Source organism: Sciurus vulgaris (assembly GCF_902686455.1).
Source record: "Sciurus vulgaris genome assembly, chromosome: 8".
In the NCBI taxonomy this organism is placed as follows: domain Eukaryota; kingdom Metazoa; phylum Chordata; class Mammalia; order Rodentia; family Sciuridae; genus Sciurus; species Sciurus vulgaris.
In genome coordinates, this window is record NC_136468.1 from 36,676,326 (window position 1) to 36,820,504 (window position 144,179).

At 38.4% G+C, this 144,179-nt stretch overlaps 1 protein-coding gene across 1 annotated transcript; it reads right to left on the reverse strand.

The window, feature by feature from the left end:
- Window positions 1-621: 621 nt before the first annotated feature.
- Window positions 622-111,448, reverse strand: MET (MET proto-oncogene, receptor tyrosine kinase). The gene is made up of 21 exons (XM_079150518.1): window positions 110,938-111,448; window positions 81,981-83,197; window positions 58,292-58,483; window positions 48,012-48,146; window positions 47,089-47,256; window positions 42,203-42,363; window positions 39,962-40,064; window positions 39,715-39,851; window positions 38,860-39,021; window positions 37,857-37,956; window positions 33,843-34,061; window positions 26,204-26,350; window positions 24,155-24,311; window positions 23,835-23,975; window positions 20,276-20,506; window positions 18,276-18,356; window positions 15,349-15,530; window positions 12,337-12,446; window positions 10,983-11,148; window positions 2,945-3,081; window positions 622-2,835 (listed from the first exon to the last, which is right to left on the reverse strand). The coding sequence occupies exons 2-21, from the start codon at window positions 83,181-83,183 to the stop codon at window positions 2,625-2,627; spliced, it is 4,143 nt and encodes a 1,380-aa protein (XP_079006644.1). The 5' UTR covers window positions 83,184-83,197; window positions 110,938-111,448; the 3' UTR covers window positions 622-2,624.
- Window positions 111,449-144,179: the final 32,731 nt, after the last annotated feature.

Consider the following 144,179-nt stretch of genomic DNA (forward strand, 5'->3'; position numbering starts at 1 on the left):
AATCATTTCTCCTCTGAACCTTCTTGTGTTGTCTCACATGTGAGTTTTTGGGGGACACCTCACATTCAAACCATAATTGATCTTTTAAAAATCACATTTACCCAAGTGCTACACAATTCTTAGATAGCAGAAACATTGCCTTTGAGTCCCTTTACCGTATCAAGAATATCTGTGGAGATGACCTGAAGGTAGTTTCTTTGGTAACTAAAGGCTCAGAAGGGTGGGCTCACATGTAGATGAAAAGAATAGTTTTCAGTGGGCAAGAAGACATCTCTCTCCAATCCCCACCTGGGTATTTATCTCTGTGCCAACCATGCAGTTGCAACTCCATCATCTTATCTTTTGGCCCAAGGAATACATCTGGCTGGAGAAGAGCACCTGGCTAAAATAGAAACCAGTGCTCTAGCAGTTGAAAGATTGTCAAAAATATGAACTTAATTTGGGAACTCAGGGCAAACCACCCTTAGAAAGAGAGATTTCCAGAGATTTAGGTGTGTATATTTTTTTAGCTACTGCCCATGAGCTGACCTGACTCGATGTAGCCATGTGAAATCAATCTTAGGCTTCCTCTGTCATTATGTAAATGGAGAAGGTAATTAAGCAGGACTAGCAATAACCAACTCTCAGTACACAAGATGTTACATCACTTTATTTTAACTGTATGATTGATCAGAACAACAACTATTAACATATAAAGTACCATTCAGTTCAACTGCAACTATAGGCAGGAACAAGTATCTAATTCTTAGCAGAGTCACTTACGCCCGCAATCTGTCCAGACACATTAACCTAAGGACAAGTTCATAAATAGAAAATACAATTTTCACATTTCAGCTTTCTCAAGCACCTATATACATACAGGTGTGCAGTCCTGTTGAGGGGTGGTTTCCACAAGTTCTCTGTTCTCAGTGCACTCATTCTCTTAACCTTGTAGAGACAGCTTTTTCTTTCTGCAGAGCAGATGTTTTTCCGGCATTCACCATTTACAATAGTCTGTGAATTAATCTTACTCTTCACATTTCGGAAGTAGTAGAACTGATATATTTCTGCAGCACAGCTCCTGCCTTCTGGTGAGTCCCACCATTGTCGAAGATCATTTGGTTGCAATCACCTCCCCGCAAGGACAGCCGAACTCAATTATGGGGTTTCAGTGTAACACACCCTCATTGCAGCTTGCTCTGTTCACCCGTGGCTTCAAGTCCTGGTGATGTAATGAGGGTGGAGTGTACTGGCAATCGGTACATTTCCTTATCACTATTTACAGTCATTTAAAATCACGCTGTTATTGATCCAAGTCTGACATACCTTTTCTGAAATGTTCACAGTGCAGTGTTTTTGTGGCCTAACAAAATTTTTCTTATATCATTAAAAATAAACATTTCTATAAAAATATAATACTTTCAGTGTTTACATCAACAAAACCAGTTAGAATAAACTACGGCACATGCACTATACAGTAGTAAGCACAAAATTCAACTGATCGAAACATCACAAAATTCCTGACCAGAGTAATTATTTATCCAGGCAAAATAGCCAGGATTTTTAATTACCTTTGTTTGTTTCTAAAATATGTTTTGCTTAACACAAAACATGTTCTAATGGAAAACAGACTCCCCAAACGTTTTGTGCCCAATTGTCTGTGAGGTGGGAAGTGCCACCTGAGAAGGTTAACATTTTGATCCACTGATCCTGTCTCTGTTCTGCATAGGAACAGTGGTTGAAACCAATGAACCTTCCAGTCAGTCGTATTCTACTTTAAAAACATGCTGGGTTACCTTTAAAAATATTTACCATCACAAATTACTTGTTTATCTCCCATGTTGACATTAAAAAAATACAGACAAAATGTCCAAATGTCCACATTCATTTGATCAGAATGGTAATTTTCTCAGTTGATTTTTAGATGACAACTAAATATTTCATTGTGACTAAGCTATTTTATTCAAACCTTCCTAATGTTGTCTATGTACAATATGTAAATATCCCTGTTAATTTACAAACATACCTGTGTCATGCTACTTTGAAACTTGGCATTGTCTACGGACATTCCTCCAACCAAAGGAATGTGCATACAAAAATTTAAAAGGGAATGTCTGCCTAATGGGTAAATGACATCATCAGTAATAAGAAGTGTTCGTGACCAATGACACACAAAATTTCTTTCAAATGCCAGAATTCTAAATGTGTGGTCTGGTCCTGCCACATCTGTTGTAGGCAGCACTCTTTTCTGAATTTTCTGTGATTAAGAAGCCCTCAAAATTTGTTGTATCAAAGTCTCATATGAAATCAAGTGAGATTCTGACTTTTTTAGAAATTTCAACTTAGAATTCAGGTTTTGGACTCCAATGCAACAGGAGTGTTGTTATAGTTGCAGGGTGGCCACTGGTCACCGGCCCATGGGACCAAGCTTCTCTTTCTGATGCTTTGTCAGATGAGAAATTCCTTAGAATCCAGCAGTTCAAATAACAATACAAAGCCTTATACTGGTGCAGTTTTGGCAAAAGTAAAAAATACCAAATTGCCTTTCTGAAGCCAGGTCATGAAAACTGTTGGAGAAAGTGTGGACTGTTCTTTGGGCAAGTACGATGACGTTGCTCAGAAGCAGGCTGTGGTGTTCCCATCCTTCATGTGTCCACCACACCATCGACGTTATCTTGTGATGACAAGAGAGAAGGATATGGAGCAACACACTTTACATTCACATAGGTAGCGTTCACATGGACATAGTGCTCTCCGATGAAAGTGGAAAAGATGGCAGATATCCTGGAGACCAGCTCAGAGAAGGATGGGCGCATTTCCGCTTTGGGGTGCCAACATTTAAGCATCACTTCATACCTGTTTCAGAAAGAAATGCTGTTGAAAGATACCTTGGAGGCAAGCACTTTTGCAGAAGTAATGCATATAAGAACTAACTACAGAAGATCCTGTTGGGATTCCTACTTACAAGGGATCTGGGCAGTACTCAGGTTGTAAGAGCCTTCTACCCTGCAACAGGTACACGGTGATATCAAAGGTGTTCACGTCGGGATAAGGTGGGGCTCCCCTTGTCATCAGCTCCCAGAGAAGCACACCAAAGGACCACTGTTAAAACAAGAAAAAGGAGAATTCAGGCCAGAGGGTGTGACAATAAATACAGGAAAGGGGATCAGTAGGTCTTGGTAACTAAGCTTGCCTGAACGTTCCCCACCATTGCTACGGTGGGGAAACGGTTTCCCTAAAGGCAATTATTAAGCCATACATTTCATGACCTGTTTAAATGATCAGGTTTAGTTACACGTAAATGTAGTTTTCAAAAAGAATATCTAAGCTGGGTGTGGTGGGTCACGCCTGCAATCCCAGGAGGTTGGGAGGTGGAGGCAGGAAGATTACAAGTTCAAAGCCAGCCCCAGCAACTTGGCAAGGTCCTAAGTAACTTAGAGAGATCCATCTCAAAATTAAAAAAAAAAAAAAAAAAAAAAAAAAAAAAAATCTGAAGTCCACATAATGATCAAGAGTTCATCTGTAGTTGGCAGAGTCTATTTCAAGTTTTCTCTTGTGGGGGTCAAAGCACCAGCACATTTCTATCCTCCTTTCAATAACTTTGCCACGATTTCAGATTATTCATAAAAAAGGAAGATAAAAGAAGCTTTAGAGAAGTTAAATTTGTGGGATTTCAAAATGAATGTCAATAGTCTTTAAGAAAAGTAATCATATCTAAAGGTTAATGTTAAAAGAGAAGATTTAAATCAGTTAAGTAAAAATCCATATTAAGAATCATATGTAATAAAACCATTGGGCAACAAGGATCACTGTTGAAAATTAATTTCAAAAATATGTAATTAAAAATTGTTAAAGTACTAGATGAGTATAAAATAGCTGCTTCAGTACTTCATAGGAAGATCACAGACATGAAGAGGTTAAATGACTTGCTGAAATTCCCTAATATATCTGAATTTACACTAGGATACACATTTCAGAGTTCTTGACCCTTGGGTCTTACTGGGTCTCCTGAACTTCACTAAATATGCAATTTCTTGATTTAAAGCACTCTACTCAGAATAGACCAGGTCATGTACATTATCTCTCCCTGGACATGTGCCAAGGTGAGCATGACACAAGAGTAAGTCAGCGAGTGCAGGTCACCCTGTGCAGAGGACCCAGGACATCAGCTCTTGCTAGACAATGCTTCCAGACCAAGACACATACGGGGGAGGACAGGAAGCCCTGGATTAAAGACACTTTGAGAGGAAAGACAGGGGGAGTAGGAAAATGTAAAACTGAGAAGCAAATAGAGCTTATAATACTCAGCAAGAAGGAGAATAATGCATGTTTTTGATTTCTGTGACTGAAAGAAATGAGGTAGATATGGTACCTGCTGATACAAATCTCCATGAATAGCTCTTTCCCTTTGCCCAAGTGCAAGAGCTTTTTAAGGCAATGAATGCCTTGATCCATATAGAGAATTTAAGCCCCTGCTGAGATGGGAGCCAGGTAACTTTGCTCTCTAACTCAGCCTTTCAAAATTGAAATTTTCTTAGCCTGAAAATCTTATGAGTCATTCTGACAACTTTATTGTGTTAACCTTCAAGTTCCAGAATTTGCATTAAAAGTTGAATCAACTGAATAAGTATCTATTGACCTTTGATCATGTACAAGTAGGTTACTGTCCAAGTTCTGGGATAAGTCCCAGGGCTGATTAAAAGGGTTGAGCATTGTGCAGATAACTGTCACACAGAACAATAAGGTAATGCTTGTAACATACAGCAATAATACAAAAGAGGTCAAAGTGCTGTGAGAAGTCAAAGAGATAAGAGTGTCTACTGAGAAAGCCTTCAGGAAGAGTGTCAGGAAAGTGGGTCCTAGGAACAGGGGGAATTTGTTTCATAGGTTCATGTAATTCGAGGGCAGAAAGTGTCCAGATGGAAGGGGTGGGCCCAGAGGCAAGAGTACATGCGTTTTTATTGAGCCCCAAGTACCAACACTCACACTGCTAGGTGTGTGGAGTAGGGAAGGAGACTGGGGATAGATGAGGTTGAAATGGTGCTTGTGCAGCAGAGGTTTTTAAATGTTGAAAGTGGGCTATCCTGAAATTGGTGGCACGTGACTGAGTTGTGTTCCTGGAGACTGCCTCTGTAAACACCAAGTTAAAGACAAAAAGGAGAAGTGGGTCCACAACACAGAGACCACTTAAGAGACTTCTGAATAAGAACAGGTGAGGACGCTACAGCACACTGACATGCAAAGCCTGAGGGGCTTTACTGCCAACTCAGGGTGGTGGAAGAGGGCATCCATCACATGGCGAGGCATGCATCATGCCTTTTATAAAACATCATTTTATTTAATCCTCATGATTGACTGTAATTGGTCATAGTCCTTTAATGTAACTCATCCTGTGCATGTTTTAAGGATGAGAAAACCAAAGTTCTCAGAGGCTGTCCAGTTCTGTGATCCGGGCTTCTCAATGGAGAGCCTAGGCTACCTGCAGGTCTGTCTGAGACAAATTCACTTAAAAAGGGGCAGAGTTGTATAAATTCCTGAGGAATATAGGAATTAGGCAATAATTTCTCATAAAATGGGACATACACTTACCTTACAACCCAGTGGTCTTACTCCTAAGCATTTACCCCAAAGAAATAAAAAAACCTGTTCACACAAAAACTTTTAAGCCAATGTCTCAACACTTGTAATTATATAGAACTACCTGCCTAAAAATAGAACCCAAATGTCCTTCGACTGGTAAATGGATAAATTAAATATGGTGCATCTGGGCAATGATATACTACACAAAAATAAGAAGGAATGAACTACTCTCTTATAGAAAAAAGGACCAAAGTTCTTCAAAAAATTGAACATAGAGCCACTATATGACCTAGCAATCCCACTTCAGGTTATCTCTCCAAAACAATTGAAAATGGGATCTCAAAGGGAAATTTGCACAACCATGGTCACTGCAGCGCTATTCACAATAGCCAAGAAGTGCAAGAGCCTAAAGGTCCATCAACAGAATGACTAGACAAAGGAAATGTTGTTTATACATACATAGAATATTATTCAGCCTTAAAAAAGAAGGAAACCTTGTCAAATGCTGTTATGGACAAGACTTGAGAACATTATGCTAAGGGAAACAAGACAGTCACAAAAAGACAAACACTGAATAATTCCATTTTTATGATGTACCTAAGATAGTCAAACTCTTAGAGACAGAAATTATAGAATGGTGATTGCCAGGGACTGAGAGGGAAGGGAGAAAGAGAGTCTTTGTTCAGTGGATCCTGAGTTTCAGTTTTGTGAGAAGAATAAATTCTAGGGATCTTGTCCTTGCATGACAAGGTGCAACAGAACTAACATTACTGCACTGTACACTCACAAGTGGAAAAGACAGTAAATTTTATGCATTTTTAAATTGATAAGAAGATTGAACTACTAATACATTGATATTACTGACATAGCAACATGGATATCTCTCGAATGCATTTTATTAAATGAAAGGCAACAGACTCAAAAGGCTACTGGCTGTATGATTCAACTTATATGACATTCCAGGGGGGGAAATACAAACTATAGATATAGAAAACGAATCAATGATTTCCAGGTCCTAGGGATAAGGTAGAGGGTGACTACGAAAGGGCACAAGAAAATTTTCTGGATGATGGAAATTCTACATCCTGATTGTGATGCGTTGGCCAAAAATTGAAGAACTACACTACAAGCAGTGAGCACTAAGTACGTGGCAAAATATGATGGACATTGATAGAAAATAGGAAGGGAGGAATTGCCAGTTCGGTGGGAAAATACTTGATTATTTATTTATTTATTTATTTATTTATTTTTTATTATAAACAAATGGGATACAAAGTATTTGATTTTGAACAAGACAAATTTGTGATCAAATGATATCAGCTGACCAGAGCCTCCAGAAAGAGCAGGCCAAAGGAGACTGTTGATGGAAACGGTCTATCCCTGAAGACAAAAATCCTGGGGGATAGCTACCTCTAGTGGGTAAGAGAAAGAAGAGAAGGGGGAAAACCATATGCTTTAGAAACCACCTAAATCCAAAGGAAGGGAAATTTAAGACGGAAGGAATGGTCAACAATGTTAAATGCTTCAGAAAGATGAGGCAAGAAGAGAGTTGAGAAGAAGCTGCCAGACTGAACAGAGAAGACCATACAGACTTTAATGAAAGAACTGCTGCCGAGGGTGGAACATTGCACAATGCTAGGTGTGAGTAATTTCAAGAGGAGTAACACACTAATTTGTTTGAATGGACTCAAGAGTATTGAGTTAGCCAAACTCCACCTGGGCATTTGCTAGAAAGAGAATCTGCCTACTAGCAGGCAAGTTTTTGCCTGTAGGTCTCAACATGCATACATGCTTTTGGAAATGTTTCATGTCAACATTCCAAAGACTGTGCTGTCTTTGTGCAAATTTATACAGGCAATCAGCAACCACTTGCCAAAGGAGCATTGTGTGTGTGGGTTACTCAGGTTTCGCCTTTATGTCATACAGTACAGTGTCTTTCAAGGAGATGGAGAGAACACTGTCTTATTTACATAAGAGAAATTTCCAGTCAAGTACCTCAGGCTGACTCCCAGTCTGCTATTAAGAACTGCAGCCAACTCTTAGAACTCAATAAAAAGATAAAATAGCACAATTTTAAAAAAGAGGGTAATTAAAAAAATTGCCTCTTGCTATGTGAGAAGAATTGGCTTGCATGCTGTGTGTGTTTGGTGAGGAGTCAGTGGTAGTGGTGTTTGTGTGTTGTCAAAAAGCTCAGAATCCCAACTTCTGCCTTGAACATAGAAAATTTCATTAGAACCTCTTTTTTAAAAAATCAGCTTTGCCGATGTATACTTTATAGATTGTAAGATACATAAATTGTAAATGCATAATTAGTGATGTCCAGTAAATTTACATAGTTTATACCTATCATTGCAATTTAGTTTTAGATCACTGTCAACATTCCAGAAAGTTCCCTCGTGCTCATTTGTTGTCAATTCTCATGCCCATTCACTGCCCAGGCAACCGCTGATCTGATTTCTTTCTCTAAAGTTCTACCTCATTCCAGAAATTTCATGTAAATGGGATCATTCAACATGTAATCTTTTAAAAAAAATGTTTTTTAGTTGTAGATGGACACAATGTCTTTATTTTATTCATTTATGTGGTGCTGAGTACAACATGTAATCTTGTGAGTGTACCTTCTTTCACTTAACATGATGTTTGTGAGGTTTATCCATGTCAGTAGTTCTGTTACATCGTTGAATGGCATCATTCCATTCTATGGATGTACCACATTTTGTTTGTCCATTCACGAGTTGATGAACATTAAGACTGCCCCTGCTTTTTGACCATTGTGAATAAACTACTGTGATCATTCGCCTAAAAGTCTTCATGTGGCATAAGTTTTCATGTGGGTGTTAGCTAGCTATACATCTTTTTGGCAAAATGTCTATTCAAATCTGTTACCTATTTTAAAACACTAGATTTTATTGACTTATCGAGTTGTAAGAGCTGGCTCCAGCCCTTAAGGGCAGACTGGGAGTCAAGTCTGAATGAACAGTATGTTCTCTGAGGGTGGATCACGTCTCCCTACCTTATGCCTTCACCTGCTACCATCACTAACAAGCCCCAGCTTCCCTCTCTAGGACTCACTTCTATCATCTTTTTTTAGAATCTTTCAGGGTCAAAACCCCAGGCATTAAGCTTCACTATGGTTTATCACTTTCTCTTCTCAGTCTTACATACTTAGAAGTCCCAATTCTTCTGCCATAACTGATGACACAGTTTATTGGAAAAAAAAAAAAAAAAGCCAGTCACCTCAGTTTACTTTCTAGCATTTCCTCTACCTCTTTACAGGAACTGAAGCTTGGTTTTCACTTGATAACCACAATTTCTTTGACCTACCAATAGAGGCCACACCTCTCCCTCTTGCTGACTCAAGGATGGGAGTAAGATGACGTCTGCATTTCCTATACTACACTCAGATCCTGTTCCCTGTCATCTCTCAATAGCTGACAATTCTTTCTCATTTGATGAACACAGACTCCATGAACATTATTTTCAGCCCAAGTTGTTTGCAGATATCCTGAGTTTGCACTTTCTTCTTTCTCAGTTGTTACCGTTAAGGGTGGAAATGTCAACTGTTTCTCTCCTTCCAGATATCACAGTTGTCTTGACCTGTTACATGCGACAGAGTAAGTATACACTCGCCATTCCATTCAATGCCCAGGCTCTTCGGCACACCTTGGACATTCTAATCACTCAAGTGGCTCAGTTTCCAAGACCCATCTTGTACAGTAAGCAGCAATGGACCTGCTAACCATTCCAGATTCTTGAAACTTTCTCTTCATCTGGCTTTCATGGTAGTCTCTTCTCCAGGGTCTTCCGCCTTTCTCTTTCTTCCCTCACTTCATATATGTAGGTTTTCTGAATAATTACTTTGGGACTCTCAAGAGCATATTTCTAGGCCTGACCTCTGGCATGTGACAATGTTTGGAAATGGGCCAATAAGAGGTAATTAGGTTTAGATGAGGTCATGAGGGTGGGGTCCTTACCGTGGGATAAGTGCCCTTATTCAAAGAGACACTAGAGAGTTTGCCCTCATTTTCTCTCAACCAAGTGAGGGCACAGCAAAAAGGTGGTTATCTACAAGGCAGGAAGAGGGCCCTTACCAGAACTTGACCATGCTGGCACCCTGGTCTTGGACTCCTGAACTGTTATAAATAAACTTCTACTGTTTAAGTCACTCAGTCTATGTTTTTTTAAAATTATACCAGCATGAGAGCTAATATAATCTTTTTTATATGCCTCGGATTCTTGTTTCCAAGTGCCTGATGGATGTATCTGCCTGGATTGTGTAATCCCAAGTCAAACTGAATGTGGTCAAGGCTCAACTGTTATTTTTCCTCCAATTCTAGCTTCTGCTCTTATGCTTCATATTTGTGAATAAACTAGTCTGTCGATTTGCTCATCTTTGACTTTTATCAATTCTTACTAAAAACTGTTGATTCTACCTAAAGGATGCCTTTCCTTCCACCGCTTCCTTTCCATTCTCACGGTCTCTCTATTATCCAAGGTCTCCCTCTCTCACTTGATCTTCCTGCCTCCATTCCTTTCCAGTCATTTTACAGAATAAAGACAGATTATAGCAGTCTAACCTGATAACTTTTGTTTGTTTCCACATGACCAGAAAATAAATTTCAAACTAGTTTGGTAAGACCTTTGTGATCTAGCATGAATCTATTTTTTTAGAGTTGTAGCTTCCCTCTATGCCTTCTATTGTTGCCAAATAGCCACATAAATCCTCTGTCCTCGGAACTTTAAAGATTCTCATACTTTCCTGCCCCTTGGCTTCACCTGGATTGATATTTCCATTTGCCCACCTGCTCAATTCCAAACCTGCTGTCCGTTAAGGCCCATTTCATGTGCTGCCTCCTCCACAGGAGGCAATGTGGCAGAGCCAGCTGCCCAGGTGTCTTGCCCATCCTCAGCTGCTCAGCTGCATGCCTTTTTGGAAGGGCATTGTCTGAGAGAAGCATGGCTTTTACAGATAAAGGAGGACACTTTTCTAGTCAGGCAGATCATGCATTCACTGCTAGATCTGCCTCAGTTACAGTTTCCAGATGTCTGCAAGTGGAATTCTTGCTGCCCTAGGATTATGAAAGGTAGTGCAATCCCAGATCACTATGTTATGGTCGTCGATGGCCATGTCTTTTCTTTCCTGTGGAGTCAAAGCTACGGCAGGACAAAGCTTATGTCTAGTACAACTTGGCGCTTCCTAAGGAGCCAGCATGATATTCCATTTGACAAATGTTGTATAAACAAGTAAATTTATGGAAATACACTATAGGCATCAATTGGACAATGAACTCTAGTTTTACATATAAAGATAGATGAATTAGTAAGTGTAGATTATTTTTTAAAAAATTAAGTTGGCATAAAACTACAAAGAAATGGGGTATGAAAGTAAAAGAGGAAAAAGCCAGGAATGATCAGTGCATTACCACATCTGATTTGGTGGTGAACTTCTGAGTTTGCAGACTTTCTAAAGCCATCCACTTCACTGGCAGTTTTGCGCCTGTTTTGTTGTGTACACTGTAGTATTCTTTGTCATACATATCCCTGGCAAGACCAAAATCAGCGACCTTGACAGTGAATTTTTCATCCAGCCTACAGAAAGAAAAAAAAATTACCAGTAGCTGAAATAAAATAATTTACAAGGATGTCAAATATCCATAGATCAGAACAAGTGGCTTCAGTATTTGAAATCCATAACTTATGAAGCAGGGTTTCCTCTGGTCTATTGACTAACACTAAATTACAGTGGAATTCTTGAATATAAATGTTTGACATTTACTTGACAAATTCAACAGGCTGAGGAGAGGGATCATGAATGATAGGGAAAGTCTTTCTCACTTTAATGTACATCTGGAGAAAAAGTAAAGTTGTCTTCCTCCCTGCTCTCCTTAGCTGCTAAATACAGCATGTCAACTGACTACCCAACACAATTCCCAATCTTCACTTGTCAGTTTATCAGCAATACTCAGTTTCACAGGAGAGATGTGACATGGCATTGTTATTTGACTTCTTCATTCTCAAATATGTCAGGTCAGTGTACAAAACTCATATATTCCATCACAGATAATAGAGAAATAGGATACATAATAAAGCATCTAAAACAGTAAGATTAAACCCCACATTCTGCTAACCGGGGCTATGTGTCCTTGGTTTAAACTGGCTTTTATGGTGTTACATTGACCAAAACCAAGGTAGAAAATTAATAGCACAGCTCCTTCATTCACACATACCACAAGTCCTGAATCAGAGCTCTGCAAGGGAAGCACAGAATCAATTACAAACTGTTGACTGTTGTGTTATACAGCCAGGCAGCCAGACACAAATAAAAGTTCTTTGTATATTCATTCCCAGATACCATTTTTGGTAGGATGTCTGCAGGGGGACTTCAGATCTACTCTGGGGAAGTTACACTGTATTGGTATTTGTGTTACCAGCCCTCTCCTTTCCATTGTAAGACGCTGAAGATCAAATTCTCCCTCCTAAGTACTAATGTAGTGTGAAACCACAACACTGGGGGCTGCTTGTGGGAAGGACCCAGAAAAGTGAAAGTATACAACAGCTGCTGGAGACCCCCTGTGGGGCAACCTTTTAAGTCCTCTGCTTGATAAAGCCTGAAAGCCCATCCCCCGCCTTCCCAAGGCTTACACATCCATTTAAAACAGTCAAGGAAATAAAGGATTTTTGCATAAGGAGAGAAAACATCCTCATTAGCTTTGAACAGTGGGAAACAAACTCTCGTCACTCAATTTGGACTGTGGGTGCAGAGCTTCTCATACTTACATACAGTTTCTTGCAGCCAAGTCTCTGTGGACAAACTTTTTGCTTGCAAGATATTTCATGCCTTTGGCTACTTGAAGACCAAAGCCTATAAGATCTTTTACAGTTGGATTCTGCAATCAAAGAGAGATGGAAAAGCATAAACTAAACACCCACTGTTCTAACTCTGATCTCCAAATCCTGACGTGTTTATAAGAATTATCTTGTCTCAAATAATAACTTCCTCCCTGTTGACAGCAACAACTATTTGTTTAAGGATATGCAAAGCACCAGGTAGATGTTTTTATGAATTGTGGCTAATTCTCACACTCTTCTGAAGGCAGGTGTTATCCAGACTCTTGTTTTTCAGATGGGGAAATGGAGGTGTTTTAAAATGCAGGTTTTAATATCTTCAGGTATGATGAAGCCAACAGCTCTGGAGGCAATTTCCAATGAAAAGATGGTTCGTTATTTACAGTTTCCAAGAGAAAGGAGCCTCTGATGCCATTCAGGGCCACCCAGGGAAGCACTGGGACAGTCAGGAAGCAGAGGGAGTGAGGGGACAACAAGAGCAAGAACCTTTACTGTAATTTCCTTGGGGAGGAACGGTGAGGCAGGGTACCGGGTTTAGGACAGGCTAGTTTGGGGAAAGTGGCTGGGTTGTGGGCTCTGGATTGGTTGGTCTGCATATGAAAGGTGCGTTATGAAGGCAAGCTGTTCATTATCTCCAGGAATTAGCTCACCCTGGGAGGGACAGTGTCTTCAGTGTCAGCAAGGCTCAAATGTCAAAGCATCAGAAACACAGAGTAAATTCAGGAGGCTCAGAGAGAAATGGATCACCCTGAAGCACTTGAAGGGTCAGTGGTGGAGTTCGGATCAACCTAAGTCTCTTTGGCTCCAATCAGAAGCCCTCCTACTGGGACTGATGCATCCTTAGCACACAACTCCCAAGCTTCTGGACCAGCTCAGAGGAATAGGATATTCCATTCTCCACAAACTCCATCCACAACATTGGATGGACAGAGCAATGCCTTATTAATAGGAAGAACTGAATCTGAAATCACATAGATGTCAGTGTGACTGACAGCCCTTACAAGGGACTGGACTTCAGGAGAGGGTCTCGTTTTCAGCAACCACTGTGGAGTTTGTGAGCACAAGAGGCAGTTAGTGGGGTCCGAGCTGCTGCCTCCTCTGAGGAACAAAGCCTGTGAAAGGCCAGTGACCTGTGTTTCTGGTTCTCTTTAAGACACATTGTGTTAGGAGCCGTCATTAGTATCATCAACCCCCTGGGCTGTAAGAGTCTGGGTGGGTACTATTCTGTACTGGATAACAGGACACCTCTTTCATATTTTAACCGTGGGAGAACACTCCAGAGAAAGTAGCACATCCAAGCAGACTGACCCATCAGGGTAAAGACAAGAGTTAAAGGGAGATTTGTCAGGGTAGCTTTGTACTTTGCAAAGTAAATTCTCCTTATCTGCAAAATTTCACTGCCAGGGAGTTGTTTTAGTCTTTCAGCTAAACACAAAATATTTCTTAACTGTCCGAGAGTTTTTTTTTTTTCCTCTGAGAACTTGACCCCGTGTTTATAAAGTTGTTTTTGAGCAAGAGTAAAGCTCCTCTGTTGACTCCCACAGAAACCTGGACAGCAGGAGCCAAGAAGGAGGCTGAGGCCATAGGTGAATTCAATTCTGGAAACTCCTCGCTCCCTTTCCCTGGCACTGGCCCGGCCCAGGACTTGCTCACCCTGTAGGTCTGGGCATAAATTTCACTAAGAAAACTTCTACTTGCAAGAGCCTATGATCCTTTTAACTTTGAGCTCATTTATTCACAATATTTACTGAGAGCCTGTGTTGAATGCTATTTTACTGACTGGAGCCTTAGAAGTAACCAAAATACATAAAAGTACCTAACCACATGAGCTTGCATTCTAATGGTATGTATGTACATACACACACGCACACATAGCTATTTGTTTACTGTCCAGTACAGCACGATTCAACAGAAATGTAACATAAGCCACATACACAATTTAACATTTTCTAGTGGTCATATTCAAAAAGTAAAAGGAAACAGGTGAAGTTAATTCTCAGAATACATTTGTCAACCCAACATATCCAAAATATTATTGTAACATGTAAACCAAATAATGATTATTAATGAGATATTTTGCCTTCTTTGTTATGTTAAATATTCAGATTCTGGGATGTACTCTATACTTACTGTACATTTTGATTTGAATTGGCCACATTTCACATGTGATTATGACTACACAGTGTTCTGGATAGCCTAAATCCACAGGATCATATAATGATAAGTGTGATAGAGAATAAAACAAGGAAGGGGATGCTGACTGAGGGCATGAGGATGGGGCAGGTAAGCTGCCATTTAAAACAGGGAAGCCTCATTTTTTAAGATGACATTAGGGCAAAGGGCTGAAGGAGATTCGGGAGTGAGATGTACGGATAGCTGTGGGGAGAGTGTTCCAGGCAGAGGGAGCAGCAAGTACAAAGGCCTTGAGGTAGCAAAGTAGATGGCAAGTCTGAGGAACAGTGAGGATTCATTGGTTACTAATTCTTCCTTATCTCCCAGAATTAAAACACCACATGGGCTGTGGCTCCTTTAGCCTATTCTATGCTGTGCTCAGTTTCTGGCACATAGTAGGCATTCAAAGATGACTTCAATGCACTATCAGGGAATAGTACAGCAAGGTTGCTTGCTGGGCAAGTAAGAATGATTGTCCTAGGATAACATTCCAAGTATCACTATCTTCCCACCAGGACAGAAGATTCTGAGGTACATTTGAATGCTGCCAACATTTTACACGTGAATCTTTGGTTGATAGCTTTTTTTTTTTTTTTGGCAGTACTGGGGATCGAACTCAGGGCCTTATGCTTGCGAGGCAAGTACCCTACCAGCTGAGCTCTCTCCCCAGCCCCTGGTTGATAGCTTTTTAAGAGCAAAAACAGCTACGTATAAAGGGAGGACTGATTTCTAAGTAGTTTTACCAGTTGGCAAACTTGGTAATATACTTACATGAGTCTCATTTCGAATGAAATTTCGCAGATCTCCATGCTTCATATATGGTAGGACCACCAGGGGAGACCCTTCACTCCGAAGGCAGATTCCCAAGAGTGAGAGAACATTGGGATGGCTAAAATCTTTCATGATTATCCCCTCAGTCAAAAACTGGGAAACTTCTCCTATGTCAGTGATTCCTGAGAAATCCAAAGATGGAGACTTGACTTCATTGTGGGCAAATGCATACTTTGTCAAATTAGATACCAAGAGCAAGGAGATGTAAAACCCCAGGGTTACACCTTGTCCTGAGGCCTAACCTCACTGTTTTTTGTACAGTATATCTGAGTGAATGGAGTCATAGTGGTGGAGAGGTATGATTGCTTTCTTCACCCATCATAAGGGTTACAGCTGAGACTCCTATAAATAAAGACAAGTTAACAACAGAGAAGCAAAACAGATTCATTTAATTGAAGTCTTGTAAGACATGGGAACCTTCAGAAACCAAGTTCTAAGTACCCAGTGAAAGTTCTCCTTTTAAAATTTTTTAATTTTAATGCTTGGACTGATGAAAGATGGATAGATGGGTAGAAAAGTGACTGGACAAAAAGCATATGACCTAATGGTAACAGACTGAGAGGGAAACCCAGCAAGGGCTTGTCTGCTAGAATTCTTTTAGGCCTTTCTCTGGGGCATCCTTTCTTCCTGTGTGTATGACAGGACCCTTCTGGAATGAGGGCTTTATGAGCTACATTCAGACAAGGCAGGCCAGAGAATTTCTTCTTTTTTTCATTTTTAATTTTTTTGTAGTTATAGGTGGACAGAATGCTTTAATTTTATTTGTTTACTTTTATGTGGTGCTAAGGATCAATCCCAGTGCCTCATATATGCTAGGTAAGCACTCTGCCACTGAGCTACAACCCCAGCCCCAGCCTGAGAATGTCTTTATGGTTAGCTCCAAGACAGAAAGCCAGAAGAAGGTCAGAGTAATCTTTTCAGGTGTTGTCAATGGTTTTCATCGGGGAGAGAGGGTCTAGGTTCTATGACCTGCCTTGGTGGGACTAGGGGTGGGAGGTATGGGGAGGAGAACAGAAGGAGAAAGAAAGGCAGGAGAAACTTTGTTTCTGAAGCCCCACCAATATTCTTCAGTTCAAGGTACTCAATGTTCTCAGCATGCCATACTATGGGGAATCATCTGAGGCCCAACGACGTCGCTTTACGCTTTGCCTGCAAGTTACCATGTATACCCACTTTTCTATGATCAAGTCCAGCAATCAGTTTGTCTCATAGAGAACCACAGATGGTCTCTTAAAGAAAAATGGTAGGGAATCAGACCAGTCCATTCCTATAGTAATTATCTATGGGGCACAGGCTGGCAAATTTCTGTAATGGATCAGATAGTAAATATGTGGTTTTTTTTTTTTTTTTTTTTCTTTGTGGGCCATGTGGTTGCTGTTACTCTGCTATTGATCATCATGAAAGACACTATAGACAACAAGTGGCTGTGTGTCAATAAACTCTATTAATGAAAATAAGTAGTGGGCCATTGATCACTAATTTCTGGGCTAGGAGAACTTGAAGACCAAGCACCATTTGGCATCTACATAGGTCCTTTTTAGTCTAGTAGTTTCTAAGCATTTTCAGAGAGAGAGAGATATTGAGGGATTGATACAAGTTTGTATTAAGGAAGTTAACAACAGTAATATATTAATTTGACTAGTATCTCTATGGTGTTTGTGGCATATTGGCATTCTCTTACAAATGCAGTGTATTCCAAGTCCTGGAACAGATACTGGAAGTCAAGGTGGTCTGAAGAGGGGTTGGCATGCACCAATGACAGAGATGTCTTGATGTTAGGAATGTTATATACAGTTCTGCTCTCTTGGGAGACCAATTTATTGTCGACTATACTTAACCCACCACAATTAGGTTTCTTTAATTGCTGTTAGGTTTCTTTAATTACTTTGTGGTCAGACTTCCAACAAAATTAACCACACAATGGTGCTCGGCATGGAGACTTATATTTAAAAATGGCTGAAATAGTTGTAGCAATGGTGTATCTTGCAGGCAAACCTTCTATTTGTGCATTTAAAACTTGTTAATGCTAATGTCAACCTGGAATAGAGGTGGCTAATGTTTTTCAGGCTCCTTCAAAGTATAGGTAGAAAATTAGAAATGGGAGTAGAAAATTCAAGCATGAGAGATGTGTCAACAAAGGTGGAGTCAGGAACACGCTAGTCTGTGGCATGCACTGGGTTGTACCATATAGTAATTTATGGCCATAATTATGTCTCTTGGTCATCAAAAACAACTTAGGGTATGTTTGGAAACATTCCCTGTTTCCTAAACAGAGTATGTATTTAATCTTAAGAAAAATTTCCCAATAGCAGCTAAATTTTTAGGAAATGTTCCAGCAGTAAAAGGGGGCAGGTTTCACTTCTTTAGGAAGTTCATTTATATGGAACAACTCACTCCCCAAACAGGCAGATAAAGTATTACCATAGTTATAATTTTCTAATTTTCCGCCAGCATATTTCTCTCCTGTTTGTCTTATTTCATTTTTTTAATCTTTTCAATGGAAGTTGTGGTTAAAAGATAATTGCAGTAATGCCTCTGGGTAAAATGAGTCATTACTACCGTAAGTGCCAACATGCTTCCAATAGTTTCCATAAATGTCATTTGCAAAACAAATATTATAAGCCCAACACAGTTAAACGATACTCAACTCATCCAAAAATCTCATTTTTCCTATACCCTTACTTATGAGGGCTCTGAAGGATAATTTTAGACGAAATATTTCAAAGAGTTTAGACTAAACACATTTTCAGAATTGGATTCATAATTTTTTTTCCACGAGGAAAAGTGTAAAACAACATTTTATTAGTTGATTTATTAGTCTGCAAGTCACAAAAGTATCCTCCACTGTTAAGTAAAATGTAACTTACTATTCAAAGATTTTACAGCACAGTGAATTTTCTTGCCATCATTGTCCAACAAAGTCCCATGATATACACAGCCAAAATGCCCTGTGTGAAAGAGGGGACTTGGTTAGAGTTGTGTACTGCTTAATTATGCAACAATTATTTACCAAGCCTTCCATGGCCTTTTTTCTATATGACAAAAAGGTCTATTATTTTTGATAGTTTGATTAATAATACCATTACACATGTATATATGTGTTTGTGTATATGCAGATGAAGTACTTTTTTATCCAGGATAGTAGCAATATGATTACTTAATAAATATAAAAACTGCAGGTGAAATGATATTAAAGGTTAATAGGATAAAATATTCTACTATGGCAGAAGCACTGAAAACAGGAACAACATCTGCATAAAACACAATTATTATTTCTAAGGATTAAATCATATTTTAAAATATGAAACTCAAGTTTTACCTGCATGAAGAAACAACAAAATAAGTTCCCTATATTCCAGTAAACCAAAATAGAATAATAATGCTGCCATTAGAAATAAGATTAGTATTATAGAAGAAGGATTTCCCCCATTAGTCACCAGTTAATATGTAAGCCAGGTTGGCAGAAATTGAAAGGCAGTTGCCCAAATGAAGCAAATTCACTCTGACTCATTTCATGCATTTCCCTCTGGCTCTAACCACATCATTTTCCCAGTGGTAGCCTTTCATTCAGTGGCAATAATTTTTCCCAGAGGTGCCAAATATCTGATAGCTGTGTAAGTCACTCATCAATTAATCCGCTCATCCAGCCAAGATGCCCCGAGTGCTTAGTATGTGAATGTCAGGCATTAGGTAGCACAAAGGTGAAGAAAATAAAGCCGACACTCATGAGTGACTGCTTACATTCTTCCAGAGAAAAACATATAAACACATACTAGTTAACATTTATAGACTGTTAATTACTATTATTTCAAAAGAGCAATAATTGCCACTTTAGCACTTCTCATGATAATTTTACAATGGGTAGAACTGGAATGTAATTAGTGAGGCTACCTACTCCAAAATTGGTGAAATCACTGGGATTTATAGGCTGATAACACAAGTATACATTACTCTGATGTGAGACATGGAAACATGTTTGTGAACAGTGAAACCCTTTTAGGGAAAGAGTAGCATGCTCAGAATTAAATTCTGAAGGGTGTGATTGAGGAATATTTGGATGCCGCCACAGGAAAAGGAGAAGGTCTCGTGTTCATGGAAGGCAATGAATCCTGTCAGTTTCTCCTGCATCACACTGGCACATGCCTGTGCTACCTCATGCAGCACATACAGAATCAAAGGGATCAGAGGCCATTCAGTGTTAGGGTAAAAGCATTTTAGAAAGGAAAAAAAAAAAAAAAAGAGTGGAATTAATTTCTTGGCTTCTGGTTGCTTTCTTTTCCTGTTAAATATTTCCTCAAATACTGTTTACGTTAGCTGTTACTGCTGCTCTGGCTAGCTTATTACAAATATTCATTCTTCTTTGTATAAAGAAATTGGAGTGCATTGTGGAGATGATATATGTTGCTTCAGATCAGGGGAATGCTATAAATTCCCTGTCTTCTGATGCTGTCCAGCAGTATACAAACTGCTATAAACCAGGACTTTATAGAGTTTGTCGCTGTTCTCACGGTAAAGAAAGAGTAGAAGGAGATATGAGTGAAAATACTGGAATCGAGAAGAATGATTAAAAAAAAAAGAAGTATATGACATCTTTCAAGAAACTATAGTTGCCAGTGTAAGAAGGATGAGGAAGGAATGCAATTTCTTTATAACATGTTTGGGAAGTTATCCAATAGCCTTGGATGCACAGGGGCAAGTCCCCCTGGATACGATTTGCAAGACTGCATTTCTACAGAACAGAAATCAAACACACTCATTATCAGTGCTCTGTCAGTTGCTTTCGCCATTGTCTGAGTTCCTAATCTGCAGAAGATAAAATGCTTACTGGAAAATCGTATTTAACGAAAAGCTGGGTGGAAATACTTACCTCTTCCTATGACTTCATTGAAATGCACAATCAGGCTACTGGGCCCAATCACTACGTGCTGAACTGCCTGGACCAGCTCTGGATTTAGAGCACTGAGGTCAATGTGGACCGTATTTTGAAGTAATGGACTGGATATGTCAGAGTCCCCACTAGTTAGGATGGGGGACAGGTCCGTCAGAGGATACTGCCCTTGTCTGCATGATCCATTCTGAGATGAGTTAGGAAACTGGTCTGCAAGATAAAACAAAATGACCAGAAAAAAGGAGTAAAACCTCACTTAAGGGAGGCTGCAACGGGGGCAGCAAACTGAATTGACAGTGAAGCCTGAGTTTTAAAATTAAAGAAATGGTAATTAGAGCATCAAATGAGGCTGGGAATAGCCTTTACAAAGGAAATGGCTGATAAAAATAGTAATAAATTGGGAAAAGATATTGGCTTATCTGTATACAAGCATTTATAAAACATTTGCAAATCTTTTAAGTAGACAATCCATTCATTTTGAAAGCTTTTTTACCCTTCTCATTTGTTTAGATGTTTCTCTTTTTATTAACAGCAAAAATCCAGGCTCGGAGTTTATTTTTGAATATATCCTTAAAAATGGGAAGCAGCAAAGATAGTCAAGCAATTGCCTAATCTCATAAAACCCCAGCTCACGTGTAAGAAAATGAAAAGAATGTCTTTGGAGAGACTGGTGTTTATTAATGGAAATAATCAGTATTGTGCAATTCCTAGCCAAGAAAAAATATGTAGAATAAAATACACATAATTACATAGAGACTGAGTATTGCTTTTCTAAAATGTTTGGGACAGAAGTGTTTCATATGTCAGTTTTTCTCAGATTTTGAAATATCTACATTAATTTAACTCATTGAGGAGCCCTGATTTGAAAGTCTATCTGAAATGCTCCAAAATCCAAAATATTTTTGAATGCTGATATGATGCTCAAAATATTTTAGATTTTTGAACATGTTGGATTTCAGATGTGGGGGGTTAGGGATGCTCAACCTATATATATATACATATATAATGGCCATATTTTTAGAGCTAAAATCTTTTCAGGGCAGTGGTACATTCTCCACTTTATGGTGATAGCAATAGATTTAGTGTTATTGATATTCAGAGGATGCAGCCTGGTCAGTGTGCCATCCCCACTACACAGGAGGGGACTTGGACAGGAGTCCGCATTCCTCATAATTCCTCATTGAGTCTTTACAACCGAAGCTTTATAAGACCTTCAGGCAAGGTTTCCTTTTGCAAGAAGTTTTGTTTTTTTTTTTTTGCTTCTGTGTTTCATTTCAGGGTGAAGGAACTGTGGTGCTGAATGTACATTTCTCACTGCCAAACAGGACGGAGAAACACCAGTTGCTCTGCTCTTGATGCTGGAATCTGTACATGTCAAGGAAGGGGCATAACAATTAATGATCTGAAGATACTTCAGGCAGGTGTTGAGGCATTCCATGGAGGAGAGGGTTATGTGTGTTGGGGAGGTACCTTTTGGCACCAATTGTTAATATTGTTTGTTTACAAATCAACAAGAGAATCAGAATTTGAGCCAAAAAAGTTGGTGATACCCTATTTCTAATCCTAATTAAGCATTTTTAGTATTTTCCACAGTGGATAATAGGTTAATAATAAATAATTGGCCAGAACAGTAAATCTCAAAAGTGCTTCCAGAGAAGCTTTGGGGGCTACCTACAGTCATGGTAATCACTAGCTGGAAATAGGGCAGTGGTGACCGTCAAGGAAGGATGTGGAATGTATAGGAAGTACCTGGAAATGTTGAATGAGTGAAGGAAGGAGGAAGCCTAGTTCAGTGCCTCCTCCTTTAATTTCAAGGTCAGGTTCTCCAAACCTTCCTCAAGGGGCTGGAAGAGCAACTGAGCCTCTCTAAACTCAGTCCTTTCATCTTAATTCCCAAACCTTTGCACCTAGAGAGCAGAGCTGTAAATTCTCAGAGGTGCAGGGATTGATGGAACTCCATAGTGGGACACAAGACAAAGGTCCTTTGGCAGGGAAGTTCTACTGAGCTTTTAGGTAAATTCAAATATGTACAAAATGAATTTAGACCACCAACATGTGACACTGGTGTAACACCACAGAGAATTCTGGGTCTCTCTGAAAGAAGACGGTCAGGCTGCCCTAGCAGTCAAAGAGAAAAGCTCTGTGTTCGTCTCTTCATCAGGTTTTTGGTGCGTATTCCCTCGCTCTACTCTCCAGGTGACCCTCTTCTGCCTGTGCTACCTCTCCATGTCTCTAAGGAGCAGGTTCAGAGTAGATGGGAGGAAGCAGCTCATTGTTCTTAACAATGATGACAGAGGTTTGGTGAGTAAGGAGTTTGAAAGATTAGGAAAACTTTTTTTTTTTTTAAATTTGTGTTAACACTTTCTTAATTTTTAAAAATAACTTTATTTATTTATATTTTTCATGTGATGCTGAGGACTGAACCCAGTGCCTCACACGTGCTAGGCGAGCGCTCTACCACTGAGCCACAACCCCAGCCCCAGGAAAGCCTTTTTAAAAAGAGAACTTGTGAACTTTATCTCAGGTTAGAATTACTAATATGAATATGAAGTCCTAATTAGATCTAAATTTCAAAACTACAAATTAGGTTTGCTTTGTCCATGTTGTTAAATAAATGGATTTCTAAAGGTGAATGGAATCAGGTAGGCAAAGGAAATGTTTACAATGTTTATAGAAATAACAGTAAGCTTCAAAAAATAAGAGGCAGTAAGTATTGAAAGAGTTGAATGCCTCATTGGTCTTGTGCTCATTGGATGAGCAACTTCTAACTTTCCAGGATCCCAATCTGCCCGTGACTCATTTTATTTGTCCAATGGTAAATATTCAACCAGGGAAATGCTTGTGCTTGACTCATGTCCTGTAACTTCTAAAGATAATGGACCTGATACAATACAGACATTTTGCTTTGACCAGGAGATTTTTAAATAAAACAATGTGAAAAGCTCTGGTTAACCCTGACCATTATTAGGCTTAGTGTTTTACACAGCAGTGATGTTGGTCTCTCCTTGCTTCATAGAATAAATGAAGGTTTTTTTTTTTTTTTGATAAGACTCAAAATACATTCAATTCTGGAATGTTGTAGGTAAAGTGTTGTGTTCCTTGAGAATGCTTCAAAAGATCTCTAGTGGTATAATTCAAAAGTTTGGGGTTTAATAAGGTAAAAATGTAGCAGTTCTGACTTCTATTTAAATAAAAATATCCTTTGTAACTTAGCTCTTCCAGGGTTGTTAAAGAGAGTGTCACAATTTCTTAGCTTTGTACTCAGTTAAGTTACCTTTGCTCAAATGATTTTAAAATTAATTGTTTTTGGGGGAGAATAGAGCTCACAGACTCTGAAATTAATATAATATATACATAGGTTCATTTAAAGGAAGAACCATGTAATTCTGCATCAAATTAAATATTCCTTTGGCAGAGGGAACTACTTCTTTTCTAGGTTTATTAAAATTTTAAAGGCAAAAGCAAAAAGAAACAGCAATTCCACAACCCACAGAAGTATATATACAGGTACCTCTCAGGACAATAAACTGAAATATACCTTCTGGAAAAGTAGCTCGGTAGTCCACAGATTCATTTGAAACCATTTCTGCAGTTGGACTCACACTCCGGGCACTTACAAGCCTATCCAAATGAGGAGTGTGGACTCTTGCATCATATCGAACCAAGTCACTGCCAAGATCTTAAAACAGAAAGAGAGAAAGGGCATGTTAGACTTTGCTGCCACGTTGAAGACTCTACCCAATGCCAAGTGTCATGGACTGCATGAGACAGCATACATGGATCTGTGACAAGGTTAAATTGGAATGACTGTATTCTTAACGGAACTTCTAGAAACAAACAATAACAAAAAAAATGCACCTTTAATTTGCTTTCTCTTTTTCATCCACAGGAAAAGCCCGAATAATAATAAGAGTATTACTGATATGGAGACGACACCAACAACCAGTCCTGTGAAATTCTGATCTGGTTGAACTATGACTTTTCCAAGGACGGTTGAAGTGACTGCTTGCTTCCACTAAAAATGACAAATAAAGAAAAGTCAGAATTTGGCCATGATAGATATAAAATACACTATTCAGAAAGAATTACAATTTCTCTGGGCCCAAAATACCACTTGGTTACTACTGTTCTGGAAGTGGCATAATTGCCTCAGGGTAATAAGAGATTCCTCAATTCTGCCTCAGTGTTTGAATAATTAGGGATTACTAATCCCTCAAAGTATTGATCCTTAAAGTACTTATATGATGCATAGCTGTTTGTAGTTATAACTAGGTATTAGGGATAAAAAGATAAAATACAGTTTTTTATCTTGAGGAACTAAGGAGTATTAGAGGGGACAGATACACAAATAGATTATTAGAGTGTAATGTGAACTATACCATGGGAGTACGAACAAAAAGTAAGAATTAATTTTGCCCCATATGGGAGGTGGGGTGGATGGCAGAAAAGACTTCCCAACAGAGGCAAATAATCATATTATTATAGGACAATAAAATCTCAGAATATTTTTATGTCAGTTTTTAGAATTTTTGGCACTGGACATTGAACTGAGAAGCACATTACCATTGAGCTTTACCCTAGACCTTTTCAAGAATACTTTACTTGGAGAAAGGGTCTTGCTAAGTTATTTAGGATCTTGCTAAGTTGCTGAGGGTGGTCCCAAACTTATTGTGATCCTCCTGCCTCTGACTCTGGAATCACTGGAATTATGGGCATGGGCCATTGCACCTGGCTTTTATATCAGTTCTGATACAGGGAGGAAATCTTTGAGCTCCCTTCCAGTTCTAACATTTTATGATTTTTGATTTCTGGTCATTCTGAAATTCCAATTCTGATCTTGTGATTCAGTATTTGATTTTCTAATTCTTTTGTAAGTCTCCACTTCATAACTTTATAGAAGACTTCAGGAGCCCTTTAAAAACCACTTAATCTTGTATAAAGAGAATGTGGTATATATACAATCAAATATTATTCAGCCATAACAAGTAATGAAGTATTGATACATGGCTATATTGATGAAACGTGAAAACATGAAGTTAAGTAAAGAGAAAGCTGGACACAAATGGACAAATATTGTATAATTTCACTCACATGAAACATCTAGAACAGGCAAATTCATAGAAGCAGTAGATTAGTGGTTACCAGGGGATCAGGGAGAGAAGGGAATGTGGAGTTACTGCTTAATGGTTACATAGATTCAGTTTGGGGTAATGAAAAAATTTTGGAATTAAATAATGGTAATGGTTACACATTATGAGTGAAATTCGTGCCACTGAAGTTCATATTTAAAAATGGTTACAAAGACAAATTTTATGTTATATGTTTTATCATAATTTAAAGATATGAATGATGCAATATAACAAATATAACATAAAAGTAACCTATACACTTTTAATGAGTGAACTGTAGAGTATGTGAGTTATATCACAAAAAAGCAGTTAAAAATAATGAAAAAAAAATCATTCAGGTTCTAGATTATCTGATTTAGCTATCTACAAGATAGAAGTTTCCAGAAAATAGTTTACTCCTCTCTCCAGTGCATATGACTTCTTTTATTTATGGGGGTCCATACATTTGGGATACTGTGGTGGGCAGTGATACACTGGTTCTGGACTCCAGAGGCGTTGAGAGGTGGGGGAAGGGACATTTATCCTCACTGAGAATTAGTGTGTCATAAAGGAGAGGCAGAGTGGATAGAAAGAACTTTTGAGATCTACCCTTATAAGCCTGGGGAAGGACACACTGTGACAAAAAAACTATTTCTAAAATAACAAGTAGGAATTGAGGCTGAGTTGATGAGCCAAAGCCAACACACAAATGAGCTTTAATGATTTATTTTAAGCCTCCGAGTGACATAATTACACTGGCATCCTTATTTACATCATGAGAGGAATGCAGGAACCCCACCTCTATATTTAGCTCGCTGTTCAATTTCAGCAGGTCATTGGGGACCGTACATAAAATGGCTTCAGAATGTGAGCGTATATTCTCACAGCTCTTATTTCCAACTTTTAACACTTCACCTTTAACTGCTTCAGGGTCAATATCATTTCCCTGGAAGGAAAAAAACAAAACAAAACAAAAAACAACGAAAAACAGAAGAGGCTGTTAACATTTCACAGGTTTGCAGGAATGCTAACAATTGTAGAGGAATATAAATGTATTGCAATGCAGGCCAAGTTGTTTGCAAAGGCATGTGATTTTATGATGCTCATTTTTGTGGGAATTGGGATGATGGAGGGGAGTATGACCATTTCAAAGCACTAATTAGGAATTACAGGATACAGCTTTGTCAATAAATCAGATTTTAGAGGAAAGGGAGAATCTTATTTTTCATTCTTATGCGAATGACATCTCACCCATAGTAATCTTACTATTATCTTCATGGGGTATTGATGTTTGACAAAAAGGAAGTCATATAGAGATTTGGTTGCTGCTCTGCTTCCCACTACCTAATGCAATGATTCTCAACCTTGGCTTCACTTTTAGAAGCACACCAAGAGCTTTTAAAAATACTGATACCCAGGTCCTATCTTCAGAGAGCTGCCCTGTGTCAACATATTCCTTTCCTGAGTTGTGCGGTTTCTTCTCATTCTTCTTGCATACTTGAATCCAATACATAAATGAATTCATTTTCACAGAAATTTCCCTAAGATGCCATATGACCTTCATTATGATTTGAGAGCACAATTACATTAGTTTGAACAATTATATTGTTACATGAGGATTTTTCAAAATCACTCAATTTGACATATTTAGTTTACTAAAGTTACCATCAGGAATTTTTAAAACATCAATGTTTTGTTGAAGACATCTATCACTAGCCTTGGGAAAGAAATGCAAACATGCATATGATTTCTCATATCAAGACTTAATGAGTACAGTTATTTATTAAACAAGTCATTACTTTAAGGAGTAATCTATCAAAACCTATTATAATTTTTCTCGTAGACAAAAAACAGCAAGTAGTAACTACAACCCTGCTACTTTGTTTATATAGTCTTTAATAGTTGGTGAACTGCTTTTATATACAATGTTTCACTGGATCTCAACAGAATGGTAAGTCAGATATTATTCTAGGAAAAGGATCTGGAAGATGATATTTCCTTATAACATGAAGCTGAAATAGGAGAAAAAAATGAACATAGACAAACCCTATCCTTATGATATTCCTAGAGGCAGTATGAGCAATCCATGGATCCAGGTCAGCCACACAGGGCAATTCAACATAGAAACACATAAATCTAATAGGTCACTTTGGGGCTTCAAATGACAACTTGTTGGTTAGGTCTGAGGAGGGCCAAGGCCCTTACTCACATATTGGAGGGAATTCAGAGAATGACAGAGAAAAGATTAAAGAGCTGGAGGGCTTGATTTATGAGAGAAGGACTAAAATGCTTGCTTAGATAATAAGTAAGGTTGGGGGAAGGGATGAACTCACTGCACTTACATCTCCAATGCTCATTCTTTTAGGCCTAGGAGCTTCTTGGATGTTAAAGGCAAAATGAGAGCAGATCATACAGTCGAACAACTGAATCTCTTTTCACACACCAAGGAATAAATGTTGAGCAATGACGTACTTGAAAAATTACCATCAGTTTTGTGTATGTGATTATCTTAAAAGCTGAAAAGCTCAGATATCACAGAAGTGATACTGACAGTCCATGCTGTATGAAAGGAGCTGATTTCCAACCAGGAGAAGGTACAGGCTGCTTTTTGTCATTTAAAGTAATCATAACATTATTGAGGTATTAAAAATGTGTATGTTTAGAATTGTCATTATATATTTCTTACTATTATTGATTATCAGCTATTAATAGAAAGATAACACATTTATAAAATCAGCTCATTTCTTCAGTCACTGAAATGATAAAATATGGGCTTTTAACTAAAGCAACAGAAGAAGTGCTGGCCATTTAGCTCATCTCGTAGAGTTCCTGACTCTCATGCTGGAGGCCTGGGTTCGAGTCCCAGCACTCTGGGATTGTGGGAATAACAAACAAACGAAACAAACTTCCATCCTAAAGCAACAGAAGAGGAGCTTTCTGATCTTTAATCACACATAGAACAATTCAGAGTTAATTGCTTCATTCTATCCTGCAAAGACATCCCCATCTAGGTATTATTGTAATTCCTGCATTATACGGAGAACTAAGTTTCAAGGAAGGACTAGGTCACAAAGGAGATCAAATTTTACTTGATACAAAACTGGCTTACCATCTACCATGTGTTAGACCCAGGGTTCAACACTGAGAACATAAAGATGAATACAGATGCTTCACTGTAATGGCAAAGAGGGTGCATTTCTAAAATGAATACCAGTGGTTGCCAATGTGTTACATTAGGATATACTTTGTCTTCTTCTTCTCTAATTCTAGCCAGGTGAGAACCTTTTTCTTTTTCTTTTGGTACTGGGGATTGAACTTAGGGGTATTTTGCCACTGAGCTACATGACCAGCCCTTGCTATTTTTCATTTTGAGACAGGGTCTTCCTAAGTTGCTTAGGGCCTTGCTAAGTTACTGAAGCTGGGCTTGAACTTGCAATTTTCCTGCCTCAGCCTCCAGAGTTGTTGGGATTACAGGTGTGCACCACCCCACCTTACAGAGACATAATGTTTCTAATCTATTCAGGTCAGGGGATGCTACAGGTCTGAAATGGTGACAGAATGGAGCAAATGGGAATGAAAATGAGTAAGAGTTAAAAAACAGCATTATAACAGAAGAGATCCTGCATGTTTTCTCACATCCAGGTGGTGTGAGATGAGTCTAAAAGTCAGCAAAAGTAGCAAGGTACAAGTTGGTAGCAGGACCAAGTCAGGAACAGTTCAGCTCAGGGAGGTTGCCAGAAGAAAATCAGCGACTTGGTGGGTTGAATGAGGTAAACACTTCATTTGGGAGTATGAGTATCCGCTTAGAATCCAGGCCACAGAATCTTCACAGAAACTTTCAGAACTGAGTTCAGCAAGATTACAACAGGTAACTGAAGGAAAAAGTTCCAAGTACATTTGAGGAAAGCTGGGCTAACCAAATGTAAGCTGGTCTCCTCACTGGCTGCTGGGGACCTTTACTACTTCTGTACTTGGGGAACCTTACTGAGAGCCACTGTGGAACCACAGGTGCTGCCTATGTGCCCTGGGATACATGTTTTCACAGAATACCTGCTGTGTGCAGCCCAGGGATATACTATTGGACAGTAAGATGTAAGTGCCATCAAATAAGTCTCGATGCTGGACCCAGTGACCTGAGAAAGGAACCCCTTCCCTTCTATCTAGTCTGGAGTGAGAACTGGCCTCGGGGTAGTTGTGACTGAGGTTGGCCTGCAGTTGCGGTAAATTAGTGGCGGGAAGGAAGAAAACCACCTCTGGTTGGATTATCTGGTCCCTTCTAGACCTTTTCCATGCTCAGTTACTGATGCCTGGCCTCCACCTGAGCTCTCAACATTTGTTCTTGTGTTCACCGTGTTATAACTGAGTCCCTATTCCCACCTCAGTTCATCTTCCTGCCCCCCTCCTTTTTTAAAATTTTGATTCATTGTACACAAATGGTGTACATGAAGCAGAGTCATGCCATTTGCATATTCATACATGTACATAGGGTAATGATGTTTGTCTCATCATATTATCTTCCTTCCCCTGCCCCCTCACCAGGCTCTCATTTCCATCTGCACAATCCATCCTTCTATTCTTCCCTTACCTCCCCCAGCCCCTGTTAAGTATCGTCAACCACTTATCAGAGAAATCATTCGGCCTTTGGTATTTAGGGATTGGCTTATTTCATTTAGCATGATATTCTCCTACTCCATCCATTTACCTGCAAATGTCATAATTTTATTATTCTTTATGGCTGAATAATTTTCTATTGTGTATATATACTGCAGTTTCTTTATTCATTCATCTATTGAAGGGATTGAAGGGCCTCTAGGTTGGTTCCACAGTCTAGCTATTGTGAATTGAGCTGCTATAAACATTGATGTGGCAGCATCACTGTAGTATGCTGATTTTAAGTCCTTTGGGTATAGGCCAGGTGTGTGATAATTGGGTCAAATGGTGGTTCCATTCTAAGTTTTCTAAGGAATCTCCACACTGCTTTCCAGAGTCGCTGCACCAATTTGCAACCCCACCAGCAATGTATGAGTGTACCTTTTTCCCCACATCCATGCCAACACCTATTGTTGCTTGTATTCTTGATAGCAGACATTCTAATTGGGGTGGGAGGACAGCTTAGGATCAGATTTCCTTAACATGACTCCCATAGCACAAGAAATAAAAGTGGGAATCAATAATTGTATAGAATCAAACTAAAAAGGTTTTTCTCAGCAAAGGAAATTATCAGCAATGTGAAGAGAGAGCCTACAGAGTGGGAGAAAATCTTTGCCACGTATACTTCAGATAGAGCACAAATCTCCAGTCTGTAAAGAATTCAAAAAACTTTACACCAAGAATACAAATAACCCAGTCAATAAATGGGCTAAGGAAATGAGCAGACACTTCACAGAAGAAGATCTACAAGCAATCAACAGATATATGAAAAAATGTTCAACATCTCTAGTAGTAAGAGAAATGCAAATTGAAACCTCTGCCCCCTTTTGAGCTGAGTTCTCCATACTGGCCTTTTGAAGCATATCTATTACCATACATCTCTATGTGCACCAAAATAAGATAAAGCTCCAGGGCAGTGTCAGGTCATCCTCATTTCATGTACATCTCTACTGTCTACTTTCCATAAAACATGTCCACGCACAAAAAGTCACATAAGATAAGGTTTCTTTAAACATGATCATATTTAGATATTTGTGAAAAGTTTAGAGCTATTTCACTTAAAGAACTGTATAGATGTCTATATCTACACAGCATACAATAGAAGAGTTTCTCTTTTATGAAGGGTATTTTATTTATTTTGGCATACATTAAATGAACATTAATATGAGAAGCATTGCAATTTAGTTAACTTGCTGGAGTTTGGATTTAGGAAGGTGGAATGTGAGCCCTAGTTCTGTTGTTTGCTCTCTGGGTGACCTTAAGACAAGTAAACTAATCTTTCTAAACCTGTTTTTCTAACTAAAAATGGGGATAACCATTACCAACCTCCAAGCCTCATAGGTCCATGTAAAATTCAAATGAAATAATATAGGTCAAAGTACTGCATTCACTGTAAAATTCCTCATAAATGTGAGCTGCTGTTGATGGGGGCATTGTGTTCTACCATGCACTCGGTCCACAACTGGCCTCACGGACTTGAAGCCTTGTTCATGAACTACCTCCTACATCCATGGGACTTCTGATTCATTCTGAGGAGTGACTGATCTTTGGCACCTATTGTATTCTCTTGCCTCAAACTTGGCTGCCCTTCTGCACACTGTGTAGTCACTGGGTTAACTGTTCACTAAGGCGACTCTTACAACTGGAGCTGGAAACTCCCATAATACCTTCTTTGGCCAAGGAATCCCTTCAGTTGGTTGAGGAGCATGAGCTCTTCCTGGAAGTAAAGAGTAAATCTCATTCCAAACACATGGTTCTTTTCACAGCACTCTCACTGATGGAAGACAAACACACTTTACACTCATGGTTTGAATGGTAACTGAATGAGCTTAATATGATATAAAATGGTTGCCTTTCTTTTAATAAAAACACACTGTTGCTTATCCAGAAAAAGTCTTCTCTTTTCATGGTTCATTTTCTTTTGTTTTTGCCTTAAGAAAGGCAGAGGTTTAAATGTAATCACCTTTAGAAACTGATAAAGGGTTAAACTGCTGTCACAACAAATGCATAAGTGTTCCTATATACCTTAGATTCCTTCTTATACTTAAGAAAAATGGAATAAGGGATTGAATCATGATACCAAAACTATCACTCCTGGCCCCACTGTTTACCGCTCTGTGACATGTCAGGGGCTATACACTTGTTAGAGAAAAGGAATAAATCTTTATATAGCCAAGGAAAGGAAGTACTTTGTGCCTATCTCCAGAAACCCCTGGGCTATGTTATTAATAACATAAATAGGATGAGGATGATGTCAAATCACATTTTTCTTGGTCCAACAATTTTGGAGGACGTTGAATAAAGGGTATTTACTTTATAGAGAAAGAAGTTTTCTCTTCTGTGCAACATTGTGCTTGGAAGTGTAGATAAAGAACCATTTATCTCTAATCTGTCCATCATGGATACAGGAACAGAAAATAGAGTTTCTCTAGGCGTAAAACTATTTGCACATAAACCTTTGTTTTCATCAAGAAAACCAAATGGAATCTTTCAAACAGCAAACACAGTAATTGTTGAAAGCAAAAGGTCACACTAGATTAGTTTTATTGAAAAAAAGTGATAAAAGCTCTTTCTCCTTTTCTAAAACTAATTAAAGAAGTAGATGAAAGAACTCTGCTGTGGTAAACGTGCTGTTCATTGAAGCAGGCTTCCATTTAATTTCATGCTGGGGCTGCTTAATTATTGTGCAAAACACAATTGTGAGGTTAGTAAACATGTATGAGTGCAGCACGTGCATGGGTTGTTCAGTAGATAAAGTCTTGTGGAAAAAGTACGAAAATTTCAGAAGAAACACTGGTAAGATGGAAATGACCCAGGGCAACCTATTTTTTCTTTCTTTTCTCTCTCTTTTTTTTTTTTTTTGCAGTACTGGGGATTGAAACAGGGTCTTGTGGCAAGCACTCTACCAACTGAGCTATATCCCTAGCCCAGGGCAACCTCTTTTACTTCTAAATAAGGATGATCCTATTGCTCCGTGTTCATATTTGCATGCAGATAATCTTTCAGGAAAACATTTCTGAATGTTTACAACACGCTGAAGGATGAATATTTCACTGTTTTTAATGACTGGGGTTATGGATAATTAAAGTTCTGATCATTTCACCTATTTTATTATTATTTGAAGTAAAAACAACTGAAGTGACATTACAGAGCTGTATTCCAATCTTTGTTCTGCTACTATTTCATTACTTGTCAAACCACTTAACCCTCTGGACTTCAGTGTTCTTTATTTGCAACAGGCTGGCTTAGAAAGATGATCTGTTATTTATCTCTAATAAATTATATTTAGAAACTAACATATTCCTAAAGTGGGAGAAATCCAGTTCCATTTATAAATCAGCTTAGAGGTGACCACACCCAGATAGAAAGGTCCATGTATTATAAGAAAGTATGGAACTGTAATTGACGCATTTACTTTCATGATCCTTACCTTGTATCTTACAATGAGCACATTCAGTTGTCTGGAAATGTCCAGAGGAAAGCATAGTATCATCAGGACAATGCATTACTGAGAGCCTATTTAATAAATTTGCATCCTGCATTTGCTACAAGAAAGGGTTGTAGCAAATGCACAAGAAAGGGTTGTTAAATGCTTCATTGAAAAGCAATCCACAATCAATCAATCTTATCTTTTAGTCTTATGTCAAAAAGATTGGTTTTTCAGAGCTTAGATATTTGCTGATGTATCATAAGATACAATGACCAAGTATAATGATTCAATTCACATAGCTATGAAGTCCATAAAGTTCAAGTTGATGACTTCAGAGAGCATTTAAAGCAATTCTTACCTTAATTTCTAGTACATTTTCATTACCCATTGAGATCATCACTGGCTTTTCAAAAGGCTTAAACACAGGATTATGTACATAAATGAGATCAAAGTATTTGGAAAGGATCCCGTCTAACATGAACAAGGCTTTGGTCTTCAGGGGGAGTTGCAGATTCAGCTGTTGCAGTGAGGGAGTGGTGCAGCAGATTATCTCTGAATTCGAGCGATGCTGACATGCCTGTAGGAAGACAAAATACTCACTGTCAACAGGACATAGTGTGACAACATCAATAGTAACTTTCACATTTCACAACTTCAACTGAAAATACACAATTGTCAAAAAGATCTGCATTTAATTTCCTAATGTACAAGAACACGTTTCTAGAAACTTGGAAGATGCAAATTTTTTCAAACAAGCCAGTCTTCAAAGGAACACAGCTTCACTGGTCCAGAATAAGCTATGTTGATCGGCAGCTGGCCCTTACTCCATCATTTTATTTTCCTTAAGACAGGACAGTAACCTGGGTGGACTGCTTTCTGGTCTTGTGAAGCAGCTGTGGCTGAGTAGCAGCTGGACTTAGGGGTTAGAAATCCTTGGTCTAGATCCCAGCTTTAACTCAAGCTGTGAGAACAGGCAAAGTCCTTAGAAACTCAGTTTCCTCATTTAGGAATTAAGAATAAAAAGTTATTAACAATGCAGGACACTGCATGGCAAAGTGCTTTCTAAATTGCCAAGTATCATATGGTTAAACTTGTAAGTAAATGTCTAGTTACATAATGATGGTAGTGGTATCGAGTTCTAGGTTCTGTGTAAAATGTTTTATAAGCAATAGTGCCTCAAAATACATTAAACAAAGCTGAGAAAACAAAGGAGAAAAAAAGAAAAATGCACCCTCATAGAAATTTTCATACATTTTGGTATTAATTTGATATCTAATTCCAGCTTGGAGAAACAGACTCTAAGCTGGAATTAGATATGCAAGCAATTTATTGGGAAAAAAAGCAAAACATTTAATTCTTCTGGTAATCCCGAAGGTAGGTGCTGTGAGCATCCAGTTTACAGTTGAAGAAACTGAGCTTGGCAAACAGAGTTCATTAGATCAGGTCATAGCTCTGAGAGGCAGAGTAGGTTGCATATATCCCAGGCCATTATCAATAACACTCACTGTCTTAGCTCTTGTGTTTTGCTTCATGTTTATTGTATATTCTACATTGGTACATCTTTCCCTATGCTCTCTATTTTAAAAATGCTCAGCTATTATTATTTCATGCCCTTTCATCTCTCATTTCAAATCTTCCCCTTTGAAATTCTGATTTATGGAATTTTGGAAAATGTGGTTTCCTCTTGATTGTACTTAGACTAAAGCCAGCAATACAAAGTGGTATATTTAAGGTTAAACAGTTGCGTTTTTTTTTTCCCCCTAAGGAAAAGACAAACAAGCAACAACATCCCTTAGATTTCCTTTTCTTTGACAAGTATAGTTGGAGATAAAACAATTACTTATGCCACAATAGAAAAAGTCCTCAGGATATTCATAAAAAGCACAAACAGAATTTGGTGCTTGGTATGTTCTTTTTTTTTAAATTTTTTTTTTTTAGTTATAGATGGACACAATACCTTTATTTTATTTATTTATTTTCATGTGGTGCTGAGGATTGAACCCAGTGCCTCACACGTGCTAGGCAAGTGCTCTACCACAGGGCCACAACCCCAGTTTGCTTGATATGTTCTTTTAAAAATAATTTAAAAATTTAGTCTACATTTAAAAATGTGCTGCAAGCAGATAAAACAGCAATATCATATTAACAAAATATGACACTATTTAGTTTTATCTAAAATTAATGCTATAGTGTTAAAAACAATTCCTAACATCTTTAAAAGTGAAAATGAACAATTTTACTATCATCAGAGTTATTTTGCATATAACAATGAGAATTCAAAACTACACAATAACCAGCAGGCCTCTGGGATACAATGTGCATTAACAAATTAATATACATTTTGTTAAGAAGATAATTATTTATTATTATTATTATTATTATTATTATTATTATTATTATTTTGTGTGTGGTGCTGGGGATTGAACCCAGGCCTTCTGCATGCTAGGCACATGCTTGCTCTACCACTAAGTAATACTCCCAACTCTGAGAAGGTAATTACTTTCATTTTAAAAGATTTGACCATTTATATGTGATCTATCAAAATGTACAAATGCATTCTACAGTCATGTACAACAAATTAGAACAAATAAAGAATTAAAAAAATAAACTACAATATATCCCTAAAAATTTTTTTGAGCTTATAGGATTAAAGTTATTGTGACTGGATATATATGTCTAGATCAGATGTGATCACAAGTTTTTTTTATTAAATAATAAATATATTCAATTCATCATGCTCAACTTCAAATTCTATAAGGTACAGACTTGGAAGGAACACACATCTCCTTGTGAGGTAGGTGAATAGTGAAATAATAAAAAGTAAAATAGAATCACTGAATTTTTTGCTCCAGTCCAATTCTAATGCACAGTTCTATTATATCAACCTGTTTGTGGCTTAAACAACAGAAGTTTACATTTCTAGATGTGTTACCTGATAAGATTTTTTTCTAGCTCCTCCGTGGGATGTGCATCTCTGATACCTAGAAGGTTTTCAATAATTATTTGATTATAATAAATGACTGAAGCTCAGAGTTGTTCTATGTGTCATCTTAATGCTGGTGAGGGAAATCAAAGCTAATTTAGTCATTATTTTAATAATGGAGGCTTGATATCAATTAGATAAATTAATAATTTCTCAGATTTCTACTTTAAAAAGTCACATGCCAACACCAAAGAGGGTTACTGTTGTTCTTATTTGGTTAATGAAAAATTGTTATCTTGGTTGTGGAAACCTGATGTCTTCTAAATTAATAGCAGTGGTATTTTAACATTGTTTGTGGCAATGTGTGGGGATTGGCTTCAAAGCCCTTTACTTCATGCGGTGACTCCCTGGAGTACAATCTCTCAGGAATATGATAAAAATCTAATAATACCCTTTAGAGGTGATGCAATGTGGCTGATTGAGAAGGTCAAGAAAAATCTCATTTGAGATGACCTTACTGTTTGGTGATTTAGCCTGACATTTTTAGCCCCAAATTGGTTTTTGTAATTAAAGAACATGGTGGCTTTAGGCTTCAAGAAATATTGGATGAGAAATCTCAAAGAAAGTGCTGTAATTCAATCTATCACCTGCCTAGTCCAGACCCTGTTGAACGCAGCACTGAGAACCTCCATTCTAAGTTGAGCGCACAAGTCCAACTAGATTAGAGAAACACATCAACAAAAAGTATGAAATCATTGGAAATAACTCCAACCTTCCTAAGTTCTAAATGAAAATGACTATTTTAAGGTGACCCACTGAAATTGTTAGAGCATTAAATGGGCCAGTGACTTTTAAGGAGGTATTCAGTTAAGTTCTGATTGACTTTGCAAATAAATAAGGAAAGACGGAGAAAAAATAAACAATATCCACACTCCAGGACGTAACTAGTCTAATGCTCTCTCTTGTTACCTGATAATGTACTAACAAAGGGGCAGGAAGAATGATAAGAAGAATGTGGGGCTGGGTGTAAGAAAACATTGCAACCTGCTGCTTTAGAAAGACAGGGATACTGTAGCAAGGTCACAGGCTTTGTCCAAGGGTTCTATTAGGACAAAAGGGTCAATATTCTATGATGCATTAGGGGGCTGGGGAAATGCTGTGATTTTTATATGTTCTGATGTCTTTAAAAACACTGCAACACTGTCTCTGTTAGTAATCTTCATATGTGTCTAAACATTGTGCGTATGTGTGTGTATAAACATGTTTACAATGTCAGCCCAAGACTAGATAATTTTAGTTGTTGAATAAAAAAATACTATTTCACCTATGCTATAAAAAGTTAATTAGCAAACATTAAAGACAAAACTAAATGTCCCACCTGTCCTGTAAGCCAGGTGGTAGAGGTAGAGATGCAGAATTCTGAGTGGAACCATCATTCAAAGGACTTACCACTGTATAGTTCCTTCCTGCTTTATGCACATTAATTACCAGCCTTGGGACGCTAACCGAATTCAGATTTTTTCCAACACCTGTTATTGTGCTCCCACCACTGGCAAAATAAAACAGAAAAATGGTAACATTGAGATATTCTTTCCACCAAGTATTTTAAGAGAAAGTTTCAATTTTTATTGAATGTGGTGATTTACGTGTTAGAGGAACAGCCAAAATCAAATAGAAGTTCAGGGGTAACTCTTTTTCGGGAACAGCTAATTGAACTTGAATATATGACTTAAAATTCATATTTCATAAGCCAAAGAAATGATGAAGATTGAAATTCTTAAGGTTTTTTTTTAAGTTGTAGATGAACATAATAACTTTATTTTTATGTGGTGCTGAGGGATCAAATCCAGTGCCTCACATGTGCTAGGCGAGTTCTCCACCACTGAGTCACAACCCCAGCCCTGAAAAGTGTATTTTTAGTCACCAAATATACAAAAGAAATTTTTTCTCTCTGAAAAAAATACAAAGAAAAAAACATATGGAACTATTGATGATAGATTGATAGAAATAATGGAAATAGGGCCGATTGAACTGAGTCCAATGAGATACTGATTCAAAGGGAGTCTGGTACGGGGAAAAGTTGTGCAAAGCACAACTGAAGAGCAGGAGAAAAAAAGGTTTTTTGTTACTTTTTCGGACTGTGGTTAGTATAGAATTAATGTATATGTAACATGTGCTTACGTACCATGATATCATGTTAAACTGTTTTAGGATAATTTGTTTAAAATGTAATAGAATAGGATGAAATCTTCTAGGCATAAAGTAGCATTGATAAAGTCAAATCATACTCAGAACCTAAATGTAGTTTTTTTCCACTGAATTGGAGAGGCAACCTTCAAAAGAAATGCCACAGTATCAAAGCCAGAGATAAAACTGCAATTCTTCTTGACTCTATAGTCAAATCATCCCTCTGTTCATTACTTTCTTACACCCGTCAGAAGTTTTTACTTACCTAATAAAGGATTTGGTTGGGTGAATTTCATAGACAACGGGGTCTTCCCGGTAACTGAAGCTGCTGGTCTCTCGGTTGGCTAAGTCAATTTTCAATTTCACCGGAAACTCAGCTGAAATGGTTTGGGCTGGGGTATAACATTCGAGAATACTATTTGACACACTGAATGACAACAAAAAATAATAAAATAAAATAAGAAAATGGACCTTTGCTATTAGAGATACATATAATTTAGAATTATAAAGGATCCATAAATCAAAGGGTATAACTCAATGGCTCCTAAATGGGAATTTCCTGTGGAGATTGAGAAAAAAGCCTTTTCTAGTGTAGGCTGTTTACATTTGACTAGAGCCCAAACTTAGCCTTGTTGTTGAAAGGCCATCCTTGACTTCAAAACATTTGGCATTTTCAGCAACCTTTAAAGTACTTTTGTCACTTGAGGAAACTCATCTCTTTCAACTCCAAGAAGCAGAAATGCAACCTCCTTCTAAACCCAATCTCCCCCAATTCTCTCCAAAGTCATTTATTCTAAATCTCACTTGAACTGTTTATTTTAACGTATTGTCAATGACCAGTACCTCAAACTCACAATAAGGTTTTGATACTGAGATATAACAAAAAAGGATGAATGGGAAGACAAAACTCAAAAGTGGGATTAGTAAATAAAAAGGGAAAGGGTAAAAAATTCAGCAAAAGAGTAGATGGATTTGGGAAGGAGAGAACCTTGTTAGCAAGAGAATAAATAATAAAGGTCTTGATTTTTCTCCACATAACAAAGAACAAACGTGGCTTGATTTGTTAGGTAAAGACAGTAATGTAACTTGGCAGATGCAACAAAAAAGAAATTCACAACACCTTTTTAAAGTACACGTTTTTCCACCAATTGAAATGTGTCTAGAATTCCCACTGTTTAGATACTTTCCAGTTAAAGTGAGTAAAGTCCCTCCAGCTTTGGGACCATAACTTGGAGAAATCCTGGTTATCACAGGATCCTGAATGGGAGATAGCAACAAAACAAAATGACTTGTTAGTTTCATAAGTATAAATAGACTAAGTAAAAATCAGTCATCCTAGTTCATGAGAAAAGAGTGCTTAGACTTACTACGTAAGAAAATGTACTATATTGTGCTGTGCCCCGACTGTTTGAAATAATTATGGACATATTGAAATGCTCATTCATTGCAGGACCGACTGTGCATTTCAACCTGAAAAAAAGCAAAGTTTAATATGTTAGAAATCCACAGGCATTTTCTGGTTTGGCTGTCCTTTATGATGGGACATGAGCTCTACAATGAGCTGACTTACTCTGAGTAGCAAGCAGAGTTCCATTAAGCGTTAGGACTGAAAATTGTATAATTTGATTTCTGTACTAGCATGTGAACTTTATCCTGACTGCAGGATAGTATTTACACACCTAAAATAGGAAATGTTAGATCTCATCAATGCAGATCTCCCCAAATGAGAAGTATACCATAATCTAAGCCTGTAAAATTGTAGGGATAATGTTTGGCACACTTAAAGATGAAGCAATGGTATTTCAGTAGCATATGAAACAATGTCCAAGATACAAATTAGTCAAATCCTCCATCAAAGTTGTCATCAGGTACATTTCTGTGGCTATACTTGTAACATTTATTTAAATTACTCAAGGAATAATGAAAATTATGATGGGTTTTCCATAAAATTATTTTTGAACAATAATCTTACAGTTCTGAAAAAAATTACATATAATTTGTTTTCTTAAGTAACTTTAAAAGGAGAGTGAATAAGTTTTGTTTTTGCAGATCCTAATTTATGATGCAGTAATTAAGAGTTTTGGAAAACTTACAAGGGAGATTTCTAGAATGAATTTGTTTTGTCATTGAGTCAACATATATGACATTAATTGATGTTTCAATAAAATGAAAAGGTTTAGATCTTTTATAACCTTGGAGTAAATTCCGTTTTTAGATAAAATAATCACTTGATAGAATAGATTTGGCCATAAAGATTCAACAAATAAAACTTTGGTTGTTGTTGCTACATAATAGCTGATAATTTCCGGACTTTCTGTTTATTATGGAATGCAGAGTTTATAGAGTTCATTCTATAAACTTTATAAACATTTATTGACAAAATTATGTTATGTGCATGCACAAATATGTAACAAATCCCACTAATATGTAAAATTATAATGCACCATTAAAAAAACTTTTTAAAAAAAGTACACATCAATGTTTATAGCAGCTCAATTCACAATAGCTAGATTGTGGAACCAACCTAGATGCCCTCCAATGATGAATGCATAAGGAAACTGTAATATATATACACAATAGAATATTATTCGATCATAAAGAAGAATAACATTATGGCATTTGCAGACAAATGCGTGAGTTGGAGACTATCATGCTAAGTGAAATAAGCCAATCCCAAAAAACCAAAGGCCGAATGTTTTCCCTGATAAGTGGATGATGATATATAATGGGGGTCGGGGGGTGGGGAAGAGAGAAGAATGGAGGAACTTTAGATTACGTAGAGGGAAATGAGAGGGAGGGGTATGAAAAATGGTGGAATGAGACAGACATCATCACTCTATGTATATGTATGATTACACAAATTGTATGAATTTACATCATGTACAGCCATAGAAACGAAATGATGTACCCATTTGTGTACAATGAATCAAAATGCAGTCTGTAAAAATTAAAAAAAAAAGTACATGTACCATTTAGTAGAATAAGTGTGGGTCTTGGATCTGAAGAGCTATGTTTGAAAGCCTATTGACTCTAACTCTCTGGATTAGCTACCTCTCTGAACTCTAGGGACTTCCTTTGTCAAATAAGAATTACATCACCATTCCCAGGACTTTGGGGATGGCTCAATGAAATATACCCCATAAATAGTGCTGACAAATAGTTGAATATAAATTTCAGTTCATCCAAAAAGAGACTAAAATATGTGATTGAGTGACTTCAATACACTACCAAAGTTTAGCAGATGAATTTGAAAGATAGGATATATATTTTGAGCTCTTACTGATTTTTTATTAAAAAAAAAATGCCTTGAAGACTGTATTCGAAGACTCTAAAGATGGAGTGTCACTCTTTCAAATCCACCCAGACCATTTCTGAAGCATTGTTACATAAATGGTTGAAAAATTTCACATAGACCATATGACCTTTATCTTTCCCTAACCCCCATAAGTAAGCAGAGAGAGAACAAAACAAACCCACAAAGGACCTGATGGCCAAGGCCCTCATTAATTTAAGAAATGAGCTTTCTGAACCATTTTTTCTTTTTATAAACACTCTTTCAAAAACAAAGCTTCCAAGCCCACCCCAGCAAAACACTTTAAGATCCTTACGTATTTTTTGTGCTCTCACTCAAGGTCAAGGTGCAGCTCTCATTTCCAAGGAGAACTTTGGTTTTTTTTAAATCAAATTTGTTGTTCTTCCTGAATCCAAAGTCCCAGCCACATATGGTCAGCATTGTCCCTCCTTCAAGGGGCGCACTAGTTGGAAAAACCTGTAAGAATAATGTAGAACTTTAAAATAAAATCCAGCGTATGATTGTTTTTCATGTGTGGAAGACAATGTATCCTTAAATAGTGTGAAATACTTCCATTCTCCCACAATCTAGTAAAGGATGAATTTTTACTAAAGACAAGGGTTACAAATTCCAGAGCATCTGGAGCAAACATTAAAACCACCTGATCATGCTATGAAATAAGCCGTTTCCAGGAGGACTAGAGATGGGACCAAGAGCAGAGGCAGCCTGGGTGGGAATGGGGGTCTTTTGGGCCACTCGGAAATGAATTAATTTCTTGGGCTTTTTTGAGCAGAGTAGTTACTTGCTTGTAACATGGTCTCCAGATCCAAATGATCCCAGCTCCTTCACAGGCCCTGTAAGCCATGGTCCAATATATGCCTTGTTCTGTGCAGTATGGGGCTCCCCACCCAAGAAGAAACTTATACAGTAAAAACACTTCTTTTGGAACCCAGCATCTGCACAGTTGCATCTGTCAGTTACCCTAATATCCAACACACTGATGGTATTCATGTCTGCCACCCATTCATTCATTATTTCTCCTACGTCCCAGGCACCAACAAATAAATAAGTGAATCTACTTAAGGCCTGATAATCCACATTTATTATAGACTCTAGATTTTTCATTATTCTCCAGAAATGGTCACTATTTGACGTACAGCAAATACGTAATGTATTATTAAAAACTGTGATATTTAATACGTACATTATTTCTGTTAGAAATGAAAAAGACACCTAGAACTGGAAGGAACCCCAAAGTCCACATTGTAAAATTTTTCCTAATTATCTTCATTGGTGTTATTTTACATCTCATTTTCAAGATTTTTTTTTCCTCATGTCATGTTCTATGGTCAGTAAATAACAGGTTCATTGTGTCCATATAGGCTCATTTTTGGTGTGTTAAGAGTGAAATTTGGATTTATTACTAAAATGTTGGCAAGCATGATATAAGATAGCACTTGGTGCTTATGAAGTTTGCAAGACAACAGTTCTTAGGTTAAAACTAGTTAAACAAAACACATTTGCAAGTTAAAAATAAGCTTTTCTTGGGCAGCTTTGTGACAATTGAGAAAGGAAATGCTCTTTTGGGGGGACATATTGTAAATTGTGCTGTGAAGTACAATGGTGGGAAACCGTAGCACCAAGATAGAGGCAACTCAAACCCAGCAAAGATGTTTGCTAAAGCCCACTTTTGTGCAAGTCTTACAATTGAGAGGACTTTTTAGCAAAATTCAAATTTGCAAACGTTCCCATCCTTCCCAAGTAAATAATTGCAAACCAAAGTCTTAACTTAACCCTTGTTACCAAACCCCTTTAAAGTCTTAGCTTAATGCTTTTATGATGGCCATTCTACCCATACAAATCCATTACACACTTGTGCCTTCCATAAAAATTTATCTCGTCCATGTCCAGCAAATCAGAACTGCTAAGAAAAAAAATCCGTTTATTATTATGTTAGAAATCCAGTAGGAGAAAATACGACATCCAACCCTCTCAGGACTCTCTTCAGTCTGAGGCCGTCACACAGCTGCTGTTCCCATTTCGGATGAGGAGACTTCCCCATCCAAAGCAGCTGCCCAAGACTGATGTTGGCCCCATCCCTCTGCCTACATTCCCCATTTCTATGTAAAAATTGAAGCCTGTCACTTGACACACTCTTTTTTTCTTTTTCTTTCTTTCTTTTTTTTTTTTTTTTTGGTACAGGGGTACTCTACCACAGAGATACATCCTATATCCTCAGCCCTTTTTACATTTGATTTTGAGAGAGGGTCTTCCTAAGTTGCCAAGGCTGGGCCTTGAATTTGAACCTGCACTCCTGCTGTTTCAGCCTCCAGAGTTGCTGGAATTACAGGTGTGGGCCACTGTGCTGGCACATCATCTCTTTTATGAAAGGTGAAGGCACTGGGTGATGATTTGAGAAAACACTGATTTGGAGCCCTGGCAATAGAAATGGATATTACCAACCCTCTGCTAGACCCTCAGAGTTTGAAAGGCCAGCTAGATTTGGTGTTTTCTCTGGACTAAGCATTTTCCCCTTAGCTTATGGGGGAACCTTCATTCTTCCAGGGGAAGAGGAAGGAAGCAGTCGTGGACCACACACCCTTGGATAGATCCAACAATGGGCTGGCAAACTCAGCTATCCTGAAGTGCAGAGAAACTCCCTGGGCAGGAAATGAGTGTCCGGCATAAAGCCACAGAGGCTGGGTGGCCTATCTGTCTGGACAGGGGAGACAGAGCCACAAAAGTAGCTCTCTTCCTCTTGCAGGTGAGAGGCTATACCACTGGTAGGCCCATTCCAACAGTATTTTAAATGATCATACTTTTCAAATGCATTAAGATAAAATCTAAGAAAACTTCTAAAAAGCCTTGAATATTAAAATTCACAGTGGAAACCTCCTTTCTACTTTAGCAGGAAAATAGTCACAAACATGCTGGTGGCAGTTGACTGCCTACACACCCTCTAACTACCAGAAGATACTGCTGTTGCTTCTTATCTGAGTCTTCTGATCAATTAATAAACAGTTTCATTGTCTCTCTGGGATTGACTTCAATTCTAGAAGATGTGACAGTTTTATCCTGATAAATTCAGGATGTATTGGGAAAGTGCTTTTCCTTTTCTGAAGCATTTTCCATTGCTGTTTAAGCACAAGATCAGATGACACATTTGAAACAAATAAAGGGCTTACAATCCTGAAATCTCTCATATCTGGAATTGCAAAGAAATTCAGCCATTGAACATCATGTACCTTGAAAAGCAGGTTAACATGCATGTATTGGAAAGTGAAACTCTATACATTATCTGGATTTTGAGCGTGTAGAGTTTAAGACAGATAAGAAAAAGATGAATAATTTATCTTATTTTTTGCAGTGAGAAGGCTAAATGTCACGGTCTAGCACAGCATGAAATCTTCCTAACAACTATGAACCGAAAGGGATTTATGGACTCAGCTGCACAGTTTTGCTTCTAACTGTACAGCCCACGCCTCACCGACTTGTGCATGATACAATGCAACCTTTTAAAATCACAAACTGCTGAGTGCTGCAGTTAGGGAAGGTGAGAGAGGAGGGAGATTTGAACACATGAGAATCTCAGGTTCCAGAAAATTCTAAAATGTTTACTCTGTTTTCAACCATTTCCATATGGCTTTCAGGATTACTAAAAGGTAGCACAGTGGTCAAGATTAAATGTTTTATTTGTGCTGGTTATCAACCTGCTTTCATTACTTAAAACAGCAACTTGGTTACTTCTGAAATAAAATTGTGATTTAATTGTGCAAGTGAGTGTGTGCACACACACAACACACGCTCACACTCTCTGTATCTCTTTCATGGAATATGAAGAGTTCAAATTTCTAGTGTCTCAAATTGCCAAGGCAATTGCAAGGTTTATAAAAGTATAAAATTGCATGTGGATTTTTAAAGTATACTGGACCACAACAAAAAAATGTACATAAATACTACAGTATAGATTAAAATTCTTTTCTTATTCTCTTTTAGTTTATTCTCCAGTTGATCAAGCTAAGGCCTGACAGTTGTGTCACACCTAACAGAAAATGATTTGGTTTAAAACCCAGTCACCACTGCAAATCTTGCCCCAAACCGTAACTAAATGAAAACAGCCATGTGCTTGGGGGCCATTCTTGTTCTGACTCGCACACTTTGTTTACTTGAGCCTGAACCAGGTGACCGAGACCTTTAACTTGAATCTTTCACAAGAACCATTTACTGAAGTCCAACTGTTCTACATGCAGGCAGAGAAAACATATATTGAGTCCTTACCAGTTATGTATTTTCAAGTAAAATGTATTTGGACAAAGAAATTTTCATAGTGCCAAACATAGGCTTAAGCAAATAAAGTGACAGAGTTAGAAAGTGTGTCTGCAATGTCATGGCTGATATTCACTGCCAGAAGCTAAGTTCTCTAACAGCAGGAGTCTCCTTTGTCTTGTTCTGGACTGTATATCCCCAGTGTCTAGAAGAGAGACCTCCATGTGGTGTGCACTCAGTAAAAGTTTCTGGAGTGATTAAAGGATGAAACGGCTTATAGAAGTATAGATAACAGTATAGTCATCAGTGGAAACTATACTTCTTATTCAGGCACATTGAGACAAGACATCTAGACACCATGAATGTCGACCCTTTTCTTGCTTCCCATATCAACGTAAGAAACCATCTCTAGCCTCATCTGTGATTGACATAAGGTCACCCTCTATTATTTATGCCTCAGACAGGAAGAAACTTGTCCTGTCTGCTCCAGTATGTCTGGGATTGTCAGCTTGCACAGTTCCTTCAGCTTGGAGTGCTGGGGTATAAGCAGGTCTGTCTCTTTTGGTGGAAGTTTATGTTTGGGCACCTGGCATAAAGTAGGTAATGAGGAATCAGAGTGCGCCACTCAGTAGGGAACAGGTCCCAGCATGAAGAAATGGGGAACCATGTTACTCATCAGCTACTACTCTGTTGTGCACATAGCACAAGGAACAGCAGCTGCCCAAGGAGAAAACCTAGTATATATGAAGCAAGCATTTTAACTGCAGGTCTCAGGGGGTGCCCCAATACTGCCCTAGGGATAAAGCCAGGAGGAAGATGGTGCTTTGGTTGATATCTCACAGCTAAATTAGTAAATTGAGCTTTTGATTTTTTTTTCATTAATTGGATTTGGAATTACCAAAAAACTCCTGCATGTCAACGGATAGAGATTCCTACCTTATAGACTGTAGGCAGACAGATCTCTTGAGTCCCACTGGGACATTCGTCTGATCGCACACATTGATCGTGGCACCAACCACACTGCACAAAAGGAGGGGCAGAGAGACACTGACTGCAGGACTGGAAATGTCCACAGCCCAAGCCATTCAATGGGATCTTGGTGATCTGTGAAGAAAAGGGATAGAAAGAGCTTCCACAGGTGTTTTGGTTGTTTAAGTACAATCTGAATACACGAAAGCTACATATAAATGTTATTTTATGGAGTCTACTAGAAATAGCAAGCACCAATGTGCAAATCAGGTAATAGTGGTTAAGTGATTAAAATGTTTTAAAAATCAAATTCCTTCCTTCCCTTTATTGTTAGAACCTATGTAATAAAAGTTAACATTAATATTCAGGAACATAAGCATTGTAATGTAATGTTAGCGGTTTGGCTCTGTCTGAGATGATTTTAAAATAACAAGGGAGTACTATAATTTAGCCTTCAGGAAGAAACACTTGAACCCCTGGAAATTCTAAGTAAGGTTACATATCTTTCTGATATCAGGATGCACATCTTTCTCTTAGAGGACAGAGATTACTGGCTGGAATCAGATTCTAATGTACATTTCCAGGATTTATCTGCCTGCACTGGAGTTCTACCATTAGGACTGTATTTCTCATTCTGTATTTGTTTTCCTCATTGAGAAACTAAAGAAGAAGTACTTATTATGAAGAAGACCTCCCTTAGGCCTAATCTTCTTTGGATATGAAATTAACTTTATTTCAGAAGTTCTCTGGAATACCCAAGAAATAACTTAATGGAGGAAATGGGAATCTAAGATGAAGATAGAAGTTATAAAAATTGAATGCTGCTGGCTAGAAGTATCCGTTCAGGAAGAACCAAATCCATGGAAACTCCCTGTGGGAGGAAGGCTCACCTTTTTCCCAGTGATAACCAGGGTGTAGCCATTTTGGTTTAATGGGTGCTCCACAATCACTTCTGGGGACACAGGGTGGGAATCCAGGCGAAAATTCACATGGGGGGTGGATGATACTGTTCGAGAAACCACAACCTGGGAATGAAAAATGAAACATCCTTATTCCAACAAGATATTTAAATGTAAGTGGAAAATGTAGATGATGATCATAATAACAGATTAGGAGAACACACGGGTATGTGAACTAAAGACCCAACAGTTCATCTTGCTATAAATCAGTACGACATCTTCTAATCTCCTGCCTTGATGCCAATTCATCTGAACCCCCAGGACAGACGTTTGCCTATGATCTTTTAATGGTTTACAGGGAAGAAGATTTTCCAATCAATCAGCCAGCACCTGCACACAAGTCCTTACAATTGTACTGGGAACTGGAGGAGCCAAAACTCTTCCCAGAAAGAAGACACCACACATACTACAAGGATCCTGGATATTTTTAAATCTATTCTCTTGATTCTTCCCATGGGGCAGTTTCCCTTGACGTAATGGTAAGAGTAGTGGACAGGAGTCTGGAAACCTGGAGCTAGTTTTAGCTTTGCTACTCTTAAGTCAGATTTATAGATCTTTTGAGGTTAAAATAGGTCCCCTGCTACTTTGAAATGATGTGCTGTATTTTTTTATATACCATGGTCCCAATATGCTATTACTTGTATTATAAAAAAAGTTCTATTTCTTGTCCCAGCTTTATAATAAGGCCTGATTGTTTTAACAATGCCTGGGAAATAAGGTTTGATGATTGGTGTCATTCTTGCTTTCAGATATTCATAATTTGAAATGTTTTCCAACTATATAATTTCCATCTGCTCTGAACCTAAAACCCAGCAATAATGAAGTTCAGACTGTGATCAACGATAACTGCGATAACATCAGAATGATCATCTTGAATGCACAGAGATTTTAGGAGGGTTTAGGGGTTCCGTCATTCTTAAGTAGGCCATCCGTTTGCATGTATATGAGAGTGTAGGAGGTGGAGCACAGCTCTGGGCTTGAAATCTGCTCTGTGAAATTGCCTGACATCTCTAATAATCTTTTACATTGCATCAAAAGTGCATTTGCTTGCTGTGTGTATGGAATCATGGGACACACAAGGGCATCTGTGAGATCAGGATTAAAGAAACATTCTTTCTACCACTGCTCTCTCATTCAGAAAATAGGAATGAAAATGAGAGGAGTAATTAATTGTTTTGTATTCTAACAAACACAGACAACATACAAATGTTCTAGGGAACAGTAATATATATATATTTTTTTTCTTGAGCATAATAAAGGAGCCAAGTAGATTGAAACAATTAAGAAGATTTCCTAAGTACCTAATTTGTTCCCACAGAGTGGACTGGTGAGAGAAACTCCCCCAGTTTACACAGAGTCCTGGAGTTGAACGTGACATTTTTGCTCTAACATTGTTCTAGTCCAAACACTCAATACTTTCAAAACATCTCCATTAAAGTAGGGTGGCTATGTTTGCACAGAAGTTAAATGATGGCTCAAAGGTCACTTGGTCAGGTTGGAAAAGGATGGAAACTACTGTTATTTCCTAACTTTAGGGCCCAATAGGTATTTGTGACCTTTTCAGGCAGAGTGAAACAAAGTTCGATTACCAGTCCTCCCTCCCTCCAGGGCTGGTTACAAGCAGACTTCCCAGGCCTCTATCCCCAACTACAAAGATTTCAGTTACCATTTTGCAATCTCAACTCCCTTTTGGTGCTCAACACCTCTCCTTTTTTTTCTACTCTCCCTGTCCCCTGCCCTCTATTTCCTGGGTTGTTGCCAATCACTTCAAACCATAAAGGGGGAAAAAAAAAGAAATCTCCTTTTCTCATGCATAAGACAAAAATAACACAAAACACCAGTCTGTCTTAATACTCTGACTCTGTTCTCCATGTCATTCCATGCTTTCCACTCCACTAAAGAGTATTCATCAGCAGGAACCTTCCCATGGAGATCTGCATTCTGCGTCTGCCTCCTGGTTCCTTCCATGCTATTCAGACCAATCCCCTACCAGAGTCCTTGGAAATGATGCGCTGTCACAGTCCCATGATGTGTTAGGAGTGGAACTGTTGGAACTTATGGTAACTCCATATTTAACCTTCTCAATCTCTTTAAAATCATTTTCTGTATCTATATTAAGAAATCCCTTCTTAATGACTAGGGTCATCATCTTTGATTTTATCAAATCCGAAGGCCATGCATATATTCATTTCCCAGAAAGTATTAACCTTCTCTCTTTCTGTTCATAAAAAAGCTTTTTGCACCTCTGGACTTTGATTGATTTGTTTTCCTTCTGTCAAGAATTTTTGTCTGGAGAGCACCACATATTTGTCACTGTCATAACAGGTAACCAACCAGGCCCTATGCTAAATGCTTTAAATAGAAATTTAAGTGGTGCCTCATAATTAATCTGCAAGGTAGGTACTATTATTTGTCTTATAGAAAATACAAAAGAATTTCAGCTAGAAAGTACAAGAGTCAGATTTCCAAGGAGCTTTATCTAAGCCAGAATCTGTGTGCTTGACCTGCTCTTAAGTAAACTGCTAGACTCTTGGCGCACCAGAGTAAATACCAATAAAAAGCTTCAATTCTGAGCTCCCAAGAGCCCTGGTGAGTTGAGGCACTAAAACAACTTTCACAACATATTTGCCTTGCCAGTTACTCCTTGTTTTAGTAATCTTGGCTGCACACGTTTTGTGTGTCTAAGGAGAAAGCCTCTGCATCTAGATAGTTTTTGATAGTACAGAGGAAATGTTACTAGCTCAGCTATCAAAGCTCTGCTTTTAATCATGAACTAGGATGAGTATTGCTTGGTGTAGAAAATGGGACAAACAAGAGAAGGCAGGAAGTCATGTGGAAAAGAGGGATGATCCTTTGGAATGTGGAGCAGAGGTTGTTCCACATATGCAAATAGCTTCTAGTTGATCATTAGCTCTTCCTCCATGGGCATGTCTACTGCTATAAAATGCCAAGAATGCTTTTTCTATCATTAATTCTTTACTTTCTGTTATTGCCAGAATTCTAAATAATTGAGTAACCACTTCGACTCTCAAAATATCCCTGAAGCAATGCTTGCAAAATTCAGGAGTTTCTTTTTGTTGTCATGGAGATATTTCTAGGGACAGAACAGAGTTTGGCATATAAATTTAATTCTTATGATAAATCACTTGGCAATTTTAGAACAATTACTATGAAATAGGAGACTGGCAATTATTCTACTGTGTCCGTGACTAATCTTTAGTATTTAGATAACAAAACCTTTTTCTTTAATGTTCTTGAACATACAGGACTAATGTATTTTGGGGAGGGGCAGGGGAAGGGAAGAACCTGAATTTACTCAATAGTTGTGGTTATGATCTCATATAACCTCTCCCAATAAGTTATTTGTGAGAGGACATGGGGAAGAAATAAATGTATAGATAAATGAAACTGCTGTGCCTAGGCCCCCAAGTTTGTAAACCTGAACGAAATGATTTTGTGTGGGATTCTACAAATACATGAAGGCCAGACAAATCTCCTTACCATATACAGGGAGTTCTATTTTTAATTAAGTGGCTTAAATTCTACTTAATTTTCTTTAAGAATGAAGAAAATAATTCAACATATTTGTATGTGATTGTCTACTCAAAAGTTTTTCTTTCTTTTAAAGTAGACAGTTCAGTGCTTTTTAGTATATTCACAGATTTTTGCAAGCAACACCTCAACCAACTCTGGAACACTTTTAGTATCCCCCAAAGAAATACTGTATCCCTCAGCCATCACTTCCCAATCCCCAGACCTCTGGACCCTGACACCACTTACCTACTTTAAATCTCCATATGTAATTTTCTTATTCTGGATATTTCACACAAACGAAATCCTACAATATATGGCCCATTGTGTCTGTTACCTTCCATGTAGCATAATATTTTCAAGGTTCATTCATTCTCCTTTTTATTGTCAAATAACATTTCATCCTATGGATGTACCACATTATATTAATTTATTCATCACTCGATAGACTTTTGGGTTGTTTCCACTTTCTGGCTGTTGTGAATAATGCTGCTATGAACATTCATGTGTAACTTTTTGTGTGAACATACATTTTCATCTCTCTTGGGTATGTACATCTAGGAATAGAATTGCTGAGCCCAATGGTAAAGGCTTTGCTTGACCTCTTAAGGTACTACAAACTATTTCCCACGGTGGCTGCACCATCTGCATTCCCACCAGCAAATTCTAATTTCTTCACATCCTCAGCAACTCTTGTTATTTTCCATTTTCTTGACTAGAGTCATCCTAGAGAGTGTGAAGTGGTACTTCACTGTGGTTTTGGTTTGTGTACATCTGCCAAGTATTTCCTTAAATTAAGTAAGAGGAAGTCTACCTCTGGAGGTTCACCCTCTCCTTCTAGAATGAGTGTTTTGGCTTCCCTTGCTCAGCATCTTATTCAGGGTTCCATAACGTTCCCTTATGGTCAGGCTGGACCTCTGTGAAACAGGGTCCCAGGGAAGCTGGAGGTAGGGAACAGGTGGAAGGAAGAACAGTGGATTTTCACAGCTCATTATCATCAGAATGAGAGATGAAGCACACTCTCTGGGCACCCGTGTGTGGCAGAGCAGGGGAAGGGTTGTTGTGTCCATGGGAGGGTGTGAAGCAGAGGGAGTGCAGGTGGCAGGGGAGATGGGATGGATAGCGTGAATAAGGGTGATACTCCTGAAGGAGAGTGAGGGGCCCCTGAAAACTACCGGAGAACAATCAGATAGGAGGTTTAATCAGACTTGCTGTAGACTAAGACTATTTTGGATCCCTTAGTATTCTTGGAGAGACTTGAGTAACTATTGGAATTTTCGTCCATATCATAGTTCTCCAAGGAGACACTGGTCTGGGATTCAACTTTATGTGTACATGTTGTGGGTGTGACGACTCAGTGGTCCTTGGTACATTTGAACTGAATGGCATACTTTTATAAAACACATAATGCATTTCTTCTTCACATAATCATCCAACATGATCAAGCAACATGGTAAATGGTTCAGTCATATTAAACGCAGATTAAAATGCAACCAAGAGGACTTCATGAAATCTATTGAAGATCAAAGTAAATTTTCCTTATATAAGAAATGAAAACGTACAGTTCTATTTCAAGATAAGTAAAGCTGAACAGGAGCTTTGATACCACCTAGATTGATTTCTAATTCAAAAGTTAAAAAGAAGACAGGATTTGTGTTAAAGAATAAGCAAAACTCCATTCTTCATGACAGATGATGCAAATTATCAGTTTCAAAATTATGTGAGTCTCAGAGAAGAAAAGTTACTGAAGATGCAGACCCTATGGGGTTACATGACCCAACACATTCAGGAAGTGTCTGCTTCCCGCTAGCTGCCAGTACAGACCAGAGTCTGGCACAGAGTGGGTCCTCCAGGTGTATCTATTGCCTTCAGATATGAACAGACTGAAATCACAAGAAGCCCGCTGAGGCCTTGATGAGGGCATGGGTTTAGAAATGTTTTAGAGTTCAAAAAACCTTCAGGAGTTGAATCTGTATATTCCAGGTATGGCTTGTAATGCCTCCTGCTTCTTTATCTGCTTAAAGTTTACTATCTTCTTTGGTATGTGATAGAAATTGGTTTTTACTTGGAAAGAAATCAGAATCAAGGCAAATATCTAGTTTTGTGAAATAGAAAAAAAGTGGAACATAAGAATAGAAATTGTTGACTGGTATTGAAAACACAGAATTAAAAATGGTAAAAGAAAGTACCAGGTGGTGAAAGCTGAATTACATGAGCTTTTACCCTGTTCTTTGCTCTTTTGGTAAATGGGCAGGAGTGCTTCTACAAGCACTTTTACTGTGAAGGTATATCCAATGAGCAAAGCAATTTTCCTCACTATTACAATACTAAAGTACATATGCTTCAATTTTTTTGAAATGAGTCAAAATGAGTCAGTATCAGATTGATTTTGTTAAAAACCAAATAAATTAGGAAGTTTATAAAAATTCTAAGATAACAAATAATTTCCAGTCAATATCTCAAATATATTGACTATAGGGCTAGCTATTATCGACAGAGTATATCTAGTTCTGAAATTTAGAACTGAGTAAAGTTCAAAAACTACTGATAAACATATTTCAGTGTTTCTGTTCTTTCCAAAAGGTAACCATGCAAGAAATTCCAGTTATTCCTTGGCACCCCAAACTAAAACAAACAAAAGCCTTTCATTTTCCTAATGTTGCAAATATATGTGATGTTTTAAATTTCTGTGTATGTAATAGAGTATAAAATATATATCCTTCAAGAGCATATATTAATTCATTTGAGGAGCCTGTACATGAACTAGACTTAATTTTTAGTTATGAACATAACCCTGAAATTATTATTTATAAGTTCTCTTTTTGGCACGAAAGAAATTTCAGAACTCAGGAGCATAGTTTCTTCTAGAGAAATAGCCCAATACTAGTATTCCTTAGGGATATAACTAAGTCAATGATGTACACATTTTTAAAAAGGCAGATGATATTTTTATCTAAGTATTTTATAAAAGAGATGGATAAATTAACAATCCTTAAAGAGAAATGGTGTTTGAGTTTAAGCCTCATTCGGCCATGTCTCTGTATTACAGCATTGCTGAATTGATGATCTGTGTCTACAAATTCTAAAAGAGCAGTAATTCCAAATGTGATAACCAGAACCAGGCTTCAAAGGCAAAGTACTGACACAGTGTGATGGTGGCCCAGGAACTGAAGGAATTTAAAGAGGTCAATAGATGAATTGATTCTGCTTCCTGGAAGTGAGTAATTATTTGCAAGTTCACTGATTACTAGCATAATCCTTTAAGTAATGGTCATAAGTGATGATCAGGAGCTAGGGGTATCTTTTGGAGCGATCCTTAAACTCTTTAAGTTTCTTGCTTGAGATCTGACTAGTTCAGTTAAGAACAGCAGAGAAAGAGAATGATGAGTGGTAAGAGCAGCAGGGGTAACAGAATTAGGGAGAGGGGAAAGCAGGATGGTACCAACGAGCCAAATAGCAGCTACATCAGTGCCCAGGTGGCAGCCAGAGTTAGCAGCCACAGTGCAGTGCCCTGTGAATATATGTGGAACAGAACTTGAAATAAGTCTTGGAAGGGCCTTCCACACCCGCCCCCTCCTGATCCACTCACTCCCTGGTCTGACAGTCATGCACAAATATTTTAATAGCAGTGCTTTGCATTTAGAGATTAAAGGCCTTATACAAGTGCTGTTGAAAAAAAATCAAGCAAGCATTGTTTTGGATGTAGATTAGACGAGGAGCTCAGAAGGGGAGACGTGGGCAATCCCTGTGATTAGTCCTGTGATCTTCATGAGAATCCTGCTTCCCTCTCCCACGTAGCCACGTACACTGTAATAAGGTTGCTCAGTCTTGTTCTTTACTGTACTCCGTCCTCTCAATTTGTAAGGCCCGTTCTCACTGCTTACTTAGACCACCTCAAACATTGCTTATCATATTATTTTACTTCAAAGCATCCCAAGAGAGTGATCATACAAATAAAAACTGTTTTTGAAATTTATACTGACATGGCTCTACAGATATAGAGACTGCACATGTAGACATCAGTGTATTTAGACATAACTGCACCTGTGTAAGTTACACATGATGAAATGTCAGGAACATGTCAGAAACGTCTTCTCTTGCCCTGCATGTACTATTGTTAGCTAAACAATATAATTCTTTTAAATCAAATAACCACTGTGAAATACCTGATTCACTTTGCACCCAACAGCTGGGGCTGTAGCTTGTGTTCCCAGCCTGAGCTGAACACAAGCACAATAGGAAGGGCAGAAACAGCTGCAAACTCTCGGGAGAAAAAAATTTGCAAAGCAACTTTGCCATTAGGCTTCAGGGTAGGAAGGAAGTAAAATTATTTTTCTGTTCCTTTTCATGTGTGGCAGCTGTCTTTAGAGGGAAAAAAAAAGTTCATTCTATTTTGTAACAGAAACTCCATAGTATTTATTAAAAGTTGAGTTGTATAACTTAGGCAAGCCACAGGTTTAGCCTCTTAGCCCAGTCAAAACATTTACAGAACTTGGTAGGTAGGCAGTAATAGATCTGGCTAGAAGGTCCCAGATCTTCCTCCACCCTTAACCCATCCCCCCACCATTATTTGCTGTAAACAAACTGGATTTCAGTAATGTTGACTGACTGATTTTTCAAGTGCTTTCAGTTTATTTATATAAAATTTAATGCAGTGGAAATCTCCTGGGCAAATGTCAGAGGAATAAATCCTCTGTGGGTCCTTTGTAGATACTATTGTTAACTGGAAAATGTTTTTATCTCCTTTACGAAAATTTGAGTTCTTTAAGGGCAGGTTCTGTTTCCTTTGCTTCCCTCATTTGCCTAGTAAAGCTCAGTCAATGACTAAAAGGCACCTGTTTACAAAAATCAGTGACTCTAGTACTTTTAATAAAATAAAAATCTATTATTTTCATGTTCTGTGTTGTATGCAATTAATGGCATAAGATAGCTTCTTTTATAACATGCTAGGAGACAAGATGAAATCATTTGCCATAGCATTTCTGTTATGAGACTGACACAAGACACATCCCTTGGCTTGTGTGGACTCTGTTATTAAAGCAACCCATTTAAAATGGGACTTTATTAGAACTTTAGCAACTGGAAACACATCAGGAAGTTTTTGATGTTAAAAAAAAAAGTCAGACCTAAAATGGCTAGAGAAAGCTTATTAATATTAATGTGAATTGGTGAGATAATGAACAATTTAGAAAAAATAAAAACAAATTAAGATAAAGGGAGAGAAAGAACACATAAGAAATTCATCAGATGCCAGGTTTTCTCCTGTACCTTCAAATTCTTTGAAACTTTTTAGACTACCATCAACATAAACTAAAAACACATATAAATACAAAATAACGATACCCATGTTATAAGGATAATAGATACAACTATATTCAAATGTGTTAAGTGCATGTCTGTCCGTGTGGGAGGCCTGGGCCTCCTTCTTTCAGATTTTGAGAAGTTAAGACTAGAATTAAATAGTCTTGATGGGCGAGGTGGTTAAATGAGCACAATGGAATGGGCTAGAGGGAGGAGAGGGAGGAATGTGAGGCTCAGGAGGAGAGATGTCATGGGGACATAGAGATCACAGATTCTATATAATTAGTTTTGACCTAGCAAAGTTTTATTTACATGCTGTATGACTTTGAAAACATTCCGTTATGCCATGAGTACTAGAGAAACATGATTTATAGTCCTTAAAATGTGGCAGTGACCAATATCTAGACTGTTATGAAGATTGTAGTAATTTTTAAAAGTAAGTTTTATAAAGAAATACAGACATAGGATGTAGAGATGGGCAAGTCATAAGAAGACCTCATCGTCCTCGATTTACTAGAAGTCATTTGTTTGATGAAAACTCTATCAGACGATTGTGAAGTAAGCATCTCCCTTTACAAGAAATTTCTAGTGTTCATAGAACTTCAACATTTCCATAGATGTCATTGTCATTTTGCATTCATGAACACATGTTGAAAGCACCAGTAATTATTAAAGCGGTAAAACAAATCCAACACTAGAGCATTTTAATTTCTGGAGAGTGCTATGATTTTTGTAGCTAGGAAACACGGTGACTTCAATCAAGCCTGAAATGTGAACTTTTATTGTCTGGAAATACTGTTGCTAGTCATTAAAAGCATTTCCTAATAAAACCCGTTTTTTTTTTTTTTTAAAGTGTTTTAACTTCTTTCTGTCTGATCCCACCATTTTGCAGAATCAAGAGCTCCTCAGTTACAATGGGATTTTGATGATAGTGTGTCTTCCCAACTCCTGCCAATACTTCTCAATGATGTGAATGTTTCTTCTCATGGAGACACACAGTTCACACAATAGCTCTCCTTTGATCCACAGTTTCCCTTGGAATAGGAAAACATCGCCTGGAAGTGCTTTAATTGTTTCATTTTTACTTTCCAATCATGTGATAGAAGTTATGAATGGAAAAAAAAAAAAAAAAAACCCAAACCATTCCAGACATGAAAATTAAAGCAACCATATTCAAAGTGAAAGCTTCAAAAACTTAAAACTAGGCCATACACTTCATGAAAAGTGGATGAGACTTCTTTGTTTGGCTTTTGGCCTATGTCATGAGTATCTGCTGTGAATTGCACTTTACAGTATTTGCAAATACCTTACTGCAAAAACAAAAACAAATTAATTGCATAATATCAAATAAAACAGAGACACTCTCCGAAAGCCCTTACCTGCATGAAGCGACCCTCTGACGTTCCAAGATTAGCAATGGTGAGATTTCCTTTAATGAAGGTAGATATAGATGTTAAGAGCACTTGGTTGAATTGGCCCATGAATAAGTCAATGCGTGGCAAAGGCGTGGTAAACTCTGTTCGATATTCATCACTGCGCACTTCACAGCCTGATGAATTTCTCAGGAGCATCTGGAATAAAATATGGTTATTGAATTAATGCCAGTGCAGATGTGAACAAGCCGGTAAGAAACTTCTCAGTGTGTCTTTTCAGAGCCTGGTAGGGAACAGCAAAGATAACAGTGCAAGTAGGCAAATGGTCCCACATTGGCATAAATATTTCTAGGGACCAAAATAGCTCCTATTTGACTAGGCACGGTTTGTGTATACACAGACTTGAAAACCGGAGGCAACCTTACCTTCTTAGTTCGCACAGTGGTTGGATATGTGCAAGTGTAATGAAGGAACTTAGCAGATGCCATTAAAAGAAAAACAAATGTCTCAACCCTTGACATAAAGGTAATGCTTCTAGCAGGCGAGTCCTATGAGAAGAATTGCAGCTGATAATAATAGATGCTAGAGTCATACTATGATATTACATTCTAAAATGTGTGCCTCTGTGCATTTTTGGGCAGAGGTGGTCAGGAGTGGTGGTTAGGAAATAATTCATGGGAAAGTAGCAGAAAATAGACCCAAGTGCTTGCATCAAATCCTGGTCTCAGATGCTTATGTGCTTTATGTAATTCCTACAATCTCTCTGTGTTCAGAAATTCACATCATCTGTTTCATTCCCTGTGTGTAAAACATAGAGTATTACAGAAATAGTACCTAGCTTACGGAACTGTTGCAAAGACTAAATGCACTAATTTATATAAATCTGTTAAAACAGAACTCAGCAAATAGACAACATCTCCTGGGTGAGTCATCACTGGGTAAAAGTTTAAAAAAAAATGAGCTGTGCATTAAATGTATCAGTAACTAGCTTATGAAGACAACTTTCAATCTGCTATCTTTTAGATTCAACCTCAAGTGGAAGGACCTTTTAAAATGTTGTTCAGCAGTATGTGACAATTAAACACTGAGAAGATCCTTCCTTCTGCTTCAGTCTCTTTTTGTTGTTGTTGTTGCTGTTGTTGTTTGTTTTTGTTTTTAATTTAGTGGTGCTGGGGATTGCACCCAGGTCCTTGTGCATGCTAAGCACATGAGTTGCCACTGAATCACCACCAAATCCCAGCCCCAGGGACTCAGACTGTAGTACTGTCGCCTTTGCAGGATCATCTGCACCTGGCTGCCGATGTCAGGGTTTCCCAAGGCTCCATCCAAGGGCTGTTTCTCTACTTTTCAGTCTCAGTCCTGGCAATTTATGTTTCTTGTGTGATGTCTATCATTCAGGCACCTGTTTATTATTCATGGACACATGCTTTTGTATCTCCACTCTCATGTCTCAGAGACTTCAGTCTCAACATAACTAATACTCCACTTATATAATACTCCTGATTATATATTACTCACCCCAGTGAATCCTTCAAGGAACACAAGTCGGAAACCTATTTGCCATCCCTAATTCCTCCCTTTTTATCTAGCCTCCCCCAACATGGAGTTCATCTTCAATTCCCATTAATTTCACTTCTAAATAGCTCCTGAACCTGCCTGGGCTTTTCTATCTCCACCATCACCCTCTTCATCCTAGTCATCCATCCTTTTCTGGGACTGCTAGTGGCTTGCCAACTAGACCTACCAAACCCACCATCACCCTCGTCAGGTGATCTCTTCTCCACACTGCAATAGGCTTCTTTTAAAAATGGGAATCTGACCATGTCCCTCTCTGTCCAAAACACTTAAAGCTTCTCCATTGCTCATAAGTTAAAAGAAAACTTTTTTTTTTTTTTTTTTTTTTTTTTTTTTTTTTTTGCGGTACTGGGGATCGAACTCAGGGCCTTGTGCTTGTGAGGCAAGCACCCTACCAGCTGAGCTATCTCCCCAGTCCTAAGAAAACATTTTTGACATGCTGGATGTGGTATCAATTATCTGGCCTCCACCCAGCTTCTCCAGGTCTGTGCTCTCTGTGCACCAGAGGACCTTCCTTCATTTCCCCAGGTGTCCTCCCATTAAGAGCTTTAGCCTAGGCTGTCTCCTCTGCCTGGAATTCTGCCTCTACCTCCATTCACCTTGTGAACTCCCATACCTCCTTCAGACCTTAGCTTATCATCATTCCCTCAGCACGCCTGCCCTGATGCCAATATCAAAATCCAGTGCTCATATTAGAGATTCTCACAATACCTTTTACCTAAGCATCATAGACAGCATAAGCATAGCTGTAAGAGAGCTATAGCTGCCATTTCACATTTTCTTATGTGATTGTAAGACAATGTGAGACTTCTCCTGTGATGGTTCTCTGCAATCGGAGACCTGCTCTTTCACCACTGTACTGCTGGTAGCAACTAAATAGCACATATAGCAGGCAGCTAGTAAATATTGACTGAAAGAATGAACAAATAAGTGAATCAATTATAGGTAGATGGGGGTGGGTGTGGAGACATGGGCCAGTATTATTTAAGCCATTCTTTTTCTGGGCTAGGGGTAGTTAAGAGTTTATGAGGGACAAATAGAATCTCTTAATCTTGAAAAATTATGCAATTGGAGCTAAAAAACACACGTTTCAGGACTCCTGACTGTCCTGATGAGACAGCTAGGAATTAGTGAATCTGGGGCAAATAATGACGACAGGAAGAAGTATTAAAGAAAAGGAGGACCTCGGAACAAACAGAAAGTCCATTTTTATACATCACTGTATGTAGCCACCAATCCAGGAAAATGAATGCTGTTAGAAATTCTCTATGATTATCCTATTATAACAATCAGAAAATGGTCATAGCATATTTCAATCAATGTATATTTGAGAACAAACGAAATAGTTTATTCTTCTGAATGATGACCTTACTCCTTAAGGTCAACCATCTGTCACATAGAATGGAAGTTCCTACATCTATTGACTTTTATGGTTAAAAGCTACCTAAAATGATCTATTTCATGTATCAACAATTATATCTTCATTTTAAATGGCTATAAATTATCAAATAGAGTCTTAGAGGTACAAAACTACTGACTCTTGAAATTATAATGTTTTAGTTCTAGACATTTATTTTGCTGTATTAATGAATGCTATTTCACTATTTAATTAGAAGCTTTTCTTTACTAAAATATTATAGATTACTCTGAGGAGTAGCAGATAACTGGGATGAAATACTGGCAACTCAATAGCAATCGATTAATTGATAATTAAGTTTCTATTGGTGATCAACTGTCCATTATGCAGAGGTAGAAATAGCCAAGAGAAGTTGCTTAAAGGAGCAAAGACCAATTTCAAAGCTAAGGCCATCAGAAGTGTTCCATTACTGAGGCCACTGATCTTCAGCACCAGGCTTCTGTGACTGTTTTGTTCCTTCTTTTGTTAATGGTTATTGTCTTTCTTTATGTCTAGGTGGCATCCTGGGAACTTTAAAAGTCTCAAACTTGCCCTGAGGTATGGTGCTACTTGAGCTGTTGAATTCACTGGGATATAAAAACAATTTGCTGTGTACGGACTTCTCTTTGATCATAAATGATTGGCAGCCTTCTATCAACAGGAGGACAGAACTGTCTTATCCTTTGTATCCATGTGCCCTGAACCATGCCTAACACAGAGTAGGTTTTTAATGACATCTGCTGAGAAATAAATACATCTGCAAAGCCAGCAGAGATCCACCTCCTACCCAGTTTGCTTTGTGGTCTGCCTTGCTGATGGGGAGCAGGGGAATGGAGGCAAGAAGATCTCTAAGAACACCTCAGTGTGTGCAAACCCTCAGGAACTTGGGGATCTTTTGTAAATGGAAAGAGAGAGCAATACAATCAGGGCTTTAACTTCTACACACCTGTTTCCACACAACTCTGCAGCAGAGTTAATGCAATATTTATATTGTGCACTTCAAGGCTTTCCTTCAGGAAATAGAGAGGTCCCCAAATAGTACCACTTCAAGGATTGACAGGATTGAGTTATGCTCTATTGCCCACTAACAAAATTCCTGGAGACATTGCACAATGTTGGAATAGCATCTACAGAATCTCTTAATCTTGAAAAATTGTGCAATTGGAGCCAAAAAACAAACATGTTTCAGGTACAAGTGGCATTCAAATTTCACAAGCCAGGGGATCTGACCTTTTTCTTTTTCATTTCCCCATAGCAGAGATCTGCAGGGGACTTTTGGGAGCACTAGTGTCTAAGAAAAAGTAACATTCTAGCATTAGTTGCAGAAGAGGGGGCTGTCCTTGTCTCTTCCTGCTGAGAATCCTGATCAACTCAAGGACTGGGGTCACGATGGCAGGAACTGGCTTAGAGAGCTGCATGCTGTCCTTGAGTTTTAACAGGGAGCCTTGATTGAAGCTCTCACATTGTAAAGGTATAGCAGTGTGCAAATGCGACTCACTCTCAGCCTGACTCACTGTCCCTTAAAGATAACAAGAGAATGTGATAGCTGCTCCCTTGTTCAGGGAAGATGGGATTGTTTAATGTCAGCACTTTACACACAGTTCCTGGGGCCCAGTAGGAAAAGGAACTACTCAACTGCTGCTGGGGTCTCCTAGCTACGTGTGCTTCCTTCAAAGCCAGGTTGTGTAAGAGTGAGCATAGCTGGCAGGAGGCAGCTCTCTGGGATAAGAGCTGCTTTGGGAACTGTAGGAATCTACAGAGGTTTCACACCAGCAGCAGGAGGGAGCCAAAATGACTCTCCCCATACTAACAAAGGGAGGAAGACGGAAGGAAGGAAGGAAGGGAGGGAGGAAATCAGTCTTTACCCTGCATGCAGAGTGCCAAGCACTGAGCTGGGCATTTTCACACACGACTCACAGCAGCCCTGTGAGGTTTTACACACTCGGGCGGCTGAGGGCTCTCCAACAGTGCACAGCTCATACTGGAACAGGCATCAGAATACAGTTCTCTCTGATTCTCAAATTTATGACCTTTTGTTATTGTTTTCTGGGCAATGTTCTGAGATTTGCAGAACTTGAAAATGGAAAAAACCTTCAAGATTATCTTATACCAGGGGCGGGGGGTTGTAGCTCAGTAGTAGGGTGCTGGCCTAGCATGTGCAAGGGCCTGGGTTCTATTTCCAGCATTAAGCAAACAAACAAACAAATAAAAAATCATTTTATACCAGTTCTTATCTTAAGGCTGAAATTAATCATTATTTTTTGGCTAACGGCAGAGAGATAATCGCTCACATTTTGGGCTGTACTAATCAGTGTGGCTCTCAATTCTAGCTCTCCTTGTTACCTGTTCTGATTAATGAACACGTCTATGGGTGCATTCAGGTAACTTTGGAATTTCATTCATCACCAACTCTTTCTCTAGCATTTCCCACTCCAACCACTTGGGAAGGCCTGTTGAACTCTGTCCAGTGTTGCTCCTGGGCAGGTCCCAGCCATCCTATGCCCCGGCCCAGGATAGGTGTTTCTTCACTGGCTTTTTTGTCTATTATCTTTTCTGCCCTGCAGCTGTCATGAACTATCCTTCCCTTTTTCAAAATCTTAGTTGCTTCCCCAAGGCCCCAAGGGATATCCAAACTTCTTAGAATAGCATTCAAACCTGTCTCCATGTGTTTTGTTTTTTATTTTTATTTTTTTAAGGCTCAAGGTCAAAGTGCCATCTGGGACCCAGATGGATCTCAGAGTGGTTATCCTGACCAAGACCCTTCAGAGTCCTGGATTCCTGCATTGCTCTGGCAGCGGATGTTCCACTTACCACTAGTCATTGGCACCCATTTCTTGCTCATGTAAAACTGAAGATGCATTCTCCTAAAATCTCTCTTGATAGGTCTTTTGAATGACAGAGGTGATGTTTTATTGCACAGGGAAAAGGATATAGTGACAAAGGCATTGGAGTGTTTTCTTTCTTAAGTTTGGTGGTAAATGCATGGGTACTGGTTTTACTTTTCATGCAACACATACATACATATATGTGTGCATATATAGTCCATAATTCTTTTATATATAAATAAAGCAAATCATAGTAAAATAAAAAAATAAATTAATAGGAAATGAGGAGGTGGAGTGAGCCTACCAAGAGCTTCCCCTTCCCAAGTTCTTGATGTTCTAAGCAGTTTTGAAACATTCTCCTGGTTGAGCTCCCAATAATAAAATAACATTGGTATAGTAGATTATGGTTTTCAAAGTACCTGATCTCATTTGATCCTCTCAACACATCTGTGATTTGGGTTTGTTAGGATCATCATAATTCTACAGATGAAGAAACCAAGGTTCAGAGTGTTGAGCCAGTATGTATAAGAGACTGAATTCTAGTTCCAGTCTTATATTCTTTTCACAGCATCATACTTATTATTCACAGGTTCCTACAGCATCTCTGAGACAAAATCACACTCGAAGGATGGCTTAAGGCTCTGATATAAAAGAAGAATGATCATGCCTATGGGATAGGACTGGATCTACCCCAGTGAAGCTTTGATGAGTTGCATGACCTTAGGCAAATTAATGAGCCTCAGTTTTATTTTACTGATTTTAATAAACATTTGTTTTTTGTATTTATAGGCAGACACTGTTTGAAGCACTTTACAAATATTATTCACCCAGTCTCATAATAACACACTTAGGAGGAAACCAAGGTATTAAGTTGTTCACATGGCCTGTGGTCCAGGGCCAGTTAAACCTAGGACATCAAGACAGGATCTTCCAGCAGCCTAGATGCACATTCTTTATACATAAATGGAGAGGCTGAGCAAATTTATTTCAAAGTTCTGTGGATGCTTTCCTAAAGCTTCCCCTGCAAAGTCACCAAACTGCCATCAGTCAGTGGTGAGACTAAATCTGAGAATCACTGTCCTCTCACCAACTCCAAGTCCTCTCACTAAATCCAAGTTCATTCTGGATTCTATAAGAAGATTTTTAAAAGAATTAAATTCTTCAAAGTCTAGCCTCTTCTAAAATAATTACATGACTCTGAGAACCAATGATAAACAGTTTTACTTTTTTAAAAACTATATTACAGACTTGCTTCCTTACCTAAAATCTTACATACAGTCATAATTATAGGAATTACTCTACAATTTGTAAGTCTTGATGCAATACATTAATTTAGTCTGTATAGTTTTTCTTTACTTTTCATGAGTAGTTACCATATATTTTTTACCTGACTCAGTCCATACTGTTTTTTATAAAAAGAAATTGAAGTGCTATATACCTCAATATATTTGATTCAAAATGTTTCCCCTAATTAACACTATGATGTATGCAGTGAATGTGTAATTACATTTAATTCAGTATAATTAAGGATGTGATATATTTAAAATAGTGATTCTTGTAATTGATCTATAGGACAGATTTAGCTCATCTATAGATAATTTAAATCAGTCTTGCAGATAAATTTTTTAAAATGTACCATCTTGTAAGATCATTGCTGGTTCACTCGCAGCAGCTCTCTTCCCTCTTGACCATGACTAAATTAAAATAAGTATTATAATACAAACTTTATCCATAATCAAACTTTGTACAAATTCTAGGTACATATAGTTATGATTTTCTGGGAGATGCACATTTCAAAACAGAAAGTCCCTCTTTCCTTAGAACTTTACAAGTAGTTGGCTAAAAACTCAACTGCTTTCATTTCAGGAATTCCACTTAGTTTATTTCCCTAAATGTCATTCACATGTTCTCTTAAGTAGGCGTTACGGTTTAAATATGAAGTACACCCTCAAAGCTCGTGTGTGGAACAACGCTAGACAGACTAGAGGTGAAATGATTGGGCTATGAGAGCTTTAACTGATTCAGTGCATTAATCTTCTGATAGGGTTTCACTGGGTGATAACTATAGGCTGGTAAGGTGTGGATGGAGGAGATAGATCCCTAGGGTTGTGCCCTTGGTGTACACAGTTTGTCTCTGAAGAGAGGAGCTCTCTCTCTCTGCTTCCTGGTGCCATGTCCTGAGCTGCTTTCCTCTACCACACCTTTTTACCATGGTGTTTTGCCCTTACCTCAGGCCCAGAGCAATGGAGTCAGCCATCTATGAACCGAGACCTGTGAAATTGTGAGTCCCAGAATAAATTTTTCCTCCTCTGAAATTGTTCTTGTCAGGTCTTTTGGTCACCACAGCAAAACAGTTGACTAAAAGAGCAGGACTGGGAAGGGATCAGGGTGGAGCTGACTGTAAGCAAAGGCATAGAAGTTTGAACTTCAATGACTGCTTATATTAGGTACAGACATATTTTAACTCCTCTCAGTCTACTTGAATGTCTAAGCTGTTGCCATTTAAGCCCATATGCTCTGTTAAATGTAAGAGTCACCTTTCAGGCAGAACAGGCCCTTTTCTTTGGGGTCATTAATGCAAGGTCAACCTGTTAAAGGATGGGGTCCAGCCCAAAGAATCAAACCATTCTGTTCTGTGCTGTGAAGAGGACTCAGTGTACTGTTGTGTTTGGTGCACAGTTTAAAGGAAGATGCTTCCTCAATACTTCTTCCACTGACTTCCCTGGGTGAAGTTATCCTGCCTTATGACTTCAGTAGCCCTGATTCATGCCTTCCTGGGACCTCAACTGGAGTTCCAACAGGAGAGCAAAGCTGGGGAGCAGAATTAAAGGACGATAGGACTAAAGGACATCTTCTCTTGTATGTACAGCCTCAGACAGCCATAAACACCACACAACCAGGCTCCTGGCCAACCAGGCGCTGCTCAACACTGGTGATTCATGAGGTGATGAGTGCCGCAGACACTCTGTCCTCACAGCCTCATGGTGATGACCTAACCACACATCATTGGCATTCTCTTTCCTGAGGACCAGCCCTGTCTCCACAACTGCTGCAGGAATCTTTGAATATGCCACTGATGACATTCAAAGTCATCCTATTTCTTCCAAAACTCTTATTTTTATATGACATCTCTATGTTTGAGGTCTCAGCCATCTTTGATTCTCCCTTTCACTTGTTTGTTCATCTCTGTGCATTGATTTTTATGTGCTTTTCTATTGACTGAAAAGAAAATCTCTTTCTTGGTCTTCTACAATCTGATTTCCTTGACTCTATAGTCTTTTCCCTCAAGTCCACCTTTATAACTTTTTAGTGTTATGCTCCCCAGACACCTTCTCAGGAAATCCCATAGGAATCACAGGAGTTTAGTGGAGAACCACCAGGGCTCAGGAGTGGCTGTACCTTTACCAGCTGTGCACACTGGAACACTCGGACCTTGAAGCCTCAGTCCTTCACTTGTGAAAGGGAAACACACAACTATATACAGAATCGCTTTGAATTTTAAATTAAATATATCTGATGCCAGGAACATATTAAATAGTTACTTCCTTCATTTAATCATTCAGAAATATTTATGGAGACCTTCCTAGTGCCTTGCCTTGAGTTTGGCTTCTGGTCTCCAGAACTGTAAGAATAGGATTCTGGTGTTTTAAGTCACTAAGTTTGTGGTAATTTATGGTAGCTCTAGGAAACTAAAACAGAACCATCAGACACTATTCTAGGTGGTGGGAGAATATGGCCTCAAAGAAAAAAAGAATTTCTGTCCTTGTGCAATTTAAACAGTTGTTATTATTATCGTTACTACTATTACTGTTCTTGGTCTAGGGACTCTTCATAATGCTTATAAGGACAAAGTTCAAAATTCTAATCGTTTTGATCAATAGGTCTTAGGTCTTAGTTTCTTCATCTGTGAAGTGGAAATACTTGTACCTATCATAGAATTAGTTTGTAAATAAGGTCAACCACAGCTCTTCAAAACTTGTTGATCTGTTATGTTATTCTTTTTCTCTCTCTTTTAAAAATTTTTTTGCAGTGATGGGGGATCGAACTCAGGGTCTTATATATGCTCAGCATTTGCTCTACCACTGAGCTACACCCTCAGCCCAATTTTTCATTATTCTCTAAAGTACAATTTTTAAAATTAATCTTTAAGGACCACAGGGACCCTGTGACATATTTTAGATTGTCTATTTATGTTTAACCCCTTCAAAGGGTAAAAACCATTAACTTGCTGAGTGTACAAAAACTGGGCAGTTTGCCAGCCCTAGCAAATACTTGTTCCTATGCTTCAGCCTGAAGGTACTATGCACATAGGGAAATGTGAGAACAACACAGAAAACAGTAAATAACATGAAGTGCAAAACACCCAGTTGATGGGTAAGTTCTGAGTGCTGTAGATGAGGAAAGAGTAAAATCATGGAAGCTCCAGCAGTTCATGGTGGAGGTGGAAGTTGAGACAAGTCTTAACAGAAGTTAGATTGAGAAGGGAAGAGAAAAAACCTTGGAGCAGAATTTATTTTATGTACACGTGCATGTGGATGGATAAATATACATCTGCTCTTTTTAAGGTATCACCAGGATTCATGAATCCGAATTCTACAGTGATATGGGCTTTTGAATTTGAAGTGTTAAAATTTTTGCTTCTTTATCATCATCTCCCAAGGTGAATCGGATGCAAAACAGACTGTGCCCATGTGGTTTTGGTTAGCAGCCTTCATACTGCCCTTCCATCACAGCCAGGAGTGACCGTGATTCACAAAAAATTTGTTCCAAGTGAGGCAGATTTTAATGCTGAGGGTAAAGAGGTTTTCTGCTTTTCTCTATTTAGTTAACGGAAACCAAATTTTAATGTACTTACTCATTGAAGTATAAGAGAAATTCGGAAGACACAACACTAGTGACTTTGTACTAACTACAGGGAAGCAGCTTTTGCTGAAGGTGGTAAGAGCCATGATCTGTTTATGTGTTTAACGGTGTCACGTTCAATAGGAACAGGCTGATAAATGCCTAGTGAAGGCCCAGGAGAGGTGAAAGATGGATGAAAGAAGAGTCCTTCAGTCAGTGTCCCAGTATATTGTTTAAGACCATGACTATAATCTAGCCTGCCATTAATCCATCTGTCATTAGCTCTTATCCTTCCTTTCCATCTTACATTGTGAAGTGAGACTCTTATCTTCTTCCCTTGTTTCTGACCAGAACTGTTTATTGGAAACCTCCTTCTGTGGCAGGGTGGTCAATGTCCCTGAGATCCTGAGCAGTTCTCTTCCCATCTCACTGCATCAGGGCAAGGTCAGGAAATTTCCTTTGTACCAAGGATGTATGTGGTACTCATGAACTTGTGCAACTGTGAACTACAAACGTGTGGCCATGCGAAGGGTGGTATGGACAAAGACCTTTGCTCTTCTTTTCCTTAACCAGTACATCATTTTCAGCATTAAAACCATAGATTTGTGGCCAGTGTTGAAAATCTGTGGATTCCAAATGCAAACTTCAAGGTAGGTCTCGTCAGTTGGTAGAATTGCTTGAGCAATATCCACTAGGTGTTGCCTAAATTTCTTCTTATAGTAAGTGTTACCCAAAGTTGGGTTTTGTGTGTGGAAAAGCTGAGAAGGCACTGAAGAGCACAGACGATATTCCCTCTGGACTATTTTGATGGCTTTAATTCTGTTTTCCTAACTTCAGTGAAGTACAGAGCTCTGGAATTCTTATCTACTCACCCTCCTTAGCCTCATTGGTTCTTTTATTTTTTTTTTTCCTTCTTTGTTCTTTGATCCATCTGTGTTCCAAACTGGTGGATGGAGGATGTGTGTGTGTGTGTGTGTGTGTGTATGTGTGTGTGTCTGTGTGTAAGGAAGGGACACAGATGATAATGAAAGGAAATTTCCAGGTGTTCCTTAGTGTGATTCAAGTCTTGGAATTCCCCAAATCTGTAAATTAGTTTTTAGAGATTTGGGGGAGAGAATGAAAATTTGTTTTATCTAAAATATTACTTTTATTAATCAACACTTGAAAGATGGGCTTTGTCATATTTATTTGCTCATTTGATAAATATTTATTTTGTTCAAGCTACTGTGTTAGGCAGCAGAGATATGGAGCTAAAATCCATAGCTCACATCTTCAAGGACAACAGTGGAAGTGGTAAACACAGTCCACTGAGAATGTGGGCAAAATGGGAATGAGTGAAGAATGCCGCCAGAGGACTGAGCAACACCCACAGTCTTGAGGGGCATGGTAGGGGACAAGGGGGATGCCAGAGAATGTTTCCTGGGGAAGGAAATGTATAAGTAGAATTTTAAAGAATAGGGAAAAGGTGTGAACTAGACAATATGAGTGTTAAAGGGAAGCAAGGTAGATCAGTAGGTGTTAGAAGGCAGGACTGAGAGAGAGACTGATGGACTCCAGAACAACAAAATGATTAGAAGGGTAGGGCAGGGTGTCAGGGGTGTGCTTACGCCACCTCCCAACACCCGCTGCACTTATCTCTTCCTAGTTTTGTTCAGTGACAAAACCTGTTTCAGTGATAACTTGACAGTCATTTGGTGAGGGTATTTATACTCCAGAAATTGGCAAATACTACAGATTAGGGGCTTCTACTGCCTTCTCCCCAGATTTTAACAATTACCAGCATACGCCTGGTCCAGGAAATAGCCAGCACCAATAAGAAATTCCTCAGAGATGATAGTGAAGAGTGTGGATTTTACTCCAAAACCACTGGGGAGTCCTCGCATTATTTCAAAGAATGCAGTTATACAAATGGGTTTGCTTTCGAGAAAGATTACTCAGTCTATCTGGAGACAAATAGATTGGGTGGAGATGAAGACAGAGCCAGAGAGATCAAGTTTCATCTTATTGGCATCATTTAAAAATATGCTAAAAATAAAAAAAAAAATTCTGGAACAATACAACATTTTGTTTCTGCTTTGTTTATGTGTAGAAGGAGAGAAGATGGGAAGACTTTTAGTTTGTATTTACTAGGAAAGAAACCAGGTTTTGTTTTGAGGAAGGAAAAGAAGGAGATGGAATGAGATTGTGCTAAATGAAGAAGGGTGAGAGGTCAAATGATTCTTTGGAAATATTAACTTTCTTGATGAAATGGATGGTGTTGGTGGCACCCACACCAGCAGCTAGATAAGGTGCTTAGGGAAGTCTTAAATAAGGCTGGGGCACAGAATGAGAATGTCAAAACGGGTTAATGAATGAGAGAGGTTGTGTAAACTATTACTTAATCCCAGCTGAGGGTTGCAAGCCACTGGGGAACTGGGTTGAGGCTGATAGACAAGAACAAGTTTAGAAGAAAACAGAGCATTAAGCAAACAATAGTTCCATTTGGGATTTACCCGCCATTCAGGGGGTAAAATGAAAACCTTGCTAATGGCAGGAGAGGTAAATGAAGCTGTGCTGTCACCATTATTAAAGCAATTGTCCACTCAATCACCAGAGCAGGGATTTCATTATGTATTAGCAGAGAAAACAGAAAACGTCACTCTTTCTCAGCTAGTTCTTGAAATTCCAGCATATAGGACCTTGGATAAGGTCCTGGGAGTTATAACAGCTGGTACCCAAGGCCATGAGAACAAAAGGAGTGCTTTAATACAAAATTCATATTTATTTATGAAAAGTTAGGTGTTTGGTTTCCAAATAGTTCATAATCTTTCTCTTTTCATGATTTCATCTGCATTCAGCTGGATTGTTATCTTATCATTAAGGTCATAGGACATCCAACTGAATGTAGTTTACACCATGGTTACCCTAGATCCCACGACAATTAGAGTTTTTTTTTTTTTTTTTTTAAGTAAGGGATTTTGTTTTATTAGACATAGTGAAGAAGTCCTGGTGTACATTTGTGTGTGTGTGTGATCTGTAACTCTGCTTCCAATATTGAACTTCAGATTTTCAAAAATGTGGTGTGGTATCTATAAAAAATAAGTGGGGTTAGGAGAGGAAGCAAGAAGGCAATTATTACACCATCATGTCATGTGCCCACCTAACATAATTGATGCTCATGCTTTCAAAAAGCATTTGATTCTAAAAAGACAGAAAATATCAAAATCATTGTTGCAATTTACCATAACATATCATTTTTAAAACAGGTATGTATTTTAGTGCCTTTTGTGCAAGCCCCAAACCTGTACTTTGACCTTCAACATTAATTACAAGTTTTACCAACTATTTTAGATTACCACTTACATGTTACTCATCATTTTGCAAATGCTGACTAAAATCCTTATAACATTGGGGCAGTTCCAGAATTGGTCTTGCATGTTACATGCCCAACTGTATTTGGAATCCATACTTTTCTAATAACTATTGTGAAAATAAGAGTGAGTTTAGTTGAAAATATGAAACATTGCTCAATTTCTTTTTCCACATAAGCTTTAGATAAACCCAATGTGACTGGTGTTTTTCTAACTAGAAATAACTCTCAATTACTTTTACTAATACACTTACTGATTCTTGTTTACCATGATGTTGGAGCCACAAATAAGTTTATATTTAATGGATCATCATATATCTTATATCCTATTATAAATTCCTCTTTATTTAATTCAGTTGCTTAAGCCCTAAGATCACCTAATTTGACCTCATATTCACCTCTATTATTGCACTTTAGAGCATTTCTAGAGTCTTGGAGCTGCTCACAGTATTGAAAATATGAAGAAAAAGTACATCACTTTCCTATTATCTTTCCTAAGGTTTTGTATGCTTCCTACACACAAGCTACTTTCATAAACAATCTGCGACACTCAAGATTCTGGTCACTCTACTGGAAAAAGAATAGTCCTCTCCCTGTAATTATAGCTTTCGGGAAGGGACCAGTCAGTGACCTCCCTGACTTGTAGGCACAGGAATAAGTCCTGAAGATTGAGTGCCTTCTATTCCCTTGGCCAACACCACTTTTCTTGGGCCAAACAAATGAACAAAACGAACCCAGAAAATGGTGAACATTGCCTTTGATTCCTCATATATATTTTACGCCCACATTTCAAATCCTCATGGTTTGTGGTGATGCCAAAAACATTTCTATTTATAATCCATTCATAAAAATATATTCTCAAATGTTATCAAGAACTTTTATCCAAACCCTTTAGCCACTCAGATGGTCTGTTTACTGAGTAAATACAGAGATTTCTTTATCAAGTAACATCAACACTATTTGTTGTCTATGATCTGCAAAGCATATAAAGAGGGACAATGAAGCTTGATACGATGTCTGTCCCCGAGACCTCAAATTTACTTAGATAGCTACATGACTAAATACGTGCAGATTGACAAGAAAGAGAGAGGCAAAGTGTGCGTGCGGCTGAAGATGAAGGAACTCGCCTGTGAATCATGACAATACAAAACTGTACGGCTGAGCAACACACGCGTTCATTCAGTAGGCGCTCATGAGAGCCTCATGAGTCCTGGGAGCTCCTGGCTCTCTCGTGGCCTCTAAGCCACATGATTCTCACGAGAAGGAAATGGACTAAAAATGGGTGTGATTGTGCAGAGTACACTACTCAGACACAAACAGACAATGTGACTTGGGGCCACCTCAGCATCACATCCCTGGAGTTCTACTAACGTTCATAATGTTGATAGATTCGAAAGGGCTTATTCTGCGTGTTCTTGACTTCCTGATCTTCGTCACAGGACGTACTGGTAACTGGCAACGGGGGCAATCCCTTCCACACCCAAGATAAACATGTTCCTCTGACAAATAGGGTCCTGAGAGTTGGCACAGAAGAAAGGGGAAGGAGACAAGGAAGAAAGAACTTGTCTCTACTGTACACACCCACTTAAAAAAACTAAAGGTAAATGCTTATACTTAAGGTGTAAAGCTTATGAGATAGGAATTTGCTCATGTACTAAAGATACACTGCTTCTTCTAAAATTTTAAGCTTCATCTAAAAGTTAACTTTCACCTCCTCAGGGTAGTCTTTGGTGCCTGAACCACCAAATCCAGATATCCTTCTCATCTGTACTCAAGGATGTTTCTTTCCTTCACAGCCCATTTCATAAATTATCATGGTATATTTGTTTACTGATGCTACTGATGGTTTACCTGTCCTCTCCTCTAGTCTACCCGCTTCATACACACAAGAGCTATGTCCAGCTGGCTCATCACAGTAACGTTGGCAGGGTTAGGTACCCAAAAAAGCTGTTGGATTTCTTGTTGAATCTTGGTTTTGTGAATAAATCCTTCCTTCTGTCTCTTGCTGAAAACGATGATTGCAGTATTTGGTCATTTTATGCACACTAAATAACAAGGTTAGGCTTCTAGCACTTAGTTTAAACTAATAAGACGAAAGAACAAGAACATAATGTAATTAGCTTAAAATAAATGGAAAATACTGCACATTTTATTGTCAAGATCATTTTTAGAGATATTCATTTTTGCTATTGACTGCCACTGCATTAGTGCTTGTAATCTGCTTAGTGCATTAGCACTAAATACTATTGATTCACTTGGAGCTAACAGACCAATTTAATCTTTGCATTTTCCTTGTTTCCTGAGCATCACTTCACCTATAGTTTGGTTAGTAGGCTGGTTGCTAGATGTCAAGTGTTAATCAGATATCTTAAATTTTTAAAATGTCATTAGAAAATTTAATATACAGACTTACACTTCTCTGGTACCCAAGACACAAATTCTAGCTAATCATGACTAATCTATATATTCTGAGATGACAACTTGGCAAACTTAATTTTCATAAAATCAGCTCTAGAAAAGAATGCTTTACACACCAAAAATGACCTTAATTCACCCCTTTTACCTGTGGCATGATTTGAAGTTTCATCTACCGTTTTAATGTTCTCTAATTGACAAACATTTTGGAGATTTGCCCAGACAACTAAAGTCAGATGTTAGTCTGAATTTGCAATGCATCCTTTTCTTTCATAGTCATAATATTCATAAACCATTTCCCCCCATGTGTAAACATCAAGAACAATTACAGCAACTTTTATCCTAGATTAACACACACTTTTTGAACCTTTTTCTTTCCTCTCAATGAAGGACTGGAGAATATTTCTGGATTATCTGTTGATAGATACACTTTATCAGCTCCAATGTTAGCCTAGGTCTAGGGTGAACCCTTCCCCAAGGCAGAGCCTGGCTTTTAGAATAGGAAGTCAACATTTCTCAGCCAGTAATTCATATGCAAATGAACCTGCCTAGAACATTTTAGTTAGAAAAACTATATAATTAGCAGACTGGAATGTATCCAGGATCCTAGAATCACTTACCATATTTGCTATTTAAAAAAAAAAAAAAATCAAGGGAGTTTTAATGACTTCAAGAGTAGCTGAGCCTTTGGTTTCATTTCCCTGATAAATGAGCACTTTACAGCCCTTCCTGGACCCGGGATATGTGACTTACTGCACATATCTGGGCACTTAGTCATTCTGGACTCTACGTGCCACCAGTATCTATGTCAATCCATGGATAAGCAATGGAAGAAATTCCTGGTGGGTCTTCTATCCAAATTCTGACAGATACTCATTTTTCTTATTAGAGTGAGGAGATAAGAATACAGGGTGGAATGGACACTGATAAGATGGAAGTCTGAAGTTAAGGATGTAACACCCAAAATCTGAAATATTATGCTGAGAAAAAAATCCCATTATTACTCAAGCAAGGTAACATCCTTATCAAAATGCAGGATCCTGCATATGTCCAGAAAACTCTAATCATGGAGTACAGAATGAAAGTATCATGTATCAGTGCTATGGCTTCAATGTTTTATCAACATTTGGGCTTTTCAAAAATCAGGATTCCTTCCTCTTGCATGAACTTCTAATTGTTTGCTGCATCAATTTTACCAGAAGAATCTCCATGTCGAAATCAAGAGTTAAATCAAACACAGCTCATTCCACTTCCTTTAAAAGACATTAAGAGAATAAAGACAATCTAAAATGCAAGTGGCATAGTTAATTCTTAATCACCCACACCAAAGGGAGAGACTATGAATCAACATAATCCACAGGTAAACCCTACCTACATTTTTCTTGGGAGAGTTTCAGCTTGAACTATTCTGTTGCCTTTTTTTTTTTTTTTTTTTTTAATTTTTTTTTTAGTTGTAGATGGACACAATACCTTTATTTTGTTTTATTCATTTTATGTGGTGCTGAGGATTGAACCCAGTGCCTCACCCGTAGGAGGCAAGCACTCTACCACTGAGCCATGATCCCAGCCCCTGTTCTGTTGCTTTTAACTCATAAAAATATCATGTCTTTGCTTTTTCATCTTTCCTGGGGTAGACCTATAAATGGGTCATGAAATGGTTTAAAGAGGGGGTTAGCAGGAGGAAGGGAAAAGGCTAATGGGCTCATCCTGTAACTGTTTTCTAACACCCCCAGGCCAGGTGTTACAAAATTCTGGAAAGGCACTAATTTTCAATGTCTCTTAATAAAATAATAAAAAATGTCATTTTTAACAAGGAGAATTCAAATAAATTAGGAAGCAGCGACTCCCTTAGACTGGTGGAGAATAGTCTAGAAAAGGAAATCAAGTGAAAAATTAATAAATTTCTACTGAGATTTTCTTTTTTTTACCCAGCAATTCAACTTCTAGGAATTTATCCAATACATATTCAATTAATATATTCAATACATGCATTTATTTCCTTTAATATTTGTATGATAGTCATATATCAACAAATGGATGTTGAAAGTACTCAGGGAGCCATCTAATACCAAAAGCAAGAAACTGGTTGCATAAGTGAAAATACAGTTTCAAAGAAGAATACACTTAACTGTCAAAAGAATGGAAGATATCTTTATAAGATAATACAAAGCTGGGTGCAGTAGCACACACCTGTAATCCCAGCAGCTAGGGAGGCTGAGGCAGGAGGACGGAGAGTTCAAAGCCAGCCTGCAAAAGCGAGGCACTAAGAAACTCAGTGAGACCCTGTCTCTATATAAAATACAAAATAGGGCTGGGGATATGGCTTAGTGGTCAAGTGCCTCTGAGTTCAATCCCTGGTTATCCACCCCCAAAACAGATAAAAAAAAAAAAAAATTCCAAGTTATAATATAAAAAAAAAAAATTAAGGTGCAGAAGATTTATATAGCAAGCTACTACTAGTATTTAAAAAGGGTGATAGAGACTGAGACACACATAAGTTTAAAAACATATAAAATCCTTATATTGTGAGGGTTTTCTTTCTTGCAAATTTTGCTTTGATAGCAATTACATTTGGCATATGGCCAAGATATTTGGTGTTTAGGTTTGGAGGATGGACTATCTAACATCAAGAATGAAGAATCCTCAATAATACTTTTTCATATAGGATTGCTTTTATTTCAGAGCACAAGAAGTTAAAAAAAAAAAAAAAAACTTTTGTAATTTGGCTTCACATTTTTCATCCCTAATACAAAATTCATTCTCTTGAGAGCTAGCTTGTTTAAATAAGCATGTCAACCCAGTATAATTACCTGGATATTATTTGTAACACTGACTTCCACACTCATAGTTAAAATGGTGTGAGAGATTATAGATATATGGCCTATAGTTATAAATCTTTGTTTATTTTATTAAATATTATGAGACATGCCCTGAGGATGACAGATCAATAATGGTCCTTGTGGTTTCCTGATGGAAGGCTGCAATTATTTTCTTCCATTACAACTTAAATGTAACTCAATTTAACTCATCTATCATCTTTATAATAGTAATAAAGAAACATCACTGTATGTTTAGCTTTCTGCCTATTCCTAATATTCCTTGTTTGCATTTTGTTTTGATTTTTGTTCTCATTCAAAATTGTCCTAATCACTTTGCTTTCTTTGATGGCTCTGAGCAGTGACCCTTTAACTCTGGCACTCGGAACGGAGATGGAAAATTACTACCTTAAGTTTCCTTTATTTTGGGAAGCAGTTGGCTACTCTTTGAATCTGAGTATAAATGATATTTAAAAACAAGGAAGCTTAACACAAACAACCTATGAAGCTGATTTTTTTTTCTAAAGCTGTATTATCTGTAAAAAACTTCCCATGCAAAGTATGATCTTAGTCATACAAAGTATAACTTATAGTACATAAGCATAATACAGTGGTTAGAATTTTAAGTCAGGATAAGAAGCAGAACTTAGCTTTTTATCCTTACTAAAATACAATTTTGATTGAATTGTTCTCTCCACCCTCTGTGTCCTTAAGCCACCACCTCCCCTCACCCTTTTGGTTTTGTTTTTAAATATTAAATCTTAAGAGGCATTAACAAATTGAGCATTACGGAGGTGGGTCACTGTGTGACCCATGAGCAATGGAACCAGAAGGTGACTCTTCCAGAAAACAGAATAAGCATTTGAATATGCTTTACTTTATACAAGTATTCCTTCCAACAATAGCTGCTATTTTACTACATCCAAGGACTAAGGACTTTTTACAGGCATTATGCATTTGTCTACACAAGAGTTCCACACAAAGGAAGATGGGTTCAGAGTGTGTAAACAATGCTCTCGTGGCCATCCCAGGTAGAAAATGATGGGGTACAGACTTGAACCCACACCTCTGCCTTGCATTAGGCCATGCTGACTCCCAGAAGCCTAAATTTATGGTCATTTTATTGTGCCAGGTATTTTATATACCATATCCCAAATTTGCACAAGACCCTATGAAGTAGGTATTGTTATCTGCATCTTACAACTCAGAGCTGGGCTCTAGAAGTTAAGTAATGTGGCAAAAGTCATAGGGTAGGGTAGGTATGTGATAAGCCAGGACTTAACCAGGTGTGTTTGGCACCAGATGTTACATTTTCCCTGATCAGTTGCATTGGTAATTAAGATGACCCAGAAGTTGGTGCCCTAGATATCGCTACATGTTTACTTTAGTTCTTTCGAATGCTTACATATAGAGCAAAACTCTGATAATGGAAATGCAAGAAAAATAATATGTTACAATTTTATTTCAAGAACCCTTCTTATTTTAATTTAGATTAAAAATCTTTTCAAAATGCATCATTCTACATCTCTTAGTAAATATGCTATAACTTAGGGAATAGGATCTTTGCTGAGTTGGGGATTTAAAACAAATTGTAATTCAATATTGATTCTCATTTGCAGGACAGGAGGTGATGTGTACTGATTCTGTTTTTTTCCTGGGCTTGTCATGTACATAAATCCTTTATATGTGACTGTTGGACATTCTAGTTAATATTAAGCAAATTAACAGAATTTGTTTTGCTTTGTTGTGTTCTTGCCCTGGTGCTGGGGATCAAACCCAGGGACTTGCACATACAGAGCAAGTGGTCTACCACTGAACTACACCTCTGGCTCTTAACTGAATTTCTAAAACTGTTGATCCCCAAATAGAAGATTTGGGGTTTTTTTACTCTTCAAATTTGGGTCTTTACAAAGACTTCATATTATAAAGGCATTTTTCAATGCTACTTTGAATAATAATGTGCTATTTAGTAAATATGCAACTTCAATCAATGCTAATCTAGGATTTTATAGACAGTCACTGATGGATGAGTAAAAAAGGCAGTATAGAAATGTAGTGCTGATTTAGTAGTTTTTGTATTGTATATTCTCATAGTTCTCAATTATGGGAAGCACTGTAAACAAACCCTTCAAGAATTACTTTCAAAAGCAACATAGAAAATGTTTATCTTATGGGACTTAAGAATATATTCTTAGAAAACAACTGACATAATTGACAGGACAGGTATCCCATCAATGGCCACCTGTAGCTTGAGATGAGTCCCCTGAAACAATATCACGGTGGAGACAAAAAGTTTTGAAGTGCAAATAATTTACAGGTGAAATGATCTGGGAATTATAAGATGACTCAAAAGAGGGCTTCTGTCATAGATATAAGATGGGTGTGAAATGGGTGTGAAATGAGAAGGCCCTGCCCTGGAACTCATCCATGATCCTGGGATAGAAACACAGTTTGAACATGGCAGAAGGCTCAAGAAGGGCCAGAAAAACTCTCTAATGGCTGTGCTTTCATCAGAGACACAGCTTCCTTAAGCTGGTCCACAGAGCACACGCATAGGTGTATGACAGATACACGTATGTATCTTCATGTATGTGTTTAATAACAAACTATAATATGGTTGCCTATCCACCACACTTCTCCCCAAAATAATAATCAGTTCCAAGAAATCATTAGAAGGGTTATCTGATAACTAGTCGAGTTAATCTGCCAAGACCTAATGGAGTGATCTTACTGCTTAGACACTTCCTAAACAGGTTCGATCTTGTAAATCATTTTGTTTTTGTGTGATGCATGACTCTTGTTGCCTTCATTTTAAGATAGAGCTGGGAAATGATCATATGCTGATGATTGCAACACTCTGAGGTCTTTCTGTGAACCAGTTATATGAAAACAGAGAATGTCTACAGTCTCAGTCTCAGAAGAATTTTGAATTTTAGTAACCAGAGAAGGTAAACAGGCAAATAAATAGAGGAGGTTTGAAGTATTTGTCTTTATGGAATTGGGCCAGTGCAAAAGTTGGCTTCCCTTGTAAGAAGACTATGTTGGCACGTTCCACCTCGTTTCCCACAAGAAATTTTGTGATGGGAATGATAATGGTTTCAGGTGTGGCTAGTGCATCTTGGGCATATTTCCTGGGCAATAAAACTGACCTGAATTTCATTAGATAATCCCACCCTATTCCTGTTGAGACATGAAAAATGTCCAAGGGGTAGGCTAAAGTTCAGATGAGTTCTGAGAATTTCTAGAATTAATAAGTACTTTCACATCTGGGGACTGAAAAGTACAAAATAAAACAATAAGATAACATATCACTATTCTCTTGTAAAATCAAGTCCCATTTTAATTTAAGATTTGAATAGCAACATCATATGCTGTAGAAGCCCTGAAGGAACTTTTTAAACTTGTGTTTCTGAAGTAGCTTATTGGATGCAGGAAAAGTGTGTTTTCTCTGTAATGCTGCTAATAGTACACTTTTATTTCCTAACCCCATGTTTCCAAAAGTCCTTTTGCTTCCTTTCATCCTTTTGTATTTTCTAGTGAAGAAAAGAGGGCAGCCTCATGAGGAATCCCATTGCTTCTTACAGTCAGCAACACATACTAAACAAGTGCAGGGGAAATAAGTTTCAGTTGGGATGTATATGCACACTATGCATAATGGTAAACTTCGGAGGGGAGACGAGGGAAGTTTTTTCTTTATTTCACCAAAAGATGAATTGACTGTCTCAGAAGTGTTTTCTAAGTTTCATAAAAAGTCAACTAGAGTTTTCATCTAGGGAAGTATCCCAGACATTTCAGCAAAGGTCAACCAGATGTCTCTGAATTCATATGCCCTTGATATGCCTCAGCATATTATGTACTTTCTTTTATCAAGGACATAGTTAATGCTCTTCTCATGGCAATTATCACCTTCATTTCTCAGGGTAAGTGAGACACATGTTTTTAAAGTCCAATTTTGGACAAGATATATTATTTGTTCAATTATGATCATATTGATCATGGTCATTATGTTTAAAGGCACAGTCAGGCCCATATAAGCAAATCTGAATTCAGTACAAGAATGCCCAAGGCCACAATGGATGTCCAGGTTGGTGCTCTTCCTCTAGCATCAAGTGATCAAATGACCAGCAAGAAAAATCTCCAGGTATAGATGTTAGGTTTTACTATATTTAAATCAAAGCACCAAGACTCTCCTTAACACTTCCTGTGAAAATACCATTTCAAAATGATCATCAATGAAAAGAAAGTGTTGCAGACATGCAATTTGCAAGTGTGAAAAATATTTTTGTTTTCATTATCACACTAACTTCTTAAGATACAATTTTAGCTGTAAATCAAGATTCAACTTCCTGATTTTCTTGGAAAAAATAATTTGGATAAAAATCATTTACCAAGCACAGAAAGCCCTCAAGAACCTTTCCTAGACTGACATTCTGCTTTATACATCAGGATTTATATAAGGGAAATTTGTGCGACTTACCCTATTAAAACAGTGCTCATGATTGGGTCCATAAAAATGCTGGAGACATCTCACATTGTTTTTGTTGACGATCTTATTGAAGTATTCATTGACATATTTGATAGGGAAGGCACAGACAGCTGATCGATTCATTGGTTCAGCAGAATCTGGCTTACTCTGTGCGAACACCCCATAGAGAATGTCATCATTTAGGTTGGCGCCTATTTGCTTAGCAAGATGGGCCCCCGGCTTACTGACATATGCAGCTTGAAGGATATTAAATACTTCCTCCCTCGTGGATCTCTTTCTTCTCTTTTCCGTGAGAATACACTCCAGAGGCATTTCCATGTAGGAATGCAATCCAGAGTCCATGGAACAGAACCTGATTATTCTGGTGTGAAAAGTCTGAGCATTCAGAGTTTCCCTCTGGACCGTCAGAAAGTAAATAAAATGATTGCTTTCGAAGGCGTGGACATACTTAATGGGATAAGAATCTCGGAACTCAGGCAAAACATCTATATAGGACTGATCTGTCAAGAACTTAAAGCCATCTTGTGTTTCCTTTAGCCTTCTCACCGATATTGAATGCAATGAATGATCTGGAAGGTAAGAAGAATTTATTGTATTGCCCACAAAGAAGTTGACGAACCTCTCCTTTTCAGAGAGGAGGACTTTGGCTCCCAGGGCGCTCACCACACAGTCAGGACACTGCCCCGGTTCTTCATCTGCTTGTGGGGAGAACATGCAGTGGACCTCCCGCTGTATATCAGCAGTATTATGGGGTGGAAGGACGTGTCGCTGGCAGGTCCCTCGGTTGACGCTGCCGCAGCTAATGAGTTGGTCATCATAGTATGTGTCCACGAGCAGGGCCATGTTGACATTATCTTTCCAAACACCCCCTGACAAATTGGCTTTGCTGCTGCAGTCCTGACATGGAAGACAATCCGGGTGTTCCAGCACAGGCCCAGTCTTGTACTCTGCCACCTTCTGAAGGTCCTTCTCATTTAAGACATAAATGTAGTTAGTGGCACCGAGGTAAATGTGATGCTCATGTAGAATGACATTCTGGATGGGCGTTTCTGCGGTGAAGTTGGGAAGCTGATAGTTCACGTTCACATTCATCTCGGACTTTGCTAGTGCCTCTTTACACTCCCCATTGCTTCTCTGCACCCAGGTGAACAGCAGCACAAGGAGGCCAGGTGCAAGCACAGCGGGGACCTTCATCTTGTGAAGCTGATCTGCCAAAACACGTTCAAGGCGAGAAGCCGTTTAGTTGTCATTAGAAACAGAGAAGAAAAAACTGAAAACAAAACAAAAAAACTATCTCAGCTAAACTCTTTGAAATGACACTTCCTAACTGGAAATCGTACATAGAATGAAAACAAAAACTCGAGCTAGCAGCACATAAAGATGCATTGTGAGGTTGGACATGACTCCACATAGTTTAATTTTGGAAGTCGAGCCATGAACGAGTAATTTTAGAGAACCATTATGCGATGCAAACAATGTTCTGTATTAAAGTCCACACAGCGACTAAGTAAGACTCATTCAGCAGTGAAATAAGAAACACAGCATATTTCTTTCTTAACTCCTTGCTAGTTGTTTAATGTGGTTTCCTATCTGTGGCTAATGACTAGGTTGATATTTAAACTTTCTTGGGTAGTCAAGTAAAGGAACTGTGGTTCAGATTCATTTATTCTAGAAATCACAGCAGGCATTGTTTCCTTGGGAGCATGTAGAATTACTAGGCTAAATTTAGCTTCCTTTTGGAAGAAAACAATCATAAATTCTAGAAGCAATATGATCACATGCTGTTTATAGGATCTGGTGTGCAGAGGAAAGGTATGGTTAAAATTTGGCTATAGTTAACCTATTGTTTCAGACGAACAAATGCTTAATGTAAGATCACTGGGAACATAAAAGCAGCAGGCTGAAATTGTATAAAATAAAATGGAATCTTCAGAGCTAAAGTTCTAGAATTATTTCTCAGGGAAAAACAGCATATTGTTCATTACCAAGTCAAAAAGCTATTTAGTAAGAACATTTTTTTAACATTCCATTGTATGCACATGGACAATATTTCTACCAGGAAGCATGATTGGATTGGTTTCTCAGATTTTAAAGACTTAGGTCTAGGCATGTGAGTTCTACTTGCAACAGCTAGAGGCAGGGTAGTACATTGGAAGGGAGAGACCTTAGAATGGAAGAAACTAAACAGCTATTACCTTTCTTAACGAGCATCATTCTGACAGGACAAAGGGAACCTCTAAAAAGGTACTAGACTACTATGCCAAAGACTAATCTTGGGTCTATAAAACCCCAACAGAATTAACTGAGCAACTGCTATGTGTGTAGCTCTGTGCTTGTATTATGGGAAATGGAACATGGTCCCTGACCTTCAGTGAATCTAAAAATTAGTTAAGCAGTAACATACACATGCTGATAATTACACTACATGGTATTATAATGTCCCACATAGCACGAAGCAAAAGCTGCAAACACTTAGGAGAAGGATTATGAGAAATGGGAACAAATTCATTATATTGTGAGGTCCAGCAGAACAAAGACAACATCTGCTTGGCTCATTACTATATCCCAAATATCTGGTACAGAGCCTGGAACACCACTGATGTTAAATATATGTTGAATAAATGAGCAAATGAAAATTAAGCAAATAAGTTCAAAGGCATGTAACAGGTAAGGGTAGTAGTCAGAACTTGAATCCACATCTTTCTGACTCCAAAATAAAAATTACTTTTATTCTTCTAAATTTCTAAGAATCAGGGCTATCATTAAGAGGTAATAGAAAGCTACCAAAGGGATTTGAGCTGGAAAGTTGTAAGAACGTTTGACTCTAGGAAGACTGATCTGGAGGCAAGGGGTTTAGAGCAGAGAGAAATGTGCAATAGGTGACCAGTTGACTGGCCATTATTAGGCATGATTAAAGAATAAGGGTCGGACCAATGTGGTGGCCCAAAGAATAGAAGGAAGAGATGATTGAGAGACATATCAGAATAAATAAGATTGGACACCTAACTGGGTAGAGTACAAAAGAGAAGGCAAAGATGACTGGCAGTCATCTGGGCAAAAGTGGAACAAGTTATAAAACTAAGGTAGTCAGCAATAGGAAGTTAGGCTAAAGATACGGATTTTAAACGTGTTAAATTTGATATGCTAGTGGGAAATGAGTCAGTGTTCTACTACAGGAATGACTAGTAGGTTTCGCATTATTCATCAGGAGGCAGCTGCCTGGAATAAATAAATAATGAAAGTTTTAAACAGACAGAGCATGTGTGCCAAGGACTAGAGGTGGAAAATGAAAAGGATTCTGAGAGAAGCTGTCCTTACTGGGAAAGGGGCTTGACTTGGAGGGACAACATGTTTGGGGTGAGACAGAGGCAAGTGGAAGCATGAGAGCCAGGTATTTGCCTTTGCTGCACCAGAAGGAATGAACAATACTAAATTGATCTTGGTGGACTAGTTGGGACCCTTGTTAGAACAGAAAGAAATTTTGCACATGTTTGCATACAGGTGATGGTTAAAACCAAGAATGGGTATATTCATAAAGGGACTAGGTTCAAAAAGAGTCATTAAATGAACTAAACCTTGGGAAAAACCCAATTCACATTAATGAAGGAGTCAAGAAAGGTTAAGGTCTTACAGACATGGAAAGCCAAAATTGCACATTGTCACAGAAGCTGTGTAAAGGTCTCAGGAAAGAGAATATGGTCCATGTGGAAGCTCTTTGTTGATTTTAAAAGAGTAATTTTAATGGATTTAATAGTTGTGTGCAAGGGAATGTGTGACAAGGAAGTAGAATGTTTGTCAAAGGAAAAACAAGCAGAAGCCATTAATGGGGTCAAGTGGAGTTTATTCCAAAATTGTAGGAAAGTCATATGCTTATTTGTAGGACTTCCCTTTGTTCTACTAATGTTGGTTTGGTGTCTGTGTCTTCCCCATGAAGCTCCCAGTCACTTGGTGGAGGCAATGGGTTAAAAGTTATGGAAATGCATGGGAAGATTGAAATCCAGACAGGAGATGACACTAGAGCTGAGTGTTCAAGGAAGATACAGAGGGAAAGTTTCTAGTGGGCAGAGCAGTTTGTGCAAAGACACAGAGGTAGTGGAGAGCATATGGTAAGGGCAAGAGAGTAGCAGGTAGTTGAGCCTGGAGAACTGGGGACCAGAGACAAACGAGAGAGAAAATTGTTGGAGCAATATTCTGAAAGAGAAAAGGAGGCCCTCCCATGGTCACTAGAACATAAGAGAAGTCACTCTTTCTGAGAGAGCAGGAGAGGATGAGTAGTCAGATGAAAATACAGGGACACCAAGGGACAGGAGATATGACTTCAATATTTTAAAAATAAATCAGTACATGATCGTTTGCTGAAAGCAATGGACACAAAGGAGAGACTAGTGACTTCAGGGTGGAGGAAGAGGTTTAGGGTAACTACAGCAGGGCATACAAACCATGGTCAGGAAAGAATAAATAAAATAATAGCTTTATGGGTTCCTTTAAGATAAGACATGATGCACTGTGACTTCCTCTTCACATTCATGAAAGATGCACAAGTCAAAGACACAACGTCCTTTAGTGTCCAAGCAAGGGATTCTGATTGAGGACACAGGTTCTGAAGAACAAGCAAAGCTAGAAAACTGCAATTGGGTAAGAGAGCAAAGCAAAATTTCAGTAAGGTAAACAACTGGAATGTAAATAAAAATAACTGTAGCATGCAGAGAGCGCTTACCCCATGCCAGGCATTCTGCTAAACCCTCTGATTTACTCTTCAAAAACACCCATGAAGAAGGAAGTATTCTCATCCTCATCTTGTGGGTGAGCAAACTTGTCAGAAGTCATAGTTGGATCCAGGATTCAATTCCATCTAACAGGGAGGAATCCATCCCTCTTAAATGCCTCTTAGCTGAAGCAGCTTCCTGAGCTCTCAGGGAAGCACGCTGGATGGAACAGAGGGCAGATGGTCCGTGGCACTCTCATTCAGTTCTTCCCTCTCCAGATCTGGGCCTTCAGTCCACTCGCCCACCTTCTAGTCCCAGGGTCCAATATTCTCACAAGATTGCTTTTTTTTTTTTTTTTTTTTTTTGTGGTGCTGGGAATTGAACCCAGGGCCTTGTACATGTGCGTCAAGCCCTCTACCAACTGAGCTATATCCCCAGCCCAAGATTGTTTTTAAAAATCAAAAAGGGATTTCATCCATTATAAAATGTAGGGAGTTGTACGTGCTATTTTTTCTATATAATTGGTTTGAAAGGTGCTAGACAATTTTTGGTACTGGTGAGGAAAGTAAAGAAGAGAAGAAAAGGAGGATTGGGGACAAGTTGTTCTCTTAGGAGTATGTTAGGTGAAAAGTTAAACGTTCTCAATATGGTATATGTCAGTATATCTCTCAAAATTAGGAACATTAACCTAATAAATAATTGGTTACCATATTTTCTCTAGAAAATACAATAAAAGAAAATAAATGAACTATTACTGCCAAAAGGAAGAAAAACAACATATGACCAATTTGCATGTGAGTTGTTAACCATTAATACAGCACAGAATGTGAATGACTTTTTTCTTTAGGCTTTTTAAAGGAATTTGAAAATGAAGTTTAGAAAAATAATCTGAGATATCACATTAAAGTATGTTTTAAAAATAAGATTCATATCTTAAGGTTGATACATAAGTCACTTACTGTACTAAGCCTCAATTAGCTAGAATCCAGGTGGAAGTACTAGACTTTTTGTTATCTCACTTGGTGAGAAGGCAAAGCCTTAGTAAACCAGCAAGAAAGAAGGATTCTTTTGAGGAAAATAACCTTTCAGAAAACACACTGGAGGTTGTACCCTGTTCTCCTACACCTTCTTTTCATTCTCTCATAGCAAACAATGATGCCATTTTTCATACTGAGAAAGGAAAGGTTAAAATTACTTACCTTAATTAAAGAAAAAAAGTAGGATTGGGGCCCATTATCAACAACAGGGATTTTATTTAAAATATGGGTTCTGTTAAAACTTCTGATATGAGAAAACTTAATCACCTAAAATGCTCCATTTTTTTTGACCATTTTGTTAATTAAGACCCTTTCTTACAAGCAAAGGTATGTGTTGGTCAGATCAGAACTCTAGGAAATGTTTGTGTCCTTCCTAAGGGTGGAGGAAGACTTAATTTGTTGCGGAGCTAGGTACTCTGATGACATTGACAGTTCATTGAGTGATAGCTGAGGAGTCAAGGGCAGACTCTGGAGTCAGGTTGCAGGGTTTGAATCCCATTATGTGGCCTTGGTAACTGAGCCTCCATTTCCTCTTCTGGGATAAAAATATGACTATGGTACCTTCCTCCCTTGTGAGATTATTCTGTGGATTCAATGAGTTCATGCATGGAAACCACTAAGAATAATGCCCGACACACAGTAGGTCAACAAATGTTCTCTAGTATTACTGTCTATTCATTCCTTCAACAAACACTGCTGAGCATCTAAAATGTGCAGAATGTGGAAGAAACAAAGATGAATAAATTCCTTTCCAATTGTCCATGAGACCACAAACACACCACAGTTTAAATTCAATGTGGGAAGGCCTCTGCAGCAAACTTAACCAAGCTAGGGGAGTTAGGTGAGCTTTCTAGTCAATCATAGTCCTTTTCTCTTAATGCATTCACAATCTTGAAGTGAAGCACTGGGAAAAAATGTAGTTGCAGCAGTGAAGCTAATTAGTTGTAAGACCCAAAGCACAATTTCTGGCATCATTTGCTTTCTAATTTGCAAAACGATGGTGCTGAACTAGTCATCTGCTTAAGTTCCTTTGAACTGGATCATGACAACTACTTTGTGCATCTCTTCCCAACTCATGTGTTATAGTTTGGATCTGGACTCTCCCCCAAAGTCTCATGTATTGAAGGCTTGGTCCCCAGTGCAGTAAGGTTCAGATATGGGGCTTTTGGGAAGTGATTAGACCACGAGGGCCTGAACTCATCAGTGGATTAATCCATTGGGAGGTGGTGGAAACATAGGTGGTGGGGCACGTTTGGAGGATGTAGGTCATCATGGGGGGCATGCCCTGGAAGGGTATTTCTTGTACCACGTCCCTTCCTTTCTCTCTTGGTTTCTCATTCTGCTTCCCGGCTGACTTGAGCTGAGCAGCCTGCCTCTGCCATGACCTTCTACCATGATGTTCTGCCCAAAGTAATGGAGTTGGCTGACTATGGACTGAAACCTCTGAAATCATGAGCCAGACACATGAACCAAAATAAACCTTTCCTCTCTTAAGTTGATTTTCTCAGGTATTTGTCACAGCAATGAAAGACTGAGTAACTCATCATATTTTAGTGACATCATCTTAGTAGCTTGAAATCAGCCATGGTGGGAAAATCCACACCACAGAAACTGACAAACACCACAAATCAGGACTTTTTTTTTTCTCCCCTAAAAGGATGACTTTGAAGTATTTACCAGCATTTCTGGGTTCAACTAATGAACATCAAAGTATCCTCCAACTCTAATAATTTTCATCTTTGAGACTATTTCTCTACAATCACATGTTATTCCAGTGCTGTCCGCTTGGTTATATCACCTTCTCTTCCCCATTTATGTGCCAGATCTGGCTGTGCAAGCAATTTTAATATTTATATTGGTAATGACTTCAGAAATACATTCACCTTATATATTTTTGTCTTGATACACTTATTTCTGTGATGTGCCTGAATCAAGCTTTCAACACAGAATGTCTTTTTGCTGTTTCTGCTTGTCTTTTTTTTTCTACTTTCTTTCTGAAATAGTACTAGCCATTTAACCAACTTCGAATTCTTTACTAAACAGAACATGTAAAGATGATTCAAACAGACTGACTAATTCATTCTCTTAAAATGTTGTGCGCATATCAGGTGAAACTGAATCACTCGTAAAACATTCTTTTATTTCTTTTCAGTTGATAGTTAAAATAATCTCACTGACAAAACATTTCCTGGGAGTGATCATCTCAATGGCACCCTGGCCATTAAACTTTTGGCATTTAGGAGTATTTCCTTTTACAAAGACTGCTCTGTAAGCTATGAATTTCAGCAGAACCTAACCCTCAAACCAGTCACTTAACAATCTGCCATCTAGCTCCTTGTAGTTTTCTCATTAAACTAGCTTACCTTGGTCTGTTCATTCCCCGGAAATCTAGTGCTGCATGTAATACACTAAGTACTTCATTGAGGAGCTACTGGTGCCTATCACTACTTTCATTGTCATTTTCATCATCCATAAAAACATGGGGCAAAGGAGATGTATGTTATATCTGAGTACTGATTCCCCAGGAGAAAACACAGCATAAGGAAAGAAAATTTTTAAGAGGGAGACTTTCAAAATTTTGATGGAAGTAATTTACTTGCTTTAGAAATTGATTTTTTAAGAAACCATAGTATATAACTATGTAGAAAGCACTTTATAGCTTATAAGACACTGTCAGTTCCATCTTCTCTTCTAATCATTTTAAGGTGAGCATTAGTCTTATGCTTTCAGATGACAAAACTGAGGTTCAAAGAGGATAAAATATTAGCTAAAATGTACTAAACATGCAATCCAGGTCTTCTCATTATTTCTAATTTTTTAAAAATATATGAGGATTATTTGAACTGTTTCAATTATTTGCATTTCCTGGAAACAGTTTTATTCAAAAGGCACAGTATTTTAGTGGATGTCTATTTTTATCTGCCCATCACTATCTCTTCTACTGGCAACTCTTTTGAAAACCCTTCATCCCCTGTCTAGGGTACTGTCAATCAATCACATGGCCTACTTCCAACCACAGGGTAACCTTGCAAATCAGGCTCACCTTTCAATGAGCTCTATTCTCTTGACGCTTCTAGATAGGGGTGAACACATGACCAAAGCAAGGCCAACCAGTTTAATTTGGGGGATTTAGTATGGATACTGAGAGGACCTCTCTCCATCAGAGATCACAAGCAGAAAAGATGATGTGACCTTGGAGAGTCTGGTGTCTGTCTTTGCCACTCTGTGAGGAAAGTCTGCCTGAGCATGAAACTGATGCAACCAGCAGGAGGGCCAGACATGGAGAAAGTCAGGCTCTTGATGCTATTGTTTGAGCATCTATATCCTATCATGTCTTAAGCTAATGGGAGCCAGTAAACTTTCTTCTTCTTTCTTTTTTATCAACAGTTTCACAATGATTCCATTATTCTGTGCTTCTCAAAAAGTCCTGGGCAAACAATATCAGGAGAAAATACTACAAACTTGAGAGTTTAAACACAAAATTGAGTGTGTAAAAGCAACTTAATGTAAAATATTCAAGGAATTGGGACAAAGGTGGTTTCTTTGCTTACTTGAAAAATGTTTCACTTCGCTCTTGGAACCTATCAGCTAAGATTTCTGAGGTGGCATACTGATCTTTTCCTACTATATAATTTCAAAGTCTTCTACAATATTTATATCACATAATCTCAAGATGAAAATAATGTATCTAAGTGAAGAGTCAAGATATAAAAAGTGGAAAATATTTCAATACTGCTCTTAAGTGTATAAAACAGATTTATGATGATGGAAAAGAAAAATGGCTGAGGCTCCATAATAAGGAAATTGCAGCCATAAAAACAGTCATGGCTAAATCTCCAGGAATATTTGCCAGAGTGAAATCCTAAGGAAAATTTCTAGCTCTCTCTGCATTTATATTATTTCCATTAGCTTTAAAAATGGGACCATAAAAACAAAGTTATAGAAACACAGATTCCAATAGGAGAGTTCTGATGACATTTAAAGTACTGTATGTATAAATACTCATTAGTTTTGAAGTCATATTACATTATATCGCCTGCTATTAATCAGATATGTGTAAGCACCTATGACATGCCATGCACTAGTCTAGATACTGAGAATTTCTGCTTCCAAAGAGTGCATAGGCCATTGATTTAGAGAAAGTAGGATAAACTGTGCTCTAAATCTAGCCTAAACTGAAAAGTGAATGTTACGACAGCTTTGCTCAGAAAGCAAATATTAAAACATGTTTTGCTGAATGCGTGATTACCCCTAAAGATTTAACACTATTATGATCATCAAAAGAGCTTAAGTTGACTTTAGAAAGATAGAACAATATTTTGTTTCAAAAATTCTTTTGAATGCAACCAGGCAGTATCTTGATAACGATTTCTAACAGTGAGTCAAGGGCACAAAGGAATCTTCAGGACTTTGGCACGTCCACATTAAATGATCCAAAACCTATGAGCTAAACAACATGTTTCATAACATTCTCCCTAAAGCTCACAAGAAAGTGGGGCTTCAGGGTGAAATGTGAGTCTGGGCCTTGCCATTTTCATATCCTCTGGGTCTAAAAGTCAGTTTCTTTTTGTTTTGTTTTTTTTTGTTTTTTTGTGCACACTTTGTGGGCTGGCCAAGAGGTTAGAGATAAATTACGAGACCCTGGCATTCCATTTCTTCAGCACATCCTGGCATTTGATAAACACAGCTTCTATGTATCCTAAGTTGTGTTTTAGCCAGTTTTTACCTGCCCTCAACAAAAATGAGGAAGTGGGCCAGGGCCCAGGTGAGACCACTCCACACACCTGCTGACTGCTTCTTCACCTTCCTGCTCCTACTGACAGTTAAAATAGCGTCACTTGCCATTTCCCACCCCTTGGCCATATTGTGGTTTTCCTGTTTAGGCTCTTGAAGTCCTTAAGTTGTCCTTCAAGATGAGACAGGCCACAGTGAGGGCCTCCCATACTGAGGAAGGAAAATGAGTAGGAACCATTATTTTATCATCCCCACAGAGATTCAGGAAGAAAGATGCCAGAGGCCCCAGGAAATCTGAAATCTGAATTTCAGACAAACACTGAATTTTTTTTTTAGTTTAAGAAAGTACCCTAAATGTATTTTACAGGGCAGTCCTACTTGTACATAATCAGAGAACAATAAGGACATAATCATTTTTTTCCCCAACAGAACTCAGATTGAAAAGATTTGGGTAAAACTTATTTATCTTTGGGGTAGAACAGCTTTTTAAGATTTCTGTAGCACATATATATCACAAACAACATATAATTTTTTCCTGTTTTTACTGATATTTATCTAAAACATGCTGTTTTAAAAGTGATTAGCAGAGTAACCTGTTCCTGACAGGTGGTTTTAAATATCATGTAAAGGTATAGCAAAGTGAAAGGGGTAAAGATTCTTTCTTTTTTTTCTTTAGCTCAAAATTCTACCAGCTTTAGGTATCAGCCTGTATATGGCATGAAATTTCTGAAACATAAAAAGTGCCCCTAGATTTGCATATTTTATTTATTATAAAGTTAAAATATAAATAGCTATACGAGAAAATAAGTCAAACTTGGCACTAGCATAATTTCCATGTGTTAAGACTAATGTTTTCTAAGGGCTGTCTAAAACACTATATTTGATGTGTCTTTGGAAGACAGAGAGAATGCTTTTATACAGATTCTTATCCAGTATTGCATGCTTTTTTTAAATAATCATTTTAAAAGTTGAAAACAACTGAATCTTCACATAAAAAATGCTGGTTGTGCATTTTCTAGTTGTAATATATGATTTAGATCATTGTTCAACCCTGAAACAACAAGAGTCAAGATAAAAAGAACAGGATGCCATTATGTTCTCAAGATCATCGCTCATAAATTCATAATCTATTAACAAACATCTTTGTCCTTTCAAGAATGGTGGAAAGTACCCAGCTCTGGGAAAGAAGAATAAATGCACATTTGTTTTACCATTGTGCATATTTATCAAAAATACTGTTCTGAAAATTCATTGAACTGTCAGAGCCTTGACTGACGGGACAAGCATTTGTCCCATTAATAAATTGTAGGACAGAAAAGAATGTTTTGTTGCCCTTGTAAATGTGAAGGTTGAACCTCCCCACTGCTAAGGAAGTGCTAAAATGCTTGAAATTGGAAGTATTATTTCTTATTTTTCAGCCTAATGTAATTTTATAATTTGGACTGGGTAGAAGTGCTAGCAGACTGTTCAATTAATACAGAAGCAACAAATAGCGCAAACCCACAAATTGCATTTGAGACGCATCTATGTAGCCAGTTAAAATAAAATAATCTTGTAACCTTTTCTCATTGCATTCAAATACAGGGTTTGGAGAAGATAATCCTGACTTAATAGTCAGAATGTGAAACACCGAGGGAGACAAGTTGGAGAGGAAGTTGGCAAGTTACTCACTAATGAATCAGACATTCCCTTCCCAGGGGCTGCACTGTGCTCAGCATAAGACACGCTACAGTTCCAAAGGGGAGAGGTGTGCTCGGCAAGGGGTTGATCAATTTCCTCTGGGGTTATCGAAAGCAGAAATTAAATGGGTATAGGGGGAATGCCAGCAGTGAGTGGATCCCATTCTTTTGGTGGCCATTGTATAAAGAAAGTGAAACCAGCCTCCAAGGAAAGAGAGTCAGGGACAGGCATAAGGGTGCCAGAGGTCAGGCACTGGTCTTGAAACCTGGAATGGTCCAATGAGTGGGGTGTCTCCTTGTGCCAGCATTTCCCCTTAATTCTGAATTTTATTTTGCTTACGCCTAAAGATGTTTTTTGAAAGTCAATGCTAACAAGTCAAAGTGGAAATGAACTGGGCTCTCTTTTTGGAGGCAGATTTTTGTCAACAAGATATTTTCTTTTTCTTTTAAAATTTTTTTGTAGTTGTAGATGGACAGCATGCCTTTATTTGTTTTTATGTAGTGCTAAGGATGGAACCCAGTGCCTCACAAGTGCTAGGCAAGTGTTCTGCCTCTGAGCCCCAGCCCCAGTTCCAAGACATTTTCTTTTTCAAGCAAAGTAGAAAAGAACTGTTAGAGGTCAGGAAAATATGAATGGAAAGAACTGACAAATCTGGCCATGTTTGTAGAGGAGAGGACTCCTTGGATGAACATAATATAATTATGTTGGAAGGTAATTTAAAAACATATCAATAGCACTATGCTGAGATCAGTGTGTCATTAGAAAACAAGAAGCCAAAAAAGTTTCTACAAAACTTTAAATACTTGTAAATAAATAGATAATGCCAAGCAAACCAATTCTCATGAAAATAGGGCAGTACAGAAAAATAAGTACAGAATCCAATTTCTAAAACTTGGTAAACACTCTGGATTCTTGAAAAAAAATCAATAAACTAAAAGGTTAGAACAACTTTAAAACAGCAATGCTCAGCATTGCATTTATAATGACTGATAATTTTGTTTGTCTGTTTGTTTGGTACCAGGGATTGAACCCAAGATTAACCACAGAATCACATTCCCAGATCTCCCCCCCTTTTTTGAGACAGGGTCTCATTAAATTGCTTAGGGCCTCGCTAAGTTGCTGAGGTTGACTTTGAACTTGCGATCCTCCTGTGTCAGGCTCCCAAGCCACTAGGATCACAGGTGGATGCCACCAAGCCCAGCACAACTGATGAATTTAATGAAAAATTAATCAGGACAGTTTGTGTGTATGTGTGCTTGGGAAGAAAGGTTGAAAGAGAAATAGGAAGAGCAAGGAGTGGGCAAGCCATTAAAAAACAAAAAAAATTAGCTTTTCAACAATCTAGGTATTGCCCTTGACTGAGGGTCTCTACTGCCCACCACCCTTTCAGGGTGCCCTGAGGATTCACTTTAGGAGCACAGAAGGAAGAAGAGCTAAGTGTGTAGACAGAGAAGGGGTAGAAGGAGGATTTCAGAAAGGAGATATGGCCTGGGCTCAGTCATGCAAGGTAACTGGAGTGGCTCAGTATGGGTCCTTTGGGCAGAGAACCCACATACAGGCACCTTGGGGACAATGTGCAAGGCTGTCTATGAGCTGTAACTCACAGAGAGGCTGGGTGAGCTGAGTTGGCAGTGGATGAAGCTGGAAGGTTGGGCTGGGTCACATCAAAGAACCACAGAAAGCCTTATGTCCTTGTTGGGGGTTCTGTATTTTATCTACAGGTGGGGAGTCACTGGAAGGTTTCAAGCAGGATGTGGAAATAGGCAATGAATATTCCATTTGGGTAACAATGTAAGTGGATTGAAGTGGGAAGGAACTAGAGGCCAGAAGATGCTACAGAGATTATTGCATCTGTCCAGGCAAGAGCATGAAGAGTGACAACGAAATGAATATGCCTGGATCTGTGTGTTCATATTTTATCAAGAAGTCCATCTTGTTATGATTTAGATATTAGGTGTCCCCCAAAAGCTCATATGTGAGACAACACAAGAATCCCTTGATAGGGATTAACTGAGTAGTAACTGAAGGCGGGTAGGGTGTGGCTGGAGGAAGTAGGCATTGAGGGTGTGCTTTGAAGTATTTATTTTGTATCTGTGAGTGGATTCTCTCTGCTTGCTGATCATCATGTGAGCTGCTTCCCTCTGCCATACTCTTCTGCCATGATGTTCTGCCTCACCTCACGCTTTGCGGAATGGAGCTGTCTGTCTATGGACTGACACCTCTGAAACTGTGAGCCCCATATAAACCTTTTTTCCTCTAAAACTGTTCATTCAGGTTTTTTATTTGCAGCAGCAAAAAAGTTGACAAAACAGAACTCTTCAGTAGCACTTCTATAATTGGTCTGGTTCCAACATACTCTTTCTTGTCCCTTGTTCAAAGCACCCAAATTTTTGTCTCTATAATTCCCTGACTGTCCAATAGTGAATTTCCTGTCACCTACCTCAATGACAAGCAGTCTATCGGTTGCCTGAATTCCAAGTCTTAGAGCACCTGGAAAGTGTACCCTTTCTCTAATCTGCCATCTCTGATCCCTTCTCTAAAAGCTACTTAAGATTAATTTGGTAAATATTTATTGAGACCTTACTATGTGTTAGGTGCTTGGGAAACATCACTAAACAAAGCAAATACCTCTGCTCTTGTGGAATGTACTTGTTATCAGGGGGATCCAAACAACAAGGAAAAAAAATAAGTCAACTGCACTGTAGTGGATTAGAAGTTGATAAGCAGTGTGGAGGAAAGAAAGTAGGGTTGGGGGAATCAGGAGTGCCTGGAGGGAGGGGAGAAGAGGTCTTCATGTTAAAAACTGGGAAAGTGGCTTTTGAGGGAAGTTGAAAGAGGAGAGGATTCAGTCATCTGAGATATGAAAAGATATTTCTGGGAAGAGGCACGAAAGACCAAAGTGGGAGTGTTCCTGGTTTATCTAAGGCTTAACAAAAGGACCAGTCAACCTGGACCTTGGTGACTGTTTTAGATAGTTTTTCACTGCTGTGACCAAAAGACCTGACAAGAATAATTAGAGGATTAAAAGTTTACTTTGGGGTTCACAATTTCAGAGGTCTCAGTCCATAGAGACTGACACCATTACTCTGGGCCAACGGTTTAGCCGAACATCATGGCCAAAGAGTGTGGTGGAGGAAAGCAACTTAGGACATGGAACCAGGAAGGGGAGAGAGAGAGAGAGAGAGAGAGAGAGAGAGAGAGAGAGAGAGAGAGGAGGGAGGGAGGAGAGGGAGGGAGGGAGGGAGGGAGGAGGGGGGGGGGGGGAGGGAGAGGGGGGGGGGGGGAGGGAGGGGGCGGGAGAGAGAGAGAGAGAGAGGGGGAGGAGAGACAGCTCCCCTAACCACAGACAAAATATAAACCCAAAGGGTGTGCCCCTACTGATCCACCTCCTCCAGTTACACCCCACTTGCCTACAGTTACTACCCAGTTAATCACTACCAGGAGATTAATGCACTGATTAGGTTAAGGCTTTCATAACCCAATCATCTGACCTAGTCTAAACTTTCTTGCATTGTCTCACACATGAGTTTTGGGGGGACACCTAATATCTAAATCCTAAAAGTGACTGACAGATGAGATTGGAGAGGACCAAAGAATCACAGTGTGTAGGACCCTGTAGGCCACTATGAGATTCAGGCTTTTATTGGCATGAAATGGGGAGTCCATGCAGAGTACTGAGGAAGGGAATGACTATGTTTGAATGGAATCACCTTGACCATGTATGAGAGAAGACAGCTGGTGGCAGGAGGTGGGAGATGGCAAATATAAAATAGCAAGGCTAGCTGACAGTCTTCGGAGGTAGTCTAGGTGAGAGGTGGTTATGGCCTGAGACAGGAAGGGATGGGAGAGTGATGAGAACTGGCTGAATTCTGGTTATATTTTGAAGATAGAGCTAACAGGATTTCCTGATGACTTGGACACAAGGCATGAGAGAAGAAAAGGGAACCAAGAATACTCCAAGGATTTTGGATCTTATAACAAGTACAATGGCTTTGCCAGTTATTGGCATGGAGAAGCTGGTGCATGGAGCAATCAATAGGGTTTGAGAAGACTAAAGGTTTGGTGAGCTGAGTGAGACCAGTTTAATTTTCTTTAGGGTTGAAATAGTGTTTTAGCAGACAAGTGGAGATGCAGGCATGGAGTGGGATGTGAAAGTCCTATAGTCAAGGAGCAAAGTCTGGCCTAGTGATTTAAATTAAAAAATTGTCAACATATAGATAATGAAAAGATCTGTGAGTGGATGAGGTCACCAGAGAAAAGTGTGTGGAGAATGAAAGAGAACTCAATTCTGGGGCTACCAAAGCTAACAAACTGGGAAGAAAAGGATGAGACAAAGGAGCCACTGGGTATCCTTCTGGCACCTCCATCTACAATCATGAAACCTGCTCTTCCACTCTGTATCCTATCTCAGTGCCTGTTGTGGTTTGAATCCGGGATGTCCTCAAAGTCACATGTGTTCAGAACTTAGGTTTTAGGGAAGTGACTGCATCATGAAAGCTCTGACCTCCCACATGGATTAATCCACTGATGGCTGAATGAACTACTGGAAGAGAGAACTAGTTGGAGAAGTCACTGGGGGCATACCTTGGAAGGGTTTATCTTCTCTCCAACCCCTTCTCTCTCTCTCTCTCTCTCTCTCTGCTTCCCAGTGACTGCCATGAACTAATCAACATTCCTCAGCTATGTCCTTCTGCCATGATGTTCTGCCGCATCTCAGTTCCAGAGTAATGGAGATGGCCAACAATGGACAGAATCCTCTACAACCATAAGCCCAAGTAAATCTTTCCCTCTAAGTTGTTCATGTTAGGTATTTGGTCACAGTGACAAAAAGCCAATTAATGCAGTGCTTAACATTTCTCAAATTTCCAGGATATTTTCCTTGACTTCCACCTCCAGGTGTTTGAGATCTGTCCATCTGCTTCCATTTCCATCATTCAAGGCAGCATCACTGCTGTCAAAATCTTACCTGGTCTTCCTTCTCTACTCTTGCCTTGATAATCTGTTCCCTAACGTACAATAGATATTTTTCTAAATTGACAATATGTCATTTCTCTGCAAAACAAAAGGTCATCTCCTGAGCAGAGCTTAAAAGCCATGCACGACTCAGCTTGTGCCTGACTCTCCATTCTTACCTATTGCCACTGCCCAACGAGTCACCCTGCCCTCTTCTAGTTCTCCAAGAAAGCCACATGCTCTCACACTGTGGATGTCAGCACATGGGGATCCATTGTTATGGAACGCTTGTCTTCACTTTCACCTGGATAACCCTTAGTCTCTTTCAAGTTTCACCTTAGGTAACACCATTTCTGGGAAGACTTCTCTGATTTATTCTCATCTTCTAGTATGAGAAGAGGAAAGCTCCCAGGTGCTAATATAGCACATCTGCCTCCCATGAACTAGCCTTTGTCTTGCTGCAATTTATTTGTCTCCCACTAGACTAAAACCTCCAGTTTTAGCCCCTAAGTTATTGCCATTACATGGCACTTGGTAAGCATTTGTCAAATGAATAGATAACGGAATGAATTCATATATGAAAGAATGATCCTGAATGACAATTTTGGCAATATAAATTGAAAGAGAAGACTAGATTACAAAGATGATAGAAAAAGAAAACTTATGTGGCAATGATTCAACATGGATTTGGATCCTAGGAGAGACTGAGATGTTGAGGAAGGCTCAAAAATGTCTATATTTGATGTCATAAACCAAGGTAAGGAAAATAGGAAGAGGAGAGTTTGGGGACAAAAGTAATTAGTTTATTTAATAACTCTGAGGTATCTGTTCTAGTTACTTAAGTAGTAGTGTCTATAAAGTATATAACAACTGAAGGATGGTGATCTATGAAAAAGAGGGGGCAACAATAGCAAATTTGGGATCCATAGGTCCATTAGTGTATTTGAAGTCATTGTAGTATGTGAGATCAACCACGGGTGTGTTCAATGAGTGGAAAGGAAGAATTCAGATGGAATCTTCAGAAGATTAGAATCTAAACTTAATGCAAGTTGAGCATCCCTCATGTGAGAATCCCAAGTCCAAAATGTTCCAAAATTTGAAAATTTCTGACTGCCAAAGCCCTCAAACAGTTTTGAATTTCAGAGCATTTTGGATTTGGGGACTGGGGATGTTCAATTGGTAAAGTCTATGCAAATATTTCAAAATCTGAAAAAATCTGGAAATCTGAAACACCTCTGGTCCCAAGTATTTCAGAGACAGGATATTCAACCTTTATTCTAAAAGATAGAAAAAAAATATTTAAATATAGAGTAGTAAGAGGAAAATATGATTTTTTTTTTCAAAAACTGAAGAACTTTCAGTAAGGAGGATTAAGATATATAGTGTGGAATACAGTCTATTCCACAGAGGAGTCAAGTGAGATAAAAACAAATATCCATTAGAGTTAGCAATGTGAAGGATACTGGGGATTAGAGAGGAGGCTTTCTTGGATGTATGAAAGAGCTGCTTGAGATAAATGAGTTAAGGAATGAATGGGAATAATGAAAGTAGAGAAAACAGGTTAGAAATTTATTTTCAAGATTTTTTAAATTTAAAGGATAAGAGAAATAGGAATGACTACTTAGGTAATTGTATACTGAAGATTCTATCAGCGTGCCTTACATCTGTGTTTGTTTCTTGAAGCAGCAGCAAATTGAGTAAAAGGGCTAATGAAAAATAGTGAAGGAAACTTGAAAATTGGGAAGGTTGAGTAGAGAGGGCAGGATAGATGGAGCAAAGTGACCAAAGATGTGGGGGGAAATGGGACCAGGACCACGGGTTGAAAAGCCCATTTCATTCTTTGAGATGGAAGCAAGGAGGTAATAATGGGCAACATGGAAACCATTTGGGCTTCCATTTCTCTCTAAATGCAGAGGAGATCTTACACTGAAAATAAAGGGGGCCAAAGAGATCTGAGAACTTTGACACATGGTGAGAGTCTGCAGTTATTGAGTCTTGGAAACGATGAGACTAGAGACAAGAAACCCAATTCACCAGTAAGAGAAGTAGGTGCAATGGATTGGCTGAAATGACTAAAACATGAACAAAAATTTGCTTTAACAATCTTTATCTGAATGCACAATGCCCATTCTCATTAAGTGTACACAGAGTCAGCTGACTTGGAAATTAAATGGTTACACGATTATGATCTAGGTAGTAAATTCCTTGTAATGTTTACATAATTCAACAGATCTATGGGCCTTTATTAACAGGAAATGCCAGCATTTTATTATTTTTATTTCAAAACCAGTTTTATTGAAATCTGAAAGGAATAACTTCAAGGAAAGAAAACATATTGAAACAGATACTCTGTTCTCTTTTCAATAATGCCAACAGTCTGAAGATGTTTGAGAAATGAATCAGATATAATGATCATCTATCTCTGAAAATTAAAACCCCATTTAGGAATTGTGGGAGAGCCTTCATCCTGAATACCAGTCTAGTTATTCATTTAGAATCTTTAATAACATTTGGAAAGTAATTAATCAACTTATGACATAGATTCAAGGGCTGTCACCTTTCATTGTCATTAATGAAACTGTCTGGGGTTTTATTTGCACTTTTCTGGTGATTTAAATAACTTTTTTCTTTTTTCAGTAAGCTCTTTGAAGACCAGAAGAATGTCTAAAATCACTGGGTCTTGACGTACAGATTTCAATGAACAATCCAAGTAATGTGTTAATGAGACCAAAATAAAATTTAGAAGTCTCTTAATTTTGACAAGAGGGAAAGAGAATTTTTTAAAAGTCCAAAATGCATATTCATTTCTGTTAGGAGGAAACTTTTTTTCTGTCAACAATCTCTGTTTTGGCGGTTGCTTCATGTCATTCAAAAAAACTTTAAATATTACACTATTTGATGCTCATTTAAGAACAACAATAGCTAAGGTAATATTTTAAACTCAAAAGTTCACCTAGGTCCTAAATGGATTTTATTTGCTTGCTTGGTCCTAACTAGACAGTGGTTAGCCTGTGGGCTCTCACTGGACAGTAGCCTCTGGCTGCAATGGAGGAATTCTGCCTGCACATGAAGCAACAGTTAGCTGACAGCTCACCTAAGGGGCTTAAAAAAAGACAGGAAGAGAAGGCGACCCTGATATGAGGTTTCCTCAGTCTTCAGATCACCATGTGAATTTGTCTTTAGAATATGGACATGTAATTCTTATATAGGCTCTAGCATAAACTTTGTATAGTCAAGGCCCAAGAAATGGCTTCAAGACAGTAGCTTCAAGGAAATGTTAGTTCACATCCCCAGCAGGTGATATATCAATGGAAACTGATTATGGATGTGGTGTTTATGGGTCATAGTTTTGATCCCTGCAGTAATTAATACATCTTAATGAGGAAATATTCTGAAAAAGTTTTAGTCACGAAAATGATGTAAACATTCATAAATGTATCTTTTAATATTATGACTTCCTCATATTAAAGATGTAATTTTACATAAAGTTTCTGAAAGTACACAATAGGGTACTTAGGATATGCCACTGACATTCAGCAGTTTCTGCTTCTGGTTGTACTCTGCTCTTCTTTCTGGGAGCTGAGGGTAGGACACACTACAAGGTCTGATTTAGGACTGAAAAGACTGAATCAGTCAGTTTTGTGCTACGACAGTGGAATGCCTGAAGCAGCTAACTTCATAGAGAAAGGCTGACTTAGCTCACAATTTTGGGTTAAAGGGCAGGGTGTCTGCCCTGGCTCAGTTCTGGTGAGACCTCATGGTGAATGGTGGATGGCAGTGTTGAGAGCATGCGTCACAGAGAGTGCTCACACATGTAGCCAGGAGCCCGAGACCCTGGAGTCCCACAGTCCCTTCTGAGAGCAGGACCCTGCAATCTATGGCCCTCCCACTAGGACCCAACTCTTAACAGTCCACCTCTGTCTCCCAAAACCACCACCCTGGGGACCAAGTTCTCCACTCATGAATTTTGGGGGACACAAACCATAGCATCTTCTCCCTGAATCCAGCCACATATGACAGAGGTAGAGGGGAAGCTAGACTTTGCTTACCATGTGCCCTATCATTTTTCTGAGAGCTTCTCTTTACTTCCTATTTGAACCTCTCTTTCCTAATTAGAAGATAGGCAGTCTGATTCACTTGGGACACCACTCATGACTTAGAATGCAGCCATGCCCTTGACCCTTCATGTATTCTCACACCATTCCCTCCCTCTACCTCACCGACCCAATACCTCATCAAAACCTCCAGGTCTTTCCTTTATTATCTGTTTTTAATATCTGTGGTATGAGTGTGATCATGAAAATTTTTCTTAAATGAAATACCTTTTTCCAAATGTACAATAAAGAGGTATATTTGTTCATTTATTGAGGCATGGGATCTTTCAACTGGAGTTTAAAAAAATCATCTGAATGTGAATGTGTACAAACACATTGATATATGATTACTACTGGTTTCAGCCAACCATAGAAATAAAAATTAAGATGTCTACACTGTACAAATAAGTTTCTCCCTTATATAGTCCCATGTGTAATGAAATGTCAGAACAAGCTTTAATAATGATGTATGTATGTGAAACCTTCAGGATCACTGAAGAGAGTCTCTGATTAAAGACCATCATGAGGTAACTTACCCTTCCTCCCCACTCACACAACTATAAGAAATTGCCAAATTCTGTCACCTCACATGTCACATGAAAACAACACACTTTTGATCAGGAAAGGTTTTCTGAGGATATGTGATAAGCGAGAAAGATCTCAACACCCATGTCTCAGTAGCATGCAGGCTTGTACTTTGATCACCTATATTTCAACTGCTCTTAAAGCTACCTGTTTGTGCACACTCCACATGGGAAGTCCAGTTACCACAAAATACACACTCAGTAACAGGAAATCTGACTACTGTAAGAAGGTGTTTTCCTCCACACAATAGAGTTCAAAGATGTGTCATCAATGCAATATGGAGCAAAATGCAACACCTTTATTATGGTTGAATACCCCTCTCCTCCCTGCTGTATTATGGCAACTTATGATTATAGCATTACGTTTTCTGAGCCTGCATGAACATGCATGCAAGTGACCTTCCCTTTTCTGTGCATAGCTTTCAATCAGTAGGCATGTCAAGGTGGGAGGAAGGATGACAGGAATAGCAAAAGGGGAAAAATCAATTTTCAGAAAGCATATGGTAACAACTGAATATTTAATCAAATTAGCTTTGAAATTCCTTCCTATTTTCAGCACTCTTTGCAAGGCAGTTGCTTGGTGGTACAAAATGAATTTCAATAAATGTCATATATTTAGTTAGATGGCTTATTTTAAAATTTGTTGAAACAGGTCACCAACTCAAAATGTCTCATTCCAAGACATGACAGATGGGTATTGATATTGAATAGAGAGATTGACATTAGCCGGAAGGTTCTAGGCAGAAGAAAAAGTCATTCATTTAACACCCAACAAAATATTTACTGAGTACCTACTATGTGCCAAGAAAAAATGATAAATATTTGGGCTTTATATTGCAATAGAAAGATGAGGTGTGTCCAAATCATTTCCTTGGGGTTAGAAATGATTCTGACTGAATACCACCATACACAGTCTTTAAAACCACTTATATTTTTTCACATCGCATCAAAAAGTGCATTAGTATTCATTCAAACATCCATGCTGTCATGGTTGCAGGATTTTAGACCTAACTCGGATTTTTGAAGATGTTGTTTACTGACCCTTAGCAAAAACCAACTTCCTATTTTTTCTGGAACCAAAAAAAAAAAAAAAAAAAAAAAAAGGGCCTTACATGGTTTCAAAGATTTCTAAGACATCAAAGAGCTCAGAGGGACATACAGTTTATGGGTAATGGCATAAGATTTAGTGAATCAAAAACACATGGATTAAATTTCCCTTAAAAGACCCCTAGGTTTAAAACTTCAAGAAGGAAAATGCACTGGTCCCAAGCAAAGCCAATAATCACTTTTTTTTGTTTTTTAATTTTTAAAGTGAGTTTAAGTTGCCAGTGGACCCAAAACTTGGTTGGCTTTTTCTTTCCCACATGAGTTGTCCCCAAAGGACTTGACCTACCTCTGCTAAACAAATTTACTCCACCTCTCTCTCAGATTTGCAAAGACTATCCTACGTTTAAACTCTCCAACTCTTAAAATTTTCAATAAGATATTAAAAGCTAAAAATTCTTGGTCTTATCCACAATTTAAGTACTGTTTGAATTTCCAACTGATTTTCTTTCTTTCTTTCTCTTTCTTATTTTACATTCAACTTCAAAATTGGACCTGAGATTTTAGGTACTTTCTCAAATTTCCAACTACTGGGGAACACAGGATCATTTCAAAACAGGAAAAGGGCACTGATCTTAGTTTGTGCACTATTTCATGACATTATTATATTTGCATTTAAAATAGTAGGAAGAAATAGAGTACATAATCTTCCTTTCTAACACAATGGCCTTCCAAAGGCTGCTAGCCCAGGCATTTCACTGAGTTTTTAGGACTAAAGGAAACAAGTTAGAGCATAACCTGTGAGCTTTTATTCCTTTGGAAAAATAGATTGCAACACTGATCTGATTGCTTTTAAAGGGCACTCAAAACTAGAAAGGTGGTGCAAGTTTTGAATTTCAATGGCAGGGGAATAACAACGGGGCGAAGTTCTGTCAGATCAAAAAAAAAGAGCCAATATTCTAAAGGGAGAGTTTATCCTGAATGAGAGAACTTGGGAATTAAGCATATATAAAAAGTCAGGATGGATTCAGATTTCAGAGAAAGACTATTTCAGTTTAAGAATAAAACAACCAGATTACACTTTAGAAATAGTGGGCATACTTCGATGTGCACTATGTGGGTTGATGAGTTTAGAAAAATAAGTATGTAACAATAGGTAATAAATTATAAAATATTCTTTTCTCTTTTGAATTGCTTGATTTTACAGAGGGGAGAAATCTGAGAATTCTAAAAAATAAAATATTTTTCAGAAGTGGACATGGAGCTCTGGCTATGCATGATGCTGAATTCCACAGGACCCAAAGGTGCCACAGGGGACAACTTGGTAGACACAGTCAGGAACCAGAGAGCAATTGGAACCCCAGGGACCAAACCTGCAGGCCTGCAGACTTTCTCTCTAGGCTCTACAGTGTTTTAAAGATACTGAATCAACATTTTAAAATGGAGAGATATTGAGCTGCCTTGGAAACTCAAGATGGTAAGTACCACATGGGCCTGTGCCTCATCCTGGGCCTCACAGTGACTCTCATGATGCCAAGTAGTGACTGTCCCCTCAGGTGGGGTCTTTTCCAACTATTTACTAGCCCCAAGTGAAATGGTTAGCTTTGTTTATATAAGTTAACCTATTTCCAAATCTTCATTCAGGACAGAGGTCATAATAGAAAAAGGAGGAAAAGAGGAAGAAAATCAAATGTGGTTCCTTACCACTGGAAAGGCAAGAGAAAGGAGGAAAAGAGAAATGCATGGTATAGAGGCTGCACAACATCAGCAATCACCTCCTTTGCTGTCTCCAGATTTATACCCTGGAAGGGATCAGCAACAAAGGCCGTGGTATTACTCTCAACAAATCCCACCAGGCCAGAATTACAGTATAGAAAATAAGAAGGAGGTCTGAATGGACCAATATCTCTGATGGGACACAGCCCAAGGGAATGCAGACAAACGCTGTATGTTTCTTCCCATACCTCATAAACCAAGAGGTATGGGTTGCCTCTTTATGCTCATCTTTGAGACTATAACTGTGGTGGACACTGTCCAGATTCCTCAGCCCCTAAAACCAGAGACTCCGAACAGCTGTACAAGCTGTTCACTGCACAATTTAAAAAAAAAAAAAAAAAAAAAAGATAAGAAGGGTGCTCTTGAGGAGTGCTCCCAGTAGTATTTACATGACTTACTCGCCATCTCCATGAGGTTTAGCTCAAACCTTTGATATAAGGCCTTCCCTGACCTTGCTACTGAACTTTTCTATCACCACCCTACCTCCCTCGTAAGCTTTGACTGTGTGTATTCTCCTTCACCACTTTATTCTGCCTTGCAGTTTTTATTATTACCGAACATGTGACACATGTGACTTGTATATTTATTGCTTGCTTGCCTCAACAGAACAGAGCATCATAAGGTCAGAGGTTGTTTTCTGCTTTATTCTCTACTGAAACACCAATGTCTAGAACTAAGCCTAGTAGGTGCTCAACAAATCATTCTGCTTGAATGACTAAATCCTCAATCACATTTTCAGAGCATAGGAACTGGGCTCTCATTAGAACCTGTAATTCTCTAATCACATTTCATATTTGCTATCCTTTATTATAATAGGAGAAACATTTTCAAGTTCCATCACCCATTATATAATCTAAATGGCCCAGAGGTCTTTACATGATTTCTGTGAGCCCTATAGGAACATAATTTATCACAGATATTAAAATCAACAAGAGTAACCTGCATAAACATACTTGCACATGCTTACACAATCGCAGGAAGAAATGCATATGCCTGCATTTGATTGCAAAGTTAACTGTTCCCCACTGCACAGTGCTCACACCTCCTGCTACAATGCCACACGTGTGATTTTTCTCTCAATTATATTTTACAGCTTATAAAAACACTTTCTTCATTTTGTCCCTTGAAAGGCAAAGTAGTCAGATTTTACTGGATGTTTTTATTGAAACAAAACCCAAGGGGAATATTTTACACTGTTTAACACAGCTGAAGAGATATCTGAGAATGAGCTCTCTGATGGAAGAGCAGATTACAGAATTACTCACAGCTTTTAATCTGATAACAAGAGCAGAACACCCCACACATTTGAATGAAGCCTTTTCTTGGTATGTCCTACTACAAAAAGAGAGAGGAAAGGAGAAATAGAGATGGACAGGGAGGAGGTGAGAAAAACTCCAGGAAATGTATTCATCATCTATCACTAACCTATAGATTTTTAACCTATGGCTCAGTGGAAAATTCTGCCAAGAGTGAGCATGGGTTGATGATTGGGGTGCATGCTGCTATCCAGAGCAAGGGGCTGGACTCAAGTTCAGTTTCCTTGACTCTAACATGGGACCGTTAAACTATTAATATCGGTCATGCCTAGCTTGCAGTATCAGAAAGATGATGCATGAAGAAGCTGCTTGAAAATTTTAAGGTCTTCAGACTCGACTATTTTGATTTTTTAAAAAAAAATTCCTTTATTTAGTAGCAAATGGGAATAGTCCTACTGGCTCTCTCATATAACGTCCCCTTAATGGTTATATGGTTATATGCATTCCATTTTATACATGTGATGTCTGTCTGCATAACTAGATTGTAAACTCTTCAAGGGCAGACAGGCAGATCATTAATTTCTTTTTTAAAAAAAATATTCTCCTAGTACCTGCACATATGATGCTCGAAGTACTGTTCTCAGCTATTTTTGGTGAGGCAAATGTGGGCCTGGCAGCAACTCCATGTCTGTTAAGAACACAGAATCAAAAGGATCCTGAATGGACATTAGTCAGTGTACCTATCATTTATTACTAAGAACTGACTATTTATTTTGCACTGAGAAAAGCCCAAGAAGAAAACTCTACCCTGAGGGTTTGCTGTCAAAGAGTTCCAACATACACCAGCCAAGAAAAAGAAACACATTCCCTGGTACTTAAGTTTCTGCATGTATTTTCTCTTCTTAAGTGAGCACAATAAGGAAACTGGGTGTCCCATGAACAAACACAGTAAACCAAGAGAAATCTCAGGGACAGGGAAAAGAAAGCACAGATGGCTCTGATGAGAATCACTAAAGCTAATTACAGTAAAGAAGAAACCAGGAAACTGGCATGGAGAAATGTGGACACAGGGGTTTGGAAGCAGTTGTGACCAAGCCACATAGACAAAGTGTGTGTCCCAACAGAAAAGTGTCCTTCCGAGTTATTCACTTTGTATAACCATATTTGAGATACACACACACACACACACACACACACACACACACACACACACACATATTTGGGGCTATTATATGGATTTGCAAAAGAAAAACTAGACCAATTCTACTTTGAACTATTTGTTTCTACTAACAGCTACAATAGCTAATTCTTGAAATGTATTAAGAAATCAAGCCCTCATTTTAAAAAACTCGAGATTACTGTGGTGTATATATGCATAAGGTCTTAAAAGAAACTTAGAAATTATAGGTATTTCCCCTATCATTTTTTTTCTTATTGCAGGTTGAAAAGCAGTGAAAATATTAGTTATGAACTTTCATAGTAATTGACTGTGGTTCATCTGGTACATTTTCATCATTCAGATAAACCCCATTCTCTAATTCTGAAAGCATCAAATGTAAATCCCTATTGCAAATGATCAAGAACAAAGCAGCTTTGAAAAAGGAGTAGGTAACAGACCATCCTCTATCTGCCATAAATCCCATCTTACTGAAAAAAAGATATGTTTAAGTTAATAACTATTGGCTTATGCACTGTTAAGTTTGAAAACTGAACACATATTTTAAACCATCAATATATTTTATAGGCAATCAGACACATTTTTGGTCTTACCAACGATGTAAATTTTACCTGTGATATTCATCAGTTCAAAAAGTAAAAATGAATGCAACACGGACGCCAAAGCACCTCATCTCTGTTCCCTTATGGAAGTTGACATGTTCTAAACAAAGCCCAAGAAGCTCCTAGCTGGAAAGGAAAGCTATATACCTGCAAATAATCCAAGCACCACTTACATTGTTCATATAAAAGCACAATTTATGTCCCAGTAGCAAAGAGAAGCATGATGTACATCATTTTCAGATCATCTTCATGCAGAAAAAATTCATTAGTCAGCTATAATAGTTTAGCTGTAAAGGAAAATAATGTTTTTCTGAATTCATTTGCATGGCAATGTGCATGTGTCTGGCTGATGGAAACCACAGAATAAATCTCCACCCAATGCTACAAAATGTGAACAGTCTTCTTAAAATTCTGTCTATATTCTCTCCAGTGTCGGCTTTTCCAATCCTCTCATATTCATGGACCATCTTAACTTGGCAATTAAAGTATCCTGATTATTTTGCCTGGGAGAGTTGACAATATTTCATTCTGCCCAAGAGCTCCTTTGAACATAAAACTGTGATAAGGGAAAATCCACTAGGCAACTATTCATGCGTGAGCCCCAGGAACCCTTTCCAACTGCCAAATTAGTAAATTGCTCTTTATACATAAAAGATATGAAACGGGAAACCACCACGCTTTGGAGTAAATTCTGCACTGTACTTTTTATTGGTGCTTTCAGTATTGGGTCAGCACCAGCACCAGTCTGACCGTCTGACCTCTGGTTCTAATCTATTTCACTTTCACAGAGCCCCAGTTAAGAGATAAGGTATGACTGAAAATGATCTATCACAAGTCCTGTGTGTTTGCCAGAAAATGAAGAATTCTCACCGTCCCAGAAACACCTGCCCCTTCGAAAGACCCCCACATAATACAGATAAAGCAGGACTGGGAACAAGGAAATGGCTTGGCTCAAACCTTGAAGGCTGCATCACCCTGGACAGAGTGAACGGATCCCTTCAGTAAGGGCTGAGTCAGACCACAGCCTTGAAACTTGCTGGGCCATAACAGTCATTCGGAGCCCATGGCCCCAGAGCCCCTTCTCCTGCCCGAGCCACACAGGTGACCAGAAACAATCTCTGGAAGCGACAAGCCAATTCTGGTTCCCACCTCCCTCCGACTACATCCCTTCAGTGTCCGAAGCCCCTAAAGTCTCTCCCACCTCCGTGGTCTTGTCCTCTGGAACAGCAGTCAAGTCTCTTAGGGGAACAAAGAAAGCAGAAGAGAGGTGGAGTGCGGGATCTGAAGGGGGCTGTAGTTTTTTACCTTGAGGTGCCCAGGAACCGGCGGAGGAGCAGTCACCCGCGCAGGGACCACCCGCGCGCTCCGCGCCTCCCCGCCTCCTCGCAGCGGGTCAGCTGTCGCCCCGCATCTGGCCCGCGCCCTCAGCCCGGCTCCACATCTGGTCACAAAGCGCTCGGGGCGTTGCGGGCGGCTAGGGCCTCCGGGTCACCTGCGGCCGGGCCGGGCCGAGCCGAGCGCCCCGCCCGCCCGTCGGCCGCGCTGCCTCCGCCCCTTAGGCAGCCGCGCGCTGCCCGGTGGGTGACTCAGCCGGGCATCGGCGCGCGCCGCCCGCGGCGGCCCGGGCGCGTCCAGGCGGGAGGCACAGCGAGGTGACGGGACCCAGGAGCTCGCCCGTCCCTCCGCGCGCGCGCGACCCAGCACGTGTCTGTTTGTCTCGCGTGCAGTCCGTCCGCCTCGTCCGCGGGTCGGAGGACCGCTGAGGTGGGGACTGGCACCACCCAGAGGGGGAAACCGGCCCCCGCCCTTCCTGCCGCCCGCGCGCCGCGCCTGGCCCCGCGGGGGTCCTGTTTCCTCCCGCCCCTCCCCCGCCCACGGCAAGGTGAAACTTTCTAGGTGGAGAAGTTTTCTTGCCCTGGCTGCGCGCTCTCTCCGCCCTCAGCTCAGGCAGTCTCAAGTTAGCACAGTGGGGCATAAGCGGGACCGAGTCTCCCCCTCCTGGTGCTCGGGCGCCCAGTGTCACCAGCGCAGCGGCGGAGCGCACGGCCTGCACCCTCCGCGCACCCCGGCGCGCTGGCCGCGGGAAGAGCGCGGGTCGCTGCCCTCAGCCTCTCCCACGCCTCCGCTAGCTGCCCGGCACTCGCCTGGGAAGAGAGGTTCGGGCACCGCGGAAACAAGGAATTCATTGTCAGAGACGGTGGTAGGAGTGGATGGACCAATGGTCCCAATGATTGCGTTATGCAACCATTATCCCCTACTAGAATAACTCGGATTTCTGGAAGGAAGAACAACAAAGGAGTTTAACCCCCAAAAGGCTTCGGTTTAACTTTTTTTTTTTTTTTTTTCCCATAGCGGAAATCAGGCTGATAAAATAACTAAGCAAATAGCAGTGAGCAAGCAAAACTGAACAAAGTTTAATTCTTGAATGTTGAAGTCTCAAGACTCCTCTCTCCTTTAGCTTTAGGCAATCTGCATGTTTTTCCCCCCACCTTTTAAAAAATTGGTGAACTATAATCGTACATATCGATGGGATTTGTTGTTACATATTCGTACATGCACACAATATGGCAAATATAATTTGACCAGTATCACTCCCCAGCACTTTCCCCCTCCCTCCCTACTTCTGACCCCTTGGTAGAACTTTCTCTTTTTAAAGGGGTTTGGGGCCTTGGTGAATTGAATTAGGAGTCATTTGTTAAGATACATTTTCGTATTTTACATGTAGAAATTGACGCTAATCTACAAGAGTAAATAAATACTTAAAGGTAATAGGATATAAGGCACTACATCACCAGTTAGAACTTAAAAGTTCTTTCCAACTTTCATAAGGGCTTGTTCAATAATGGCAGGGTATGAGATGTGGATCTGTTATTGGCAGTTATGGGACCAAATAATAGTTACTATGCCGGTTCAGGTATTAATTACTATAGAACGGAGAATAGGAAACTATAGTAAGACTAGTTATCATTTTCCAAGAACTTAGTGTGTGCCACATACATTACTAAGACTACAGAATGATTTGAATACACAAAAGTGATTACCTCATTATTCCAGTTCCATGGAAAAGGAAAATCTCTATTATGCTAATGAAGTCCTGCCATTTGCAGATGAAGAAACAGTCCCTAAAGTTCCTAGGAGGGTCACACAACTGAAAGTAAGAGAAGCAAGGTTAGCGCCAAGCTCTCAAATACCAATTCAGGTATCCTCACACCATGCCAAAGGCCTCAGTTGGGCAAGACTAGATAAACAACACTACCCTACAAAGATTTCCTGATACTGCATGGCATAACAAAACACAGTTTACACTAAAATGCTGATTTACTGGATATAGGATACTGGACCTGTTTTGGACAGATCAGTTAATTTTAATTTCAATAACAGCTTTTAATAAAAGGTGAATAAATGAATTTACACACACACACACACACACACACACTTAGCCATAGTTATCTAAATGAATGATTAGAGTGCTGTTTTTATTTCCTGGTTTCCATAGCAATATGTTAACTGGATTTTTACATTGCATTATGTAGTTGCCTTAACAGGTTTTCTGAGTTTGAGTGTCATGATAAAAATATAAAAGAAAAAAATTACAATTAAAGTTGTGGAAAGACCCAGAAAAGCCAGTGAAAACCAAAAAATAAAGTAGATTATAAATGCAAACAATGTATTACCTATTTGTAGCTCTGAAGTTTCCTAGTTTCTAGTTACTGACAAATTTCAGTCCAGTTAATCATTTTGATTAACTAACCACAGTAAGGAGATAACCGTTTATAAAATAATTAAGACTAGCGTAACAAAAAGAATTTGTGTGAAAGTCAAATAATTCATCTTTTACACACTACCTAGATAGGTTTGATGAGGGAAAGTGTTGGAAATAATTTCACCTTTTGGGAAATGGGTGGAAGTAGGCATTCTAAAACATAATAGGAGTTCTACAACTTAGTTCTGCTTTTGCAGCAAACTTCAATTGTTTCTCTCTCACTTTCCTGGGGTCCACGGCATGGGTGATGCACTGTATGATGAAGTTCTATCGGTATTTTCCTAACCAATCCAAACCACTTGTGGCTGGCACTCTTGGCTGGCTAACCCAGCACCTGTTCCCATCCAGATTTTCTCTTCCCTGCCTCCACTCTTGGGGCTGGAAAAGATAAATATTTGTTTTCCCAGCCTCCTTTGCAGTTGAACATGGCCATGTGATGTCATATTGGCAATGAGGTATAAGATGAAATCTGATGAGGCCTTTTAGAAAGGGTTTAGTCTCACAATTAAAGGGACCTGCGAAGTTGATGCTAGCATTTCTCCTTATTTTCTTGATTTCATATATCATGTCTGGTGGGAAACTAACCATTTTGCCACCATGAAGGGAAACATTGGCACCAACCTTGCTGAGCAATAGCACCGATGCCAGTGAGTACTTGCTTCCAGATTCTTTGTTTGGTGGAAAAATACTTGTTCCAGACACTGTTAGCCAGGGTTTCTGTCATCTGTAGCAAAAAAACATGCAAAATGGACATACTCCTCGAATGAGGAGCAAAACATTGGCAAGACTGAGTTCACATAGTAGTTAAGAGTCTCGGTTTAAAAACCAGGCGACCTGCCTTTCAATTCCTTCTTTGCTTCTTGCTGTGAGCCAGTGGATTAAACTCTCTGTGCCATGTCTGCAAAATGGGGATGATAATAATAGGGTCAAGATGAAGATTAAATGAGGTGCTACAAGTAAATCACATGGAATAGCATCTGGCAAAATATAAGTCGCAGAAATCATGAGCTATCCATATCCACATGCTTATGGATTACACATAATACTAAACTATTAAGATTTCATCTCCAAACCTTGAGATGGGGCCAGTGGTAGCTCTGGTCAAGAGAAAGATAAAGTTACCTCCTGCTTGAAATACACATCCTTTCTGCTCTTGGTTCATACATTAAATTTTATCTTCAAAGACACCCTTTCAATTCATTTACTTAGTGCATTTATTGAAATGAAAACAAAAGCAACCTCCTTAGAATAGGGGTTTCATGTTCCCAACCTGTGATGAATAGGGCCTTCAGACAGACATAAGCCACTGAATATTTTTAAAAGTTTGAATCATATAGAAAAAAACACGTGTTCTGCAGTTTGCTGTTGACCTGTTATCTTCTCTTATCCTGCTTCTGTCCTCCTCTGCTCTCTCCTGTAGGTATTAGGACCTGTGACTCCTGCTTTAGAGTATTCATTTTTGGATTCTTCCCCTCTCTCTGCTTTCTGTCTCCCCTATCCTATTACCCCTGCTATTGTGCATAGGAAAATGTCAACTTTTTATTGTCATGATGCAATGGAAGATTCATATTGTTTCTGTGGGCAAACAAAATTTGGAAATATAGGACTCCTATAAACTTTATAGAAGTACATCATACAAATTAGAATATTGAAGTTTCTGAAAATTCAGGTGGAAAATCAAAATAGAACAAAGCAAAACCAAACACAACACCCTTCTTAAACCTCACTCACCCTACCACCTCCCAAACTTAATTGACCATGGAGTGCTTGATTTCCTCTTTTTTAACATCCTCGGTGCCAATTTTCTGTAAAACTAGTTTTATAAATAACACACTTTAGGAAACCTCACTTTAAAGAATTGCAGGGCCAGCTAGAGAGAGTTAGAACTGGGCACTTTTAATATGAGCTACTTTTATGTTGATTTGTATTGGTCATGTACTTGTGGCTAGGATCTAAAAATAAATATGTAATGTTAAGTTATCTAAAATTATGACTGAGCATATTCAATACTGAGGATAAGTACAAGACTACTTGGCTACAAGCTGCAAGTATCACAGATTTAATCACACTCCAGGTAGAAAACCTAAAAACAAATTACTCTTCCAACAGGATGCTGCACTTTTGTTAGTGACTTGGTTCATTCATTTTCATATTCTGTTTATTGCCTCTGTCCTAAAATCAGGCAAATATATAATACATTTAGCTCTCATTTATTAAATGTCTGTAGTGTATCTGTCATGTGTTTGGAGTTCTTATGTCCTCATAATAAAACTCCAGACTAGGTAGCATCCTTCTTGGTTTACGTGAAGGAAACGAGGTTCAGAGAGATCATGTAACTTACTCAAGGTTACACAACTGGCCTGAGTCTGTCTCTTTCTAGAACAACTGCACTTCCCTTTGCAATGATTATAAACTGTCTCTGACCCTGTGGTGAGTGATGAAGTCATTTGACTAGGAGCAGCTGAACTTAGGCTGCCTGTTTTTTTCCCTTTTACTCTTTCAATAAAGTCAGCCACAACTTAAGACATGGCCACTCCTCTGCTTGCCTGATGCCTGGGAACCAATGTTGAAGTGAAGAATAAAGGTATTGGTATCCCCTGGGTTATCCATCTGTAAAACACCGTACAGGTTGAAACAAGGGTCCTGGGCAGTCAAGGTGGACTAAGGAGTGAGGGTGCATAGGAGGGAGACCTCTGGTGTACATAAAAGAACCAGGATGCTCTTTCTTCCATGCCTATTTCATAACCTCTGAGTTCTCCTTTGAGAACTGTGTTAGTCCATTTTCTGTTGCTGTAACAATACTTCAGAGGCTGAAGACTTTATGGAGATGAAAATTTTATTTAAATCATGGTTTTAGGAACTGAAAACTCAAGATTGGGAGGGTTCATCTGTTCAGTGTCTGACAAGGGCTATCTTGGCTACATCACAAAATGGCAGAGAAATGAAAAGGTTTAGACCTCATGCAGAAGGGGCCAAGAGCATGGGGTTGCCTTGCTTTATAATGACCTGTTGTAGCAAGACCTAATTCATTCCATGAGACCAGCATTATTCCCTTCTGAAGGTAGTGCCCCCAATGACCTACTTACCTACCTCACACTAATCCCATTTCTTAAAGTTTCCACCAGTTCAACAGCACCACACTGAGGACCAAGTGTCCAGCTTTGGGGAATGAACCATGTCCAATCCATAGTTAGAAACCCATGGAATATGTGAGAGAAAAGGAAGCCCTGAATGACAGAGAGTCAGGAGTCTGAAGAGAGGATCTTGTGGAGCGTTTCTGTCCTCTTGGAAGATGAGGAGCAAAGGTCAAGACTTGCAAAAGTCCCTGGAAATCTGCTCCCATAATTCTTTTTCCTTTCATTACCTCCCTCCCCAAAGTTATATTCATTTATTTTTCTTTCCTTTACTTTTTCTGTCTTTTACCTTGTGGTAAATTGGCAAAAACATTTGGGGAAAGAAAATTTCATTTTTATACAGTATAGTGTTATAGAGCATTATCTCTCAATTAGCTTAGCCATTCTATCAGTTAATTTAAACCTTGGCACTATTACAAATGGATTAACCAATCTTGGGAAATAATGCCCCAACAAAAATAAATGTGTTTCCTTTGTTGATCGGCATTTCTTTATGGATAGTCTTTCAAAGTGTCTTTGTGAGTTTGTGTAATTACTGTAGTTTTAGATTTTACTGCTAACTTGATGAGTACTTTCCAGGATCAGTTTCTTCAGCTATAAAAACAGTCCTAAAGTCTGATGAAAATAGTTTTTAAAATATTAAGTATCAACCAAAGTTTTAAAGAAACCAGTCCACTTGGAGCAAATATACCAAACAATCCACTAATTGTATTGTATGTAAGGGGACATTATATTAGAAAGAAAGTACTTCAGCGTGTGGTTCTTATTAACTACCGCCTTGTCCAAATATGATAAAATTCTTTTTTCTATTCCAAATCAAATAATTTAATAATCAACTTAGGAATGGTATATTTGGTGAGTCCAAAAGTAAATTAGGTGTTTTAAAAATAGCAACAAAATTTAACAGCATAAGAGGGAATAGTGGCATTGAAAAATGATAAAATGTTTGAGGGATTTGATTAGGGTCATTGTAGCTGTTACACATGACTAATATATTTTGAAATATAATGAAGATGGTTATAGCAAAATGCTTTCCAACATTTTTGCATTGGCCAGAGTTTTGCCTTTTGTTTAACAAGCTTAGAGTCTAAACACAATTACTATAAATATATGTTCAAACACATCGGAGAAATGGCAGTAACTCTGGCCTAAGCTTGGCTTGCCAATGATGACTTAAAAAAATAAATAAATAAAAGCACAGACAAACTGTGACTAGTCAGGGGTCATGCTCAAAAAGCTGGCTGAGGTGCAAACTGCTTAGGGTTTCCCGTTCATTGACCTATTATAAACATTCCTTCCTTTACTTACAAAATCCAGCAAAATCCAACCAAACTGCTCCCAAGAGGCAATTGTAAACTAACCTCTAGACAAAACTGTCAGATCCAATAAAATCATCTGCAAACTTTCATGCTTATGTTGAAGGAACTTTCAAGTAGTGTATAACCTGAATTAGAAAAGATATCTTTTTATAGCTTCCTCTGAAGTGTCTGGTCCATCTGCTTTGGTCTAAGCTCCCCATGCTAGAGCTGATATCAAGGACTGTTGGCTTTCCCAGTGCTACTGTTAACAAATGGATTTGCCACCACAAAGTTAAGAAAAACCACATTTTCTTTGTTGTTCCACATTTCAATGACAGATCAAAAGAATGTTTAAACAGCACAGTGAAATTGAGATGATTATTGTTATTTTTTTTCAGTGCACAGGATTGATCCCAGGGGTACTTTACCACTGAGTTACTTCTCCAGGCCATTTTTGACTTTTTATTTTGAGACAGGCCTTGCTCAGTTGCTGAGGATGGCCTTAAACTTGTGATCCTCCTGCCTCAGCCTCCCAAGTTGCTGGGATTACAGTTGTGCACTAATGTGTCCAGTCTGAAATTGAGATGTTGAAATAATCTTATTAATCTGATCAATGAGGTCATATGATTGAAGGCCATTTGAAGATTTAGGCGGAATTTCAGTATTTGGTTATCTACACTTAATAGATCGCCCCTGAATCAATCAACTTTTTGTAATCATTAACATATATTTTATGGCAATCATCATTTATGTGGAAGTAGCTATAAATATGGAATAAGATATTTAAAAATGTCGGATCTTATTATCCACCAATTTTCTAAACCAAATGTTTATGGGGCACTTTCAGTGTGCCAGGGCAGGGTTAGAGCCTAGGGCTACAAAGATGAATGAGTGTAGTCCTTAGCATTGAGGACCTCACAGTCCAGCTCTGAAGACCAGAATAAAGTCAGCACATCTGCCACAACATGCCAAGAGTTAGCCCCTGTGGAAAGAATGGTATGGACTAATTTTGGTCATCAGGAGGAAATGAGGGGATGTGGAAGGAAGGCCACATGAGAACCCCATTTCATGGGTGAACAGGAGTTTTCTGGGTGACTCTATTTGCAGGCAGACGGAGGTGAGCAAATGAACTCTTAGAAGAGGGAGCCAGTGTACAGGCTGAAATAATTTTAATACCTAATAATTTGAAATTATTTTATGCCTAATGCTGTGCAAGGAAGTTAGAATGATTGGGATATAGTGTGTTTGGGGCTAGGATAGAAAAGGAGGCTAAAAAAATCAGGGGAGGGTCAGAATATGTATGAGAAATCTCATATGCTACACTGACCATAAAGAAGACCTGAATGGTAGGTAATGAGAAGTTATTAAAATTAAAGCACAGTCAGCCCTTGGTAACTGTGGTTCTGCATCCTTACATTCAACATTCACAGGTTGAAAAAAGTTTAAAAATTGCATTTGTACTATGTATATATAGACTTTGTTTTTCTTGTCATTATTTTCAAGATAATAAAGCGTAACTATTTACAAAGTTTTCACATTGTATTAGGTATTATAGGTAGCCTAAGATTATTTAAATGTACAGGAGATGTGGTTAGATTATATGCAAACACTATTCCACCTTATATATGGGTCTTAAGCATCCATGGATCTTGGAATGGGGGAGCAGGTCCTGGAATGAATCCCCCAGGGATACCAAGGGAAAACTGTAATTAGAATTTAATGTTTTAGTGAAACCTTCTATAGGGAGGTTTGGAGCCGGGTGAGATTGAGGCAGGTGGAAAGAGAAAAGGGAATTTTTTAATCCTGGGGAGCAAAGAAGAAAGTGTTCTGTAAGGTGGTGACTGCTGGGATCTAGCACTAGGAGGAATGTTGTGTAGCTATTAGGGTGTATAATACACAGGACCACTTAGAGATGGCAGAAACTCAGCAATACTCATTAAGGTTGATTTTTCTATACATATATCTGAACAGCATGTTGTTTCATAAGTAGACACAGTTTTTGTGTGTCAATGAAATCCTAATAAAGCTGTAGGGATAAAAGATTGTTTATTGCTTTAATTTTTGTTCTTAAATGGAGTCTGGCACACAATGATGCATTCACTTTGGACTTGCTGAATTTGAGGTAGAGTATTTACTTGTAGCTGTACCATGAAATGTACCAGATTGTTCTATTGTCTACTTGGTTATTTTCAGAACTATGTTTTCCATATCTCCACTTCCATATAATTCCAGATTGGAGTTGGCCAAGTGGGAAGTGGAGTGAGTTCTCAGAGGCAGGAGAGAAGCAGCCATTATATGTTCTGAAAGTTATCATCACACATAGGTGGTAAGCGATGTGTGCAGATATGTCAGCAAGCTCCAGTTTGTCTTTGCTGTTTTCTTCCCTTATTCCTGATGCTGGCCTTGCCCACTGAAAGTGCCCTTGTGCCTTCCCAAATGCATGGCTGAGAACTTCCAGAAGTGGTGGATGTTAAGGGCCAACAACCCTCCCTAGACTTTGAGATCCCACACAGCAGCAGGCGGTAGCAAGTTCGAATAGTTTATGACTTTTCTCTGTTCCTTCAATTTCATTTTTTTAGATTCTTACCTTCTCAGTTCTTCCCACAATTATGTAAGTTCTAATACCTGTAACAAATTCCTTTATTGTATGGCTCCTGGTGGTTTTGCTTCTGTGATTCTTTTAAAAGCCACAACTGAAGTGTCTTTTCCAACAAGATACTTTATTTACATTTTATATCACAACATGTATCACTTGAAATTACTTGAATTTTGAGAGCATGTTTTGTCCCCTGACTTTCTGATAGTGATTGCTAGCAGAATGATTTTAATGTGTTCAAATATGAGAATTTTTCAGGATGGCTGAGGAATTTCAAGGAGATTTAATGTTAGGTTCATATTGTTTTGAAAAATAATCACATTATCATGCATGCTTATGTGAACATTTTAATATAATCCAGTGCTTCAGAACTTTCAGGGCCTTGGAGGACCAGTCATGAAAGATCTCAGGTACTTTGGAGACAGGGATACATAGGGTGTGGGGAGGACTCAGGCAGATTGGAGCAAAAAAAGAGATTTTCCTCCTGTGGGAAGATGAAGTCATTCTTGGGGAGGAGAGTGTGGGATGCAGTTATAGATCAGAGGTTCTGATATTATTGGTTTAATAAAGATTCCTCCTTAGCCAGCCAAACACAGAAGTGAGTAGCAGGTCCTATCCAGATTCTAGAATCAGTAAATGGATTGATGATTGCTATGGTTCAGGAAAGTGTCCCCTAAAGGCCCATGTGGTAAAGACCTATTCCTCAGACTGTGGTGCTATTGGGAGATGATGAACACTTTTTAAGAGGTGTGGTCTACGGGGAAGACTGAGGTCATTGAAGTGTTTGAAAATAATAATGAGGGCTCAGTTCCTTCCTCTTCTCTGTCTTTTGCCTCCCAGTCACAAGATGAGCAACTTTGCTCTTTCATCTGCTCCCCACCATGAGGTTCTGCTTTATCAAAGACCCCAAAATAGTGGGGTTAACTGATTCTTGACCTAAATCTCTGAAACTGTGAGTCAGGATAAATCTGTTATCTTCATAAGTTGATTTTTCTCACATATTTGCTTCAGTGATGGAAAGTAGACTAACACACTCACCTTGGTCTGCTCCTACCCTGGAGAGAGGATGCAGTTTAAGTTCAAGGCTAATAACAACAAAGGTATCAACCTCCTTGTCAGTGTTGGAAAGTAAGTTTTGACCTAGAATATTCTGTTGGTTTCTTTGTTTTTACTTTTTGTCATTCTTCCAAAGCCAGCAAAGGAAAACAGGTGTCTCCTACCCCAAGAAGAGGGACAGTGGAGCAGCCTCACTACGGCATTGGCATTGTTTATTCCCTTCAGTGGGAATGGCCTTCCTTGTATTTGCATAGCAATCTCTGACTCATCTTCAAGGTCCAAACTAGTGTTGGAAAGCTTCCATAACTGGTCCTCTCTTTGGGCAGGCTGACAGGTGGCTTCATCTCTTTTCCAGTGACACCTCATACTCTTAATTTAGCATATCTCACACTGTATTACAATTAGCCACTTTTGTGACAGCATAACACAATGATATATTAATTTGTGTGATATTCTATAACTTCTGCTTTGTGGCTCAGAAAGCATTAGGCAAAGAAAATGAGAAAAAAACTGTCACCAGGGGGCAAGGGTAAGTAGAAGGTCTTACTTCTCTTCTAGAAAGTTGTATAATTCAGAGGAGCTTCCTCCCTGCAAATACCAGCTGATCCATGTCTACATCGGTGTGGTTAGCAAGTCACCATAAATAACATCTTTTCCATCAGTTTGTCTAAAAACCTTTATATCTATCTATATGTAAAGTTTTAAAAATTCATTAGCAAGTCTAGAAATTAGACTGCTTCCTCTACAGATGCTCTGAAGGCATATTAGGAGTTGGAGATTGTACCGTGGGAACAGAACCTTCCTGTGCAGGATCCATAGTCCCGCCCAGCTTCTGACTGGCTTGTGTCCTGAGGCAGCCTTGGGTAAATCCCCTTTACAGGCCTGATAACCCCCTGACCTGCCCTGGGTAATTAATAATCTTCCCCTTTTCCTGGGACACAAATGAGACCAACAAAGTGATAGTTATTCTTAATGAAGTCATACTGAAATCAGCATCTCTTTTCCAAAGGATATGTTATACATATTACACAAAGCAGGGTTGTGCAATGTGTGCAAAATTCTTATGCAAAATTTCTTTGCCCAGAAAACATATTTTCTCTTACACAATTGAAAAGTAGCTATGCTTACTGCCTCAAATGACACAAGAAAGTTGGGATTGGATGTATCTGATAAATCTTCCACAAATGAGGTAAAATATGTGACTGGAGAATCCCAGGAAACTATCTATAGGGAAAAGAGTTGTGCTTTATGTCACCCACGGCTCACCTAAGACCTTTTCCCCTGGAAGTTCTTGCTGATCCTGCCCAAGGTCCTTAGCTATAGGGTGAGAAGAATCCCTCTTGTCTCCCCAAGATTGAACTGGCTCCACCACTTAGGGTTTCTGGATTGCTCAGGCAACAACTTCACATAAACCTGTTTGTCTCTTAGGGTTCATAATTACTTTCCCATTATAATAAAAAGAAAAGAAATAAAAACCTGACCTAGAAAGGATGCCTAATATTGACAATAAACTAAAACATGTTGAAAGGATTGATTATTAAAGGAAATCTTAATCCTTCTAGAGGGATGCTAAGACTTAATTGCACAAAGCCATATGGTCAGTTGAGTCAAATCCCATGGGCCTGGTCTGGGCCCAAGTATACCCTACAGAGACCCAACCCAGGGCTTGGGTATTAATTGTGGATTCCCTAAGGTGATAAATGTGAAGGCAGCTCAAATGGAAAATGTACTTATTTAGCCTTTATGGACACAGCAACATAGAGTATCTGAATTAAAGCTGAGGAAGAACAATGAAGTTTTATCAAGGAAAGACCTAAATAAACTCCCTCACTTCACTTGCTGTTAGTTGATTTAAAAATCACTGATTTTTTGGAGGTCACACATCTGGACAATGCATCGTTAGTCTCTCACTAGCTTTGCTGTAGATAACACCTGAGACATGTGGGTTAAGATGATAATGGTCGCCTAGATTACTTTTCAGGGACTTTAAGGTCACTTTTTCTGAGAACATGCTTTTCACTTGGGCCAGTTGCTGTCCCATGGACTGGAAAGGATGAAAATGTTTGGCCTTTCTGCCTTCATATCAAGTGTCTCTTTTGCTGCCTTAAACTTGGGTCAGATTCTACTCAGCTCTGCATGTAGACATGTCAATCATTTGAGAAACATTTTGTCCAAAACTATAATATGGGTTAACTTAACTTAGGCTTGCCTAGCTTCTTTCCTCCCCATTCAGAACTGAAGACACACCCATCAGCTACCATGACAGGAAACATCTGACTATGAATGGAGTGAATGTTGGTGGCACCTGAATTTGTGGAAGATCTGCCTATTCCCAGAAAAGACATGATAATCCCTCCCCTTGATAATCCTGCCTCTCATCCTTTTTACTTCTCCCCATACCATGACTCCTCAACTTCCTGGAGTTGAGAAGTTGATTTGCCAACAGGATTCCCACTTCTCCATTCTTTGACCACTGAATAAAACATTGCCTCTTCCCAGCACTCATCCCTTTAAAATTGTTTTTACCATAGGAGGAGTTTCTGAACCTGAGTCTGGTAACAAAAGATCACAATCAAGAAGTAGAACTTTATGTCAGAATTGGGGGAGGAGGCAAGGCCACCTCCGTGGCCTAAACCGAGAGGTCAGAGCTGGAATGATTGGCATTTTCATATTCCCAGGTCTTTGGGCTTCTTTCTTGTTTTACTTCTTTATTTTTGATGAAACATCTTTTTATTTTATTTTTTTTTAAAGAGTACATGTGCTGAATATTTTTTGAGACCTTGTAAGTCTGAAAGGCCCTTATTTTTTGATTTGGAGTTTGAGTGGATTTCAAATTCTAGGTTGAAAGACTAAGGTCCATTATCTTCCATCCTCCTTATTCTTGAAAAAAATAGTGTGATGCTATTTTTTTGTTCACTTCTCTGTGTTCTCTTTTCTTAAACTCTAGAATGGGATTGCTATACTTGCAAAAATTAGCTTCTATTTTTTCATATGTATATACAAACATAAATATTTTTTTCCTTTCTCCCTCGTTTCCTTCCTTTCTTCTATTTCTTGGTTTCTAAGTTTCAGGTAAGAAAATTCCCTCAAACATCTGTTGGGCCTTGCCTAGCCATTCACAAAATGGTATGGGAGAGATTAAAACTAATGAGTTAGGATATTAATTATGGATTTGAGAGCTTCTAGTTCTAAAGCTAGCTCAGTCATTTTGATCACTGAGACATGATGACATGAATACAATGATATTAGAGAATATATACAAATCTGTAGCAGAAAATAATTGTCCTGGAGAGTTTGCATTTGCTCCTCAGTGTGTTCTCCCCTGTCTGCCACCTGGGTCTGTGTCTTGGGGAGCTGACCTTTATGGAAGACAGGTACATGTTTCCTTGCCCTCTGGCTTTTGGTTGAGTTCAGCCAATGAAACACCAACAGGAAATTGGAAGATTTGAGATATCTGAGTCAGGTTCTTGCCTCAAGCCATTGCTGTCAAGGGCTTTGGTCCTCCATGGAAGGAAAAGTTCCTGTCCGGTGGTTCTCTCTTTCACCTGAAGCCACAATTATAGCTCTCCAGGTTCAGGTCACTGCTCCTTCTTCTTATCTTTTCAGGACTGCGGGTAGGAGCACCCAGTTGTTGTTAGGTCAGGGAGAGCTTGCCATTCCTTATTACTATACTTAATCTGACCCATGCCATGCCTTTATAAATATTCTACATAGTAGGCAGTAAGATGATCCTCCAGGATTTGTGACTTCTGATGTTATATAAGTCTTTTCTCTGTACTTCAGTCAAACCCTAAGTAGGTACTGCTGTGAAGGGATTTTACAGATGCAATTAAGTTCCCCAGTCTGTTAATCCTTTTTAAAAAAATCATTTAATTTTATTTTTACAGGTTGCATTTTGATTCATTGTACACAAATGGGATACAACTTTTTGTTTCTATGGTTGTACATGATGTAGAGTCACACTATTTGTGTAATCATACACGTAAGGTAATGATGTCTGTCTCATTCAACTATCTTTCCTTTCCCCGCCCTCTCCCCCCTCATTTCCCTCTACACAATCCAAAGTTCCTCCATTCTTTTCTTACCCCCCATCACCATCAATATGTATCATCATCCACTTATAAGAGAAAACATTTGACCTTTGGTTTTTTGGGATTGGCTTGTTTCACTTAGCATGATATTCTCCAACTCCATCCATTTACCTGCAAATGCCATAATTTTATTCTTCTCTATGACTGAACAAGATTCCATTGTATTCATATACCACAGTTTATTTATCCATTCGTTTATTGAAGGGCATCTCCCAGTCAGTTAATCTTATGATAGGGAGATCATTCTTGTTGGCCTTCCCTAATCACATGAGTCCTTTAATCTAGGTCTATAGGTCACAGATAGAGGAAGTCAAAGTTAAGGAGCAGGAGAAATATTTTACATATGACTGATGACTTAATAATGAAAGGGGCCATGTGGCAATAAATGTGGTTGATTTCTAGGAACTGAGAAAGACTCCAGGGACTTCAGTCTTACAACTACTCACACTGAATTCTGCCACAACTTGAGTGAAAATCAGATGAGAACTCAGTGTGGCAAATACCTTGATTTCAGCCTGTCATGCCCTGAACAGAGAACCTGGTCACGCCATGCCACAGTTCTACCTTACAGAACTGTAAACTAACAAATGAGTGTTGCTTTAAACTACCAAGTTGGCTGTAATTTATTTTATAGCAATTAGCTGATAACAGTCTCTGCCTTCATTGAACCTTCCTCAATTTTCCTTTGAGTGTGCTATTTGTTTTATCTGACTAATGAAATAAATTCATGAATTACTGTTCTCTTTACACTTGTGCTTCAGGTTCTCTTGCCTAAATGAGAGGTTCTTCCTTGATTCTTCACATTAACCAAGGAACATGTCTTTTCATTTTATGAATCCATTTGAATTTTTCAAGTCTTTCATATCATTCATCCATTTAATATTTCCAGGTCTTGGGGTCATTACAATGAACAAAAATTTGTCTTCATAAAACTTACAATCTACTTGAAGAAGAACATAAACAGACTAAGTAAAAAAAAAAAAATTTATATGTATATATACATATATATATATATATATATATATATATATATATATATGATGATAGCTAATGCAGTGGGAAAAAATAAAGCAGGAAATTGCATAGGACTTGATGTGGTTGGGGAAATACAAATTTACATGGGGGTACCTCATTGAGAAATTGACATTTGATCAGGGACTTGACAGTTAAAATGGAAAAAGCTATGTATATATATGAGGAAATAGCATTCCAGGCAGTAAGAACAGCAAGTACGTAGGCCTTGGGACAGGGCCAGAGCTGGTGTCTTTGAGGATCAACAAAGAGGCCTATATGGACAAAGAATATTTAGTGAGGGAAACAGATTCAAGTATATTTGTCCTAATTATTCTAAATAAGTTAGGGGGTCTTAATTTAGTAAGTGATCTTTGAAAGTAGGAGTAGGAAGAAAAATGATTTTGGTAAATTCAGTAATCTTCCTTGCTCTGAATATTATCTATTTTACCCTTTGCTCTGACAATTTGCTAGGATGACTTACTAAGTAACTTTGGGCAAAAACTTAACCCCATGGACTTTTATTTCCTGGGTGTATTATAAACAATTTGGTACATGCAACATTTTATATCACGTTTGGCTCTAAAAACGGATCTTGGTTTATCTAATACTAATTCATAACTTCCATTAAAAGAAGGTCTATGACTACAAGAAGAAGTGAAGTTATATCAGTTAATACTGATGCTCATTCAGTATCTTTTGGAGAAAGGTAGGTTAGAAGAGATCCATACCCCTAAGGTTCATTTATAAATTCTAGTGTCCTTCTAAGTCTATTATATTCATAGATCACAGACCTGACCAACAAGTTTGGTTCTCATTTGATGAATGTAAGTGAGGTTTTAATATAGTTACAGTCATTTCAAGTGCACAATTAATAAAACTTTTGGAGCTTTTAATGCACAATTATTTGATATAGCTCACCATCATAAGCACTGAGTGATAGCAATAAAGGATTTACGGAGAAGCCAGGTGCTGTGGCACATGTGTATAATCCCAGTGACTTGGGAGGCTAAAAGAGGAAGATTGCAAGTTTGAGACCAGTCTCTCTCTAAATTAATTAGACTTTGTCTCCAAAAAAAAAAAAAAAAAAAAGAACTGGAGAGATATAGCTTAGTGGTAGAGTGCCTCAAGTTCAATCCTAAGTCTGTCTGTCTGTCTCTTTCGCATACACACACACACAGTATGGAACAGGTTCTCAAATGCAAATCCATCCTTAGGGTTTATGCCTGACACTTTTAATGCTTATATTATGTTATGGTTTGGATGTGATTGTCCCCCAAAAACTCACGTGTGAGACAACGTGAGAGTGTTCAAAGTAGAAATGATTGGGTTATAAAGTTTCAAAATAATCAGTGAATTAATGTCCTGATTGGATTAATTGAGTGATAACTAAAGGCAGATGGGATGTGACTGGAAGAGGTGGGTCATTGGGAGCATGGCTTTGGGGTATATATTTTGTATCTGGTGAGTAGAGTCTCTCTCTGCTTTCTGATCATCAAGTGAGCTGCTTCCCTCTGCCACATTCCTCTGCCATGTGATTTTGCCTTACCTGGAGACCTGAGGAATAAAGCCGACTGTCTATGGATTGAGACCTCTGAAACTGTGAGCCCTCAAATAAACTTTTCTTCTTCTACAGTTGTTCTGATTGGGTCCTTTTAGTCATAGCAGTGAAAAAGCTGACTAAAACATATTACAACTTGAAACAAAGAATAGTATTTATTCTGATGGCTCTTTCCAATCTAATTTTCAATTACTTGGCCCTCTACTTTCTATTTAAACTACACTCTCTTTTGGTGCTGTTACCTGGAGATATTCTACTACTACTGCCCCCCTCCCTCCCATACCACTGGATATCAATACCTCAAATCCTACCCATCCATCAAGTCCCATATCAAATATTTCCTTGCTCAAAGTAGACTTCACTGCACCTCACAAGAAACTCCTTCTCCTTTAAAACTCATAACACACTATTTGTACCTTTCTAACAGTAACTATCTAATTCTCTTCAGAAATATTTCCTTCAATCTTTCTTTTACTCTGTAAGCTTCCTGAGGGCAGGAACCCTGCCTTGCTCATCCAAATGCTTCCTACTATACTCAGTAGACAACTCTTAATAACTATTGTTAAAATGAATTTTACATAATGCATCTGTAGGCAAAAATCCATAGTCTTATTAAAAACCAAAACCTGTCTATTGTTCCTATGAAAACGTATATGTGTGTCCTTCTTAAAAAGGGTTACCTCCCTGGATAAAACTATTTCATATGCCATAATAAGTGACTATCATTTTTTTGTATTCTATCTTTATAATTTAACTAAGAGATTTTCCATGTTTATTAGGTTTTGGTGACTGGAATTTTGGGGGGATATGTTATCAAGTCATGAAAGTTAAAATTTATATTTCTTTAGAATAGTACCCCCCCACATCTCCTGTAATCAAACAAAATAACACATAAGTTTAGACTGTTAGCTATGAAATGGCCCTGAAAAGTTAGCTGGCTTAATTTTATTGTTCTTTAAAGCTGAGTAACATTCCATTGTATATTATGCCACATTTTCTTTATCCATTCATCTGTTGAAGGATACCTAGGTTGGTTCCATAGTTTAGCTATTGTGAGTTGAGCTGCTATAAACATTGATGTGGCTGTGTCACTGTAGTATGCTGGTTTTAAGTCCTTTGGGTATATACTGAGGAGTGGGATAGCTGGGTCAAATGGTGTTTCCATTCCAGATTTTCTGAAGAATCTCCATACTGCTTGCCATAATGTTTGCACCAATTGCAATGTGTGAGTGTACCTCTTTCCCCACATCCTAACCAATGTTTAGTAAATGGACAGAATTGGTGAATATCACTCTAAGCAAAATAAGTCAACCCCCCACAAAACCAAAGGTCCAATGTTTACTCTGATATGCGAATGCTGATTCACAATTAGGGTGGGGAGCACTAGGGAGGAATAGTTACTTTAGGTTAGGTAGAGGGGGGTGAAGGGAGGGGAAGGGGAATGGGAGTAGGAATGATAGTAGAGTGAAACAAACATTATTACCTCATGTACATATATGACTGCATAACTGATGTGATCCTACAATGTGTACAATCAGAAAAATGAGAAATTATACTCCATTTATGTATGCTATATCAAGCTGCGTAAATGCATTCTACTCTAATGTATAACTAATTAGAACAAATAAATTGTTTTTTAAAGTTAGTTGACTTAAAACACTAACATTTTGAGTGTGTCAGTCTACAAGAATGGGTGGACCAGGTGGAATGAATGTGTGGTTTCCCCGCTTGTTAGCCCAGCTAGTATAAATGCCTGAAGAGAAATTATCCAAAACTTCATTTAAGTTTCTTGTGATTTGAAAAACAGCAGCTTCAAAGAGCTTTTAGGATATTGCCCTACATCTATAAAACCTCTTATTTGAGGGTTTTAAAAAAGTCTATGTAAGGAGCTTTGGGAAAGATTTCTGATGAAAATCTGAGCTAAAAGTCATTGGTTTATATTTTATTAGTCCTCATGTTGGTTCTCATCAATAAATCTTGCTCTGAACAGTTGTCTATTCCTATGAAAATAACTCTTTTTCCCTTATTTCTATTTTTTTAGCTTCCATTAAACTGAGGCTTAGACCTCAGCCTTTTTCAGACATAGATCAGATTACCAGAAATAAGTACAATGTTAATACTCTCATGTAGCAACTGAAACAGGTTTATCTGCCTCTGTAAGGTGCTATGGTTATATCTCTTGTGTATTAGGAAAGTTCCAAATTTTCCATTTATTCACGAATTTCCTCAATGAATAACAGCACTTCAAAAACCTTGGAATTTTAAATATTGTTGAGATGTATTTCCGATCTTACCAAAGAAGTTATCTCTTTGGATAGGAGAGTTATAAATAATCATGTCTTGTACCATAATTTTTTATTATTTGTTCATCACAAAGTCTATTAGGTTCAGAAAATAATATAATTATTTTCACATATGACTTATTATTTTGTTCAAAGAAATCTGATATGTGTTATCCTTTCCTGACACGTGGATTGAATAAGTATTATTTAGAAGCTGCTTTTTCAAATTTAATCTAGAAACAAAATGAATCAAGCTTGGTGCTCAAAGTCTGATGAAAATCTTTCCAATTTTATTATTATCTTTGTATTTGCAGATAGAGTACACATCAGTTACTTTTAAGTTGAAGTACATTTCAAAATAAAGCCTTTCCTTCTCTTTTTGCTTTAGTAACATGATTATATTTATAGTGAACATAGTATAATAACCATCTATCAGTCCAGGAGTAGCTAAATAACCAATTTTTAGATTAACATTAAATTCCCTATTTGACATCCTTACATATCTACAACCAAGAAAGCACCATATTGCTTGATTGTAATATTCCTCTGGCTCTCTGCCATGGAAATGGATGTATTAATACACACTTCTGGAGAGTGTTGTGAAGTTTAGGTTAATTAATGTTTATAAAAGCTTTTTGAGATTGTCTGCTGAAAAATATTGCATGAGTTAAAATTATATAAAAAGCAAACACGTAGAGTACTCTAGAAATTGTTGCTTGGAAAAGATAAAAATACCCTCTATTTATGAGCCATGTCTGAATCAATGACTTCTGGTTTCTTTAATTTATCATGATATTTTACCACTAGTGCATGAAGATGACTTAAAAGTGCATCATCTCTTTTCATAGTACACAAGTCTTTATGAAATTGTGTTCAGAGAGGTTTACATAAAGCATTTATCTGGTGCTTATTCAAGTAGAACATTCAAATCAAGGATCTCATAAAAAAATAAAATATTATTTGGAAGATTAATTCTTGCCCCCAAGTGAGTATACCTCAGCAGGTATTCTAGTTACCTGATTCTCCAATCTCAAATCTCCATTTCTTTCTTATAGCAATAGAATGCCTTTAAAATTTTTTTTGGTGGCCAGGCATATGAATAATGTCTACATTGTCCACCCTTCTTATAGATGGGTATGGCCTGTGGTAACTAAGTCCTGGCCAAGGGGATGGGAGCAGAATTAACTTGTGAAACTTCTAGTTACATCTTTAAAGGGAGAGTGTGCCCTTCTTTCATCCTACTACTTGGAAGGTAGTTGTGGTGGACACATGGGTAAAAGAAACAACCTAAAGACAAAAGAACCCAGGTGCCCAAGCAACTCACCAAACAGAACTTACCTCACCAGCCTTACACTGCCTCCCTGTGAATGTGCTTAGGACACTACTCAGACTTTGTTATATACAACTAACCACATACAACTAACCATCATAACTTATGCCTGTCTTTGCAGAAAGCAAGGGAGACAAAGGGATCCAATTTTCAGATCTTAAACCAAATTCTGCAGTTATGGACCAGATTTCATTGACTACTGATTATAAGTCTTTTGTGCTGGGTATATTAAAATGTTCTAGTCTCTGGTATGATAAAGATAGAAAATATTTTAACTAAAATTATGAAATTCCAGTTCTTTAGACAGATAGTGCATTCTGATTAGCTGCTTGTCTCTTGCCTTAGTCTAGCTCATTCTTATGTTTATTGGCTGAGGGGCTTAGTGGCAGTCACAGCTTTCTCTAAATGGCAAAATCCAGTGAAGATAATTGTACATTTTTGGCATTGTTTGTGTAAATAACTTCTATTCTAATTTCCTTAAATATTCATATTATTCAGAGCTCAGAAAGATGATGCTACTGTATTAGATGTTTTTCAGGTATAGTCTTTATTTGCTTCTTAAATATTTTTTGCCTTCATGTAAATTGGGAATGTGCTCTCCACAATTGTTGGTCAAACATTTGTGCCAAAGGCTGTGTACATAGAGCAAGATAAACTACAAATTCAAGTATGTGCAATAAATATATTTCTGAATTATTGCACTAAATGAAAATAAGTGGCATATTCATGACAATATTTACTTTCTTCACAATTTTTGGTCAGTAGAAATTATATTTAATCAAGATTCATATTTCATTAAGGCACTATTAATTTATTCCACTGAAAATAATTATTTAATTATCTATGAAATTTGCTATGAAATGAACTACCTCAAAACTTAGTGACTTAAAACCATAACAATTATCTATTTTGTTCACAGATCTGAAATTGGTCAATATTCAGAGGGGGGGCAGTTAATTTTTGTTCTGTAAGGCATCAGCTAGGACAGCTTAACCAACTTTTGGATGATCAGATTTTAAAATGGCTCACTATAGTGGGTGTTCATTTGGTGACAGTTTTGATTACAGCCAAGGCTATAATCTAGGGACTTTGGTTCATTTCCTTGTTGACTTCTCCACAATGCTACTTAAACTTCCTCCCAACATGGTGGCTAGTTTCTAAGAGTATGTATTTGAAAAGACAGGAGGAGAATGTTATCAGTCTTTTAAAGCATGAGTCTGAAAACTGAAACATTCTATTGATCAAGTAGTCACAAAGCCCATCAAGATACAAGAAAGGACAACATGAAATTTATCCCTTGACTGGAACAGTGTAAAAATAATTATAGCCATCTTTAATCAACTCTAGTATTAAACACTTTCCAGCTAATACTGAAGACACAATAATGGAAAGAACAGTGGTTAAGAAAATGAGTAGCAACAGTCACTTTACCTATGAAAAAGTGACCTAACACCCTCAAAAAGAAGTAATAGATGGATTGAGTGCTTTAGAAATGTTTGGAATCTTATATTTCAGAAGTTCTAACTTTTGGGGGCTCATGATAACAGTTCAGTAACAGAAACTTTATTGATAAGATATGGTGGACACTAATTTTGCCCACTCAGTATCCATTCTACTCCCTCCTTCCTTATTAAGAGATCTCTTGGTTTATTTATGTCAACCATGTATCCAGATAAAAATTCTCATGTTGCTTGATTTCTTTGCATATAAGGATTGCCATGGAACAGTTCTGGCCAATTTGTTGTAAACAGAAGTCATTAGGTTTCTAATTCTAGGAAAATGCTTTACAAGGATAAGCAAATTTTTCTTTTACTTTCCTTTCTTCTTCCATCTTCCTGCATGAATTGTAAATATAGTGTCTATAGTGTAATAGCCTTGTGGTTAACAGCTGAACATGAGGAGGAAGGCAGCATTTCAAGGATCAATGAGAAGAAAAGTGGAAGGCTAGGTACTTGTTGAATCATTATAGCAATCTTATACCATCTACTCTGGATTTCTTGAAACATGATATAAATAATCCTATATATGTTTAAACCATAGCAATTGGGTATCACGTAAAGTCAAATTGAGTTCCTAATTGAATTAGTGTACTAAGAAAGACAACAATAGTCATAACACAGTCATTACTAGAGATTGAAGATGTATCAGCATCCATAAAAACATAAATAGCTTCTCCTCTGTTCACTGTGTTTCTCAAGAATGAAGCTGGTATTTCTCTGACCACCCTTTCTCCTTGTTTATGGGGCAAACTTTTGTCATGTCCAGTAAGCATGGGCTCCTTACATTATAACATGTTTATTTCTTCTTATTTATGGCATATTGAACTCTGCTCTATAATGGACAACATGGTTCACTCAGCTTACCATTTCAGCTAATAAACAGCACTATACTGTTATAGGGAAAAAAAATAAAAATGGGTCAGTTTACCAATGAAGTGCTTGTAGTAAATCTATGATAGGACCATTACTGTTATTCATGAGGCATAATTCTGGCTAAGTTTGGCAGATGTTTTTTACTACATAATCTTAATGGCTATACCCAAAGAGTAGAGTCATAGCAATAGATGTGTTTATATTCTACATAAAGGGAATGGATTTGTCCACTTTAATAGAAATCACATAATAGAGGCTTAACCATGACAGAGTTTATTTTTCTCTCATGTGAATGTCTGACTTGGAAGTGTTTGGGCTTGGGGTGAAGTGGAGTGAGTGAGTGGATACTAGGAAAACCTCTTTCTTTCTATGTCATTACTAGGGCTTTGCCTAGGCTAGAATGTTGTCCTCATTCACATGACTGGCTCACTACCTCCAGGTCTCTCTTCTAGACTTCGGGAAATGAGGAAATAATCAAAAGGGCAATATAACCTCCTGTAAGAATGTGACCTGGAAATTGTCCACACCTTTTCCTCCTACATCTCATCAGACATGAGTTGAGAAGCCACAAACAGCTGAATGATCTGTTAGGAGATGGCTCTAGTTGGAACTTCATGTGCCCAACTGAAGATAGGGAGGTTATATCACTGAAAAGAAGAGAGAAATAGATTCTGGGTGAAAACTGGCTGCCTCTTTCACAGAGTGTCCCATCTACCTTCGGAAGAATCATCTGTCATGATAGTCTATGGGCTTCTTGGTTTTTAAAATGTGTTTGAAGTGAACATTTGTTCTTCTGGCACTGGAAACCTGTAGACCTGCCCTCAATTGGTCCTCATGTACTGCCATCATTGTGCCTCACTGTGTCTTGACCAACAGCTCTTGGGTTTCCATATACATATTGAAATGCCCAAAGCAAACTTGGCAGAAAACTAAGGGTGGTGGTAGTTGAAGAGGGATCACCACAAGTCTTTTGCTTTCTCTGTGGCTTCCACTCTCCCTATCTCTCTCCCCACCTCAGCTCTTCCCTCACTCATATCCAGATTGCCCCATGAGTTTCCAGATTCCTTTTCTATCACTTGGCAGAGCAGTCTTCCTCTTTCTGTCAAGCCTTTGTAGCCCCACCAGATCCTTTGAGGGTTCTGCTTCTACCCCGAGTGTTATTCCCAGCAAATGTTGTTTGTTCCTTCAAGGAGTTTCAGTGCCAGCTATTGAAATAATAAATGTCCCCCCTCTCATTACAAAATGAAGTCAACTCCTGCATTTGTTGTAAAAATGTTGTTGAGGACGTTACCCATTACATCGCTTCATTTTCTCTCCATAAAGTTCCACATCAGAAAGTTCTTTAAGATTTCAGTGCCAGAAAAAAACTTTACTTCTCCTAAAGCATGCTTCTTCCCTTCTGATAGCGAGAGCTATGTAACTTATGCTTTCTGAACTACATGGCTCAGAGCCAAATTTGCAGTTCTATCATTGCAATTATGTTAAATACACCATTAGCATATTAGTATTTTCCCCATTTGCTTGAGCCATTTTATATGTCTATCACATTGCTCTGTATTTTGTTATAAGCCATCTCAGATCCTTTTTGAAAAGAGTTAAGGTATCTGGGTGTAATGGGGCATGCTTGTAGTTGCAGCTGCTCAGGAATCTGAGGTAGGAACTGAGCCACATAGTGAGACCCATTTTCCACTAAATAAATTAATAAATAATAAGGTTTTTAAAAAATCTAAAAAAGTAAAAGTAAGTAAATTAGAGATCATCTAAGGCAATAGTATGCAGTGATTGTTACCCTCCACCCCAGCTGCCTAGATAAGGTAAAAGACCCAGTGGACCACCCACTCTATCCATTCCTACTTTTCAAGGGAAAAATTAGTCAGCAAACATGATACTTTCAGATCAAGAATGAAAAATTAAAAAGTTAACTTTCACCAGCTCACTTCCTAGGAGTATACATTGGTCTGTTTTGGATATTTTGCATTTGTCTCCAAGAATCTTTGGTCACTTGTTTCACTCCAGCTGTCACCTGTAGAGACCAAACTGCTGAGGGCATTGACCAATTTCAAAAGAGCACAACATGACAGCACCCTTCCTGGTTTCTACACTAGGACTTGCCGATGGTGAGGACCTGCTTGGCACCCAAATATTTGCAACCTAGCAATAAGGAGGAGCTAGCAACTTCTGGGTGAACTTTGACCAACAAGAGAGGGAAAGCAGAATCCCACTGCACTCTGATGGTCTTAGTGACAGTCCTGAGATATAATCACTTATGTAGATTCTTGGAAGATGTTCTTAGGAGGTGAAGTAAATCAGTTGTGCCTGTTGCCAGTGGTGGTCAGCTCAATAGGATGCCTTCCTGTTGCCTTTTCCATCTCCCCTGCCTCTGTTATACATCTTCATTCTCATTTCCCTGAAATTTAATCTGTAATAAAAGAGCAACTTGACAAACCAGACTAATGACATGATTGGTGACACAAGTGACCTAGAAGAGAGAACCTAGACTAGAAGAGTGACCTAGAAGAGAGAACAAAATTTTGGAACTGGATAGTTTCTGTCCAAAAGCAATAGAGTGGGACGGTGATATTTAGCATGTAAGGCATCACAACCACTATGAAAGCCACTTATAGTTGATTTGGATGTGTTGCAGGTCGAAGGTGAGGTTTTTGAGGATATAAGTCTGTGGCTTGACCAGTGTAGAAGCAATGACAATGACAAGCATTGCTGAGTAGGTTAGCTCTTATAATAGCCCTGGAGGATTAGCAAAATTTTTGTAGCCTCAGCGTAGCCAACCGAAGTTGCTGTGGAAGGCCAGAAGTCTTCTCTGTAGCTTTTAAGTTTGCTACTTTCTCTAACTGCAATACAGATAGTATTAAAATTTCAAAAAGCCAGGATCTGATATGGAGTACCAGATCTCCTAGCATAGGTGTTATTATAGGCTGAAGTGTGTCCCTCCAAAAAAGCATTCAATTCTTAATCCCAGATACCTTATATATGACCTTATTTGGAAAGAAGTTCATTGAAGATGTAATTAGTAAGACATGGTCATGTAAGAATAGACTGGCTCCTAATCCAATATAACCAGTGTCCTTACAGAAAGGGAAATGAGACAGAAAGACAGACAGAGGGAGAATGCCATGAAATGACAAAGGCAGAGATTACAGTGAAAGAGCTGCAAGCAAGAATGCCAAGGATTTCTGGGAAATACCAGCAACTAGGCAGGGCCAAGGAAGGATTCTCCTACAGGATTTGGAGGGCATGGCCCTACCATCACCTAGAGTTCAGACTTTGATCCTTCACAACTTTGAGACAATACATTACTGTTATTTTAAGCCATATGGTTTGTGATATTTTGTTAGGGCAACCCTAGACGACTAACACAGAATCTCACTACAATATCACCTCACATAAATGTTTCGCCTTATGGCAAAGGAGGTGCAATAATGGGCACATGACAATGGGATCCACCAGTATCACTAAACCTCCACCACCCAGAAACAACTGGCCTCATAAAACAACAGATTAATGTATTAGAAGTTCAGCTAAGGGGACAGCATCCTGTGGGCTATGTCACTGTTCTTGAAGCTATGCATATGTGTAAAACCAATAGTTGATACATCATGCAGGCCCTCAAAAACTAGAGCACAGAGTCAGGGGCCCAGGAGCAGAATCAGGTTTTTATTTCGTTTGCTCTCATTTACAGCAACATACTAGAATTTATGCTCCTTGAACACAAAATTTAGATTCTTCCATGTTAGAAGTCCAGGTTCCCAGGTGAAATTCTTGCCATCAGACAACACAGTAAAGGTTTATAGGAACTTGAAACTATCACACGTTTACTTTGGGCAAAGGAATGAGTATATTTTGTTGATGAAGTAATCATCCTTGATTACTATGAGAATTGCGGAGTACTACCACTCAAAGGAGCAGGGAGGAATATGTTTGGAAACAGTGGATTTGATAGGACATTTCTTAGTGCTTTTAACCAGTAAAAGTGGTGAATGGGCCATTGTGGTATTCTTGGATCATAAGGAGTGAACCATTTAAGAGCTTAGAACCCTCAGAGAGAAAGGTCTGGGTCACCCACCAGGCAAGAAAACCAGATCCAAGTGGTATCCAAGTATGAGGAGTCTAGAATGGATGGTGGAGGGAGATGAGATCATGAATATCTAGTATGGCCTTGGTTATTTTCAACAATATTTTTGCTGTCAGTCTCCTGCTTTGTGGGATCTTACTCTAATTCTGCAATAACATAGTAAATTACAATCTTTTTGTTTCTGTCTCTGCTTTCTAAAGAATTTGGCTAAGAGTGGGATTTAGAAATTGGCTCTTAGTTATAAAATCTGTGGAGTTTTATTTGCAAGGGAGGAATTTTTTCTTTCTTGACCCATCAGGATTATTACCTAACCACACATTATTCTCTTTCTTATAGAACTTGGAAGGTTCTAAAACTTGAATTATTTGAATAATTTATATAATTTATAACTCCTCCACCCAGTGCTGAAGATCATACCCAGAGCCTTTCATGTGCCAGGCAAATGATCCACCAGTGAGCTACACTCTCAGCCCATAACTTATTCTAACAACATTAGTTGATGATGGGTGCTTGAAAAGAATACTGCTGAAATAACAAAAATCCTCAGGAATGTTGAGAAGGCTGGCAGCTCCAGGGTAGCATTTTTATTACTGTTGACATTAGGGGCAAGTTATCACTTTGGAGCTGGGAATGACAGCAGAGCAGAACAGCAGGGCTGGAAGCCTGGATTAGGTTAGTTAAGGTAAGGTTAAGAATGACGTTTAAGAGAATTATCAGAATAAAGAAACCACGGAAATTTGGGTGAGAACATAGCAATAGCTCTGAAGCAAGACCAGCAGTTAGGGACCAGGAAGCTTGTAGAAGACCGGTAGGGATGGGAAGTCTAGAGCAAGGCACTGGCTTAGCTGCAGTACCTGGTCAAAGTCAGGTAGAAGTACAAGGCATAGGCTGGGACCCTTGGAAACAGGAGGAAGGTCACTGTTATGATTTGGAATTAGGTGTGCCCCCAAAAACTCATGTGTGAGACACTGCAAGAAGGTTGAGAGGTGAAATGATTGGGTTATGAGTGTCTTAATCCAATCAAAGAATTAATCCCCTGGTAGGAATTAACTAGGTAGTAACTGGGCAGAGAGGGTGTGGCCAGAGGAGGCCGGTCTCTGGGGGCATGCCTTTGGGCTATGTATTTTGTCTTTATTGATTAGAGCTCTCTCTCTCTCTCTGTCTCTCTCTCTCTCTCTCTCATAATTACGTGATGTTGTCTTGGGCTACTTCCATCCGCCCCATTCTTTCTCCATGTTCAACCTCACTCACTTCAGGCCCAGAGGAATGGAACTGACCTTCTATGAACTGAGACCTCTGAAACTGTGAGCCCCCAAATAGACTTTTCCTCCTAATATTGTTCCTGTCAGGTATTTTCATCACAGCAGTAAAAAAGCTGACTAAAACAGTCACAGAAGGTAAGCCAATCTTTTAAACATGCTTTCTGGGATTCTCTAGACTTTTAGGGAACTTGTGACCCAGGGTCCAGGTCTTAAATACTGAAGGATGGCAGCAATTCCTTACACTAGGAAAACTGAAAATGTTAAGGGAGAAGAACTTGCTGTCTTCTGGAAAAATCTCAGTGATTTTGAGTAGATTATTGCCAAGGATGTGAAAATGTAGAGTCAATGCAGATCAGGATTCTTCTGAACCTTCCTTCTTTTTTGGAACATTTAGGTTTTTTATTTCTAGTTTGTTTTTTGAGGTATAGACACTGTTGGGGGACACTACATGAACCTGAGCAATTGCTTATTATTTAGTTAACTGGCATGAACTAATTTAAGGTAAGAGTGATGAAGATCTGTTTTTTTTTTTTTTTTTTTTTTTTTTCTTGGTTCATATTGCAAGCTGTCTCCATCTGTTCCTGACAACTCCTGTTGCTAGGGAGTAACTCGACAGAATAAATGGGAAGCAAGCTACTATTTTAGAAGATAGACTGGTCATGTATAGGGGGTCAGTTTTTATTTCTTGTCAAAACCCCAAAGTATGGACATACTCTTATTTTAATAGAGAAAAGAATTAAGGTCAGTCCTGACTGTACCTTGTCTTCTTTAATTGTAAGAGTTCAATTATTGTTCCCATTTGATAGATGAGGAAAATGAGTCTCAGAGAGCTAAGCACCCTCAAAGTCTGTAAGTACAGAATTGAGTCCAGGCCTATATGGCCCCAAAGCGTGAGCCCTGTCACTTTATCAAATGCCCTATTTTACAGGTTGTCCATTTACAAGTGACAAAACAACCTCATAGAGTTTCCTTTTTGAGAAACTTGCCACTCTCAAGCTAACGTACGCTTGATTTGGAGATTCAGAAAAGACTGAAAAATTAAATTGACAATATCAGTGAAATGTTTAAAAATGACTCAGTAACATCTATTCAAATACTGAATGCATTCAGAGGAAAAAAGGATAAAGTTCCTTAAAAAATCAGGTTTTAATAGAAATTCATATTTTGTAATATAAAGTATAGCTAAAGAAATGTCTTTTTAATTAGTGGGAACATTGATTAGAAAAGGAAAAAGAATGAGGGAGATAAATGTTCAATTTAAGGCAGGAATCATGACGTCCTGGCAAAAGAGAGTCAGAAAAGTCTGAGAGGCTATACTATTCCTGCAGGCAACCTACACTATTAGGAATTTAATCACACACAGGCACTATAATTAACTGAAGCTACCATAATAAACTTCCCTCAAAGAGAAGACCAAATCAACCTCTCTGGCTACCCAAGCAAATCTGATCCTATTTGAGGATTAGAAATGTCCCAGTTAGAAGTAAAGCCTATCTAAATGCTTTTGACAGTATTCTTCCTGGTTCCTTAATGTCAATGGTCTATTAATATATTATAGTTAGTCTATTATATCATAAGAATAAATTATATTCATGCTTTCCAATTCAGAGATATTGGGAATTAGAATAGGTAGCTGAATTTTTAATTTAAATTTTTTTTTTTTTGGTATCAGGGATGGAACTCAGGAGTGCTCAACCACCAAGCCACATCCCCAGCCCTTTTTATATTTTATTTTGATACAGAATCTCGCTAAGTTGCTTAGAGCCTTGCTAAATTGCTGAGGTTGGCTTTGAACTTGCAATCCTCCTGCCTCAGCCTCCTGAGCTGCTAGGATTATAGGTTTGTGTCACCACACCCAGCGGTAGCTGAATTTTAATAAAGTTAGGCATATTGTAACAGGTGCTTCATTGATTACCTACATTAAGAGAATGATCTCTTTTCTATGTCTTTAAGAACAAATATAGACCTCTATTTTTAACATAGAATTTGTTTGGGGTTTTGCTCTGTCATGTATCAAATCCTATCTTTAGCCACCTTAAAGTGCATACAGAAATATTAATATTACTGTAAGAAATACACAGGACTTTGTATTTGATACTGGAAATATTTTAGTTCTCATTGTGGAATTTCTTCCTAGAAAAAACTGCTAAAAATTTTGTGGGATAACTCATAAAATTATTAAGTAGAAACATGGTATAACATATATAAAGGGCATCTTTATTAGGAAGTTATTTAGGGGAATTGCTTAAAAAATATTTCCAGAAGGGAAACAGCTGAAATGTCTCACAGAACACACAAGTAAATAAAAGCTAAGAAATTCTAGGGAAAAAAACTGAGGGGGAAGGAGAGTAAGTTATTCACATGTGTTAACTGTGTATGTGAATTTTCTTTTTCAAAAATGATAATGTCTAAGAAGAATATTAGGATTTACTTATATTCTTCTTTTTTATAACTCAAAATAAAACCTTTTATTTTTCAGTAGTGTTGATTCTAATGTAGGTCACAATATTCTTAAAAAATCAACTTAAATTTCATTCTTGATTTTTTTTTTTTGCCATGTCAAAAGACAATATTTACTGCAAGTTCTCACAAGGTGAGTTAAATTCATAATATAGTCTTAAAACACCTCTGGGAAAAAATTTCAGGAAATTGAAAAATTTCTTTAAATGCTACTGTAACTTAGATATATTATACAGAAATGCCTCAATTAATAGAAAATTTGGATAATATGCTGTTTTACTTAATTGCTTATTTCTTTTTAACTTAAGATTAAATGTTTCATTTTCAATTCTTATTGAAAAATCTTTTTAAAATGTATTCAGAGTCTTTACTGTCATAGTAAATAAAAAAGTACATTAATCTTTCTTTGACCAATGAAAATTTCCAGAGTCTGAGAGATTGATCTTTCTGAATGCCAATAGTCATTGTACAGCCAGATATTGGGATGAATGTGTATGTCTTCAGCACATAACTAGGGAATTGATTATTTGAATAAATCCTTGATATAAACTTCCTTTTTCAAGATGTGTTTCTTTTGTCCTTGCCCTCGGAATAAAGTTGTAGCAATTGGGATCAGAAATGTTTATTCAGGGGCTCTTATTTGTTAGATTTTTTTTTTTTTTTTAAGGATATTTCTGTGTTCTTGATGGAATTTTAATCTATGCAGGAAGTGGACTACTGAGCCTGGTTCAAATGCCAGCAGTGATTCACTTGACAGACTATTGCTCACAGTTGGGGAATGGATAGGAGGAAGTAATCTGGATGTAGAAATGGCCTTAAACAAGACTAGTATGCTCAGCATCCCAACAATGTCACAGTCTGGCTTGACTTCAGAAGTAGGTGTTCAAATATAGTGGGGCTGCTGGAACCAAGGAAGATAGCCAGGGAGGCAGTGATTGGTTGGTTCTGGAAAGCTTTTTCATGGTTGATCTTGTGACTGAAGGATTCAACAGGGGGTGGGGGGGGGGAGTTAGAAGGAAACAATGGGGCTCATTGGATTTAGAGTAAGGTCCCAATCCTAAGGAGGTACAGGGAAATTAATGGGACCCTTGAAGAAGATATAAACTACACAGTAGAAGTCAAGGCAGAGACATAATATATGCCCATTTTTAAAAGAGTAGCTAAGCTAGGTGGTATCAAAAATGAAGGGGGAACATGAAACCAGATCTGCAAATAGAAAGTGAAGCCACAGAAACTCACTAGGCTTTCTCAACCAGACAGATTTGAGGGTCAGAATTAGAGATCAGATCAGAGGCAGGAGAGGAAGATCCAAACCTGTGTGAAGCAGATGCTGGAACAGTCTGCCACATAAAACAGAGTCTTATATGAAATGGGACAACAGAAACTCTACCCTCTGGGGGCAGGCTCGGGGTAGGTTGAATAAAGAAATCTTCAGGGAACTGGAAACTTAAGTTGGCACGGTGCAGATGTGAGTCCTAAATTTACACCTCTCCTGGGGTGCAGGAATCCCACACTGAGAAATTAACACCAATAGATACCATGCTGGAACTCATGAACCTCCCTGGCTTCTAGAAGAAACAAGAGTAGAACAGCTCTGAAGGGGTTGTCCCACAACACAGAACACAATGGAATTTAAAAAAAAATTTTAGAAAACAAAACTCCACGGGATAGAGAGAGCAGCTGCAGGAACTTCTACCTCAAAACCTGGAGATTATAGAATAATGTGAAAAGTAATAAGCACATTAAAAAGCTTAAGGAGATAAAAATTAAAAAAAAAATAAACAGTAGTATGGAAAAAAAAAAGCATAGTTATAAAGCACATGTAGTAAGTGAAGTGAAAACTCAAACATGTTCAATAGTAGATAGGCTGAGTCCAAAGGAAGATAAGTGAATTGGGAGCTGTTCTGAAAGATATCAAAATACAAATAAAGAGATATAAAAACATGATGAAGATGGATGGAAGAGAGAACAAGAAGAAGGTAAAGCAAAGGAGTTCCCGAGTGCAAAGTTGAAATAACAAGAAAGGGGTTGTGTGGTTACAAACTTTCTAAACCTGAAGCAAGGAGTCCTCAGTTTGATAGAATACACTGAGGTCTGAATGAGATAAATGAAAACGAATCCCAATCTAAGCTCTTCAAAAACAAGTAGAAATCCTAGTTATCAGAGAGAAATGGAAGATAACCGAAAAGAAGTGACTGCTAGATGGGGAGAAATTTTCTCACAGAAAAATTCACTGCCAGA

Coding starts and splice junctions, on each gene's coding strand:
- MET (XM_079150518.1), bottom strand. CDS start 83,183: ATGAAGGTCCCCGCTGTGCTTGCACCTGGCCTCCTTGTGCTGCTGTTC. Junction 39,022..39,714: donor AAAACGTGTACTTTAAAAAG/GTGTTGTGAATT, acceptor GTTGTCATTCAG/TGTGTCAAATAGTATTCTCG. Junction 34,062..37,856: donor CAGGAAGGAACTATACAGTG/GTAAGTCCTTTG, acceptor GTCTTCCTACAG/GCATGTCAGCATCGCTCGAA.